Source organism: Bufo gargarizans, chromosome 5, assembly GCF_014858855.1.
Source record: "Bufo gargarizans isolate SCDJY-AF-19 chromosome 5, ASM1485885v1, whole genome shotgun sequence".
NCBI classification, from domain to species: Eukaryota; Metazoa; Chordata; class Amphibia; order Anura; family Bufonidae; genus Bufo; species Bufo gargarizans.
Genome location: NC_058084.1, coordinates 72,784,013 through 72,928,191, shown reverse-complemented (window position 1 = coordinate 72,928,191; position 144,179 = coordinate 72,784,013). Strand labels below are relative to the sequence as shown.

Sequence of the window (144,179 nt, the reverse complement as noted above, 5' to 3'; positions counted from 1 at the left end):
TGTTCGGAGACGTCACCGGCTCTGATGGGAGTGCTGCCCTAGCCGTTTTACTGGCTAGGGCAGCGCTAAAGCCCTCCCATCAGTGCCGGTGACGTTACCGTGCTTGCTGGCAGCCACATGGAGAGCCCGGTACGTCACCGGAACTCTTGAAAATAACTTTTCCCTGAGCGATTTAGCGCAGGGCAAAGGAGAGCATCAGAGCATGAACTGCTCCGATGCTCAAGTCAGGGGGGCTGCCTGGGTGAAAATGGAAGGATGTCCGGGTTCAGCTCTGAACCCGGACAACCCCTTTAAGGACCAGGCCATTTTTTGCAAATCTGACATGTGTCACTTTATGTGGCGATAACTTTAAAACGCTTTTACTTATCCAGGTCATTCTGAGATTGTTTTCTAGTCACATATTGTACTTCATGAGAGTGGTAAATTTGAGTCTAAATATTTCATTTTCATTTATAAATATCAAATTTACCAAAAATTTGGAAACATTTGCAACTTTCTAAATTTAAATTTCTGTGCTTTTAAAATAAATAGTAATACCTCCTAAACTAGTTATCAGGGCTCCAGATGGCGACCAAAATGGTCGCCAATGCGACTTAGAATTGCAAAGTGGCGACAAGACTTTGTAGACCCTCCGCTGCTCTGCCGCTTTCACACACGAGTTGAACTGACATGTGACGCACTGCTGTCACAGCGCACAGTCATAGTGGCCGGGTATGGGATATGACCGGCACCAGCAGCCTGGGTTTGTATTCAGACATGAACACTATATTCATTGGTGGCACAGTGTGCCCCCCCCCCCAACCCTAGTATTGAAAAGTATAATCATTGGTGGCGCCCCCAGCCCCCCCTTCCCCAGTATTATAATCATTAGTGGCAGTGGCCATAGGGTCCCCTCCTCCTCATTGGTGGCAGCTTCTGATCGGAGCCCCAGCAGTGTAATCCTGGGGCTCCGATCGGTTACCATGGCAGCCAGCCAGGACACTACTGAAGCCCTGGCTGCCATGGGAATCTCCCTGCTGCTGTTTGTACTATGCACAAGGCAGCAGGGAGAGTGTGAGATCCTATTCACCCTAATAGAGCTCTATCAGGGTGAATAGGACAAGGGATGAAAAGATCCCAGGTTCTAGCCCCTAAGGGGGGAAATAGTAAATAAAAAGTAAAAAAAAACAAACAAACACCAAAATACTAAGGCCCCTTGCAGACGAGCGTTCCTCCCGCAGCGAGTCTGCATCGCAGAACCCGGCCTGACCTCCCAGCACTGATGGGATTCACATAGCATTATATTGAGTTATGATGCTATGTAACCCTTACAGTTCTAGAATGTATTAGATAACACTGGCAGAATTATGCCAGTGTTATCCAAATACATTCCAGAACTGTAAGGCCCCTTGCAGACGAGCGTGTCAGGATTAGGCCCGGATGCGTCCCGGTTCATTGAGGCAAACCTGCGTGAGTAGGTACGCAATTGCAGTCAGTTTTGACTGCGATTGCGTTCCGTTGTTCAGTTTTTATCGTGCGGGTGCAATGCGTGATAAAAAACTGAATGTGGTACCCAGACCCGAACTTCTTCACAGAAGTTCAGGCTTGGGATCGGTGTTCTGTAGATTGTATTATTTTCCCTTATAGCATGGTTATGAGGGGAAATAATTGCATTCTGAATACAGAATGCATAGTACAATAGGGCTGGAGTATGGTATGGAATGGTAATTGGGAGCTATGTCGCATATGAAGACACCTTGAGGTGGCCCTACAGTGGAAACCCCCCAAAAAGTGACCCCATTTTGGAAACTACACCCCTCAAGGAATCTTTCATGGTGTGTAGTAAGCACTTTGACCTCAAAGGTGTTTCCTGGAATTAGGAAAGACTTGGTAGTGAAAATGAAAAATTGCAATTTTTTCACAAAAAAGTTGCTTTACACCCACATTTTTCAAGGGTAACAGGACGAAATACACCTGTCACGAATCGATAGAGATAGTGCAGCCCTAAGCTCCACCCACACCACTATCCCTACCTACTTGCACGGTCCGTCCTAACCGACGGTGCGCAACTGGACGGCAGTCTCTAGCTTACGTACGTGCAGGGGCCTACAGGGAGGTGGGAGAAAACAAGAGACAAAGACAGCAAACACAGAAACGTAAGCTTCCAGGCTGGTTCAGAAATCAAATAAGTAAATAACCAACCGTAAGCAACAACCAGAACAAAATGGAAGCCGAGGTTAAGAGCCAGGAGGTCACGTCAGCACTAAGGAATAACACAGGATCAAGGTCAAATACAAGCCGAGGTCAGAAGCCACAAGGTCACGTCAGCACAAAGGGATTACACAAGGTCAAATACAAGCCGAGGTCAGAAGCCACAAGGTCACGTCAGGACAAAGGGATTACACAGGATCAAGAGTCAAATACAAGCCGAGGTCCGATACACAAAAACACACATGCAGGAAAAACGCTAGTGGTGTAGTAAGACCAATCACAGGCAACTTGTGGCCAGCAGGTTGCCTGTTAAATAGGCCAGACTAAATGGTCACATGATGTAGCCAGCGTCATGTGACCCTGCGACAGCCCCAGCTAAAACCCTGAGCGCCGACTCATACCCGTCGGCGCTCGTTCCTACCCCTGCTCGTTGCCTAGGGGATGGAGGAAGCGTGTGCCGCGGGGTCCTCCCCACCCCCTTTTTACCAGGGAGATGAGGACGCCGGCCACGTCTGACGTCTGCTCCTCCTCCCTCTTTATCAGCGGGACGCCGGTAGTGCTCCAAGGAGGGAGCGCATTGCCGATTCCCTGTTACAGTTCCCCCCCCCTTCCACTAAGGGCCACTGGACCCTTACTAACCAGAGCCGGTTTTTCAGGGTGTGCCAGATGACATTTTCTAATCAAGCTTGTAGCATGAATTTTATTCACTGGCACCCAAGACCTCTCTTCCTGACCAAAACCTCTCCAGTGAACCAAATACTGCAACGAATTACGAATTGTCCTTACATCAAGGATTCTAGAAACCTCATATTCTAGTTGACCGACAACCTTCACCGGTGACGGAAACTCCTGTGCAGGAGATACAGACGGCACATACTTTTTGAGTAACGCTTTATGAATACGAAAGGAGTCAGGTAACAGTAACTTAAAAGATACAGGATTAGTGATGTCGATTATCTCATAAGGACCAATAAATCGAGGTGCAAATTTACTCGAATGTACCTTAAGACGCAAATTCTTAGTGGACAACCACACCTTGTCTCCCAACCCAAAATTTACACCTCGAGAACGCCTTTTGTCTGCATCAAACGCTTAGCAGACTCCAAGAACGTTAAATTCTTATGATCGGTAAGTACAGTGACAGGATATTGAGCCCCCTACAAAAAGTGACGCCATTCCTCAAAAGCTCATTTAATCGCAAGTAACTCCCGATTTCCGATGTTGTAATTTCTCTGGGTCAGAGAGAGAATTTACAAGAAAAGAAAGCACAAGGTCTTAAGTTAGTGAGGGTTGGTGACCCTTGGGAGAGTACTGACCCCATCCCATCCTCAGAAGTGTCCACCTCAACCACAAAAGGTTTCTCTTGGTCTGGTTGAACCAATACTGGGGCGTCAACGAAACAACACTTAAGTTTTCTATTGCCTCTGGCAACCAATTAACTAGATCTACCCCCTTCTTGGTTAAATCAGTGAGAGGCTTAGCAATAACAGATTTTTTTTTTTTATGAACTTCCGGTAATAGTTTGAAAAACCTAAAAATCGTTGTAACGCTTTAAGAAAGGAGGGTCGCACCCATTCCAAAATAGCCTGCACCTTCCCAGGATCCATCTTAAAGGATTGGGGTGTGAGCATATATCCCAAAAATGATATTTCCTGAACTCCAAATATACACTTCTCACCCTTAACGAATAATTGGTTCTCCCGCAGAACCTCTAGTACCTGTCTAGTGTGTATAATATGTGAATCCCAGTCAGGTGAATAAATTAGAATATCATCTAAATAGACGATCACAGATTTCCCAATAAATTGTCTGAAAATGTCATTAACAAAATTTTGGAAAACCGCCGGTGCATTTCTTAAACCAAACGGCATCACTAAATATTCGTAATGGCCCTCAGCGGTATTACTTATTATCCTTATTTCGGATAAGATTATACGCCCCCTAAGATCGATTTTAGTGAACCAATGAGCTCCAAGTATTTGATTAAACAGGTCTGGGATCAACGGCAAAGAGTACCGCTTCTTAACAGTAATTTTATTTAGCTCCCTGTAATCAATACATAGTCTCAATCCGCTGTCCTTTTTTCCCACGAACCCCCCCCCCCACCGCACCCATAGGGGACACTGAGGGTCTAATGTGTCCTTTTTGTAAACTCTCCTTCAAGTAATCCCTCATAGACTGTTGTTCTGGACCAGACACATTATAAATACGACCCTTTGGGTACTTGGACCCTGGGATCAGGTCAATGGTACTATCATAGGGTCTATGGGGGTGAAGGAAGTCAGCATTGGTCATAGAAAAAAAACATCAGAAAAAATCAAGATATACTTAGGGAGAATTTTCAACTCCGTAGAGACACCAGCTTGAACAACAGGTAGACAGCAGGAATCACAATTTAACCCCCATTTCTCTAATTCGCCCGTGGACCAGTTGACATACTGTCTAACGTTTTTGCTTGTTAACAACACCCATATGCATCACGAGTCCCCAAAACTTAATCATCTCTGCTGCACTTACCGGGGTCCAACCTAGGGGTCTAGCGTATGGCGACTTAGGGTTCTGATCAATGAATTGTTCGGTGTATAAATTGGTTTGGGCCACCATTAAATGTAAAAAAAATTCAGAAAAGAAGATTTTGCAAAAAATCTAGTTCAGTGACGCCCACACAGTCTATCTGTATTCCGGAGCTCACCACAAAATCCGGAATTTGGGGCTGATAATCGTCAGGTGGTGGGGTCCATATGGGCTCACTCTGGGGGTCTGCCTCCGCTGTTGTTCTGGGGCGCCTTCTAGAGGGTCCCTCATCAGTTGTTGATGATGAGGGAGTAGAGGAAAGTGGTATCCTCTTCCCCTTCACTGGCAGACTCAGTATCGGAGGCAAGCATGGAGTATGCCTCTTCAGCTGAGTATACTCGGGATCAATGGGACATTTTTATTTTATTGGGGTGTGACGTGTGAAATGTGGAAACCTTTATTTATTGTGAGGGGTGTGTATGTAATGTTTTCACACGTGAAGGGGCTTATAATAAATTTGAAATACAGAGAAAAGGAGTAGAAAAAAAGTAGAAAAAAACATTACAGGTGCAGGATGCACGCACACACAAAGATGTTGCGTGCGTGCAAAAATCTACACTAACTCTATCTAACTAAAATTGATTTCTATATATATGCATATGGATATTTATATATATATTAGCAGAAGGACCCGGCTTCGCACGGGTATATTTAATCTATTTCATTTAATGCTTGTGCATGTCGTTAAAAGATATCGACAGTATCCCCCATATCAGTGACCACTACAGCCCCTTTAACAGTGACCTCCACAGTGCCCGCCCCTCTAACAGTGACCTCCACAGCGTCCGCCCCTTTAATTGTGACCTTCATAGTGCCCGCCTCTTTAACAGTGACCTCCACAGTGCCCGCACCTTTAACAGTGACCTCCACAGTGCCCGCCCCTTTAACCGTGACCTCCACAGTGCCTGCCCCTTTAACCGTGACCTCCACATTGCCCGCCCCTTTAACCGTGACCTCCACAGTACCCGCCCCTTTAACAGTGACCTCCACAGCGCCCGCCCCTTTAACAGTGACTTCTACAGTGTCTGCCTCTTTAATAGTGACCTCCATATTGCCCGCCCCTTTAACAGTGACTTCTACAGTGTCTGCCTCTTTAATAGTGACCTCCACATTGCCCGCCCCTTTAACAGTGACTTACACAGTGCCCGCCCCTTTAACAGTGACCTCCACAGCGCCCTGCCCCTTTAATGCTAGGGCTACACAACGACATGTGTCGCACAACATTTTGTCTCAACAATTTTTATAATGATAGGCTATGGTGTCGCATTGCGTCTTGCTGCGACTGCGACACGACAGTCGCAAAAAATCCATCCAAGATGGATGCATGTAGCAGCGTAGTTGTGCCCTATATGTCGTGCGACTTATTGTCGTCCTGTAGCCTTAGCCTAAAGCTGACCTACAGCAGTGAAGAAAAATAGCTGGGTTGTTATGAAAACCTGGAGTAAAACTGTGTGTATTTGGAGACTAAGGGCCATGTCAGCTTCTATTGGCTGATAAGGGACATGTGACTAAGTGTATCGCATTTGGGATATGAAGAGAAAGACTTGCAGGCTTGTATTAGCTAATGCAGTTCATATTTTGGAAATATCTCAGGAACAGTACATCCTAGAGGTCTAAAACCTTCCCGGACACCTGATGTACTTGTGTGCCAAATTTGGTGAAGATCACTCCAGTCGTTTGGTCGCGCATAAGCAACAGAAAGACAGACGTCAGGAAAATGTGTTTCTGTCTGTCTGTTCTTTATGCATGACCAAACAACTGGACCGTTTTTCACCAAACTTGGCGCACAAGTACATCAGGTGTCCGGGTCTCAGATCTCTAGGACTTACCGTTCCTGAGATATTCCCAAAATATGACCTGCATTAGCCAATACAAGCCTGCAAGTATTTATCTTCATATCCCAACTGCCATACACACGGTCACATGACCCTTATCAGCCAATAGAAGCTTGCAGGCCCTTACTCTCCACATACACAAAGTTTTACTTCAGGTTTCTATAACATTAAAAGAAAAAGTATGGTATCAGCGCAGGAATAAAAGAACACATGGGGTAAAATCGAGCATCAGTAATAAGTACCTGTTGTAGTCGGGTGTAGATTGGAGTTGTTCCTAATAGATTCGATCTTCACGGTGCTCGACAGTGCAAGATAGATAGCAAGTGTTTCTGCTCAACTTCAAAAATCGTGCGCGCCTCTCTGGCCGGCAGCTGGCGCGTGCACGAAGGAGTGTGATGGTGAGGGAATCCGAAAAGCGTAGCGTGTGACGTCACAGCTATAGTACGGATACTTCCAAGGACCAAAAAAACAATCCTACGCGTTTCGAAGTCAGCGGACTTCTTCGTCAGGTCCCTTTTCTCGGATTCCCTCACCATCACGCTCCTTCGTGCACGCGCCAGCTTCCGGCCGGAGCAGCGCGCACGATTTTTGAAGTTGAGCAGAAACACTTGCTATCTATCTTGCACTGTCAAGCACCGTGAAGATCGAATCTATTAGGAACAACTCCAATCTACACCCGACTACAACAGGTACTTATTACTGATGCTCGATTTTACCCCATGTGTTCTTTTATTCCTGCGCTGATACCATACTTTTTCTTTTAATATTTATTTAACTTTGAGAATCGAGGCAACCGATCTCTTTAGGTATCCAGCAGCGGCTCTGTGCACTGATGTACACAGAGAAAAGACTCATTTGACAGCGCGGATACAACCATTAACTTTTAGGTTTCTATAACAACCCAGCCATTTTTCTTCACTGCTGTAGGTCAGCTTTAGGCTAGGGCTACACAACGACAAAAAGTCGCACGACACATAGGACACAACAACACTGCTACATGCATCCATCTTGGATGGATTTTTTGAGACTGTCGTGTCGCAGTTGCATCATGTTGCATGTCGCAGTGCGACATTATAGCCAATCATTATAAAAATTGTTGCGCGACATTGGTACAACAAAATGTTGCACGACAAATCGTCATGTAGCCCTAGCCTTAAAGGGGAGGTCACTGTTAAGGGGGCAGGGGCCACTATTAAAGGGGCAGCTGCTGTGGAGGTCACTGACACTGTTATAGGGGCGTTCACTGTGGATGTTACTGTTAAAGAGGACCTTTTATGTGTCCAAACAGTGTAAGATAACTATCTGGACATGTAGAGCGGCGCCCGGGGATCTCACTGCACTTACTATTTTCTCTGGGCGCCGCTCCATTCGCCCGCTGTGGCCCCGATACCTTCTCCTGCACTGTATGGTAATTGCTACTATCGGTAAACGAGGGAGGAGTCTGCCCTGTTTCTCCCTGGGCGTTTCTTCTCCCTGGCTGTAGCGCTGTCCAATCGCAGCGCAGAGCTCACAGCCTGGGAGATTTTTTTCTCCCTGGCTGTGAGCTCTGCGCTGCGATTGGACAGCGCTACAGCCAGGTCGAAGGAACGCCCAGGGAGAAACAGGGCAGGCTCCTCCCTGATTTACCGACAGTAGCAGCTACCATACAGCGCAGGAGAAGGTAACGGGGCCACAGCGGGCGAATGGAGCGGCGCCCAGAGATAATAGTAAGTTCAGTGAGATCACTGGGCACTGCTCTACATATCCAGATAGTTATCCTAAAATGTTCGGACCCATGAAAGGTCCTCTTTAAGGGGGCATGCCGCTGTGGATAAAGGGACGGACACTGTGAAAGTCACTGTTAAGGGGGCAGGGGCCACTAATTAAGGGGCAGCTGCTGTGGAGGACACTGTTAAGTCAGCAGGGTACTGTGAGATCACTGTTAAGGAAGCTGAGTACTGTGGAGGTCACTGTTAAGGGAACAGGGTACTGTGGCAGACACTGTTAAAGGGACGGGTGCTGTTGAGGTCTCTGTTAAGGGGCAGGGAAGAGTGGAGGTCACAGATAAGTGGGCAGTCCCCTATGGAGGTCAGTGTTAAGGGGCGGGGTGCTGTATAGGTCACTGTTAAGGGTGCAGGCCCCTGAGGAGGTCAATGTCAAGGGAGTGGGGTGCTGTGAAACTCACTGTTAACCCCTTAAGGACCAGGCTCATTTTCACCTTAAGGACCAGGCCATTTTTTGCAAATCTGACCAGTGTCACTTTAAGTGCTGATAACTTTAAAACGCTTTTACTTATACAGGCCATTCTGAGATTGTTTTTTCGTCACATATTGTACTTCATGACACTGGTAAAATAAAGTCAAAAAAATTAATTTTTTTGCATAATAAAATACCTAATTTACCAAAAATTTTGAAAAATTTGCAAATTTCAAAGTTTCAGTTTCTCTACTTCTGTAATACATAGTAATACCCCCAAAAATTGTGATGACTTAACATTCCCCATATGTCTACTTCATGTTTGAATTATTTTGGGAATGATATTTTATTTTTTGGGGATGTTACAAGGCTTAGAAGTTTAGAAGCAAATCTTGAAATTTTTCAGAAATTTACAAAAACCCAATTTTTAGGGACCACTACAGCTCTGAAGTCACTTTGCGAGGCTTACATAATAGAAACCGCCCAAAAATGACCCCATTCTATAAACTACACCCCTCAAGGTATTCAAAACTGATTTTACAAACTCCGTTAACCCTTTAGGTGTTGCACAAGAGTTATTGGCAAATGGGGATGAAATTTGAGAATTTCATTTTTTTGCCTAATTTTCCATTTTAACCCATTTTTTCCACTAACAAAGCAAGGGTTAACAGCCAAACAAGACTGTATCTTTATTGCCCTGACTCTGCCGTTTACAGAAACACCCCATATGTGGCCGTAAACTACTGTACGGCCACACAGCGGGGCGTAGAGTGAAAGGTGCGCCGTATGGTTTTTGGAAGCCAGATTTTGCTGGACAGTTTTTTTGACACCATGTCCCATTTGAAGCCCCCTGATGCACCCCTAGAGTAGAAACTCCATAAAAGTGACCCCATCTAAGAAACTACACCCCTCAAGGTATTCAAAACTGATTTTACAAACTTCGTTAACCCTTTAGGTGTTGCACAAGAGTTATTGGCAAATGGGGATGAAATTTGAGAATTTCATTTTTTTGCCTAATTTTCCATTTTAACCCATTTTTTCCACTAACAAAGCAAGGGTTAACAGCCAAACAAGACTGTATCTTTATTGCCCTGACTCTGCCATTTACAGAAACACCCAATATGTGGCCGTAAACTACTGTACGGCCACACAGCGGGGCGTAGAGTGAAAGGTACGCCGTATGGTTTTTGGAAGCCAGATTTTGCTGGACAGTTTTTTTGACACCATGTCCCATTTGAAGCCCCCTGATGCACCCCTAGAGTAGAAACTCCATAAAAGTGACCCCATCTAAGAAACTACACCCCTCAAGGTATTCAAAACTGATTTTACAAACTTCGTTAACCCTTTAGGTGTTGCACAAGAGTTATTGGCAAATGGGGATGAAATTTGAGAATTTCATTTTTTTGCCTAATTTTCCATTTTAACCCATTTTTTCCACTAACAAAGCAAGGGTTAACAGCCAAACAAGACTGTATCTTTATTGCCCTGACTCTGCCGTTTACAGAAACACCCCATATGTGGCCGTAAACTACTGTACGGCCACACGGCGGGGCGTAGAGTGAAAGGTGTGCCGTATGGTTTTTGGAAGCCAGATTTTGCTGGACAGTTTTTTTGACACCATGTCCCATATGATGCACCCCTAGAGTAGAAACTCCATAAAAGTGACCCCATCTAAGAAACTACACCCCTCAAGGTATTCAAAACTGATTTTACAAACTTTGTTAACCCTTTAGGTGTTGCACAAGATTTAATGGAAAATAGAGATACAATTTCAAAATTTCACTTTTTTGGCAGATTTTCCATTTTAATATTTTTTTTCCAGTTACAAAGCAAGGGTTAACAGCCAAACAAAACTCATTATTTATGGCCCTGATTCTGTAGTTTACAGAAACACCCCATATGTGGTCGTAAACTGCTGTACGGGCACACGGCAGGGCGCAGAAGGAAAGGAATGCCATACGGTTTTAGGAAGGCAGATTTTGCTGGACAGTTTTTTTGACACCATGTCCCATTTGAAGCCCCCCTGATGCACCCCTAGAGTAGAAACTCCAAAAAAGTGACCCCATTTTAGAAAGTACGGAATAGGGTGGCAGTATTGTTGGTACTAGTTCAGGGTAGATATGATTTTTGGTTGCTCTATATTACACTTTTTGTGCGGCAAGGTATCAAGAAATAGCTTTTTTGGCACGTTTTTTTTTTGTTATTTCCAACATTCATCTAACAGGTTAGATCATGTGGTAATTTTATAGAGCAGGTTGTCACGGACGCAGCGATACCTAATATGTATACAATTTTTTTTTATTTATGTAAGTTTTATACAATAACTTCATTTTTAAAACCAAAAAATTGTTTAGTGTCTCCATAGTCTGAGAGCCATAGTTTTTTCAGTTTTTGGGCGATTATCTTGAGTAGGGTCTAATTTTTTGCGGGATGAGATGACAGTTTGATTGGCACTATTTTGGGGTGCATATGACTTTTTGATCGCTTGCTATTACACTTTTTGTGACGTAAGATGGCAAAAAATAGCTTTTTTTACACCGTTTTTTTTTTTTTTTTTACGGTGGTCACCTGAGGGGTTAGGTCATGTGATATTTATATAGAGCCGGTCGATACGGACGCGGCAATACCTAATATGTATACTTTATTTTTATTTATGTAGGTTTTACACAATGATTTTATTTTTGAAACAAAAAAAATGATGTTTTAGTGTTTCCATAGTCTAAGAGCCATAGTTTTTTCAGTTTTTGGGCGATTATCTTGAGTAGGGTCTCATTTTTTGCGGGATGAGATGACGGTTTGATTGGTACTATTTTGGCGTACATGCGACTTTTTTGATCACTTTTATTACCTTTTTTGGGAAGTAAGGTGGGCAAAATTTCAATTTTCTCATAGTTTTTATTTTTTTATTTTTATGGCGTTCACTGTGCGGGGAAAGTAACATGGCCGTTTTATAGATCAGGTCGTTACGGACGCGGCGATACCTAATATGTGTAGTTTATTTTATTTTTTTAATTTTTATTCAGTGATAAATGTTTTTTTTTTTATCTTAACTTTTTTTCACTTATTCTTTTTATTTTTTGACCCAGACCCACTTGGTTCTTGAAGATCCAGTGGGTCTGATGTCTGTAAAATACAGTACAGAACCTATATAGGGTTCTGTACTGTATTTTACTTACACTGAACAGATCTATGCTTTCAGCACAGATCTGTTCAGCACCATGGACAGCAGGACGCCTGAGCAGGCGTCCTGTTGCCATGGGAACCTTCCCCGTCTGCTCAGTTATGGTCAGAACTTCGCAGACGGGGAAGGGTGAGGACGGGGCTTCGGGGGGCTCTCTGGGGGCTCTCTCCCTCTCCATCGGGGGGCTGCAAAGGCACAGCAGCCCCCCGATCGGAGAGGGAGGGAGCTCCCTCTTACTGTTAACCTTTTCCATACATCGGTCCGTACGGACCGCTGTATGGAAAGGGTTAAACGGCTGACATCGCATCAACGATGTCAGCCGTTTATACCAGGGTGCCAGCAATGTGCTGGCACCCTGGTATACCCACTGTACACCAACGATTACGCAATAGGAGGCGGGCGGGGGATCGCGATCCCGCCTGCCGCACCGCCCGCCTCCCGCAACGCCCCCACCGCCTGCGACACCCCCCCTGCACCACCCGCCGCCATCAAATCATGCAGGGGTGCAGGGGGGGGTGTACTATATTGATTTTAGGTCACGGACAAATCTAATTTCCCCTCAAAAGCAGGGAAACAGAAGAGAGAGAGCGCACAATAGTGTAGTATGTTTGTTTAACCGGATACGAATGTCAAAGTGAGAAATATTCAGACTCACCTTACAAAGTTGTGCTCCGGCAGGCACAACTCTACTTGAAGCTTAATCAAAAATAAGACCTCTAAACCAAGACTGCAGCCGCAGATTCTGAAGTCTCTCGGATGGGATGTCCAGTCCCCCAAAAGAAATTTGTAGTAGAAGAAAGAGGTTCTGCGTCGGCGCGAAATCACTGGTGAAAGCGGTCTTAAAGATGAATTTTTCTTTTATTCAGAAACAACGCGTTTCGGGGATCAAAGACTCCCCTTCATCAGGTTTCACAGACAAAGTTTCTGATCCCCGCGGTCCCTCAGAAACGGCAAAAAGCGCAGCAAACCGCAGGTCTGAATTAACCTGCGGTTTTCTGCGATCGTCGATGCGGGGGGGTCAAATGAACCCCCCTGCATTGTTACAGGATGCCGGCTGAATGATTTCAGCCGGCATCCCGTTCCGATTAACCCCCGCGGCGCCGGCATCGCTATTTAAAGCCATGACGTACCGGTACGTCATGTGTCCTTAAGGACTCGGGAAACATGCCGTACCGGTACGTCATGTGTCCTTAAGGGGTTAAAGGGGCGGACTGCTGTGAAGGTCAAAGTTAAGGGAATGGGCTGCTGTGGAGGTATCATTTTAAGGAAGCGGGGCACTGTGGGGGGGTCAATGTTAAGGGGTGAGGGGCTGTGGAGTTCACTGTTAAGGGGGCGGGGTACTGTAGAGGTCACTGTTAAGGGGGATACTGTCGATAAACAGAAACATTAAATAAAGTAGATGAAATATACCCGTGCGAAGCCGGGTCCTTCTGCTAGTATACATTATATATATATATATATATATAAACAGTTGCAAGAAAAAGTATGTGAACCCTTTGGAATAATATGGATTTCTGCAGAAATTAGTCATAAAATGTGATCTGATCTTCATCTAAGTCACAACAATAGACAATCACAGTCTGCTTAAACTAATAACACACAAAGAATGAAATGTTACCATGTTTTTATTGAATAAACCATGTAAACATTCACAGTGCAGGTGGAAAAAGTATGTGAACCCCTTGACCAATGACATCTCCAAGAGCTAATTGCAGTGAGGTGTCAGCCAACTGGAGTCCAATCAATGAGATGAGATTGGAGGTATTGGTTACAGCTGCCCTGCCCTATAAAAAAACACACACCAGTTCTGGGTTTACTTTTCACAAGAAGCATTGCCTGATGTGAATGATGCCTCGCACAAAAGAGCTCTCAGAAGACCTACGATTAAGAATTGTTGACTTGCATTAAGCTGGAAAGGGTTATAAAAGTATCTCCAAAAGCCTTGCTGTTCATCAGTCCACGGTAAGACAAATTGTCTATAAATGGAGAAAGTTCAGCACTGCTGCTACTCTCCCTAGGAGTGGCCGTCCTGTAAAGATGACTGCAAGAGCACAGCGCCGACTGCTCAATGAGGTGAAGACGAATCCTAGAGTGTCAGCTAAAGACTTACAAAAGTCTCTGGCATATGCTAACATCCCTGTTAGTGAATCTACGATACGTAAAACACTAAACAAGAATGGATTTCATGGGAGGATACCACAGAGGAAGCCACCGCTGTCCAAAAAAAACCATTGCTGCACGTTTACAGTTTGCACAAGAGCACCTGGATGCTCCACAGCAGTACTGGCAAAATATTCTGTGGACAGATGAAACCAAAATTAAGTTGTTTGGAAGAAACACACAACACTATGTGTGGAGAAAAAGAGGCACAGCACACCAACATCAAAACCTCATCCCAACTGTGAAGTATGGTGGTGAGGGCATCATGGTTTGGGGCTGATTTGCTGCGTCAGGGCCTGAAATGGATTGCTATCATCGAAGGAAAAAATTATTCCCAAGTTTATCAAGACATTTTGCAGGAGAACTTAAGGCCATCTGTCCACCAGCTGAAGCTGAACAGAAGATGGGTGTTGCAACAGGACAACGACCCAAAGCATAGAAGTAAATCAACAACAGAATGGCTTAAACAGAAGAAAATACGCCTTCTGGAGTGGCCCAGTCAGAGTCCTGACCTCAACCTGATTGAGATGCTGTGGCATGACCTCAAGAAAGCGATTCACACCAGACATCCCAAGAATATCGCTGAACTGAAACAGTTCTGTAAAGAGGAATGGTCAAGAATTACTCCTGACCGTTGTGCACGTCTGATCTGCAACTACAGGAAACGTTTGATTGAAGTTATTGCTGCCAAAGGAGGTTGAACCAGTTATTAAATCCAAGGGTTCACATACTTTTTCCACCTGCACTGTGAATGTTTACATGGTGTGCTCAATAAAAACATGGTAACATTTAATTCTGTGTGTATTATTAGATTAAGCAGGCTGTGATTGTCTATTGTTGTGACTTAGATGAAGATCAGATCACATTTTATGACCAATTTGTGCACAGTAAACTGAGCTGACCAGTCGGAAAAATTGCAGAACACACTCACTCAGATATTATGTGCATTCAAAAATCTAAGCTTAAGACTACCTAAAATTGATTTCTATTTAACACTAAATGTATTTTTTTCTCAAAAAAAAGAAAAGAAAACTGAGCACAAAAGCGACCAGTAAAAAAAAATGGTACTTATTGGTACTTAGGGCTGCAGAACGTACACAAGCTGACTCTTGGTGCGTCCATGCAGACACTGCCTATAAAAATTTACTGCAAATACAAAAAAAAAAGAACACTAGCTACAAATTTACATATATATACTATATATATATATATATATATATATATATATATATATATAAGCTTCTATCTATTACTTCTTTTAAAAAAAAAGGCACAGATGAAAAAATTAAAATCTGCACCAAAAAAATGAGCCCAAGTGCTGAATAGTGAAGTACAGACTGATCAGCGCTTGGCGTTCACAGCTCGCACACAGAAAAAGTGGTGCAGAGCAGGAAAAAAAAGAACAGATGAAAGTGACAGAAAAGTCACAATTTGTTTGCTGTAGGCAAAATCAGATGGGGGGGGGGGGGTAGGGACAGGTATTAGGGCTTGGGAAGGGGGGGTGGATTAGGGATCTGGAACTTCTGCTGCAAAAAAATAAAAATAAAAATCACTGCAGCAGATGTTCCAGATGTTCTTCTTCTCTTTTTACAGGTACCAGTAAAAGCTGTGGTGGTGAACCACAAGTCCCAGCAGATACAGCACAGAGGGGCACAGATCCACTGCATGCAGTCTCCAGCTAGAATGGCTGTATGCAGAGGGATTCTTCCTGTTCCCTCTGCTGCTGTAGCTCTGCCATTGGCTGGAGCGTTGTTCCAGTCAATCGCAGCGCTGGCAGGGGACGCCAAACACTGGAGTCCCCTGCCTGACCTGGGGGGAGACAGGTGCTGACTAGGTCAGCACGGGTCCCCTCCACATGACCCAGTCCCCCCTGTAGCTCCATACTGCTTCCGGCGTTGCGATGTGCCGGTCTTAATTGACTGGCCAATTGCAGAACTTAGAGCTGCAGGGGGGCGGAAATACACGATGCTGCCCTTACCGGCATGGATCCCTGCTGGTAAGAGCAGCCATCGCGCTCCTGTACAGCGCTGGTCCTTAAAGGCGTTCTCCAGGAATAAAAAAAATGATAATACTTAAATATTATTTTATGATAAATATATTCAAAAATACCTTTCATTACTTAAGCCTTTTTCACACGGGCATCGCGTGTGAGGGCCGGATAGGAAGCGGGTGCGTCGCGGGAAAATGCACAATTTTTCCGCGCAAGTGCAAAGCGTTTTAATGCGTTTTGCACGCGCGTGAGAAAAATCGGCATGTGGTAGCCAGACCCAAACCCAGACTTCGGGTTTGGGTTAGGTATTCTGTAGATTTTATCATTTTCACACTGAAAAAAGTGGCCTAAACGGGTGGAAATTCTCCAAACCCAGACACTGTAGCGTGTCTATAACTGGAGGAGCAATTCCTTGGCATGCGGTCCGCAGATAACAGCAATCCCTAGCAAAAGATGCGTACAATGGAGGATGCCGGGGCGGACTGCATGCACCACAAGAACATCTTACACAAAATGATACATTGTGCAGATGAAAAAATATACATACAAAAATCACAGCAAAAAAGGCACCAAAGTGATACGAAACTGACAATACTAGCTAATTCCTCAGGCCGATGTTAAAAGCTGAGAACTTTGCCAATATCTTTCAGTCAGGAACATATCGGAGCCCCTCATGCACCACGTCACGGTGTCTCAGCACGCATGGGGTCCTACCACTAACCTGCCCGTGGTGTGTGAACATGGTCTGAACAGTGCTAGAAACCAACTCGAAGCCAGACTCTAACATGCCTCCATAGTGGTATCACCAATGCACTGTGAGGTAGAATAAAGCTGTGAGCCGCACCCACAACAGACCATGTGACACAGAAGCTACCAGGTGCAAAAGAACCTTACCACCACAATGAAGTGGCACATCTCCCCTCATGTACTGAGCACCCCCCCAGCATCTCCCCTCATGTACTGAGCACCCCCCCAGCATCTCCCCTCATGTACTGAGCACCTCCCCCCCAGCATCTCCCCTCATGTACTGAGCACCTCCCCCCCAGCATCTCCCTTCATGTACTGAGCACCCCCCCAGCATCTCCATATGTACTGAGCACCTCCCCCCCCAGCATCTCCCCTCATGTACTGAGCACCCCTCCAGCATCTCCCCTCATGTACTGAGCACCCCCCAGCATCTCCCCATATGTACTGAGCACCCCCCCCCAGCATCTCCCCTCATGTACTGAACACCCCCCAGCATCTCCCCTCATGTACTGAGCACCCCCCCATCATCTCCCCTCATACACTGAGCACCCCCCAGCATCTCCCCTCATACACTGAGCACCCCCCCCCGCATCTCTCCTCATGTACTGAGCACCCCCAGTATCTCCCCTCATGTACTGAGCACCTCCCCCCCCAGCATCTCCCCTCATGTACTGAGCACCCCTCCAGCATCTCCCCTCATGTACTGAGCACCCCCCAGCATCTCCCCATATGTACTGAGCACCCCCCCCCAGCATCTCCCCTCATGTACTGAACACCCCCCAGCATCTCCCCTCATGTACTGAGCACCCCCCATCATCTCCCCTCATACACTGAGCACCCCCCAGCATCTCCCCTCATACACTGAGCACCCCCCCGCATCTCTCCTCATGTACTGAGCACCCCCAGTATCTCCCCTCATGTACTGAGCACCCCCTCAGCATCTCCCCTTATGTACTGAGTACCCCCCAGCATCTCCCCTCATGTACTGAGCACCCCCAGCATCTCCCCTCATGTACTGAGCACCTCCCCATCATCTCCCCTCATGTACTGAGCACCTCCCCAGCATCTCCCCTCATGTACTGAGCACCCCCCCAGCATCTTCCCTCATACACTGAGCACCTCCCCAGCATCTCCCCTTATGTACTGAGCAGCCCCCCCAGCATCTCCCCTCATGTACTGAGCAGCCCCCCCAGCATCTCCCCTCATGTACTGAGCACCCCCCCCCCCAGCATCTCCCCTCATGTACTGAGCACCTCCCCAGCATCTCCCCTCATGTACTGAGCACCCCCCAGCATCTCCCCTCATGTACTGAGCACCTCCCCCGCATCTCCCCTCATACACTGAGCACCCCCCCAGCATCTCCTCTCATGTAATGAGCACCCCCCGCATCTCCTGTCATGTACTGAGAACCCCCCCACAGCATCTCCCCTCATGTACTGAGCACCCCCAGCATCTCCCCTCATGTACTGAGCACCCCCCCCCCAGCATCTCCCCTCATGTACTGAGCACCCCCCAGCATGTCCCCTTATACACTGAGCACTCCCCCCAGCATCTTCCCTTATGTACTGAGCACCCCCCCCCCAGCATCTCCTCTCATGTACTGAGCACCCCCCCAGCATCTCCCCTCATGTACTGAGCACCCCCCCAGCATCTCCCCTCATGTACTGAGCACCCCCCCAGCATCTCCCCTCATGTACTGAGCACCCCCCCAGCATCTCCCCTCATGTACTGAGCAGCCCCCCAGCATCGCCCCTTATGTACTGAGCACCCCCCTAGCATCTCCCCTTATGTACTGAGCACCCCCCCCAGCATTTCCCCTTATGTACTGAGCACCTCCCCACCAGCATCTCCCCTTATGTACTGAGCACCCCCCCCCCCCGCATCTCTCCTCATGTACTGAGCACCCCCAGTATCTCCCCTCATGTACTGAGCACCCCCTCAGCATCTCCCCTTATGTACTGAGTACCCCCCAGCATCTCCCCTCATGTACTGAGCACCCCCAGCATCTCCCCTCATGTACTGAGCACCTCCCCATCATCTCCCCTCATGTACTGAGCACCTCCCCAGCATCTCCCCTCATGTACTGAGCACCCCCCCAGCATCTTCCCTCATACACTGAGCACCTCCCCAGCATCTCCCCTTATGTACTGAGCAGCCCCCCCAGCATCTCCCCTCATGTACTGAGCAGCCCCCCCAGCATCTCCCCTCATGTACTGAGCACCCCCCCCCCCAGCATCTCCCCTCATGTACTGAGCACCTCCCCAGCATCTCCCCTCATGTACTGAGCACCCCCCAGCATCTCCCCTCATGTACTGAGCACCTCCCCCCGCATCTCCCCTCATACACTGAGCACCCCCCAGCATCTCCCCTCATGTACTGAGCACCCCCCCAGCATCTCCTCTCATGTACTGAGCACCCCCCCAGCATCTCCCCTCATGTACTGAGCACCCCCCCAGCATCTCCCCTCATGTACTGAGCACCCCCCCAGCATCTCCCCTCATGTACTGAGCACCCCCCCCCAGCATCTCATGTCATGTACTGAGCACCCCCCCAGAATCTCCTCTCATGTACTGAGCACCCCCCCAGTATCTCCCCTCATGTACTGAGCACCTCCCCTGCATCTCCCCTCATGTACTGAGCACCCCCCCTCCCCCCTCATGCACTGAGCACCTCCCCAGCATCTCCCCTCATGTACTGAGCACCCCCCAGCATCTCCCCTCATGTACTGAGCACCCCCCCCCAGCATCTCCCCTCATGTACTGAGCACCCCCCCCAGCATCTCATGTCATGTACTGAGCACCCCCCCCCCCCCCCCCAGAATCTCCCCTCATGTACTGAGCACCCCCCTCCCCCCTCATGCACAGGCTCCAGCACATTTACATTATAGTTTGCACTCACTGTGAAGAAAGTTCCTCATAGTTCAGACCTACCTGACTCCTCCCCAGATAAGCTCCTCCCTCTTCCCCCACACAGCCCTCAGTGCCTTGTCCTCTTCTCACACTGGCCCCGCCTCCTTGCCTGACACCTCCTACAAGCCCCGCCTCCTCCCTCACACACACTGCACAGGCTGTTCTATCCCCGGAAATACTGCAGCCATAGAGAAGAGGGCTGCAGTGAGTACAGCTAGTGCTGGGAGCGCTGGACTCACTGTTCCTTCAGCCTTCTTTATTAATGAGCTCCTCCACAATGGAAGTGCTCATTAGCTGCGTCCAGGCCCTGCTGCTGATCATCTGTAAACACCAGTGACCAGCGCCCCTTTTGCTTGTTGATGTGATGCGCCCTGTGCGGTGGCACCCCTCGCCCGGCTCTAGAAACGGCCCTTGTGAGCAGGCCCCTCACTCCTAGTGTTTTAGTTGTTTACTACCCTGTCATTTTGTGATGAACCCTCTGAATTGTGAAGCGCTGTGGAATATGGTGGCGCCACGTAAATAAAGATTATTACTATTATTGTGAAGCCACGGGACTCACTCAACTGGAGCGTTTGTGTAACAGAAAATAAATTACAAAAATGACACATTTTTCATGTTGATTTATAGTAAAATAACATTAACTGGTGGCACAAACCCAGTAAGTCCTCCAGAACAGTGCCTTCATAACAGTGCCCATAAGAGTGCCAGTCTGTACCCATGTAAGAGTGCAAGAGAATTTCCACAACACAGCCAACCACTGTGCCCCCATAACAGGACCAGCCAATATTACAGTGCCTCCATAATCAGGGACCGTATTAAAGGCAGTGTGGCCCCAGTCAGAATGGTGTCTGATGCCCCAAATGCTGAGATATCGTGCGAACAACACAGCCATATGCTATACCCTGCAGTCACAGTCACTATACAAAGATGTGTATTACCAACACTACTGTACAAAGCCTAAATAATACCGCCACACCATGACCATTACAAAATCTAATCAGTAGTATCTGAATAGGGATGAGCGTACCTGAACTGCATCGGGTTCAGGTTCGGTGTTCAGGTGAGTTAGGAATTCTGTTATAGGTTCCGTTATAACAAAATATAATGGAATTCGTAGACGGAATGCAAAATGGAAGCCTTTAAGAGGCATTCCGTTTTGTTCCTTCCTGTCATCAGGACTTTGTTTTCCGTCCTGTATAACGGAAACCAGACGGATCCGTTATGCTTGGCCGTAGACTTCTATTATGACGGATCAAAACGGAATGCCTCTTAAAGGCTTCCATTTTGCATTCTGTCTACGAATTCCGTTATATTTCGTTACATAACGGAACCTATAACAGAATTTCTAACCCACCTGAACACCGAACCAGGTGCATTTTGGGTTCCCTCATCCTTATATCTGAACAATACCACCATGCTGAATGAAACCCATTGTACAAAGACTAATTTTACCACCATATAGTGCTGAGATGGTGGTAGATACCAATTCTCCACGGACCGTAAGTAGTGCTCAACCCAGTTTCTCACAGGTAACGTCTTTTCTGATTGGAGACCGCAATGAAGAATTCTTCCAGACGTGAGTGTGTTTGCAGGGTTGAGATCTTTGGCTCTCTCTTTTCCAGCACCCTCCATACCTTTTCCTAACCTACGTAAATGCCCCATCCTGCTGATATCCCTAATTTTGTGCCTGTTCCTGACCCATCTACCCTTTTACTATACCTGCTGTATCGCACAGTGCTCTTAAATACTACAGAAATACATACATAGAGCTCCAAACATAATAGTGCCAAACAGCAGCCTGTGACATAAAGAATGTCAGGGTGAGGACCACAACATCTGAGGGGTTAAATGTCTGAGATCGGCGTTAACGCCAATCGCAGACATAAGCCTGGGTGCCTGCTGTTTAAAACAGCAAACCCTGGTAGCTATGGTGCCCACTTCGCACGGGAGCCAGTATAGCACCCCAAACTATACAGAATACCGCACCTCACAGTATACAGCACCCCAAACTATACACTATATAGCCCCCCACACTATACAGCCCCCACACTATACAGTACAGCAGTATAGCACTCCACAATATACAGCACCCACGGTATACAGCACCCCAAACTATACAGAATACCGCACCTCACAGTATACAGTACCCCACAGTATACAGCACCCCAAAATATACAGCCCCCCACAGTATAAAGCACCCCACAGTATACAGCACCCCCATAGCATACAGTAGAGCAGTATAGCACCCCACTATACAGTAGCTTACAGTATATTAGCATTACAGCCCCTGTCACCTTTTCCTGATGTAATTTTGGGAAACTTCTCCTGGAGCAACACTCCTGGTAGACAGGACCTGTGATGACCTCATAGCCATGTGACCAGTAATATTGCTAGGTTACTGGTCACATGGTGATGATATCATCTAAGGTCCTAGAAAATCACAGCTCTCACAGTACGCTGCCTGGAGTGCCGGCAGGCATGGCATGGCAGCACCCCCTGTGTAGCTGATAGCCTGACACCTGGGGCAGTGGCTATCAGGCCTCAAGAGGCAGCTGCCTTGGGCCCCCAGGAGCAACTGGGCCCAGGGCAGCTGCCCCTTTTGCCCCTTGTTAAAGACGGCCCTGGTCGTCACTTTTGAATCTGCTTCTTAGGCCTGTTTTACACTGCCGGCAGCTGTTCTGGTATAGAATGCCGGGAATCGGCCGGACAAATAACACGCATCAGTATTTGTCCTGATGTTTCTTGGCATATTTGCCGGATCACCGCCAGACCTCATTATAGTTAATGGGGCCGGACGGTATTCCAGCAACAGACGCAAGTGTGAAACAAGCCTAAGAAACTCATCTTAAAACTGTCAGTTTCCCGTTGGTGGCACATGCTGACAAAACAAGAGTTTACCATCACTTTCTGATAAACTATGGGTACTTTCACACTTGCAGCAGAGGATTCCTGTAGGCAGTTCCGTCGCCGGAACTGCCTACCGGATATGGCAATCCAGACGCAAACTGATGGCATTTGTCAGACGGATCCAGATGCAGATCCGTCTGACAAATGAATTGCAATACCAGAGACCGAAAATGCCGGATTCGTTTTGCCGTAACACTTAATGCCGGATCCAGCACTAATACACTTCAATGTAAATTAATTCCGGATCCGGCATTCCGGCAAGTGTTCAGTATTTTTGGCTTGAGATAAAACTGCAGCATGCTGCGGTATTTTCTGCGTCCAAAAAACGTAAAAGGGACTGAACTGATAAATCCTGATACATACTGAACGGAATGCTCTCCATTCAGAATGCATTACGATAAAACTGATCAGTTCTTCTCCGGTATTGAGCCCCTAGGACAGAACTCAATGCCAGAAAACAAAAACGCTAGTGTGAAAGTACCCTAAGGCCCCCTTCACACGAGCGTGATGGATTAGGTCCGGATGCGTTCAGTGAAACTCGCACTATTTTGCAAGCAAGTTCAGTCAGTTTTGTCTGCGATTGCGTTCAGTTGTTCAGTTTTTTCCGCGCGGGTGCAATGCGTTTTGATGCGGTTTTTTTCACGCGCGTGATAAAAAACGGAAGGTTTACAAACAACATCTCTTAGGCCTCTTTCACACGGGCGTCAGTTTTTTTGCCCGGATAAGAGGCGGGTGCGTTGCGGGAAAATGCGCGATTTTTCCATGCGAGTGCGAAACATTGTCATGCGTTGCACTCGCGTGAGAAAAATTGCGCATGTTTGGTACCCAAACCCGAACTTCTTCACAGAAGTTCGGGCTTGGGTTTGATGTTCTGAAGATTGTATTATTTTCCCTTATAACATGGTTATAAGGGAAAATAATAGCATTCTGAATACAGAATGCTTAGTATAATAGTGCTGGAGGGGTTAAATTTTTTTTTAACTCACCTTAGTCCACTTGATCGCGAAGCCCGGCATCTCCTTGTGTCTCCTCTGCTGAACAGGACCTGGAGTGAGCTGCTGCATTAAATAGAGGTTAAGGACCTTTGATGACATCACTCCGGTCATCACATGGTACGTCACATGATCTTTTACCATGGTGATTCACTGCGTGAAAAACGCAGAATATAGAACATGCTGCGATTTTCACGCAACGCAGAACTGATGCGTGAAAAACAACGCTCATGTACACAGACCCATTGAAATGAATAGGTCAGAATTCAGTGCGGAAAACTCGCTTGTGTGAAAGGGGCCTAAGACAACCAGTAAGATCATTAACCCCTTCCCGACCAGCACCATACTAGTATGGCTCTGGCCGGGTGTTTAACCACTTCAACCCCGCTAGCTGAAACCCCCTTAATGACCAGGCCACTTTTTACACTTCTGCACTACACTACTTTCACCGTTTATTGCTCGGTCATGCAACTTACCACCCAAATGAATTTTACCTCCTTTTCTTCTCACTAATAGAGCTTTCATTTGGTGGTATTTCATTGCTGCTGACATTTTTACTTTTTTTGTTATTAATCGAAATTTAATGATTTTTTTGCAAAAAAAATGACATTTTTTACTTTCAGTTGTAAAAGTTTGCAAAAAAACCGACATCCATATATAAATTTTTCGCTAAATTTATTGTTCTACATGTCTTTGATAAAAAAAAAAATGTTTGGGTAAAAAAAAAAAATGGTTTGGGTAAAAGTTATAGCATTTACAAACTATGGTACAAAAATGTGAATTTCCGCTTTTTGAAGCAGCTCTGACTTTCTGAGCACCTGTCATGTTTCCTGAGGTTCTACAATGCCCAGACAGTACAAACACCCCACAAATGACCCCATTTCGGAAAGTAGACACCCTAAGGTATTCACTGATGGGCATAGTGAGTTCATAGAACTTTTTATTTTTTGTCACAAGTTAGCGGAAAATGATGATTTATTTTTTATTTTATTTTTTTCTTACAAAGTCTCATATTCCACTAACTTGTGACAAAAAAGAAAAAATTCTAGGAACTCGCCATGCCCCTCACGGAATACCCTGAGGTGTCATCTTTCCAAAATGGGGTCACTTGTGGGGTAGTTATACTGCCCTGGCATTTTAGGGGCCCAAATGCGTGAGAAGTAGTTTGCAATCAAAATCTGTAAAAAATGACCGGTGAAATCCAAAAGGTGCACTTTGGAATGTGTGCCCCTTTGCCCACCTAGGCTGCAAAAAAGTGTCACACATCTGGTATCGCCGTACTCAGGAGAAGTTGGGGAATGTGTTTTGGGGTGTCATTTTACATATACCCATGCTGGGTGAGAGAAATATCTTGGTCAAATGCCAACTTTGTATAAAAAAATGGGAAATGTTGTCTTTTGCCACGATATTTCTCTCACCCAGCATGGGTATATGTAAAATGACACCCCAAAACACATTCCCCAACTTCTCCTGAGTACGGCGATACCAGATGTGTGACACTTTTTTGCAGCCTAGGTGGGCAAAGGGGCACACATTCCAAAGAGCACCTTTCGAATTTCACCGGTCATTTTTTACAGATTTTGATTGCAAACTACTTCTCACGCATATGGGCCCCTAAAATGCCAGGGCAGTATAACTACCCCACAAGTGACCCCATTTTGGAAAGAAGACACCCCAGGGTATTCCGTGAGGGGCATGGCGAGTTCCTAGAATTTTTTATTTTTTGTCAAAAGTTAGTGGAATATGAGACTTTGTAAGAAAAAAAAAATAAATCATCATTTTCCGCTAACTTGTGACAAAAAATAAAAAATTCTAGGAACTCGCCATGCCCCTCACGGAATACCTTGGGGTGTCTTCTTTCCAAAATGGGGTCACTTGTGGGGTAGTTATACTGCCCTGGCATTCTAGGGGCCCTAATGTGTGCAAAGTAGTTTGAAATCAAAATGTGTAAAAAAATGACCTGTAAAATCCTAAAGGTGCTCTTTTGAATGTGTGCCCCTTTGCCCACCTAGGCGGCAAAAAAGTGTCACACATGTGGTATCGCCGTACTCAGGAGAAGTTGGGGAATGTGTTTTGGGGTGTCATTTTACATATACCCATGCTGGGTGAGAGAAATATCTTGGCAAAAGACAACTTTTCCAATTTTTTTATACAAAGTTGGCATTTGACCAAGATATTTATCTCACCCAGCATGGGTATATGTAAAATGACACCCCAAAACACATTCCCCAACTTCTCCTGAGTATGGCGATACAACATGTGTGACACTTTTTTGCAGCCTAGATGCGCAAAGCGGCCCAAATTCCTTTAAGGAGGGCATTTTTGGACATTTGGATCCCAGACTTCTTCTCACGCTTTCGGGCCCCTAAAATGCCAGGGCAGTATAAACACCCCACATGTGACCCCATTTTGGAAAGAAGACACCCCAAGGTATTCAATGAGGGGCATGGTGAGTTCATAGAATTTTTTTTTTTTTTGGCACAAGTTAGCGGAAATTGATTTTTTTTTTTTTGTATTTTCTCACAAAGTCTCCCTTTTCGCTAACTTTTTCGGGACAAAAATTCGCTAACTTTTTCGGGACAAAAATTTCAATCTTTCATGGACTCAATATGCCCCTCACGGAATACCTTGGGGTGTCTTCTTTCTGAAATGGGGTCACATGTGGGGTATTTATACTGCCCTGGCATTTTAGGGGCCCTAAAGCGTAAGAAGAAGTGTGGAATATAAATGTCTAAAAAATTTTACGCATTTGGATTCCGTGAAGGGTATGGTGAGTTCATGTGAAATTTTATTTTTTGACACAAGTTAGTGGAATAAAAAATAAAATTTCCGCTAACTTGGGCAAAAAAATGTCTGAATGGAGCCTTACAGGGGGGTGATCAATGACAGGGGGTGATCAGGGAGTCTATATGGGTGATCACCCCCTGTCATTGATCACCCCCCTGTAAGGCTCCATTCAGACGTCCGTATGTGTTTTGCGGATCCGATCCATGTATCCGTGGATCCGTAAAAATCATACGGACGTCTGAATGGAGCCTTACAGGGGGGTGATCAATGACAGGGGGTGATCAGGGAGTGTATATGAGGTGATCACCCCTCTGTAAGGCTCCATTCAGACGTCCGTATGTGTTTTGCGGATCCGATCCATGTATCCGTGGATCCGCAAAACACATACGGACGTCTGAATGGAGCCTTACAGGGGGGTGATCAGGGAGTGTATATGAGGTGATCACCCCCCTGTAAGGCTCCATTCAGCCGTCCGTATGTGTTTTGCGGATCCGATCCATGTATCCGTGGATCCGTAAAAATCATACGGACGTCTGAATGGAGCCTTACAGGGGGGTGATCAATGACAGGGGGTGATCAGGGAATCTATATGGGTGATCACCTCCCTGTCATTGATCACCCCCCTGTAAGGCTCCATTCAGACGTCCGTACGTGTTTTGCAGATCCGATCCATCTATCCGTGGATCCGTAAAAATCATATGGACGTCTGAATGGAGCCTTACAGGGGGGTGATCAATGACAGGGGGGTGATCAATGACAGGGGGGTGATCAGGGAGTCTATATGGGGTGATCATGGGTGATCAGGGGTTCATAAGGGGTTAATAAGTGACAGGGGGGGTGTAGTGTAGTGTAGTGGTGTTTTGTGGTACTTTACTGAGCTACCTGTGTCCTCTGGTGGTCGATCCAAACAAAAGGGACCACCAGAGGACCAGGTAGCAGGTATATTAGACGCTGTTATCAAAACAGCGTCTAATATACCTATTAGGGGTTAAAAAAATCACATCTCCAGCCTGCCAGCGAACGATCGCCGCTGGCAGGCTGGAGATCCACTCGCTTACCTTCCGATCCTGTGTGCGTGTGTTCACAGGAAATCACGGCTCTCGCGAGATGACGCATATATGCGTGACTCTGCGCAGAGCTGCCGCCTCCGGACTGCAGATCTGCATTAGGCGGTCCGGAGGTGGTTAAAGATGGTGCCCACTCCTGAGTGGAGCGGGCACCATAAGAGCAGGCACCATAGCCGTGGGGTGCCTGCTGTTTCATACAGCAGACACCCGCGGCTAAAGTCCGCGCCCGGCGGTAATGCCGCTTGTGGACATTTTATACTTCAGATGCTGTGGTCAATCCTGACTGCTGCTCAGGGTTTCCTATGAAAACTAGTAAATTACTCACCGAATCCAATGCTAATGCACTGGAGTCTATGAGAATAGCAATCTAATGATTGCTTGTTATAGTTTCCTATGGGAACTACAAAAAGTAAAAAAAACAAAAAAAAAAAAACATGAGCATTCAAATCACCCCCTTTCCCCAAAATAAAAATAAAAGAACTAAAAAAAATAGACATATTATGGGTATCACCACATATGAACATGCCCATAGTATAAAAATATCTTCCGTAAACGGCGAAACGGAAACAGCGTCATAATAGCTTTGGGTCTCTTTATTTTCTGCAAAAAAGTGTGATCAAAAAGTCATACACATCCCAGAATGGTATCAATAAAAAGTACAGATCGACCCGCAAAAAATGAGCCCCCACACAGCTCCATACACATAACAAAACAGATTGTTTTACAACTTTTTTGTTATTTTATCACTATCAAAATGCAGGAAAAACTATACATATAGGCCCCTTTCACACGGGCGTTGCGGGAAAAGGTGCTGGTGCGTTGCAGGAATATGCGCAATTTTTCCGCGCGAGTGCAAAACATTGTAATGCGTTTTGCACGCGCGTGAGAAAAATCGGCATGTTTGGTACCCAAACCCAAACTTCTTCACAGAAGTTCGGGCTTGGGAGCGGTGTTCTGTAGATTGTATTATTTCCCCTTATAACATGCTTATAAGCGAAAATAATAGCATTATGAATACAGAATGCATAGTACAATAGCGCTGGAGCGGTTAAAAAAATAATAATTTAACTCACCTTAATATACTTGATCGCGCAGCCCAGCTTCTCTTCTGTCTTCTTCTTTGCTGTGTGCAGGAAAAGGACCTGTGGTGACGTCACTCCGGTCATCACATGGTCCGTCACATGATCTTTTACCATAGTAATGGATCATGTGATGACTAGAGTGACGTCACCACAGGTCCTTTTCCTGCACACAGCAAAGAAGAAGACAGAAGAGAAGCCGGGCTGCGCGAACAAGTGGATTAAGGTGAGTTAAATTATTATTATTATTTTTTTAACCCCTCCAGCGCTATTGTACTATGCATTCTGTATTCATAATGCTATTATTTTCCCTTATAACCATGTTATAAGGGAAAATAATAATGATCGGGCTCCATCCCGATCGTCTCCTAGCAACCGTGCGTGAAAATCGCACCGCATCCGCACTTGCTTGCGGATGCTTGCGATTTTCACGCAACCCCATTCATTTCTATGGGGCCTGCGTTACGTGACAAAACGCACAAAGAGGAGTATGCTGCGATTTTCACGCAACGCACAAGTGATGCGTTAAAATCACCGCTCATTTGCACAGCCCCATAGAAATGAATGGGTCAGGATTCAGTGCGGGTACAATGCGTTCAACTCACGCATCGCATCCGCGCGGAATACTCGCCCGTGTGAAAGGGGCCATAAGGTGTCGCCGGATTCGTACTGACCTGTAGAATTAAAGTAACTGGTCAGTATTATCGCATATCAAAGTTCGTAAATGAAAAACCCGTAAAACTGTGGTGGAATTGCTTTTTTTTCTTCCAATTTCACCCCATATGGAATTTTTTTCCCGCTTCCCACTACATCATATGCAATATTAAATGATGGCGTTGAAAAGTAAAACTTGTCTCGTAAAAGACAAGCCCTCATACAGTTATGTGAACGGACAAATAAAAAAAGTTATGGCTCTGGGAAGGCATGGAGCGTAAAATGAAAATGCAAAAACAAAAAACCTCCGGGGTAAAAGGGGTTAAGATAGCATCAGGGGTGTAGGGGAAGCAGGAGAAGTGGCTACTTTGGGGCCCGGACTCAGAAGAGGCCCACCCATGAGGAAGACCGAAAGATTTTATTGTCAGGGTCCCCTCAACATTATTATAGAATGACATTATGTACAGTGACAGGACATACAATATATACGTGTTGGAAACAGATGGAGTGGCTGCCGGTGACTGTTCAAAGAGTGTGCTTTAATCCAAAGAACAACCAAGCTTTGTCCCTCAACTCTCATGACAGCACTCAAGGAGCCGGCCAGGACAGGAAACCTGTGGAGATTAAAAAAGTTCACCCCCCCCCCCCCCCATCACATCTCAGTTCACGTTTTGCTTTAGTAATGCTTGTTCCTCTTGAAGATCTTTTCACATCTGGGGCTGAGGACAGGCTAAGTCTACTTACTGGAGAGGACCTATTCCATTGAGGCATGTCTCTTCTTGAGCCTTGGCATTTCTCTACACTTCAGGATTGTGCCCAATAGAATTTCCAGCATCAGACAACTGAATCCGGATGTCAGAGACAGGGGAGTATGGTTGTGGGGACCCGTCTACGGCTACTTTCGCATATGCGTTTTGGCATTCAGGTTTTGAGATCCAGCAGAGGATCTCAAAATGGTTCAGTTTGGTCCCCATGCATTCTGATTGGAAAGAGATCTGTTAAGGATGCCTTCCGTTCCGTCAGCATTCCGCTTTGTGACTGTAGTCTGCGGTTTCTTGTTCGGTCATCGAAATGGAACAAACCGCATTCATCACTAAAAACAATGTAAAAAGACGGATCCGTCTTTTTAGGATCCTAAAAAAAAACAGGTCCGTCACCCATTGACTCTTAATGTAATTAGGGACGGATCCGGTTTGTTCCGTTTCGATTTCACACAACCGCATCCTAACTGAACGGATGCATACTGATGTGCAATCAAAACAGAGCTGTTTTGGTCAGGTTTTGAAGTCCAGCAGAGTAAACCAAAACGCATTTGTGAAGGTATTCTAAGGCTACTTTCACACTAGAGTTTTGGTTTCCATTTGTGATATCCGTTCAGGGCTCTCACAAGCGGTCCAAAACAGATCAGTTTTGCCCTTAATGCATTCTGAAAGGATAAGGATCCGCTTAGAATGCGGTAGTTTGGCTCCGTTCCGCCTCCATTCCGCATTGGAGGCGGACACCAAAACGCTGCTCGCTGACGAAACTGAGCCAAACGGATTTGTCCTGACACACAACGTATCCATTTTCACTGACACAATCTGGCACAATAGAAAACGGATCCGTCCCCCATTGGCTATGTTAAAGATAATACAAACGGATCCGTTCTAAACGGATGCAGATGTTTGTATTATCTGAACGGATCCGTCTGTGCATATCCATGACGGATCCGCACCAAACGCGAGTATGAAAGTAGTCTAAGTTCACCAGATCCTTCAACATAGTATTTGACTTGTTGGATGTTGCACTTGTATGAGGGTGAGATCTAGATTATTTGCTCATTCCTATTTGTATTTGCTGTTTATGTACTTTCAGGTGCTAAAATAGCCGAAAAATATGACACTAAGACACGTAACAAAGAGTGTGGTGTTTAAAGAGAACCTGGCACCACAATCCCATTGCAATCTGCAGGCAGAATGTTTACTGCAGGAGGAGCTGAGCAGATTGATATTTAGTTTTTTTGGGGGGAAAAATCTCTGCTTTTTCTGACTTCAGCTGTAATCGGGGAGGTGTGATCAGTGATTGACAGCACTGTCAGTCTCTATTAGCTATACTTGGGGGAGAACTTAGGTTCAGAAAGAACAGATTTGCTGAATCTTTTCCTGTATAACTACTGTATATATCAATCTGCTCAGCTCCTCCTGCACTATAACATTTTGCCTGCAGATTATATAGCATTTTGTGTTGATTCATCCTCTTTAATAAGTGGCCTTAACCTCTTCCTAGTTGAGACCATTGTGTCAGCACCACTTGGATAAAATTTTGGCCAAAGAATCACCTGTCTTAATTAAGAGCATTTACAAGATGGGTAGCAAGACTTAGATCCCCTCCGTAGACCTGGAAGATGAACACATGCCTATCCATGCATCCTCACAAAGGTTTTTAAGATACGGTAAGTATTGTGGCTAGGCTGTTCCCTGTTCCACTCTCTCAGGCCTAGGTTGGAACAGAAACTGAAGAAGTTGCTTTCTAGCCATCTCAGGAGATCTTTTCCAAAAGGCACGTCTTCCTCGGATCGTCTCTTTCCACTGTTCTCTCGTACAAAAACATATTTTGTTGGACTAGGGAGGAAAATGTGGTCAGTTCAATACCCTTTCATACTAATGCCAGTCTGTGGGGTGAGGTGCACATTCACATTCAAGCTTGTGGCAGAATCTCTGGGACAGAAAGACATGTCAGGCCTCTTCGAAGTTCAAAGACCTGGTAGCCAGGTAGTCAAGTCAGTGCTAGAAGAGGCATGTCTGCTGTGCCCTAATAGACAGGTAACACATTCCTTCAGTGTACCTATTTATCATGAGAAGGAACTGCACCTTAGATGGGTTCTTCTCTCTAACCCCCCAGATTATCCCACAGCACAGATGTTCTATGCCCCCTCCTCCAATTTGGCTGATTCTCTGATGCTTAAAAAGGTAAGGAATGAAAAGACATCAGTAATATTAATTGCACCCCAGTGGACCAAGAGGGCTTGGTTCTCATTGTTACAGTCCATCAATGGAACCAAAGTGGCAGCCTTCCTTTAAGAACTCTTATACATGTGTCCCATCTACATCTCTCAGCTGGATTTTAAGAGGGCAATCCCGTTTAGCTTAGTAGTAAAAGGAAGTTATCTCAGAAATGTATCTCAAAGTTTAGGGAACAATTTCTAAGTCATGATCAAAATCTTTTTCAGGCCCAGGCATTCCCTTTATCTTAGATTTCTTAGAAGCAGGTCTTGATAGACAGTTTAAACTCTGAAGGGTCAGGTTGCAGAACTCACTTCCTTCTTTGATGTTATTATTCTTGGGTAAAGAGGTTTGTTAATGCCTCTTCCAGTTTGTGTCCTGATCACTTTTGCCTCCAAGGTACCTTAAAGAGGACCTTTCACCACTCCTGACATGCCTGTTTAATAGCTTCATGTATTCCCAAGGTGATAACAATTCCAGAGCATCTATTCTTATGTCTGTATGTTGTGCCATTCCTTCATTATTTCTACTAGAAGTTATGTCTGTGAAGGTTCTCATTTATCCAGGTCATGGTATATCTGTAAAGACTAAATCAAGGCAACTGGACGTACTGTAGATTTCTTGAAAATGTTTCACTCGTTCTTCCAACGAGCTTTCTCAATTCTGAGTGACTGTACAAGAATTCTCTGGGAATAAATATGTAACTGAATCAACATCTGGTAATTATACCCAGCATGGGGCCAGAGGTCATTATACCCAGCATGGTTATCCCATATGTAGCTGGGGTGTCTGAGAAACTCAAAAGGATTTTATATAAACATCACATTCCTGTTTGCTTTAAACCCAGCAACACACTGAGGCAACAACTGGTTCACCCCAAAGACCCAACGTCTAAACACAAGATGGACAACATTGTGTACGCAGTCCAGTGCAATGAGGAATGCTCAGAACTGTATATCGGCGAAACAAAACAACAACTACATCAGCGTATGGCTCAGCATAGAAGAGCCAAAACCTCTGGTCAAGATTCAGCCGTGTACTTACATCTAAAAGAAACGGGTCACACCTTTGAAGACAGTCAAGTACGTGTTTTGGATAAGGAGGCCGATTGGTACAAATGAGGTATGAAGGAGGCCATCTACGTAAAAATGGAGAAGCCAAGCTTGAATAGACACCTTTTTCTGGGAAGTCTTTATCACCTACTGACTCCAATTAGGATAATGGCTTCATCACCTGTGACCCCATGCTGAGTATAATGACCTCTGACCCCATGCTGCGTATAATTACCAGATGTGGATTCAGTTACATATTTGTTCCCAGAGAATTTTTGTACAATCACTCAGAATTTAGAAAGCTCGTTGGAAGAATGAGTGAAACGTTTTCAAGAAATCTACAGTACGTCCAGTTGCCTTGATTTATTCTTTACAGATATACTAGAAGTTATGAATGAATTGCTAGCAGTCTGCAGTAAGGGTACATAGGGGAGGTAACCAGTTGGGGAAGGGGGGTGTACCTGCACAGTCTAAAAAGGGCAGCACTGATTGGCTATAGTGAGTCTGTACAAGTACACCCCCCCCCCAACTGGTTACCTCCCCTCTGTACCCTTACTGCAGACTGCTAGCAATTTAATCATAACTTCTAGCAGGAATAATAAAGGAATGGCACAGCAAAGAGCCATAAGTCTATATGCTCTAGATTTGGTATTACATGGGGAATGCATGTAGCTATTAAAAGAAGTATGTCAGGAGAGGTGAAAGGTCCTACAATGTCTTCAATCCCATTTAAGCCTATGACAATGTTATTAGACCTCTTTCTCATTCTTTTTTCTTAAAAACTGTCAGATTTTCCTTCTGTCCTAATTCGGAAGAGAGGTTCCACAGTTCGGAGGTTAGGAAGCGTCCTACTTGTGACTTGGAGTAGAGGAAGGTTGAACGTTTTTTATTTCAGTTTCACAAAGTTTGTAAAGTCTCCTCAGGGTCCACTGCTAGACAGATTAAACAAATCGTTCACTTAGCATATAATGCTCTGTCCCTAGATACTCCTAGGAAGGTTAGGAAGTAAAACACTTTTATCAGGCTGTGGCTACATATAAATTGTAAAAACTTTGTAAATCTTTTCCTGTTCCTGACTTGCAGACTGTATTATAGTCATAGCGGAATTCATTTTGCTGGCTTCAGAGCTGAAATCTCTCAGCATCCCTCTGCTACCTCAGTGTTGGCAAATACGTTTCTTTTGTGATATATAGTATCTATCTATCACAATCGTCTTCACACCCTTTGACTTTTTATAAAATACACATGAAGGTTTCGACTGCCAGACTGTGAGAAACAATATTCTCTGGTCTGATGAAACCAAAATTTAACTTCTTGTCCTCAATTCTCAGCGTCATGTTTGGAGGAAACCAAACACTGCCCAATACCATCCTTACAGTGCAGCATGGTGGTGGCAGCATCCTGCTGTGGGGGTGTTCCTCAGCGGCTGAGACAGGGAGACTGGTCAGTGTTAAGGTAAAGCTGAATAGAGCAAAGTACAGAGATATCCTTACTGAAAACCTAATCCAGAGTGCTCTGGACATTAGACTGGGCTGAAGGTTCACCTCCCAACAAGATAATAACCCTAAGCACACGGCCAAGACAACAAAGGAGTGGCTTAGGGACAACTCTGAATGAGTGGCACAGCCAGAGCCCTGAATTGAACTCAATCGAAAATCTCTGTAGGGACCTGAAAATGGCTGTCCACCGACGGTCCCCATCCAACCTGACAGAGCTCGAGAGGATAACCGCCAGATCTAGGTGTGCAAATCTAGTGGCATCATACCCAAGAAGACTGAAGGCTGCAATCACTGCCAAAGGTGCTTCAACGAAACATTCTGTTTTCAATTTGTCATTATCGGATATTGAATGTAGAATGGTGGGGAGATTTTTTTTATTTTAGCACAATGATGCAGCATAACAAAATGTGAAAAAAGTGAAAGTGTCTAGAGACTTTCCAAATCCATTCTATCTATCTGTCGGAAATCCCAGAACTCGGAAGTTCTGGTAGTAAACAGTGGTGTGAAAAAAGGTACTGCATATCATTTATTAGACTATATGAGGCAGTTTTACAATGCAGTTTAAATTTGACCTACTAATGACCTATCCTCAGGGACCCCAGCCAATCAGCTGTTTGAGGAGACATGGCGCTCCTATTAGCGCTGCTGCCTCCTCACAGCGCCGTCCATTGTATAGGGGCTGTGTTTGGTATTGCAGCCCAGGGTCATTAACCTGAATGGGGCTGAGCTGCACCAATGAACGTGACGTCACTGGCCTAGGGTAAGCTGCGAGAATGCTGGGGCGCTCACAAGAGGACAGCGGCCATCTCAAACAGCTGATTCTCCGGGGTCCCAGGTGTCGGACCCCCAACGATGACATACTGATAACCCATCCTGAGGGTAGGTCATCAGTATAAAATAGAAAATAGAAAAATAGGTCATTTTCTGATGATGCAAGTAGAACCAGGCGGATCGACCAGCCCGATGCAGTAACCCCATATCCACAGAATATCTCCCCTTTATATGTGATAATGTTAAAATAAAGTGCAGAAATAATAAGAAATGTATCATTTCAGATACGTGGCAACATGAATTCCGTAATTCATCATATGTTTACCCTGTGCTGCATGTAATGGGTCCTGACACCGCTAACCATTATGCAAGCAAATGAGCTGTCATGGGTTTTCTTCCATGCTGAGCCGAAGACACAATCACAGATGCTCAGCACATAGATGGAGCTCTTCAAATCAAAATCATTATATATATATTTTTCTGACTTTCTAGTTATTTGTGCAAGGAAAATATATTATTGGCACAAGGCGACAGAATGTTTTGTAAAAAAAATAGACCTTGGTTAATAAACTGCTAAATCTGAAATACAGAGCGGTGTATGATGAGAAGAGAATTTGTCACTGAAACTATACAATATGAGAATAATAATATAATGGCGACCAAATAGAATTCGATATGTGTATGTGTAAGGGTACTTTCACACTAGCGTTTTTGTTTTCCAGTATTGAGTTCCGTCACAGGAGCTCAATACCGGAAAAAAACTGATCAGTTTTATCCTAATGCATTCGGAATGGAGAGCAATCCGTTCAGGATGCATCAGTTCAGTCCCTCTTACGTTTTTTGGACAGAGAAAATACAGCAGCATGCTGCAGTTTTTCTCTCCGGCCAAAAATACTGATCACTTGCCAGAATGCCGGATTAATTTTCATTGACGTGTATAATTGCCAGATCCGGCATTAAGTGTTGCGGCAAAACGGATGCGCAGACCTTTAAAAATGCAACAAAAAAAAAAACTGCCTGCCGGAATCCTCTGCCGCAAGTGTGAAAATACCCTTAGAGCAAAATCCTCCCAATTGTATTGAGCACACTAGATCTCGAGATAAATTGTTATTTCAATCATATTTGTAAAATTAGCTTTAATATATTTTTTAAACATCTTAACCTCCACTTGTGTGCTTCTTCTATAATAATGCTGCCTATATGAATGGACCCTAAAAGTGGTTTTCCAGAACTATTGTATACACTAAGGACATCTATATATCTTCAGGATAAGCAATCATTTTCAAACTGGTGGAGATGCGACTCCTGGCACCCCCATTGATGAAGGGGTTAGGGTGCTCCAACAAGCGTCCCCTCCCCTTCATTGTATAGCAGACACAGGGCCATAGACATGGCAGCGAATGCCCTCTGCAGCTGTCAGCAGTTCAGGTTCATTCACATGAAAGGGACTGAGCTGCAATACCAAGCACAGCCACTGCCAAATTGATGGTGCTGTGTCTAGTGTCATGCCAAAGAGGCGCCTTCAGTCAGCTGATCACGATAGTGAAGGAAGTCGGAACCCCACTAAGCTGATATTGATCTGCTTTTCTAACGGGCTGTTCACATCAAGTTTTTTGGCAGCTGAATTTGGTGAGGATTCTGAGCAAAAATCCACCTGTCAATGTTTTTAGTTTGAGGCTGCGCTGCTGTTCACACACCTGTGGTTTGTTGCCAAAACCACGTCAAGAAAAGACATATCCCGTCTTGGCACAGACGCAGCCAAAAAAAGGGCGGCCTCCCATTGCAAACAATGGGACGTCGTTTCCGCATCCCCGCTTGGCCGTTTCTGGTGCGCAATCCATGTGAAAAATAACTGAACTAATTACTTATAAATTAATTAATTCGAAATGTATGATAGTATGCAGTAAACTCCTAAGCTCCCCCTACTGGTGGCTGTAGGCATCCAAAATGTTGTTTTATTGAATGTCTATGCAAGGGGTTTGGAGCTTTGCAACAGAAAAACAAATTAATTAGCACAGAGTTTGAACCTAATTAGATTAAAAGAAGAAATGTGTTCAAAGGTGGAAACTTACTTTAGGGGTACATGGCACTAGAGAAAGGGGTGAATATGAGCTGATTTTTTATTTTAGGCAATTGGGTGGTTTCTCTGAGATTTTGAATTATCTTGGACAACCCCTTTGAAACCCCAAATGTATATACCGTTAGGATATGTTCACGCAGCATTTTTTCCATGTGGACTTAAGCGTGTATTCCACACTGAATCTGCATGGAATTCGCTTCCAAAATCGCCTCCCATTGTTTTTAATGGGAAACCCGCACCATACTTTATACAATGCAGAAATTTCCACGCACAGTGTATTCCCTTCTTAGCACAGTTTCTACATGGGCACAGGAGCGGTTGTCCACATGCAGATTAGATTAGCCTCCTGAAGGGGGCTAATCTGCATTCGGATCCACAGCATGGTAAACTACAAATCCTCTGCAGAAATCCAAGAAAACTGAGGGTAATCCAATGCATATATGAGAAAAAGTTGTGTGACTAAAATATGGAAACCCTAAACATCACAGATTTAGTCCGCCACTGATTCACACCTAAAGGCTTTATTTTGAACTTTCTTTAGTCAGTCTACATTTTACACCATTTACTTTACACTTTCTCTAGTTGGAAGCAGATTGTAATAAGTTATGTAGCAGCGTTTTGTGAGGGATGAATATTTTAATGAAATGATCAAATTGTGTAATTGTAACGCATAAAAATCACACTTCTCATACTCTTCCAGAAGATCACACCCAAGGTGTGAGACTGAGATTCCTAAAATGGGACATTTTCTGTATTAAAGAGGACCTGTAACTTCTCCGTACATGCCTGTTTTAGTAACTACTTGCATTCCTCAGTGGCATCTACAGTGGTATTGTTGTAGAAATATTAATAGTTGTGATCCGTTGTCCAATGTCTTTGTGTAAGGAAAGGTAAAAATCTCAACCAGTCAGCCAAAGGTGTTTTCATGTTAAGTTCTGCTGAGCATCCGCCCCGCACTGCTCAGTCTGTTCACTTTTATTTACTCACAAAAGGTGTAAAAGGGGCTGGCCCATAACAAGGATGCAGGAAGTGATGACATACAGGAAGTGATGACATACAGGAAGTGATGACATAGGAAGACAAGAATACCCTAGCCAACAAACACATGTATACAATAATCTACCATTACCACTGGAGTTAATTTTATCCAGCCTTGCTCAGTGATCAATGCCAGATAAAGTTACTATGATCCTCATGCATGTTTATTTACAGAACAACGTCATTATCTCCAGCGGCTGATCAGGCGCACTAGAGACAACAAACGCATGTTCCTTTCATTATATTGTTCTCTTAACAAATGCATCCACGCCAAACCAATAAATCCGCGTCTTGCGCGGGGGCCCTAGCCGGTGTCCATACATCAGCCAGCAAAACACTGCTCTGAACACATCAGTCTCCCCCGGCCCACAGCCCAGTGCTTAGCACATGGACCATTCACTGACGGAGACCTCTGCGCCCAGCAGCTGTGACAGGACATACACAGGAAGATATCCACTCCAATGGTTTACCCTGACACTGAGAGATATGATGACAATACACAATATATTAAATACACATCCTAATAAAATTTCCACAACAGTATGCAAAAGTTTGGCCACCCCTGGAAAAAAATACTGTTACTGTGAACAGTTAAGCAAGTTGAAGATGAAATAATCTCCAGAAGACATAAAGTTAAAGATGACCTTTCATTGGTTTATATGTTAGAAACTGGTATGTTTAAGTGGCCCCTACAGATGCCAGCACTCTTTTTTTTTTCTAAAATACCCCTCCGTTCCGGCACTGTGTCATACGCAGTTTTTTTTGTGCCTAGTATGTTAATTTCTCTATAGGGAGGAGGAGACAGCCCCGTTTCTCAATGGGCGTCTCCATCTCCCTAGCTGTGGCGCGGTTCAATCGCAGCGGAGAGCATCACAGCCAAGGAGAAGGTGAGCTGTTTCTTCTTCTTTGTTGTGACGTTCTCCGTTGCGATTGGACCGTTGCGATTGTTTTTAATGGGAAACCCGCACCATACTTTATACAATGCAGAAATTTCCATGCACAGTGTATTCCCTTCTTAGCACAATTTCTACATGGGCACTGGAGCGGTTGTCCACACGCAGATTAGATTAGCCTCCTGAAGGGGGCTAATCTGCATTCGGATCCACAGCATGGTTTGCTTTAGGCCCTTTTCCTTTTTTGTTATTTTGAAAATGTAAAAGATGAAAATAAAAATAGTTTTTGCTTAAAATAGAAAATAAATGTGTTATCTTTAACTTTATGCCTTTTGGAGGTAATTTCATCTTCAGCTTGCTGAACTGTTCACAGTAACAATAATTTTGACCAGGAGGGCCCAAACTTTTGCATGCCACTGTATGCTTATGACTATGCTGTGTCCAAATGGCTTCCCTGTGCTGAGATTGGGGAAGCTGTTCATTGGTGGTAATAGGCTGGAGCCTGTACGAGGCTAATAGGCCTATTACAGGTATATTCCAATGAAGACCTGCAGGGGGCAATGCTGCAATAAAATATACTGAATGTATCATATACTACTGTATTAAATGTATTAAATCCCCTAGTTTTTCAAAATATAAAAAAAACCTTCCCCATAATAAAAATAAATAACAAAAGAATAAAGATCATATGAACTGCCGCATCTCTAAATGCCCAAACTAATAAAATATAAACGTCATGGGTAAAGGTCATACTTAAAGATCCAAATCGTGTAGACATTTACGCTGTATGTGTCACCGCCAGAACTCTGAGAAGCTCTGACAGACGTTCTTCAGTACCTCCTGCTTGAGGTTCTTTTGTTTTGTCATCTCGTTTCCCTCTCTCAGCTGTCATCTAGTTGCACTGATTGTATCCCTTTATATCCCCTCCCATACTGCATCACTTTGCGGTTTATACAACTTCCTGGATTGTGTTCACTGCTAGATGCTGCAACTGCTGGTTCCGTAGATAAGTATGTTCCTTTATTTGTGTTTTCCTGTTGGCTTGATCCTAGGTGACCCTGACTCCCTCCGTATTAAGTGTAGGGAGCCGGTGGTCGTGTCCCCTCACTATTATAGGGTTTTCAGGTGTCACACAGTCTAGGTACGAGGGCATGCAATTATCTATCATAAAGATCTTTGCATGGGCTGAGCAGTCAGGGAGAGCTCTAGGGCTTTTATAGGGCTCACCCTTATGTTCCTTAGTTTGGGATCAAGTCAGTCGGATCTTTATTTGTGTCTTCTAGTTTTCTGCAACACCATCCGTGACAGTATGTCTGTACTGTGTCATATGGATTTTTTAATGCTTTCTAAAGAATACATTACTTTTTATTAGAAGCTGGATATTTATTTTGTTGCGGATTAAAATATAAACTTTTTTATCCCATACGATTAATGCTGTAATGGGGGAAAAAAAATCTAAATTACCGATTAGCAGCTTTTTTCAGCGCTGCACATCCCCCAAAAAATGTAACTAAAAGTGATTGAAAAATTATACATACTCCAAAACGGTATCAACAACAAATGAGCCGTCACACAGCTCCGTAGATGAAAATATAGAAAAGCTATGGGGGTCAGAATATGGAGATAAAAAGAAAAAAAAAATTTCCAAAGTTTTTATTTTTATCAGTCTTAAAACAGAAGAAAAACTACATGTGTGGTATCGCTGTAATCTTACTGACGTTGAATATTAAGGGAACAGGTCAGTTTTACGGCCTACAGAATGTAGTAAAAATGAAACCCATAAAACTGTGGCATTTTGTTTCCAAAACTTTTTTCCAGCTTCCCACTACATCATATGCAATATTAAATAGTGACATTAGAAATTGCAACTTGTTCCGCAAATAATGCCCCCTAAAATCTATGTGAAAGGAAAAATATAAAAGTAACAGCTCTGTGAAGGCAGGGAGTCAAAAATAGAAAATCGCCATGTCCTCAAGGGGTTAAAATATGATAAAAATGAAAATTTTACATTAATTTCACAATTTGTAATTGGCTGCTGATGCTACCTATAGAGCAGCAGTGGGGAATGTTATCTCCCTGCCCTAGTCACTACTACTAAATATTGAATTGCCTTCTATGTGAAGATTTATGTGAATCTTATGTTTTATGGGTACAAGAGCTCTGCACAAAAGGAAATACTGTATATATGCAAAGTCCCTCTTTACATCTATTGCCCCTCTTTTCAGTCTGATTAAGGGCTCGTGCACCCGACCGTTGTTTTTGTCTGCATCTGATCTGCATTTTTTCTGGGTCGGATGCGGACCCAGTCACTTCAATGGGGCCGCAAAAGATGTGGACATCACACCATGTGCTGTCCGCATTCGTATGTGTATTCCGCATCCCTGCAAAAAAAATAGAACATGTCTTATTATTGTCCGTATTACGTTCTATATAGTGGCGAACGTTCAGTTCCGCAATATGCGTAACGCACACGACTGGCATCTCTGTTTTGCGGATCTGCAATTTGCAGACCGCAAAAACAGCTACGGCCATGTGCATATGAGCCCTAATAGATTTCCATTTTCTCTCTACCCTATAATCTAACCTACCTGAACAACTGTATAATATCAGGCTACAATACTATGGGGTGTTGAAGTCATGCACGGTACGGACGAGCTGGTAAATGTCAGCCCATTATCTGTGATACCATCTCACAGATCCGCACAGGATTTCATTAGAAAATCATTTTCTGTTACTGCTGAGCTCGCATTCTGCAATATTGTCTCAGAACCAGCCGGCATTTCCCATCATAAACTGTTACTGAATTTCATTACAGAATAATTGGTCCTGTTTTTCCGTTTCCTTTATGTAAGGCCCTGTTCACACCTTACGTAGATATTTTTTTCCTGGCTGGTACAGATTGTGTAACTGATACATGTTTTACTTATAAAAGGGTTTAATACTGATGACCTACCCTCAGGTCATTAGTATCTGATCGGTGAGGGTCCGACTCCTGGCAGCTTTTTACATTGTACAGCGGCTGTGGTTGGTATTGCAGGTCAGTTCATTCACTGCGTCTAATGAACATGACATCACTGGCCTAGGAAGAGGCAGCGACACTCACCAGTTTCTTCACACAGCTGATCGGCGGGGGTGACAAAAGTTGGACCGTCACCAATCGGATATTGATGACCTATCCTGAGAATCGGTCATCAGTAAAAGGACTAATGTACACGAACATATTTTTTGTCCATGACTGTGTCCCATTTTTTTCGCGGACCGCTAAACAAAAAAGGCCGTGTGCATGAGCAGTAAGGGTGCACTCAAACGCTGCCAATTTTGTTGCTTAAATTTCCGCAACTGAAAATCACTTCCATTCAGCTGAATAGAGCTTACAGAAATCCATGTTCTTCGATGAATGGAACTGATTCTCAGTCATTAGAATATCTGCAATAAAATTTGCAGCTTGTGAGTGCACCCTTAAACGGCATCTGTCAGCAGTTTTGTACCTATGGCACTGGCTGACCTGTTACATGTGCACTTGGCAGCTGAAGACATCTGTGTTGGTCCCATGTTAATATGTGCCCACATTGCTGAGAAAAATGAGATTTTTATATAGGCAAATGTATCTCTAGGAGCAACAAGGGCGTTGCCATTACACCTACAGGCTCTGCTCTGTCTGCAACTGCTGCGCCCTCTGCACTTTGACAGGACTAGGCATTGAAAACATCATCACTTCTAGATGCTCATTTGCATATATTAAAACTTAATTTTTCTCAGCAATGCGCGCACATATGTACATGGGACCAACACAGATGTCTTCAGCTGCCAAGTGCACATGTAACAGGTCAGCCAGTGTCATAGGGACAAAACTGCTGACAGATGCCCTTTAAATACTCAGAAAAGCCCTTTAATCTCATGTACATTTGGCATAAGTAGGCTACTTGATGGCTGAAACACTGCCAAGTACAGGAGCAGAACAACAAAAAATATCAAAAGCGTCATAGCCAAAAAATGACGGTGACAACAGCGCTTGGCAGACTACACTGACTATAATGGGATCTGCTGGGTTTCTGTTTAAAAACTCAGCATTTTACCAAATAAAATTTTAAGGATTACTGCTGTATGTGTACTGTAGACATGTGGGGTTTAAGCATGGTGCCTGCCCAGAAGCTGAGCAGGTGCCATAGCCACGGGGTCCCTGCTGTTTTACACAGCAGAGACAAAGTCCATGATTGGTTGAATTGTGACCACGGCACCTGAGCGGTGAAACCATGTGAGTGCTGCACTCCCGGGCCTGAATGGCTCCCTCGTGCCAAGATCGAGGGAGCCTTTTGGCTGCTCTGTCAGGCCTTCTGAACAATCCAAGGCCTACCACAGTGATGTTTCTGTGGACCCATTGGCTCGGCTATCTCCAGCAGTCTCATAGAAGTGAACGGAGCAGTGGCTGCACGCTCCATTCTTTTCTACGAGATTTCCAAAAGGAGTCAAACGTGCTCGTTTTGCTCTTTTCGGAACTTCCATAAAAATGAATGGAGGGCTTACTGCGCATGCGTGGTGCGCTCTTCTTCACTTTCTAGGGCCTGTTGTGGAGATAGGTAAAGGTCCCAGAGGTGGGGCCCACACCTGACTTCCTAGTGATATGCCATCAAAGTTTGAGATCACACAACCCCTTTAAAGTCTTTAAAAAATGTCAATTACCCCCTTTTCTACATATTAAAAATAAACAATAAAAAGTACAGATCATTGGCATTGCTGGCTGCGTCCACAAATGCCCGAACTGTTAAAATGATTATAATACCATAATGGAAAAAAATAATTAAGTGGCCAAGAAGCAGTTTTTTCGTCTCTTCACCTCCCAATACAAATTTAATTTAAAGTAACTAAAAAGTCATACACACTTCAAAATACTATCAGATCACCCTGCAATAAATGAGCCCTCAAACAGCTTCGTAGACATAAATATAAAAATTTATGGCGGTTGTAATATGGCGATGCAAAGACAAAGATCAGTTTTTCTCTTTTTTTTTTTATTTAACCACTTGCCTACCTCCACACGACTTTATACGTCGTTGCAGTAGGCGCCTATCTGGAACCCGACGTATAAAATCGTTGGGTTACATCGCAATCTGCCGGCGGCCTATGCCGCTGCAGATTGCTGTGACCTCATTGTCATTAGACGGCTGCGGTAACATGGAGAAGTGCTGTAACCAGCTGGAGCGGTCTGGCTGTGATAGATGCTTGCAGCACCCCGCTGCAAGCATCTATCACAGTGTAAGGCTTCGTTCACATTCACAAAAGTCCTGTATGCACACCTTTTGTCTCCGCTTAAAAATCATCTTCTGAGCGGAAACATAACGGACCCCATTATAGTCTATGGGGTCCTAAGGGCTCAGTTTGGCGTCAGTTATGTGCTTTTCCGTCCTTTCCGTTCTCCTGCTCGTAAACGAAGCAGGAGAACGGAAAGGCTGAACGGTGATGGGAACGAAGCCTAAAATGTAAAAGCCATCAGGGAGCGCTTTTTGTTATGTAAAAGCGCCACCTGCTGGCTGTAAATCTAACTGTCAGCCTGGGGGCTGGGAATTAACCTATTCCTGCCTCGACTGTGGCAGGAAGGGGTTAATTCACTTAAAAATTAAATAAATAAAACGTAAACAATTAGTAACGAAAAATAAATTTATATAAAGAGCAATACAGAAAATTTAAAAAGTTATAGCAATAGTTACTAGTATTAGCAGTAGTATAGCAGACTACGTTCACACCCATATAAACATCCCGCCCCTTTTTCGTTCATAAAAAACAATAAAATAAAAAATATATTTATTATATTTATATATTTATTAGTTTTAGCTGTGATATAGTGGAATTTGTGTGTGTAAAATATACAAACATACACACATTTTTTATTTTAAAAATCTAGGTATTCGTTTCAGGCTACTTTCACACTAGCATTAAAGTTTTCCAGTATTGAGTTCCGTCATAGGAGCGCAATACCGGAAAAAAACGCTTCAGTTTTGTCCTCATTCATTGTCAATAGGGACAAAACTGAACTGAACAGAACGGAATGCTAAAAAATGCATTCCGTTCCGTTTAGTTGCGTTCCCAGACCGGAGAGCAAACCGCAACATGTTGTAGTTTGCTTTCTGTCCTAGGGATGCGGATCAAAAGGGATCTGTCATGACCCCCAATGCAAGTCAATGGGGACGGATCCTTTTTCTCTGCTACAATAGAAAACAAATCCGTCCCCCATTGACTTTCAATGAAGTTGACAACGGATCTGTTTTGGCAATGTAAAAAATATGTTAAAGATAATACAACTGGATCCGTTCAAATGGATGCAGATGGTTGTATTATCAGTAACGGAAGCGTTTTTGGCTGGACCCTGCCGGATCCAGCAAAAAATCTAGTGTGAAAGTAGCCTTAGCTATATTTTGTATAACATTTTTATTTTATTTTTTCTGTGTAAAATATACAAACACATATTTTTTTCATTTGTCATTTTTTTTAAAAAAAACAAACAAAAAACCTTCCAAAAGTCACTTTGAAGGGGCATGTAATGTTTTGGTGCTGTACAATATTTTTCTGGCAGTACGGTGCCATAGAACAAGCAATAATAAAATAGTCTTCTAAAATCCAAAATGGGCTCCAGTCTTTTGAAGTCTTGCGGTGGGCTCAGCCAGTAGATAAATTGCATAAATAGCATCTATTTTCAGGGTACAAGCGTACGGTAATGGTTTTAGAAATATTTTGTCTTGAAACCTTTTGTAATAGAAAAAATAAGAAAGGAAAAATATAGTTTTTTTCATAATTTTCACAGTTTTCCTTAAATATTTAAAAATATATATATTATATCCATCATCTAATGGCACAAAAGAAAGGTCTAAAGTGTCCAGTGAAAAATAATATCAAATACATGTAGGCTGGCTCAGAAATTAATCAGTTATTTGCAGTTAGATAGGCCCACTGCTACAACTGAAAAATTGGCCTGGTAATGAAGCGGGATAAACACTCCGGTAATTATTCTGTTAAGTATTAAAACACAGGAAAAACTATAAAAATATGGCATTGCGGTAATCATACTGACCTTTAGAATTGGAATGCTGTAAAAACAAAACCCATAAAACTGTTCCAGAATTTTGACCCTATTTGGATTTTTTCCCCAGATTCCCACTACATCGTATGCAATATAAGAGGATGCCATTAGAAAGTCCAACTTGTCCCACCAAGCCCTCATACAGCTATGTGAATGGAAAAATGAATAAGTTATGGCTTTGGGAAGGCAGAGAGTAAAGAACACAAATGCTTGGTCTTTAAAGGGGTTTTGAAAGAATGGGGGGGGGGGGGGGTCCATTTGTCTGGACATGTAAAGGAAAGATGACTTACCTGCTTCCTTGCACTGGCTTCCCCGCTCTTTTTCCTATTGGCCTGCGATGCTCCACTGGGCTCCCTTGATGTCAACATCTGGTTTGACATTGCCGCAGCCAATCACGGACCGCGGAGGTGACTGGCTCCCCTTACGAGATGACAAATGGTCACATGACACAAGGGGATCCAGTCTCCTCTGCGACTAGTGTTTGGCTGCGGCACGGCAATGTGAAACCAGATGTTTACATCGAGGCAGCCCAGTGGAGCATCGTGCCAGGAGGAGAAGGAGGGGGGAGCCAGTGCCGGGAGGCAGGTAAGTAATCTTTCCATTACAGACAGATCTAGTAAAGTTAGGGGTTTGATCGCATTGACTGTATAATAGGATAACAACATCCCATTATTAAAAATGTTGCTCTGTTTTGACTTCTGCAGTTGCATTCTTGCATTACAATACATAGCAAGCTGCAGGTTGCCATTCTGAGCTACATTAGATGAGCTCCCTGAAGGATCAGTCTCCAGCTTCTCCTGTGTTTTACTGAACTATCCTTGAAACTAAATATTGATTAGCTCAAAGGCGACTAACTTTCAATGTGAAATTAAATGTCTTTGTTTTGTTGTCTTCTTCAAAAGTATGATCTTACTGTGTGTTGTGACCTTACTTGTGTCAATGTCCTTCCTGCAGGGAACACGTGTGAAATCACACTGGCAACCTAAAGAACAAACAAGTCAAATGACATATGAGTTCAGTGACCACCCTGCAGACTGGAAGAAGACTTCATCCATGGCCTTGAGGAATGCAGCTAGAGCGGTAGACTCTGAACAGGAACTGAGACAGGAAGGCACGAGATCCATCTGCTTACTGGAGCAGAAAAGAAAGGTTGTCTCGTCCAACATTGATGTCCCACAAGCAAGGTATGAATTAAGCTGGAGCCTATACTAGTAGATTTTACATAGTATATATATATAAATACACTTACCATAACGTTAAAGGGAACCTGTCACCGGGATTTTGTGTATAGAGCTGAGGACATGGGTTGCTAGATGGCCGCTAGCACATCCGCAATATCCAGTCCCCATAGTTCTGTGTGCTTTTATTGTGTCAAAAAACCGATTTGATACATATGCAAATTAACCTGAGATGAGTCCTGTATGTGAGATGAGTCAGGGATAGGACTCATCTCAGGTTAATTTGCATATGTATCAAATCGGTTTTTTGACACAATAAAGGCACACAGAGCTATGGGGACTGGATATTGCGGATATGCTAGCGGCCATCTAGCAACCCATGTCCTCAGCTCTATACCCCAAATCCTGGTGACAGGTTCCCTTTAAAACCACTTGCCTAGCAGGTCTCTTTGTAGATCCCCGTCATGATGCCAAAACAGCTTTGATGCTGTCCGGGAATGGACTCTCCAACATCTCTGGTGGCGTCCTGTGTTATCTGACACTGAGACATTAGTTGTGAGGTTTGGCCTCCATGGATCGGGCTTGTTTTACCCACACATCCCACAGATGCTCAGATTGAGGTCTTGGGAAGTTGGAGGCCAAGTCAACAGCTTGAATTTTCCGTCATGTTCCCCAAACCATTCCTGAACATTTTTCACAGTGTGGCAGGGCACATTATCTTGCTGAAAGACACTACTGCCATTAGGTAATACTGCTGCCATTAAGAGGGGTGTACTTGGTTTGTACAATGCATAGGTAGTATATGTCATAGTAACATCCATATGAATGCCAGGACACAAGGTTTCCCACCAGAACATTGCCCAGAGCATCACGCTGCCTCCGCTTGATTGTCTTCTTCCCACGGTGCATCCTGGTGCCATCTCTTCTCCAGGTAAGCAAAGCACACACCTGGCCGTCCATATGATATAAAAGAAAATGTGATCCTTAACACCAGGCCAACTTCTTCTATTGCTCCATGGTTCAGTTATAATGCTCACATGCACATTGTAGGCCTTTCAGTAGAGGACAGGGGTCAGCATGAGCACTCTAAACGTTCTGCACTGAAACCTCATATACAACAAGCTGTGATGCAATGTGTGTTCTGACATTTTTCTGTGATAGCTAGTAGAATATTTAAAGCTTTTTTGGTGCTACAGATAAACTAGCCTTCACTCTCCACTCTCACCAGTGAGCTTTGGGTGCCCATGGCCCTGTTGCTGGTTCAGCAGTTGTCCTACCTTGGAGCACTTTTGGTAGGCACTAATCACTGCATACCGGGAACACCATACAAGATCTGCCATTTTTTTATATGCTCTGACCAGTTGTTTAGTTGTCACAATTTGGACCGTTTTTACAGACGCTCAGATCCTTACTCTTGCCTATCCTTACTAAGCGGCATTACAAAAGCTCTGCTCATCTCCTTTTGCTGGAGTGCTTTATCATGAACTCTTGCAGCATAATACTCCCACATGAAGTATTTCATCCCGATTTCACAACGAGATTCTAGTGAAACTGCTTGTATTATATGGCTGGTAACAATATAATGCACATCTCAGTAGCTAGACCCTTTTTTGATAACGCCCTAATGCCCTTTCCCTTCAAAAAGAGGTTCTTCAGCTGCTTCCTTCAATTAGATATTAAGCTTTGGACTCTGAGGGGACAGCTAATGTTTTTAAACAGGGTTTTCTAGGAGAAAAATATTGATAATCTGTCCTTCGGATAGATCATCAGTATTGATTGGTGGGTTTCTAGCTCCTAGCACCACCACAGAACTGCTGTTTAAATAGCGCTCAGGGCTCTGGTCTCTTCCTAGGCCTGTGATGTCACGTTTATTGGTCACATGGCCTATGTGCAGCTCAGTCTCATTCAAGTGAATAGGACTAGGCTGCCATACTAAGCACCGCCAACATAGAATGTACGGCACTGTGTTTGGTATGCTATGAGGAGGCAGCAGTGCCTACAGAAGTGCCGAGGCCTCTTCAAACAGTGGCGGTGATGGAATCAGGAACCCCACCAATCAGATGGCTGATTCGCTATTTTTGGTCACTTTACATTTCAAAAAATTTGAATAAATAGTGATCAAAAAGTCATACACAGCCCGTAATAGTATCAATGAAAAATACAGCTAGCCCTGCAAAACATGACTCCTTAGACATAAATGTGCTATAGCTATGATCATACTGACCTGCAGAATGACATTAACAGGTCAGATTTACAGCATATAGTACCCTGTATGTGAAACCTATAAAACCATAGCAGAATTGTATTTTTTTTCCAATTCCACATGATTTAGGATTTTTATTTTTACAGCTTCCCACTATATGGTATGGAGTAGTAAATGTCATCAAAAAGTACAACTTGTCCAGCAAAAAAGAATCCCTTAAGAATGATTAAGTAAAATAATGTTATGGCTCCCTGGAGGGATGGAGTAAAAAGACGAAAACGAAACCGAAAATTGTCAGGAATGGGTTAATTTAATTTCCTCTAAAATTTGATCCTTTTTTTTTAAACTCGTTTTATTGAAAAAAGAGTAACAAGGCACATCAGTGGTACAGTTGCATAGAGAGGATACCAAAACATAGTACAGATCTGGTCACATGGAAAGACAGTGATTATACATACACAATCAATCAAATGAAGAGAGGGTGCATCATTTCAGGGCTTACACATCAGAGATACAATAAACCGAGTAGGGCAAAACAGAAAAAAAAAAAAAAAAAGAGAATTTATATCGATCCTATCCAGGACCAATAGAGACTGCAGACCCCATTGAGGTTGTTAAGTGTGAGTCACTCCATAAACCCCACACTTTCTGGAACTTATCTGGACACTTTCTATTAACAAATATCACTTTCTCAAAGGGAATCACCTGGTTAACCAACCTTTTCCATATCCCCAAAGTCGGGAAATCATCCGCCATCCATTTGAGGGCAATAACCTTACGGGCCAAGAACAGGGTTTCACTTAAGAATATCTTGTTATAATGAGTCCAGCCATCATTGTCTAGGATACCCAACAGACACACCTTGGGACATAGCGGAACAGGACCTAGGCCCAGTGATGAAAGCACTCCCGGTACTGCCTGCCAATATGACTTAATGTGAACGCAGTCCCACATCATATGCCAGAAGTCCGCATTATTATGAAAACACCTCAAACAGTTGGAATGGGGAAGTCTCCCCATCCTGTGCAATCTAGTGGGGGTTAAGTAGCTGCGATGTAACATAAATAACTGGATCAACCTATTATTGATTGAGGGAGATACCCTAGTTACCGCCTCTAACGCCTCTGACCAATCCTCCGCCGAGAGAAGCGGGATATTCCCTTTCCACCTCGCCTCAGCGAGTATAGGTTGCGCGGACATGTGATTCTCTAGGAGATGGGTGTAGAGCACAGATACTACGCCCCGGGGTCCCTGAGACTTAATAACTCCTATGAGGGGGTAAGAAGAGATGGCCCTGTTTCTATCTCTAAATTGTTCTTGCAGAGCATGCCTAATCTGTAGGTATTTAAAGAATTGGGTGCGTGCTAAACCATATTGCTCTTGGATTTGAGAGAATGAGCGTAGGACGCCTCCACTATACAAATCCCGCAAAGCTATAATACCGGCCTCTGCCCAAGCATGCGTACCCACAATCCCTTGCAGATGGGGGAATAAAGGGTTATCCCACAAAGGTATGGTGTCGGCCCAGTCTTGATACTGCCTCAATTTAGCATCCCTCCAGACTTGTTGTGCCAACCTGTGTATCGGTAATAACCGTCTCGACAAGGAGCTAGCCTTCTCCAGCACTGGCCACAAGTTAGATATGTCCAGGTGCTGCTGCAGGTAATATTCCATATTTTGCAAGGGCTTCCCATTGACCCACCCAGCCAAGAACCTTAGCTGTCCTGCCAGAAAGTACAAATGGAAGTTCGGCAGCGACGCCCCCCCCCCCCCCCTCCTGTGCTCTGGGCCTCTGTAATGTATTCAAGGCGAGTTTGTGCCTGGCTCTGCCTCATATGAACTGAGTCATTGAGGAATGGAGCCGGTCCAATAGATTCCGTGGTATAGGGGTGCACGCATGTCCAAAATATACAGCCCTTTAGGCAACAAGACCATTTTGATCAGATTAATCCTGCCCATAACAGACAGCGGGAGGGTTTTCCACACCTTGAACTTCTCAGTGAATATGGCCTCCAGGGGGGCAACATTCCTGGAGTAAGAGTCACCTGGCACTCTGGTAATGATAATCCCTAGATATTTAAAGTGGTCCACTACCCTAAGGTTATGATGAACTGCAGGCCAATCGGAACGCCATAAAGGCATCAGGGCAGACTTAGCCCAATTAATGTGCAACCCAGAGAAATGGCTGAATTGCTCTATAATCGTGATCGCCCGAGGTAAGGAGGTATCCATATCACTCATATACAGTATAAGGTCGTCTGCATACAGGACCCACTCTGTCCTCTCTCCCCCCCAAACCAACCCCCTTAATGTTGAGTCAAGGCGGATACGCAAGGCCAGGTGTTCAATGGCAATTGCAAATAAAAGGGGAGAGAGAGGACATCCCTGCCTCGTACCCCTCTGCAGTGGGAAGCATGGGGAGGCCGTGCCATTGACCAAGATACTAGCTCTCGGATTATTGTATAATATCCGAATCCATTGTAAGAACTTAGGACCGAAACCAAATCTCCCCAACACCCTCAGCAGGTACGGCCACTCCAGCGAATCGAAGGCCTTGGCTGTATCTAGCGAGGCCATCGCCCACTGTCTCCCCTGGCAGGCTCCAATTTGGGCTATGATTTGCGCTCTGCGGATATTGCTAGAAGTAGACCTCCCTGGTATGAACCCAGTTTGATCGCAGTGGATTATGCTAGATACCACTTTGTTCAACCTATTGGCCAAGATCTTTGTCAGAATTTTGTAATCCAGATTCAGCAAAGATATCGGCCGATAGGAAGCACAGTCCGTCGGCTCCTTGTCCGGTTTGAGAATCACCACTATGGATGCTTCATATAGAGAGTCCGGAAGTTTACCAAGACGCCACGCTTCCTTTAACATCTCTCTCAGTTGAGGACCAAGGATGTCAACATACCTGGAGTATACCTCCAGAGGCAGCCCGTCAGGGCCAGGAGACTTCCCATTTGCCAAACCAGCAATTGCGGCTTGTATCTCCTCCAGAGTTATGTCCTCCTCCAGTAGGTTGCTGTCTTCCATTGAGAGTGATGGACAAGATATCTCATCCAGGTAATGCTCAAGTTCGGTCTCAGAGTAAGACACTCGTGATTGATATAACTCACGATAGAAGTCAGCAAAACACGCCACTATGTCTGTCACAGAGTCTTTGATCACTCCATCCAGAGCCTGGATACGTAAAACCGGTGGTGCAGAGGTGTTTCTATGCACTATTTGAGCCAGAAGTCTTCCCGCCTTATTTCCTACCTCAAAGGCCTGCTGCTTATAAAAAAATAGCCTGCGATTACTCTTTTCATGCAGATGTACTAAGTACATCCTGCCTTTCAACAGCCAATCCTGCCTATGCGTCTCCGAAGGGTCTGACAGGAACCTAGCTTCAGCTTCCCTAACGCAGGCATTGAGGGAGTCCTCTTGTTTCCTAGTATCCCTCTTGATAAAAGAAATCGATGATTTAAGACATCCCCTCAAATATGCCTTCATTGTTTCCCATAGAAGGAGGGCATTCGTTTCAGCATCATGCACTCCCAGGAAAACCTGCAATTGATCCGGTATCCTATCCTGCTCCTTCAATAGGGTCAACCAAAATGGGTGAATTCTCATTTTCAAACGGGAAGTCATTCCCTGTGCAACATTAAACTGCGCGATCAGGGGCGCATGATCAGACACATTTTGAGGGCCATAAAAAACGTCAGACAACTCCAAGTAAGCATCAGGGGAACCGAACATGTAGTCTATTCTGGAAAAAGCTCCCTGGGAAGGAGTAAAACAGGAGTATTCTACTAGGTCTGGATGTTTCTCCCTCCAGAAGTCCAGCCAGCCCACCTCTCCAGCCCAAGCCGCCAGCAAAGTAGGGGGGCTACGAGCCGGCGAGGCCGGGGAAGCATGGAAGCGGTCCTTCCGTGAATCCATGACCATATTAATGTCCCCCACACACAAAAGTTTTGCATGCGGAAATTGAGCTGCAAACAGGAGTGCAGTCTGTAGAATGGTTAGGTCAGCTGGAGGGGGACAGTAAACGCTCAGGATCACAAACGGATCGCCATTCACATGCGCATAAGCAAACACATATCTACCCTCCGTGTCGCTCACAGTCGTGTGTAGCTCCCATCTGACAGAACGGTTGATTAACAAAGACACGCCCCTGGAGTGAGAGGTACCATATGAATGATAAGCGCATTGAACCCACGGTTTCCGCAGCCTAGCGTCAGTATCAGGTGTCAAGTGGGTCTCCTGAAGACTAAGTATGTGAGGAGCATATCGACGGACATGTGTAAAAACAGACAACCTCTTACCCGCATCCCCAAGCCCTCTCACGTTCCAGGACATTAAATTCAAGGCGGCCATAGCATCCGCACCTCACATAGCAACACGGATCCACACTCCTGCTGCAAAGTCGAATAGTCTCCTCCCACCACTTCACTAATCGCACCCTCTTTCCTAATTGTACTAAATGGTGTACCACTTAATGCCCAAACTAAGTATACAAACATAAGGCAAAACAGGACATGCCAAAAACAAATAGTGCAGTAACGTACATTTCGCCCAGAATGGGAAATTGATTTCCCTGTGGCAACAAAGTCAGGGACCCGCATAGTACAAGGTGGTAGCAAAACCATGCAGGTATCTGACCAGCCCCCATAATATTGTATAGCATAATGACATATAACGAGTGACATAACAGGTAAAAGCAAAACTCACTCCGGGGTGGATGTTGCGAGCGCTGTAAAGTCCAGGACTAAAACATGTCCACAAAGCATAAGTATCCACACACCACCCTCAGAGAGCAACAAGATCCGCTGACAAAGTCCCAGTAGAGGAAAAAGCGGGAGAAAGGTAGAGGTTTCAAAGCCATACCGCACCTCAAGATGGCGCCACTCTGCGCGATTTCCTTGCGACCCAATCATCCGCTTCCCTAGGGTCAGTAAAGAAAAGCGATTTCTCCCCATCCACCACTCTCAGCCTGGCTGGGTACGCCATGGAGTAAGGTAAGTTCATGTCCCGAAGCCTCCTCTTGACAGAGACGAAGGTTGCACGCCTTTTCTGAAGCTCCGCGGAGAAATCTGGAAACAGGGACACTTTGGTGTTCTCATACAGGATGGTCTGCTTCTTCCTCGCCTGTGTAAGGATAAGGTCACGATCCTTCCAATTCAGCATACGTGCCAACAGCGGTCTAGGTGGAGCCCCAGGTGGCGGTGGGCGAGCTGGAACCCTATGGGCCCTCTCTACTGCGTACGCCATGGAGAAGGCAGCCTCCGGAAAGGTAGATTTGAACCAGGCTTCTAGGAAAGTGGCAGGATCAGGCCCTTCCGAGCGCTCCGGCAGGCCCAAAATGCGCACATTATTCCTCCTGGCTCGGTTCTCCAGATCATCACACTTTTGCCTCCACAAGGAGACCGAATCTTCCAGGGCATGAATCTTGGCTGGCATGGGGCGGGTGAGATCCTCCAGGTCAGAGATCCTCTCCTCCGCTCCCTTCACTCGCTCCCTGAGCTGCTGGACATCTTGTCTAAGGAGGCCTACATCCACACGCACCTCGTCAATCTTGGTGGTGAGGGAGGTTTGACAGGCCAGAATCGCTGACAAAAGCTGTTCATGCGCCTCCTTCGGCGAGAGCTCTGGGGTATCATGCTCCTCGTCAATCGCCTGCTGTGCCGCCTGGCCGCGAGTATGTTGAGTGCGGGGCGTACTAGTCGTTGCGGCGCCATGTTGGGAGTCTTGGCGCGCATATTCTTTCAGGCGGTCAGCCGCCGCTTGAGCTTTGCTGGGACCCATAATGAAATTCTGTAGGGTTTTTTGCGGGATCTCGTAATGTCACCCGACAATTCTGTGAGTATGTAGACCGTGTCAATGCTCAGGATTAGTCAGGATGCTAAGTGGGAGCCGGAGCTCAGATCAGATGCGGCCGCTCATGTCGGCAGTTAGCCACGCGCCCCTAAAATTTGATCCTTAAAGGGCTTTCTGAGATTTTTTTTAACTGATGACCTATCCTCTGGATAGGTCATCAGTATTTGATCGGTGGGGGTCTGACACCTGGGACCCCCGCCAATCAGCTGTTTGAGAAGGCAGCGGTGCCGTTAGCACTGCATCCTTGTCTCAACTCAGCAGCATAGCGCCGTATATTGTATAGTGGCTGTACTTGGTATCGCAGCTCATCTCCATTCACTTCAATGGGGTTGAGCTGTGCCTAGGCCACGTGACCAATGAACGTGATGTCACATGAACTAGGCAAAGCTGCGCGAAGGCCAGGGCTCTACTGCACGCAACGGTGCCTTCTCAAACAGCTGATCGGCAGGGGTCCCGGATGTTGGACCCACACTGATCAGATACTGATGACATATCCTGAGGAAAATCTCAGAAAACCCCTTTAAGTACCATGTCTGTAGGAAGGACATTAGTTTATGTTTTTTTTATCCATAGTAGGCCCCAAGGGCTATGTCAAAGGCCTCTTACACAGCCAACCAGTACTCTGCTGTGTACTTATTGGGTCAAGAACCCTAAATCAGCTGTCTACAGATTGGTTTGGCTGATATCCTTAGTCATCTTGCAAGGCTTATTGCAACTGAATTGTAGGGTAGCCACTTTCAGTAGGTGGAACCATAGAGACAGTTTTCTTCTTCCTTGAGGAGAGATAATTTGGGTTATTTTTTCCCCAGGGAGCATTGCGTGGTCTGTAATGCTCTCTATGCCAGCCAGCAGTCTCCACAAAGAGAAATCCCTAGAGCTATACCATAGATGAGGTAGATACAAACAGATCACAGTGCCCCCTGCAGGTGCAGTCCCTAGAATCAAGACTTGATGTCCTTACTTTCATAGAGGTTTGTTGGCAAGTATGAACACTCAACCTGTCGTTTCACCAGTATTTGTATATTCATGGAGAGCCCCTTTAAGGGTCCCCATATTAACGCTACATTTTATTTTTTTTTAATTACCATTTTATGAATATCGCTAGAACAAGCGATACATCATTTTCATTCACAGAGATACAGAGTCCTATCATTGTCAGAAAGTAAAAGTGTTCAAGCTTGTAATACCTTTGCTCGGCATCTTTGGAGATTGAGATTAACAGCTTTTCTAAATTAAGCCATGGAAAAGGACCATAAAAAAAAAGAAATTCGAAACCATTTTGTCAAAAGTGTCATTTAAATGGTAATTTACTTTAATTATAAACTGTATGTGTGATTTAGTGATATACCGTTACTCTGTTCATGGGCGAATTATCTGGGGGCAGCTTTAATAGGGTTTCCATATTCCAACCTTTAAATCTATAATCTTCTGTCTGCGAATCTATTGAATTTTTCATAGTTTATAGAACGAATTAAAGACTAGTGTGATATAAAATGTGTCTGAAGTACTTATTCCAACTATTTCTTTCATCTGCAATGCCTTAGACTAAAACTTAATCAGAGAAAAACCTTTGCAGCAGCATCCAGTGAGGAGACAGAGATGGTTGCTCAGTGGATATTGCCATATTGTTTGGAAATTCTATTTTCCATGTCTTGTCAAAATATGGATGTCCTACCAGGATGCAAGGAGTAACCAAGGCACTTGAGGAAGGTGCAGGATGTGGGTCTCTGGAAGTCCTTACTTCTGCCTCCCTCTTTTTTCAGTAATGCAAAAAGTTACGACAACCAGAGCTTCTTATCGGCTGTTGTAACTTGAACCAGAAGGCAATCTATTGATATAGACAGAAGAGGGAGGCAGAGGGGGTGCAATGAGCATCTTGGGCAGTAAGCATGTTCTCTGCTCAGAACAGCTCCCTTCCCACCACTTGGATGTGGCAGTGATCTGCAGGAAGGGTAAGAATGTGTAACATGTATGTAGCAGTACTTACTGTATAAGGCTAGGGCTACATGGCGGCATTTGTCACACGGCTTCTTGTTGCACTGCGTCATGCAACATACTGCGACACAACAGTCACAAAAAATCCATCCAAGTTAGACTTTTGTGCAACTGTCATGTCACACCATTAACTATGATTACAAAAAATGTAATGCGACATTGGTGCGACATAAATGTTGCGCGACACATGATTTTTACCCTTTTTGTTGCATGACTTACATGTCGCCGTGTAGTTCTTGCCTATCTGTGTGATATAGTCCCTATATGTATGTAGTAGTTGTGTTATCCAATTCTTAAAGCTGCCTCTGGAATATTACAAGCAAACACAAAGCTCTGCCTAGCACATTGGTGGCAGGAGAAACTGTACCGATATGCAATGCAAGAACGAGTCGGGTGCTGGGAGAAACTCTGCATAGCACATCACTGCTCCTGCTTGCCTGTTCCCGCACATCTGACGTGCTATGTCAGGCTTGAGCAGAGAAGAGCTGGCACAGGCAGTCGTGGCCAAAAGTTTTGAGAATGACACAAATATTAGTTTTCACAAAGTTTGCTGCTAAACTGCTTTTAGATCTTTGTTTCAGTTGTTTCTGTGATGTAGTGAAATATAATTACACGCACTTCATACGTTTCAAAGGCTTTTATCGACAATTACATGACATTTATGCAAAGAGTCAGTATTTGCAGTGTTGGCCCTTCTTTTTCAGGACCTCTGCAATTCGACTCGATCAACTTCTGGGCCAATTCCTGACTGATAGCAACCCATTCTCTCATAATCACTTCTTGGAGTTTGTCAGAATTAGTGGGTTTTTGTTTGTCCACCCGCCTCTTGAGGATTGACCACAAGTTCTCAATGGGATTAAGATCTGGGGAGTTTCCAGGCCATGGACCCAAAATGTCAACGTTTTGGTCGCCGAGCCACTTAGTTATCACTTTTGCCTTATGGCACGGTGCTCCATCGTGCTGGAAAATGCATTGTTCTTCACCAAACTGTTGTTGGATTGTTGGAAGAAGTTGCTGTTGGAGGGTGTTTTGGTTCCATTCTTCATTCATGGCTGTGTTTTTGGGCAAAATTGTGAGTGAGCCCACTCCCTTGGATGAGAAGCAACCCCACACATGAATGGTCTCCGGATGCTTTACTGTTGGCATGACACAGGACTGATGGTAGCGCTCACCTTTTCTTCTCCGGACAAGCCTTTTTCCTGATGCCCCAAACAATCGGAAAGAGGCTTCATCGGAGAATATGACTTTGCCCCAGTCCTCAGCAGTCCATTCACCATATTTTCTGCAGAAGATCAATCTGTCCCTGATGTTTTTTTTGGAGAGAAGTGGCTTCTTTGCTGCCCTTCTTGACACCAGGCCATCTTCCAAAAGTCTTCGCGTGCAGATTAGGGATCGACCGATATTGATTTTTTAGGTCCGATACTGATAATTTGCGAACTTTTAGGCCGATAGCCGATAATTTATACCGATATTATGTGAATTTTCATTTTTGAAAAAAAAATAAAAAATTCCTGCTGAAAATGAATGTTTATTGTTAATGTGTATTTTTTTTTTTTTGTAAATCTTTCTTTTTCATTTATACTTAATATTTTGGTGTTTTTTTTTTTACATTTTTACTAACTTTTGGCCCCCTTAGGGACTAGAACCCTTGTCCTATTCACCCTGATAGATCTCTATCAGGGTGAATAGGAGCTCACACTGTCCCTGCTGCCCTGTGCTCTGTGCACACAGCAGCATGGAGCTTACTATGGCAGCCAGGGCTTCAGTAGCGTCCTGGCTGCCATGGTAACCGATCGGAGCCCCAGGCTTACACTGCTGGGGCTCCGATCGGAGGAGCAGGGGAGAGGGGATCCTGTGGCCACTGCCACCAATGATTAATACTGGGGGGGGGGGCACACTGCGCCACCAATGTTGTTAATACTGGGGTGGGGGTGGGGGGCCGCGGGCGCACTGCGCCACCAATGATTAATACTGGGGGGTGGGGGGGGGGCACACTGCTCCACCAATGAAGATAAATCTCTCATTCATTCATATACAGGAGGCGGGAGCTGGCTGCAGAATCACATAGCCGGCTCCCGACCTCCATGAGCATTAGCTGCGATCCGCGGCACCTGAGGGGTTAACTACCGTAGATGGCAGTTATTGCTCATAGAGGTCGGGAGCCGGCTATGTGATTCTGCAGCTCCCGCCTCCTGACCTGTATATGAATTAATGAGAGACTTATCTTCATTGGTGGCGCAGTGGCCATAGCTCCTCCCCCTCCTCTTGTCCCCTGTCCTCCCATTGGTGGCAGCAGCACAGGGGGAGGGAGACACTGCTTCCTTCTCCCCTGTGCTGCAGAGGGAACTCGGAGAGCGCTGTCAGCAGCGCGATCTGTGTTCCCAATACGTTATCGGAATATCGGCAAAATAAATAAATACAGATAACAGTCAAAATCCTCAATATCGGTCAATCCCTAGTGCAGATGCTCTCACCACTGCCTGCTGCCATTCCAATGCAAGCTCTGCACTGGTGGCACTCCGATCCCGCAGCTGAATCCTCTTTAGGAGACGATCCTGGCGCTTGCTGGACTTTCTTGGACGCCCTGAAGCCTTCTTAACAAGAATTGAACCTCTTTCCTTGAAGTTCTTGATGATCCTATAAATTTTTGATTGAGATGCAATCTTAGTAGCCACAATATCCTTGCCTGTGAAGCCGTTTTTATGTAACGTAATGTAACGTAATGATGGCTGCACGCGTTTCTTTGCAGGTCACCATGGTTAACAATGAAAGAACAATAATTTCAAGCATCACCCTCCTTTTAACAGGTCAAGTCTTCTATTTTAACCCAATCAGCCTGACATAATGATCTCCAGCCTTGTGCTCGCCAACATTCTCACCTGAGTTAACAAGACGATTACGGAAATTATCTCAGCAGATCCTTTAATGACAGCAATGAAATGCAGTGGAAAGTTTTTTTTGGGATTAAGTTAATTTTCATGGCAAAGAAGGACTATGCAATTCATCTGATCACTCTTCAGAACATTCTGGAGTATATGCAAATTGCTATTATAAAAACTTAAGCAGCAACTTTTCCAATATTTATGTAATTCTCAAAACTTTTGCCCATGACTGTACATCCCTCACTGCAGCCCAACAGTGGAATCCGTACACCAGTTAGACCTGTTACATGTCAGCGGTGTACAAGTGTATGGATTCCAAAGCGCTATAGACACCTGAACTTCACATGCCTATTTTTTAAGTAAAACGGAAAAAAATAAAGTATATGGCAATTAGAATAGAGTTATTCAAAGTGTTAGGTATACTTGTTGAGATTGGTGAGGTTAGTAATGCTTCTTTTTTTTTTATTTAACCTATTCTGCCCTATATTTAAAAAAATAATAATCCTGCAATCTCAATTTAGGAGGAATAATAGTGTCCCTGATGGGTGGACCAGCAAGATATGTGTTATAGCTCTCACATTTTAAATACCATAACTGTTTTTACAAATTGCTATCACTACAACTTTCAAGATAAATAAAAAAAAAACTAAACATACCTCTACTCATTTCATCACAGCACCTACTGTATTTTTCGCTTTATAAGACTCACCTAACGTGAAGAAGGCTTTAGAGGAGGAAACTAAGAAAAAATATTTTTTCTCAGACCTCCATATAAGATCCTCAAATCAGACCCCCATATCAGGACATCAAATCAGGCCCTCATATCAGACCTCCATATCAAGACATCTGATCAGACCCCCATATAAGATCCTCAGATCAGACTCCCATATAAGATCCTCAGATCAGACTCCCATATAAGATCCTCAGATCAGACTCCCATATAAGATCCTCAGATCAGACTCCCATATCAGGACATCAGAACAGGCCGCCATGTAAGATCCTCAGATCAGACCCCCATATGAGACCTCAGATCAGACCCCCATATCAGGACATCAAATCAGAACCCCATCATCCCTCCATGTCAGACCCCCATATCAGACCTCCATGCTAGACCATATCAGACCTTAAAATTAATAAATTCACTTACCTCTCCTGCTCCGCTGCCACTCTCCAGGTCCATTAGCCTCCCCTGCATTCTTCGCTCCACGATCTTTTCTGGACCTGTGCTGCACTGTCACCTACAGCGCCCTCTACACCTACTGCATACTAGTGAGTGCTCCCATAATGGAAGCGCCCACTAGTATTCGCTGTATAAGACGCACTGACACGTTCCCTCTACGTTTGCATCTTATAAAGCGAAAAATTCTGTTTTTGGAAGATTCTTAGAAAGGAATGTGTCCTGGAACCAGTGCTAGTCATATGGATTTTGCTATTTATTTGTAAGAATAGTGAGACAGTGATTTGCTATTTTACAGCACCTGCCTTCATTTCTGACGTTGTGGCCTGGGAGAGAATGATTGTACAGAAAGTTGTCGCTCATTTTATATTTGTATTATTTTTTTGTTTATGTATCTTTCTATATTAGACATCTTAAAATGGTTCAGCGCTGTTCATTTGTCTTGCGTGTACATTTATGACATTTGGTGGCTACAAATGCTCAAAGCATGGAGCTCTCTAAGTGTGGAGGCTACATCAGATGCTGTAAAGCATAGATTCTAGAAATGTAAAACACTATACACGTGGAGCATGCCAGAAATATTTGAGCAGAATTTAAGTAAGCCTTCTGAAATCAGAGACATTACAATAGTGTTCCAATATACCCCTAAGGAAATCAGAGGCCTTAGACTTTACTTGACCTGGGGCAGTCTACTGTTACTCAGCCTTGTCTTCTACTGTAAGTGATGGGGGAAGACTTATTTGGCATCACCATGTCTTTGTGTCTATGGATTGGGCCAGCTGAAGGTTCTTCCATTCCTGAGAGGGAATGAAAGGTTTTGGGGAGATTTAAAAAAAAAAAGAGACCAAAACTTGTAAAGAACAAAGAAGCATTACTCACCTCCACCTATCCCCCATCACTGATGTTCTGACGCCCCAGCAGCCTAACCCTCCCCCAGTCAATCAGTTACTTATGACCTATCCCGTGGATAGGCAATAAGTGTTTGTCATGGTACAACCCTTTCAAATAATATCTATATAAAAACAGCATTAAAAGTGTATCCAACCCCTATAATGCCCCCCAAAATGCCTGGGTACCTCATACAGGTTATACTTACCCCGCTCCTCGGCACCCGCGTTGCTCCTATTGCCCACATGGTCGCCGCTGCGATAGGGCATCCAATGGCAGGCTGCAACAGGGACGAGCCTCACTGGCATCACCCACCACGCAGGTGCCGGTTAGCAGGGTAAGTATAACCTGTATGAGGTACCCGGGCATTTTGGTGGGCATTAAAGGTGTTGGATACGCCTTTAATGCTGTTTTTATATAGATATTATTTTAAAAGGTTGTACCATTACAAACACTTATTCCCTATCCACAGGATAGGTGATCAGTATCTGATCGGCAGGGGGAGTTAGACTGCTAAGGGCCCTCCAATGGGGGCCCTGTGTATTAGAATAGCGCAAGGGTCAACCATGCTTGCTGAGTGCTTGTACTCCGCCATAGAGTTGAGTGGAGCGGCAGCGTCCATGCATGACCGCCGCTCCATTCATATGGAGGAACACAGGACCCCATTCTCATGATAAGCAGGGCCCCAGCAGTTGGGCCCCTGCCAGACACTTATACCCTATCCTGTGCATAGAGGATAATTGTCTAATCGGTCAACCCATTTTAATGGCTGTCAATTAGTGGCTGTTACATATCGTCTTTTAAGTAGTTGCCCATTTGGGCCACTCCATCAGTGTTCGAAGGGTCTTCTATAAGTTGTTCAAAGAGTATCCTGCTCCTGGGACCCCTAATAACTGACTTAATATGTTGGCGATTAACCTACAACAAGGCAGCTCTGTCAATTAAGACAGCTATAGTAACCACTTGTACCACATCCAGAGTAAACTAAAAACAAAACAAGTGGAGTATTGTATCAAAAAATATATAATTTATTATAGAATATAAAAAATGGGGAACAACGGAATGTTGTAATACAGTACACGGAGAAGCACAGAGTGAGTCAATGCAAAAAGACACCATGGAAATACGCAAAGTAATGCGCAATTGGGTACGGTCAAGTGTGAGGCAAAGCTAGGGCTCTGGGAAACCAGTGGGATACTACGTGTGCTGTTCACCCAATTAAGGGTATGGTACACCCAGTACCACAACCAGAAAGTAAACCCAGAGTCGTAGCTACATACACTAATGATGTAAACATCACCATCAACCCCATATAATCATAATAATGACCAACCTGGGGTGGAAGTGGATGTAGATGATACAATGAGTGTACATAAATAGTACCATGCGTATACGCCTAAGTGCATGGGACCCGACAAGGACACGCACAAGGGAACCATACACAATATAAGTCAAGCTAAATGCAGACCGTACCTGAGGTCATGGTGAAAGTTGAAATGACAGACCCTGGGCGCGGGACCTCGACGCGCGTTTCACCTCACGGCTTCGTCAGGAGGTACTAACCAATGTGTAAGCAGGGTATATATAGGGCATGGTGGGGGAAGGGGCAATGGACTGCAATTACCTACATTCGACGCGTCTGAGAACCACACAAACGGGCGCGGGAGGCTCCATGATAGGCGGCGTCATCACTCTGCGCATCCACATCCGCACACCGCGCATGCGCGGCGAAAGTAGCAGACGTATCGGAGCGCATCGTGATGACGTCGCCCAGCGCATGCGTGCCCCGCGACCCCCGTGGAACGCAGATGGACCGCAATCTGTGTCTCCCACAGAGGTAAAGGGATGAAGCTTGATCGCGCGATTGCCATAATATAGTTGAGAATACACCTGTCGTGTTGTCACCGGGCCCCATGCACAAAATAACTTATATGTGAATGAAAAAAAATACAAAACATGATACCTAACAAGAAACATAAAGTAAATCAAAGAATGGTAACTAATAGCGTTATCATTAATGTGGCTCTGCGTGTGTACTAATATTCACCAGAATAGTGTATATTTGAAAGACATACGGATCCATATAAGTAGGACCATAATGGTGCGGGCTATAAATTGCCCCTATAATTCATACATCATAGTGATGTTTATAAACATATTGTGAACTAAAAATTCGTGACAATAAAACCACATAGGTGACCACTATCGTGGCCATACAATTGATCTATAGTGCTGTGTATCAAAAAGGAGAAAGATCTTATCAGATAAAACTATTTTGGTTGATGAGGTACATACAGTCATCAATGTACATAGTCAAAAAATGGTAATGCACGCTAGCAGTACCAATGGAGCCATACATAGTGTGCCCCATGTACATAATGATGTAATCTCTCAATTAACATAAAAGTAGACCACAAATAAACATATAAAACTGCACAGTAAGTGCAATGAGGCAATTATTACAATAAAAAACAGTCGTCCACTGATATTCCTAAAATAAGACTGTATAGTGTAGACCCACTGTAATGGTGGTGGGGGCGCGCGGGGCGACACCCCGGGCAACAATCGGTAGCCCGCGGGGTCGCCACGGGCGCACCCAACCAACCACCCAGCAAAAATGACAGAAGGTGCATGAAAAAAGTCCTAAGTCGGGAAGGGGTGACTAGGGTGGCACCACCGGCGGAAAAAGGCCGCCGGCGGGGTCAACCGAGGCACCCCCCCTCCGCCAGGGCAGAGGGCAATGACTGGAGCAATATAAACAATGGCAGTAAGGGAACAAGGCGATCAAGACGGCACCGCAGGCATCGTTAAAACCGTATACGAGGCCTGACGGAACCCCCAGAACCCCACAAGAGCAGAACGGGGCCACAATAGACGGAGCCCTACCCATATGTCAACGACAATTCCAATGTCGGACAGGGACTCCCCAAAGATAAAATCATATCACAGTAAAGACCTCATACTTGGGGTACTATATAGTGCCCCACAAAAATGGTAATAGATGTCATATAGTTATGTTGCTGGAGGGTCTTGACAAACGTCCTCTCCTGTGGTGGTCATGTCATCCTAATAGGTAGTTCTTATCCATCGTCATCAGTGCCACACAGGAATGAATAACATGATCTCGAAAAGAAAAAATAATAACAATATTATAGACAATACAATATAGTAAAAAACCAAAATAATAATATGTACCCTGCAATAAAATTCGCGCAATATTCATAGAAAGGAAGAAAAACTGATGGATTCATTGAGGCCGTATGGGGTGACGGTATCGAGGTTGACAATCCACCGGGTCTCTCTACGAAGTAGAGCCATTTTAATGTTACCACCTCTAGACCCTAGGTGAATTCTGTCAATACCCCTCACCGTCAACCCCCCTGGATCGGACCCGTGAAACCTGCGGAAATGTCGTGGAACCGCCTGCAGTGACTCCCAATCCTTCTCAGGAATTTCTGCCGCTGCTCGGATCTTACAGACATGTTCCAAGATCCGTATCTTCAGAGCTCTCTTTGTCATACCAACATAAGAGAGGTTGCACGGGCATGTGAGGAGGTATATCACAGCCACGGTATTACAATTAATGTAATGTACGATCTTAAAATCTTTTCGACCAGAGGAGTCACTGAAGGCGGTAGAACGAATCATAAACCTACAGGCGGCACATGATCCACAAGAAAAAGACCCCCATTTGGGACCTTTACTGCCAAAAATACTCCCCTTGGGTGAGGGGACATAATGGCTCTTAGTGAGGATGTCACGTAGGTTGCGTGACCGCCTCCACGTGATCTGAGGATATGTAGGGAGACATACCGCCAGGTCACCATCAGTGTGGAGAACCGGCCAGTGTCTCCTCAGGATATTCTGAATGTACCTCCATTTCGAATTGAAGGGGGTAATGAATCTCACACATGTATCCCGGTTATTTCTTTTATCAACTCTACTTACCAACAGGGAGTCTCTGGATGTTTTTTTAGCTCTTTCGTAGCCCCGCTGTATGATGTTATACTGGTACCCTCTTTCGAGGAATCGTTGTGTCAACACACCGGCTTGTTGTTCGAACTGCTTATCATTTGAGCAGATCCTGCGAGTTCTAAGAAACTGCCCTGTCGGTATTGCCCGGATCGTATTGGGATGGTGAGCAGAGGAGGCGTGGAGAAGGGCATTGACGGCAGTGGACTTTCTGAAAAGATCGGTGGACAAGTAACCATCAGACCCCTTAATAATCATTATGTCCAGAAATTCGACATTGCTGAGACTATATTTCCAGGTAAGTCTGATGTTCCGTGTATTCTGATTAAGACGAGCCAGGAAATTTTCTAAGGCCGGAATAGTGTCCTGCGTGTACTGTATTACAACATTCCGTTGTTCCCCATTTTTTATATTCTATAATAAATGATATATTTTTTGATACAATACTCCACTTGTTTTGTTTTTGGTTTAATATGTTGGCGAACCTGTCAGGAAAAGCTCAGCTGTATAGCGCCACCTATTCACAAGCTTATGGTTTTATGTGACCATTTTATTGTAATGTGCACTCTTCTGTTGTTGTTTTTTTAAAATATAAATATAAAAAGCCCAAACCAGGTTTTCAAACTAGACATATACTGTAATAAGTGTGCATAACACAACATCAGGGCAGGATCTCAGCTTTTAAATGTAAAAATATTGTCTCCATTCATTGACAACAAGCATTAGACCAGTTACACAGCATATCCGAAAAACAAAGACAACTATACAAGTTGCAATGGAAGTGACAGTGGAGACCTTGAGGTCTCTGAAGTGATATTTGTATCCAGGCTGTGTGGTTTCTGATCTGAGGTCAGTTAACTTAAAGATAAACATCCCGAAACCATAGCTTTTGTAGGTACCATGAAAGAGGCTGATGGTAATTGATTATCTTGAGAGTGGCCACCAGCAGAACATTCAGCATCACATATAATATAAATAATGGTAGTGAAAGTGCTGAGAACCACCTCATCTATCATTAGCACTCGCATTTCGATCCCTAGTCCATTCAGCTCTGCTAACCTCTTGTAGACACAGAGCTCCTGATGAATTATACATGAAGCAGATTGCATCCTCTAGAGGCGACATGAGCGTATTTCAGCATGCTTGAAACTTGTAGAAGCTCTTAATTTTTTAGCCCTGTGAAAACACAAAAATGTTGAACGCTTATTGATAGAACTATAAACCTGAAAAGTTATTTCCAGATATTATATGATGGCCGAGCATTCCTGACCTAAAGCTCCGACCTTACTTCTATGGTTAATCTTTTTTGTCCTATAGACAGTGTACTACTTTACATTCATTTGATAAATAGGTGCAATGCAAGTGACTGGTCTGATAGTGGTCAAGCAAGGCAAAAAACTAACAGTCCTGGAAGGGTACATCAGTCATAACATCTAACTGTGCGGTCACAGCCCTTGTACCACCACCATTACTGCTAGACTCACCTAGTAGTACCTGTGTGCAGAGGGCTCTCCGTCAGGGCCCGACGATCAAAGGTACCCTAGAAAAATTATGCCCAAATTATGATTCTCACTAGACCTACAAAAAAATGGGCATTTGCATTAGTTCTTCATTTGGAAGCAGGTGTCATTTTAGAATTACGGTAAAATGTCCAATTATATTTTTATATGCTTTTTCTTGGTGAAGATTTGCAGAATCCCGGTTGAGCGAGAGCGGAGGATGGGAGTGGTAATGGCTCTGGCTGTTACAGTCAATCACAGTGGCTTTCCTCACATCGTTTCTCTCTAAGAGGGTGCATCCTTTCTTCCCCCTGGGCATACCCTGTTGTTCAGGCTCCTGTCTGAAGGAAGTTAGGGTGCCCATGATGTTAAGCGTTTGTATGGGAGCAAACAGGGGTGTAGCTATAGGGGGTGCAGAGGTAGCAGTCGCTACCGGGCCCAGGTGCCTGAGGGGGCCCAAAGATCCTTGTGCTGCATAAGAAGACACTGGTATTATAGAAAGTGAATGCTGGTCAAGTTTCACTCTGGTTGGAGGGAAGGGGTTAGTTCAAAAATTTGGGAGCTTGCTGTTTCAATTTTTGCCTCGAGCAGCATGAAGGCTGCGTGCTTCCCTGACTCTGACCATAAAGCACTGAGGAAATGGGGGCCCAAGTTGAACCCTTGCACCAGGGCCCATGAGCCTTTAGCTACACCCCTGGGAGCAAAGCAGGGAGTGTAGAGTGCAATGGCCGGCGTATGGTGCAAGAGTTAGAAAACCAGGCCAGATGGACCAGAATAAATCCCTCTCTTTAGTGAAGTGCAAAATAGGAGTTGTAATACATCCAGCAATAGGAAAACACAGTTCTAACTGTACACAATGCAATTCTCTCCCAGATAGCGATGCATGGATTTAAGCAAGGATGGCAGCTTTGGCCCTCTTCTCTCTCTGTCTGTCTCAAGTCTATTCCTGCAGAATCTATGGAGGGCAATCATACTCTTTCAGTGGTGGCTGTAATGTCCACTGAGGGATACAGGTTTTTAGAGATTCGACTGGCCAGGTCATGTGAATGGTGTCTTAACCACTTCAGCCCCGCTAGCTAAAACCCCCTTCATGACCAGGCCACTTTTTACACTTCTGCACTACACTACTTTCACCGTTTATCGCTCGGTCATGCAACTTACCACCCAAATGAATTTTACCTCCTTTTCTTCTCACTAATATAGCTTTCATTTGGTGGTATTTCATTGCTGCTGACATTTTTACTTTTTTTGTTATTAATCAAAATGTAACGATTTTTTTTGCAAAACAAATGAAATTTTTCACTTTCAGCTGTAATATTTTGCAAAAAAAACGACATCCATATATAAATTTTTCGCTAAATTTATAGTTCTACATGTCTTTGATAAAAAAAAAATGTTTGGGCAAAAAAAAAAAATGGTTTGGGTAAAAGTTATAGCGTTTACAAACTATGGTACAAAAATGTGAATTTCCGCTTTTTGAAGCAGCTCTGACTTTCTGAGCACCTGTCATGTTTCCTGAGGTTCTACAATGTCCAGACAGTAGAAAACCCCCACAAATGACCCCATTTCGGAAAGTAGGCACCCTAAGGTATTCGCTGATGGACATAGTGAGTTCATAGAACTTTTTATTTTTTGTCACAAGTTAGCGGAAAATGATGATTTTTATTTTATTTAATTTTTTTCTTACAAAGTCTCATATTCCACTAACTTGCGACAAAAAATAAAAAATTCTAGGAACTCGCCATGCCCCTCACAGAATACCTTGGGGTGTCTTCTTTCCAAAATGGGGTCACTTGTGGGGTAGTTATACTGCCCTGGCAATTTAGGGGCCCAAATGTGTGAGAAGTAGTTTGCAATCAAAATGTGTAAACAATGCCCTGCAAAATCCGAAAGGTGCACTTTGGAATATGTGCCCCTTTGCCCACCTTGACTGCAAAAAAGTGTCACACATCTGGTATCACCGTACTCAGGAGAAGTTGGGGAATGTGTTTTGGGGTGTCATTTTACATATACCCATGCTGGGTGAGAGAAATATCTTGGCAAAAAACAACTTTTCCAATTTTTTTATACAAAGTTGGCATTTGACCAAGATATTTTTCTCACCCAGCATGGGTATATGTAAAATGACACCCCAAAACACATTCCCCAACTTCTCCTGAGTACGGCGATACCAGATGTGTGACACTTTTTTGCAGCCAAGGTGGGCAAAGGGGCACATATTCCAAAGTGCACCTTTCGGATTTTGCAGGCCATTTTTTACACATTTTGATTGCAAACTACTTCTCACACATATGGGCCCCTAAATTGCCAGGGCAGTATAACTACGCCACAAGTGACCCCATTTTGGAAAGAAGACACCCCAAGGTATTCCGTGAGGGGCATGGCGAGTTCCTAGAATTTTTTATTTTTTGTCGCAAGTTAGTAGAATATGAGACTTTGTAAGGAAAAAAGGAAAAAAAAAGAAAAATCATCAGTTTCCGCTAACTTGTGACAAAAAATAAAAAATTTGAGGAACTCGCCGTGCCCCTCACGGAATACCTTGGGGTGTCTTCTTTCCAAAATGGGGTCACTTGTGGCGTAGTTATACTGCCCTGGCAATTTAGGGGCCCAAATGTGTGAGAAGTACCTTGCAATCAAAATGTGTAAAAAATGGCCTGCAAAATCCGAAAGGTGCACTTTGGAATGTGTGCCCCTTTGCCCACCTTGGCTGCAAAAAAGTGTCACACATCTGGTATCGCCGTACTCAGGAGAAGTTGGGGAATGTGTTTTGGGGTGTCATTTTACATATACCCATGCTGGGTGAGAGAAATATCTTGGCAAAAAACAACTTTTCCAATTTTTTTATACAAAGTTGGCATTTGACCAAGATATTTTTCTCACCCAGCATGGGTATATGTAAAATGACACCCCAAAACACATTCCCCAACTTCTCCTGAGTACGGCGATACCAGATGTGTGACACTTTTTTGCAGCCAAGGTGGGCAAAGGGGCACATATTCCAAAGTGCACCTTTCGGATTTTGCAGGCCATTTTTTACACATTTTGATTGCAAACTACTTCTCACACATATGGGCCCCTAAATTGCCAGGGCAGTATAACTACGCCACAAGTGACCCCATTTTGGAAAGAAGACACCCCAAGGTATTCCGTGAGGGGCATGGCGAGTTCCTAGAATTTTTTATTTTTTGTCGCAAGTTAGTAGAATATGAGACTTTGTAAGGAAAAAAGGAAAAAAAAGAAAAATCATCAGTTTCCGCTAACTTGTGACAAAAAATAAAAAATTTGAGGAACTCGCCGTGCCCCTCACGGAATACCTTGGGGTGTCTTCTTTCCAAAATGGGGTCACTTGTGGCGTAGTTATACTGCCCTGGCAATTTAGGGGCCCAAATGTGTGAGAAGTACCTTGCAATCAAAATGTGTAAAAAATGGCCTGCAAAATCCGAAAGGTGCACTTTGGAATGTGTGCCCCTTTGCCCACCTTGGCTGCAAAAAAGTGGCACACATCTGGTATCGCTGTACTCAGGAGAAGTTGGGGAATGTGTTTTGGGGTGTCATTTTACATATACCCATGCTGGGTGAGAGAAATATCTTGGCAAAAGACAACTTTTCCCATTTTTTTTATACAAAGTTGGCATTTGACCAAGATATTTCTCTCACCCAGCATGGGTATATGTAAAATGACACCCCAAAACACATTCCCCAACTTCTCCTGAGTACGGCGATACCACATGTGTGACACTTTTTTACAGCCTAGATGCGCAAAGGTGCCCAAATTCCTTTTAGGAGGGCATTTTTAGACATTTGGATCCCAGACTTCTTCTCACACTTTCGGGCCCCTAAAAAGCCAGGGCAGTATAAATACCCCACATGTGACCCCACTTTGGAAAGAAGACACCCCGAGGTATTCAATGAGGGGCCTGGCGAGTTCATAGAATTATTTTTTTTTTGCATAAGTTAGCGGAAATTATTTTTTTTTTTGTTTTTTTTTTCACAAAGTCTCACTTTCCGCTAACTTAGGACAAAAATTTCAATCTTTCATGGACTCAATATGCCCCTCACGGAATACCTTGGGTTGTCTTCTTTCCGAAATGGGGTCACATGTGGGGTATTTATACTGCCCTGGCTTTTTAGGGGCCCTAAAGCGTGAGAAGAAGTCTGGAATATAAATGTCTAAAAATGTTTACGCATTTGGATTCCGTGAGGGGTACGGTGAGTTCATGTGAGATTTTATTTTTTGACACAAGTTAGTGGAATATGAGACTTTTTAAGAAAAAACAAACAAAATAAATATATATTTCCGCTAACTTGGGCCAAAAAAATGTCTGAATGGAGCGTTACAGGGGGGTTGATCAATGACAGGGGGGTGATCAATGACAGGGGGGTGATCACCCATATAGACTCCCTGATCACCCCCCTATCATTGATCACCCCCCTGGTAAGGCTCCATTCAGACGTCCGTATTATTTTTACGGATCCATGGATACATGGATCGGATCCGCAAAATACATGCGGACGTCTGAATGGAGCCTTACAGGGGGGTGATCAATGACAGGGGGGTGATCACCCATATAGACTCCCTGATCACCTCCATCATTGATCACCCCCCTGTAAGGCTCCATTGAGACGTCCGCATGTGTTTTGCGGATCCGATCCATGTCTGAATGGAGCCTTACCAGGGGGGTGATCAATGACAGGGGGGTGATCAATGACAGGGGGGTGATCACCCATATAGACTCCCTGATCACCCCCTGTCATTGATCACCCCCCTGGTAAGGCTCCATTAAGACGTCCGTATGATTTTTACGGATCCATGGATACATGGATCGGATCCGCAAAACACATGCGGACGTCTGAATGGAGCCTTACAGGGGGGTGATCAATGACAGGGGGTGATCAGGGAGTGTATATGGGTGATCACCCCCTGTCATTGATCACCCCCCTGTAAGGCTCCATTCAGACGTCTGTATGATTTTTACGGATCCATGGATACATGGATCGGATCCGCAAAACACATGCGGACGTCTGAATGGAGCCTTACAGGGGGGTGATCAATGACAGGGGGTGATCAGGGAGTGTATATGGGTGATCACCCCCCTGTCATTGATCACCCCCCTGTAAGGCTCCATTCAGACGTCCGTATGATTTTTACGGATCCATGGATACATGGATCGGATCCGCAAAACACATGCGGACGTCTGAATGGAGCCTTACAGGGGGGTGATCAATGACAGGGGGTGATCAGGGAGTGTATATGGGATGATCACCCCCCTGTAAGGCTCCATTCAGACGTCCGCATGTGTTTTGCGGATCCGATCCATGTATCCATGGATCCGTAAAAATCATACGGACGTCTGAATGGAGCCTTACAGGGGGGTGATCAATGACAGGGGGTGATCAGAGAATCTATATGGGTGATCACCCGCCTGTCATTGATCACCCCCCTGTAAGGCTCCATTCAGACGTCCGTATGTGTTTTGCGGATCCGATCCATGTATCTGTGGATCCGTAAAAATCATACGGACGTCTGAACGGAGCCTGACAGGGGGGTGATCAATGATAGGGGGGGTGATCAGGGAGTTTATATGGGGTGATCAGGGGTTTATAAGGGGTTAATAAGTGACGGGGGGGGGTGTAGTGTAGTGAGTGTGGTGTTTGGTGCGACTTTACTGACCTACCTGTGTCCTCTGGTGGTCGATCCTAACAAAAGGGACCACCAGAGGACCAGGTAGTAGGTATATTAGACGCTGTTATCAAAACAGCGTCTAATATACCTGTTAGGGGTTAAAAAAAAATCACATCTCCAGCCTGCCAGCGAGCGATCGCCGCTGGCAGGCTGGAGATCCACTCGCTTACCTTCTGTTCCTGTGAGCGCGCGCGCCTGCGTGCGCGCATTCACAGGAAATCTCGGGTATCGCGAGATGACGCGCCGATGCGTCCAGGAGGAGTAAATCAACCACCTCCCGGACGCATCGGCGCGTTAGGCGGTCGGGAGGTGGTTAACAGTGTCCCTCACTACAGTAAAGTCTTAGTAGCTTTTAGTAGCAGATTACCTTACTGACTCTAATGTTCGGCCATGCAGATTCTAAGTTCTCCCGTTCTCCCCTTTGTCTTTCCCCCTCTGTAGATCAAGCCGTATGGCTTTTTCAGTATTTTGCGGTCCGCAAAAAATGGATCCGCAAAAAATACGGATGACGTCTGTGTGCATTCCGTTTTTTGCGGAACGGAACAGCTTGCCCCTGATAGAACAGTACTATCCTTGTTCGTTATGCGGACAATAATAGGACATGTTCTATCTTTGAACGGAACGGAAAAACGGAAATATGTAAATGGAAGACATACAGGGTACTTTCCATTTTTTTTGCGGATCCATTGAAATGAATGGTTCCGTATACGGAACTCAAAAAACAGAACGGAAACGGAAAAAACCCCTCAAAATACGATTAAACCATTGGTTTTAAGTCACACCCCTGAACATACAGCTTTTTTACTGATTTTTGATGTTGTTGGGAAAGCTGGTAACCCTAATCAGGACCAAGCGACCACTTATTCACCTCCCAGTAGCTTATAGTCTCCTTGTCTTGTCTGCATTATGAAAAATACCCATTGGGACAGATTTATGAAAACTGAATGGAAAACTTTCTTTGTTGTCGATAGCAACCAATCACAGCACAGTTTTCTTTTTTCAGGAGCAGAATACAAAATGAAAGCATGGCCGTGGCTGAGCCGCATGCGCATGTGTAATTTTTTTAAATTGTATTCATATGGAAAATCACAGACCTAGGCTCCATTCACACGTCCGCAAATGGGTCCGCATCCATTCTGCAATTTTGCAGAATTTTGGGAACGGAATGGATGCGGACAGCACACAGTGTGCTGTCTGCATCCGCAATTGCGGAGTGCGGGCCCGATCTTCGGGTCCGCAGCTCCGCAAAAGATAGAACATGTCCTATTCTTGTCCGCAGGAAACGGAAACACAACAGAAACAAAAAACGGAACAACGGATCCGTAAAAAAAACTGACCGCAAAACACTGAAAAAACAATACTGTCGTGTGCATGAGCGCTTAGGCCTCATGCACACGACCGTATTTTGTTTCCGTGTCCGAACCGTTTTTCTTTGCGGATAGGATGCCGACCCATTCATTTCAATGGGTCCGCAAAAAACGCGGACAGCACACCGTGTGCTGTCCGCATCAGTATGTCCGTTCCGTTGCTCCGCAAAAAAAATAGTGCATGTCCTATTTTTTTTCTAGTTTGCGGACAAGGATAGGCATTATTACAATGGATCCACAAAAAAAACGGATCCGCCCAAAAAACGGATGCCATACGGAACGTCATCCGTTTTTTTTTGTGGATCCGCAATTTGCGGACCGCAAAACACATATGGTCGTGTGCATGTAGCCAAAGGGGGAGATTTATCAAACTGGTGTAAAGTAGAACTGGCTTAGTTGCCCATAGCAACCAATCAGAGTCCACCTTTCATTTCCCAAAGGAGATGTGAAAAATGAAAGGTGGAATCTGGTTGTTATGGGCAACTAAGCCAGTTCTACTTTACACCAGTTTGATAAATCTCGCCCAAAATTCTTTATGCCTTTAAATCAGAGGTCCCAAACCTTTTGTATGTTGTGAGCCACGTCTAACTTTCAGTGATGGTCGAGAGCAACAGCCAATTCAAAAATAAAGAAATTTTGAATGTGGAGAAATAAAAAACATGAAATTGCAAACTTGTGAAATGTAACACTAGTATTATACCATCCAAATTGGCACTGTTTGGCGGTAAATCTAGGATAGGTCTGCAACAATGTCAACTGCCAATATATGTAGTGGTAAGACAGGACTACCATGGCGAGCCACATGTGGCTCCTGAGTCAATGGTTTTGGGCAGAGGCATATGGGGGCAGAGTGAGGCGCCATACACTTCCATGGGCGATGGCTCCATACAACTCACAGGTTGAACACAGCCATATTACTGTATGTGTGCGCTAATGCTGTATTACTGGTATATACTACAAAAATCTGCCATTATTAAGTTCTCCGGGCTTTTTCATCTTGATGACCTATCCTCAGGATAAGTCATCAATATCAGATCAGTGGGGGTCTGACACCCGGCACCCCCCCAATGAGCTGTATGAGGAGACGGCGCTCGCAGTGTGCACGTGCTGTCTCCCTTCTCTCTCCCTGTCCGTTGCTGCTGTCCCATAGACATAAAGCGGAGAGCGCACCTTCTCCTCATACAGCTGATCGGCGGGGGTGCCGGGTGTCCTGAGGATAGGTCATCAATATGAAAAAGCCCGGAGAACCTCTTTAAACTCATCAGGAACACTTACCTAGTGAATATTCCACCAATACACCAATCTATCCTTTCCTGTCATCATTATCTATTCTGCATAAATGTATAATAATGGGAAGGGGACGCCCTGCATATTATACTGGGCTTTAAAGTGTAAGGATGATATCAGATAGTAACGGATGGATGAAAGCGGATTCTTAGTAAGTATTGTATGAATGTGCAGCATGGGATGAATGGCTGATAATTCTTAGGAAATGAAGACACGCTGTGAAGGCTAGAACCAGCAGAAATGTCATCAGAAGATGAAAGCTGACCAAGGAAGCTTAAAAGTCAATGAAAAGGATAGATCCGATGGAACCCCGCTGATAACAACTTGTCCTGCCAAACGTGTGGTAATCACAGCACCGATGTTGTGATCCCCATCCACTTCTGTGGGGAGACATTGCATCTCGTTCTCTAATCAAGAGAATCACCAATGGTCACAATGATCTAGTAACACCCGCATTTCTCAGACCCACAGCGGCTTTCCGACTTCCAGATCGCCTGTATAGAAATGAACCCAACATCTGATATATACTGTATATCTATTAAGCTGGCCACCAAGGGGTTGACGAGTAGCAAGCGGCATCTGTATATTAGCTCCCCCCCCCCCCCCCCCGACGTAGGATACCAGTTGGTTGTCCTAGCAGCCAGGACACCTGTTAAGCTCTACCAGAAGCAGAGCCTAGTAGGAAGCCAGTCAGCATTACACTGACAGGCATAATAATCTGCAATACAGAAGCAGTGCAGTATTTTATATAAGTGATCAAGCACTTGCATGGTCAAGTCCTCCCATGAGAAAAAAAAATGGGAAAAAAAAGTTACAAATTGAAAAAAATATAAACTTTTTATCTGACAAAAATATATTATGTTCAAAAATTGCTATGTCTGTAATGAGCTGAACTATCTCGTCAGGACAGTGCATCTACATGTGCAGTAACCCAGACCTGGGGGTATCTGCAAATGTTTATTATGTATTTTTATCTATGTTGATGCTTTGACCATCTATTCATGCTAGGGCAGGTATGGTTGGCAGGGACAAGGCTAACTACCCTTTTCCTCCCCTTCTGGTGGTCCTGCTTCCTGCCAGGAGGGGTAGTTCCAGTCCAGAGAGAGAAGGGAGAGGAAGCACATGTCAGAGCTACTCCTAGGAACAAGATCTAATTCTCCTGTGAGACCAACACTCTAGAGAGACCATCCATCAGCATCAAGAACAGTGCCTCCAGGAAGCTTCAGTGTGTCTAGATAGCAGAGTAATCAGCGAAATTCCAGACACTTCTGCTGGTGAGGGACTACAACTCAGACAGCCATCACCTAAACCACCACTAGGCCAGACTAACATTAAGCCTTAATCTTATAGTGGACACCTACATGTATATCCACAAGTGTCTACAAGTGCTTTTAAATTACCATCCAACCAGCCACCATACCTCCTCATCTGGTGCCAGAATTTGCACTTTGTAATTAATAATGCTGGATATACTATAAGTTATATTTTTGTTATAACTTGTAGTATACATTTACTTTTGGTCCGATTCTTCAAATCACCTTTCCACTGCACCGATCCTGAGGGAGCAGTGGCTTGAAGTAGTACACCGTGATTTTTTGTTTGGTGAGAATTTTTATCTTCAGGTGTCGGGGGTGTCGATGGGGGCTAAGTTCTCTCCCTCCATAGCTAATATATTTATGGCGTGGTGGGAGGGACACTTTCTCCTCATCGACACCCTCCCACTCCTGGACCACCTACTCTGGTATGGACGTTACATTGATGACCTGCTGATGGTGTGGTCTGGTGATGTGACGTCCATACCGGAGCTTATGAAATATTTTAATTCCAAGGTGGATGACATACAATTTGTTTTTCATACTCACCGAACTGAGATACAATTTCTGGATCTGTGCCTGAGGGGGGACCCCTCCACCAGTGCAGTTAATACACTAACTCACCGCAAACAACTAGCAGGTAATACCATACTTCTGGCCAAGTCATGCCATCCCTCCCATACGATCCATAGCATTCCTAGGGGGGAACTTATACGTGCCCGTCGTAACTGTTCCGATCAGAGAGCTTTTGAGATAGAAGCCTCTAATATTACTAATAGACTGTTACGCAGGGACTATTTACAGCAGGATATACAGCATGCTAAAAAAAATGGTTTCACAAATAAACAGACAGTCATTGATTTTTCCGGAACAGTCCCAGGCACGCAGACCACTAGTGAACTCCACTCACTGTCAGCAAGCAACTTATTTCGTTACACAATACAGCCAAGAGTTCTCTGCCATATGTAAAATTATGAAGAAATATCTGAATGTACTCAATTTTGATAACGAATGGTCTGATATTGTGTCCAACGGAATTAAATGTGTAGCCAGGAAAGCACCCACCCTGGGTAATATCATTAGTCCCAGCTTTTTTTCAGTGTCCAAAAAACCACAAGCCATCTGGTTACAGCATAAGGCCCCATGCACACGGCCGTTGTTCACAGCCGTGTGCGGGCCGTGGAACCGCGGCCTGGATCCCTCCTGAGAGCAGGAGCGCACGGCGTCACTGGTTGCTATGACGCCGTGCGCTCCCTGCTGCCGCCGCAATACAGTAATACACTGGTATGATCTATACCAGTGTATTACTGTACTGTGCCGGCAGCAGGCAGCGCACGGCGTCATAGCAACCAGTGACGCCGTGCGCTCCTGCTCTCAGGAGGGATCCAGGCCGCGGTTTCACGGCCCGCACACGGCCGTGAACAACGGCCGTGTGCATGGGGCCTAAAGGGAATTTTAAGTGTGGTCACAAAAAATGCATCTGTTGCCAACACATGACTACTGAGAAAACGTTTAAGTCCATGAACAACGAAAGGGTATACAATATTCAGTCCTATATTAATTGTAATACCAAGCATGTGGTGTATCTTATTACATGTACACTGTGTTCCTTGTTGTATGTGGGCTGCACCACCACTCCTTTAAAAAATCGGATCCGCAGACACATTTCTGATGTGCCTCATTATAAGGACCGGAATGTCTCAGCGGTCAGCCTGCATTTTGCAGTGGTACATGCTGGTGATGTATCCCACCTACAAGTTAAGGGCATAGAAAAAGTTTTTTTGCCGCCTAGGGGGGGAGATCACAGGAGGAAACTCCTTAACAGGGAGGCCTTCTGGATCTTCCAGTTAGAATCTCGCCAGCCTTGTGGGTTGAATAGACGCCATGATCTCATTTTACAGTACTAATGTGGGATCGTGCCGTCTTTTTTCTTACACACATTCTTTGCCATTAGTATTTTTGCTCTCTTTGTATTTGTATTTTTATATATGATCACTGTTTTAGGCTACTTTCACACTGGCATTCGGGGCTCCGTTTGTGAGTTCCGTTTAAAGGCTCTCGCAAGCGGCCCCGAACGGATCCGTCCAGCCCTGATGCATTCTGAGTGGATGCGGATCCGCTCAGGGTGCATCGTTATGGCTCCGTCTGTCCTCTGCTCCGCTTAGCGGGCGGACACCTGAACGCTGCTTGCAGCGTTCGGGTGTCCGCCTGGCTGTGCGGAGGCGGGCGGATCCGTCCGGACTTGCAGTGGAGGTCGGTGGGGACGGATCCGTTTGAATTTGATACTATATGGCTCGGTTTTCGGACGGATCCGTCCCCCATTGACTTTCGGTGTGGGGTCGGGACGGATCCGTTTGCGTTGCCGGGGAGAAGGGAGAAAAAAGAGAAAACATTTTTTTTTTTTTTTTTTATTTTTTTTTTTGTTCATGGTGATGCGGGCGGATCCGTTCTGAACGGATCTAAGTGTTTGAATTATAGGTGCGGATCCGTCTGTGCAGATACCAGACGGATCCGCTCCGAGCGCAAGTGTGAAAGTAGCCATTGTGATTTAATTTACCTGTATGTAAGGTTCTTTTCCTTTTTTCCTTTTTTCTTTCTTTTCCTTTTTGCTGGTGTTTGCCCTTGATTAAAAAGGGTTTTCTTCTGTGTCATGTGCATGGGAACGCCCCCTTGTGTCTCCACCTCCCAGGTGATACCTATCAGCCTGGGGTTAGTATGTGCTACTTAAGAGGGAGCTCCCATTTCATAAACACGTTTGTCATGAGGAAGGACCCATATTTCTCTGAGGTCTGAAACGCGTTGACTGCTATTTGTACACCTGTATGGATTTTAAACTTGCTGGATTAAAGTTTTTCATTTTTTCACCGGAGAGAGCTGGATTTTCTTCTTTTTCTTACTGTATTTACCGCATCCAGGAGCGGCATCCGTGCACCTCTGGTGATTTTACTACTGCAGGTGAGAGCTGCCTTACGTTTTCTTCACAAAATCTCATCAGGGCTACTACCACTCCCATCCTCTGCACCGGCTCCTCAGGGGCTCGCCACATATGAGGCTGTGCCTGGCACCAGATTCTCCCTCCGTAAAGTCACAGTAATGACACCAGCCTGTCCTACTGGAGATGAAGCTGAAGAAAGAAACGAGCTACAGGCACTCAGGTCCCAGAAAGGATGTGCAGTGGCATGAAGCACTATTAGCGGGGAGGCTGGGGGGACATTTCGATTATACCTATGGGGCCTTTCCGCTCTGTGTATGGAGCTGGCATGGCAGGTAAAATATCTTTCAATCAGAAATCCTCCACATAATCCTTTATTACTACTACTAGGTATGGGATAAATGTGAAGCTAAGTACATATAGAAAATATATAAAGTGCTAGAACATGGCAGAAGTGATCTATGAGCGCTGCTATTGGTATTTTATGTCAGATAATGTTAAAGTGACAGATAGGTTTTAATCCCAGAGAGGATAGTCGGTCGTGGTGCAGCCTTGTAATGGCATGACGTCTTCTAGACGAGATGAGAAGCAGCAATTGGGTGACAGAGAAATTCCACTTATGTCTGAAGAGCTGGCACTCCATCTTCTGTGACATATTTCTGCAATTTACTTACAGAGCTGTACAGAAGCTCCGTTATCAGTTACTCGGAAGTACCCTGTCTTCTCCAGGGATATTACTACGTATAATCCAATTTATAGTCCAGCGCACAATATGCCAAAAAATATCAGTATCTACAGTAACGAATACATAACAAGGTGCTCGATCTGGATAACGTACAGACTTAAAGGGGTTATCCCATGATTAATGTAAAAAATGAAAGTCAGACATCATATAGGACATGGCAATATCTTTCTAACAAAGCTAGAACCAGCCCTGTACCTCACATGGATCCAGAGATCTCCCCATTCATTGCTCCAGTTGTTCTGATAGATATATATCAAGCGGAGTGTCCTTTCTGTTGCAGCTCAGGGAGCATGTCCTTTCTGCTGCAGATCTCTCTTAGGCTACATTCACATGACCGTATGTGTTTTGCGGTCCATAAATTGTTGATCCACAAAAAAAGAACGGATGACATCCATATGCCATCCGTTTTTTTTTTTTTTTTTTTGCGGATCCATTGTAACAATGCCTAAAAGGCACAATAATAGGACATGTTCTATTTTTTTTTTTTTGCGGGGTACGGAACGGACATACTGATGCGGACAGCACACGGTGTGCTGTCCGCATTTTTTGCCGACCCATTGAAATGAATGGGTCCACATCCTATCCGCAAAAAAACAAAAACGGAACGGACGCGGAAACAAACAACGTTCGTGTGTATGTAGCCTTACAGTTACAGCTCATGAGGCAGTTGAAGGATGAAACTGATCACGTGCGCGCCATCGCACTAAGCCGGACAAAGGAATAAGAACAAAAGTAACAGCAGGTGGCGCTATACAGATACAGTTTATTGAATAGCTCAGTGCCAATATTACATTTTTAATTACATGCAATTACAAAAGTATTCAGATCCAGGCGCTGGTTTGAAAACTATGAAATTATTATATATTTACACTTTTACGACATGTATATGTGCTGTCTACTTTATATTACCACCCAGGACTAATGATCCAGCATCCAACAGTCATTATGAAAAAGAGACATGCTCCATCACTAATTTACAAGCAGTGGCCCATGTGCTGAACTTAGATCGAGGGTTTTTTGTGGAGGGTGGTGAATAACGGATAAAGATTAAGGGTACGGCCACATGGAGCGACCGTGCTGCGGTTGGGATGCTACCTCTTGCAGCCAAATACCACGCAGCTGTTCAAGCCGCAGCAGCATCATATCAACTTTTTACAACTGCATTGTTTATTCGGTCTTCATTGTTAATGGCCGTGCAGTAATGCGCAAAAGCGGGCGCTCATTGACAATGTCCGTAATGCGGACAATAATAGGACATGTTTTTTTTTTTTTGCAGAATGGAAATGCGGAAGCGGAATGCACACAAAGAAACCTCCATTTTTTTTGCGGACCCATTGAAATGAATAGTTCTGCATACGGTCTGCAAAAAAAAACCGGAACAGACACGGAAAGAAAATATGTTTGTTTGCATGAGCCCTTATGTTGATGGCTTAGCCATATCTGATCTTCAGTAGCGCCATCTATAGTGTGCAGTGGAAAGTGCTGGCCACTGCAGCGCTGTTCTCATTCACTTCATTGGGAGTACTGCTGCAGTAACCAACTCCATCCACTACACACAATGTACAGAGCTGTAGATTCGGCTCTGGAGCTACAGCATACCGTATTTTTCGCCCTATAAGATGCACTGGCCCATAAGGCGCACCTAGGTTTTAGAGGAGGACAATAAGAAAAATATATTTTTCATTACACCTCAGGTCAGACCACCAATCAGACCCCCTAATGTTAATAGGACCCCAATAAGACCTCAAATCAGACCCCAATCAGACCTCAGCTCAGACCCCAATGTGAATGACCCCCAATCAGACCTCTGATAAGAGCCCCATGCCTCTCATCAGCCCCCATATCAGCCATTATGCCTCAGTCCCCATTATGCCCCCAGCAGCCTCATGTTTTATAAAATAAGAAAAACACTTACCTCTGCTGCTCCTGGACGCCGACACTCCTCACCTACATCGCAATCCTCTTCCTCCTGCTGTCGGCTGTGCTGTCAACTGGCGCGCACAGCGTGAGGTCACAGAGTGCCCTCACGCTATGCGCAGCCTTCACAGCCGAGGACCAGGAAGCGGTGAGTACAGAGCCCTTATCGCTTCCTGGTCCTCAGGTAGTACTGAGCGCTTTCATAATGGAAAATATTAGCATTCGCCCCATAAGACACAGGGGCATTTTCCTTCCACTTTTTTGGAATGAGTCTTATGGGGTGAAAAATATGATAAAAGTTGATGGGCGTGTAACGCCCCAAAATGGCACTTACCACTTCTGCACCCTGCTACTATCTCTAATGGGCTAACTAAATGTCATATTATGTATTTTGTTCAGGTCCTATACACTGTGCATGTTAGTAACTGTTATGTTCACATGTAATGTGCCTGGTGCAAACATGGCAGAGCTACAGTTAGGTAGAATAGAGCTTTCCATTCCATTCTACCTCCCCCCCCTCTGTGGAGGAGTGGGCGAGTCCCAATTTCTGCAGGAAATGATGTGGGGACCAGTTCTAGTCGGTCTAGCTTACCCCCTGCTAGGGAAAGGTGTGCAGGGCATGTCTCTACTGGATGTGCCCAAGCCAGCCAGAGCACCCTCAGCTCTGCTGGCCATGGAGGCCAAAGTTTATAGCCTCAGGAGCATGGAGGAAAGTTCCCTGGCCTAATCTAGAGTAGTGCAGCATACAGAAGAAGCAGAGTCAAACAGCCAGCCTGTCAGTACAGCAGAGCCAGATAGAAACACATGTAGCAGAGTGGAGTTTGCCTGTCAGTTTTAATGCTAAAGCCTGCTGGAGCCAAGATAAAGCTTGAAGACTGTTTCTGATGAACGCTTATTCAAGTAAAGCTGCTGTTCAACTACATACAAGGTCTGGACTCAATTTTTCTTTTAAATCCCCCAATTATTCCCCCTATTTATTGTTTCAGAGCCAAAGCCTGGGCTCCAGCCGCATCCAGTTAGGAGCATCGTGGCACATAAAGAGACATTTTAGGCCGCACTATACCACTCGGCATTCCTACATCTGGTACGCATGCCATAGAGGGCCCCTGCCAGTCACATATTGATGTTTTATATCGAGGATAAGCTATCAATATAAAAAGACCCTAAAAACCCTGTAAGGATTTAAATGAAAAATCCCTGGTGATCTAGGGCAGTAAAAGAGTCAGGTATAAAATTGCAGGGCATCCGTCAGCAGATTTGTCCCTATGACACTGGCTGACCTGTTACACGTGCACTTGGCAGCTGAAGACATCTGTGTTAGTCCCATGTTCATATGTGCCCGCATTGCTGAGAATAATGATGTTTTAAAATATGCAAATGAGCCTCTAGGAGCAACGGGGGCGTTACCATTACACCTGGAGTCTCTGCAACTGCCCCTCCCTCTGCACTTTGATTGACAAGATTAGGCAGGCATGACGTTTTCACTGCCTGGTCCTGTCGATCAAAATGCATGGGGGCAGCAGTTGCAGAGAGAGCAGAGTCTCTAGTAATAACGGCAATGCCCTCGTTGCTCCTAGAGGCTCATTTACATATATTAAAACATCATTTTTCTCAGTAATGCGGGCACATATGAACATAGGACCAACACAGATGCCTTCAGCTGCCAAGTGCACATGTAACAGGTCAACCAGTGTCATTGTCACGCTCTAGTGTGAGAGGGAAACCCCCACACCGAATATAGGAGGGAAAGGGAAAAGGAAATAAGGCCTGAAAACTAGGGAAGGAAGATGGACACCTCCTAGTGGAAACCCTAATCAAAGCCCTGACTGACTACCAGTATGAACAGACCCCAGAGGTAGGTGAGTTCATACACAGGAATACCTAAAGTCCTATGTAACCCTAAAGGACCCTGGTACTAATGACAGGAATGAGACATCCGGTTCCTCCAAAGGGAAGGATGAGCGGGAGTCTCCCTGAGGCCTAATACAAAACAACAAAGGAATGCAACACACAGAAAAGCCAAAATACAAAGGGAAAGGTAACTCCTAGCTTCAAAGAAGCTATGGCAGCACCAGGAACTCAGGCAAGATCCAACCACCAGCTTTCCACAGGTCCAACTGAAGCCATAAACCGCACAGCATTGTGGGAGAGACAACTATAAATAGGGAAAGTTAAATGACCACAATAGTAACACCTGGAGGTTAAGAGTGTGGCCGGTACCAGAAACAACACAGACGCCTATTGATCCACAAGGTAAACATGTCAAACCAAACCACATGTTGCCAGTCTCAAAGATCTCCTGCCACTCACTGGGTCGCGGGGACGTCCGTATGTCTCGGTACGTCCGTGACAGTCAAAGGTACAAATCTTGCTGACAGATGCCCTTTAAACAATAGACGTCAGTATGTCAATCTGAAGTCTCCATCTGATGGAGTGTCTTTTATGTACAGGAGACAATAGAAGTCCGATTTTACTGTCACACATCTGATTTTTCAGGAAAAGAGTTTTATGCATCATGACTGACACGGCTGTTTAAACGCTTTTTGAAGTGTCAGAAAAATATACAAATGTTAAAAAAAACTGCTTCAATGCAAGTACATGAGCAAAGATGGCGTTATGTAATGAATCCGCAAAGATTCCCCCAAGGCTTTGAATAGAGACTTCTGTCATCTCCATGCTTGTACTGACAGGGAGTGCACTAGAGAAGCTACATGGTAAATCAATATATAAAATGTATTCAGACTTGTGGGACCCATTGTGTGTTATATATTATTTTTAATAGTGCAGATGATTTTTATTCTGGTCTCCTGCAACACAGACTTGTGCTTCTCATCTCTAGAGGTGAAGATTGGCATACTGAATAATAAGAATGTGAGAGATGAGGAGACGTCTTTGTAGTTGGGTCCATCCACCGGCAGACAAGAAATTGAGATATAAAACTATAATGTTATCTCATCCCGGTGGCTGTAGGAAGAGATACAGGATGATGGGTGTGCTTCTTCCGTCGGCCGCTCTTGTGTTAATAATGGAAGCCAGATAGGAGGTTAGTGAAGGCACCGGTGCCGCTCCTTGACAAATAATGTCATTAGTGTCCTGGACAAGCTTTTTACAATTCATTACAGGTCCTATAAGAAGCTTTAGAACAACAACATTCATGGATTTAATTAGACTTTTTGACCAACCAAATGACCAATATTAATTGCAATTATTAGGATACGGCTACGCCTTCATGTTTTTTAATTCATTTTTTTAAAGCACAAATCAGGAGTGAATTCAAAAAAGAGAAGTAGTAGTATATGTCCTTCATACTTTTTATGATCCACTCCTAATTTTGGCTTTAAAAACTACATCTAAAAAACCTGCACATGTAGCTATATCACCTTTAAGGCTCATGCACACGAGCGTGTGTCCCCATCCCCGTTTTGGGGACCGCAAACAGTGGGTCCACAATATACGGTCACCGGCCGCATGCACTCTGTATCCCATTGACTTGGGTCAGGATATGGAGAGGAGGCACAGAACGGAAGCAATTCTGTGAGATTTCGGTCCATGTCTCCGCAAAGCAAAAAAAATAGAACATGTCCTATTTTTTGCGGTGCGGACCGTCTCTTGCAGATCATGGACCCATTCAAGTCAATGTGCACACGGACGGTGCCCATGTACGGGCATGGGGCACACACTCTCGGTTGCATGAGCTCTTGTGGCGTTTTGTACAGATCCCATATTGTGGTTGGACTCATAATCCTCACCACTTCTAGCTCCCATCGCTGCCTCGCCATCTCTTCAGGTCCCAGGCCTCATCGTGTCAATATCGGTTTGACGTGGGACATGTGACCAAAGGATAGGTGGTAAACGTATGATTGCTGAGGATTAAACCACTAGACCCTCCACTGATCACAAGGACTTTGTGTGGCTGTCATGGCCCATAACAGGTAGGAACTAGTGTTAGGGACCACTAATGGAGGCGACCTTGACGTGGTAAGTGGCTTATTATGCTTTGGCCAAAATGTGCACCAATGCCTCATTCAACATCCAGCATAGGGGCAGGGCAGAGTGCTGGTTTGCAGAGTGCGATTGCATTTGTGTTTTAACATCTACAAAGAGTTTGCATACGTTTCCTCCGGGTACTCTGGTTTCCTCCCACACCCCAAAGACATACTGATAGGGAACTTAGATGATGAGCCCCATTGGGGACAGCAAGTAATGATAATGTCTGTAAATAGCTGCGGCAAATGTCAGCGCTATGTAAGTAAAATAATTTTATGCCAGATTCAATTCTAGGCGCACCGACTGCCAGAGGATGCACTTCATTTATGACAAAGTCATAAATTAAGCACATTTTCCGGCATCACCAGGAGGTCAAGAGAAGCGTAGAAAATGCTGGTCTTCGTAAGACTCCTCCGTTGTGTTTTCACTAAAAACTGATTTAAAGAACTGAATACATATGCAGTCAATGATCTTGTGTAACAATGCTTTATTCCTTTACCACAAGTAGTAGAGAATAATACACAAAGCTAATAAATCATGTTCTGCTGCCTTCTAGGAAATATGAAGTGGAGTTAGACATGGATAAGGTGACAGCCGCCATGGTCCTGACCAGCCTTTCTACTAGCCCTCTGGTTCGCAGTCCACCAATTCGACTTACTGGTAATGTGGCCAATTCACTTTAAAGTGTGCTTTCTCTTTAGACAGTCATGACATATGTAATCACTATACCAGCAATACATGTGTGTAGTTAAAGGGGTTGTCCAAGTTATAAAAAAAAAAATGACAGGGGCAGTATTAGAATAATATATACAGTATAAATAGATAGATAACTAGATAGATACTGCTCCATCCTCTCTTCTGGGCTGTGTTGTCCTGACTGCAACTGCGCCACTGCTCCAACCACCCTGCTGGGTTTTCTTGTCCTGACTGCTTCTACACCACTGCTCCATCCTTCCTGCCAGGCTTTGTTGTCCTGGCTGCAGCTGCACCCACTGCTCCATTCTTCCTGTCAGGCTATGTTGTGCTGGCTGCAGCACTGCTCCATCCTTCCTGTCAGGCTATGTTGTGCTGGCTGCAGCTGCAGCACTGCCCCATCCTTCCTGTCAGGCTATGTTGTGCTGGCTGCAGCTGCAGCACTGCTCCATCCTTCATGTCAGGCTATGTTGTGCTGGCTGCAGCTGCAGCACTGCTCCATCCTTCCTGCCAGGCTTTGTTGTCCTGGCTACAGCACTGCTCCATCCTTCCTGCCAGGCTTAGTTGTCCTGGCTGCAGCTGCAGCACTGATCCATCCTTCCTGCCAGGCTTTGTTGTCCTGGCTGCAGCACTGATCCATCCTTCCTGCCAGGCTTAGTTGTCCTGGCTGCAGCTGCAGCACTGCTCCATTCTTCCTGCCAGGCTATGTTGTCCTAGCTACAGCACTGCTCTGTCCTTCCTGCCAAGCTTTGTTGTCCTGGCTGCAGCTGCAACACTGCTCCACCCTTCCTGTCAGGCTATGTTGTGCTGGCTGCAGCTGCAGCACTGCTCCATTCTTCCTGCCAGGCTTTGTTGTCCTGGCTGCAGCACTGCTCTATCCTTCCTGTCAGGCTATGTTGAGCTGGCTGCAGCTGCAGCACTGCTCCATCCTTCCTGTCAGGCTATGTTGTGCTGGCTGCAGCTACACCCACTGCTCCATTCTTCCTGTCAGGCTATGTTGTCCTAGCTACAGCACTGCTCTGTCCTTCCTGTCAGGCTTAGTTGTCCTGGCTGCAGCTGCAGCACTGATCCATCCTTCCTGCCAGGCTTTGTTGTCCTGGCTGCAGCACTGATCCATCCTTCCTGCCACGCTTAGTCGTCCTGGCTGCAGCTGCAGCACTGCTCCATTCTTCCTGCCAGGCTATGTTGTCCTAGCTACAGCACTGCTCTGTCCTTCCTGCCAAGCTTTGTTGTCCTGGCTGCAGCTGCAACACTGCTCCACCCTTCCTGTCAGGCTATGTTGTGCTGGCTGCAGCTGCAGCACTGCTCCATTCTTCCTGCCAGGCTTTGTTGTCCTGGCTGCAGCACTGCTCTATCCTTCCTGTCAGGCTATGTTGTGCTGGCTGCAGCTGCAGCACTGCTCCATCCTTCCTGTCAGGCTATGTTGTGCTGGCTGCAGCTGCAGCACTGCTCCATCCTTCCTGCCAGGCTTTGTTGTCCTGGCTGCAGCACTGCTCCATCCTTCCTGCCAGGCTTTGTTGTCCTGGCTGCAGCACTGCTCCATCCTTCCTGCCAGGTTTAGTTGTCGTGATTGCAGCTGTGACGTTGCCATATAGCGCACGTGACCTCTGCAGCTAATCTATGGCCTCAGCAGTCTTGTGTGATATACCACTGAGCCCAGTGATTGGCTGCAGCATTGACATCATGGCTGCAGTGTCAGGGGTATAGGAGCAGCAGCACTGGAACACAGGGGGTTTGGCATGGTGTGTATAATATGTTTTTATTATTCTAATATTGTTCCTATCATATAAAACAACTTGGACAACCCCCCTTTTAATGGCTACGTGCAACCAATGTACTATCGTGCCAGAGCATCTAAAATTAAAAAAAAATTGCAAATAGTCCCGATTTAAAATATTCTACCATAGTGTGTACACCGCTCCTACACAAACCTATGTGTTTCTGTTTAGTTTGGTCCTGAAATCCTGTGTTACCCTCTGTCATCTGTTCCTCACACTGCTGTCTGTAGGTTACTAAGGCCTCATGCACATGACAGTTTTTTTTCGGTCCGCAAATTGGGGATCCATTGTCCATTGCAGTTTTTCTTTCCGTGTGTCTTCCGGGTTTTTTTGGCGGACCGTCCCAAAAAAAGGAAGGTAAAAAAAGTGTAATTTTAATATCCCCACCTAGGATACTAGTATATATGCTGGTCACCAGGCAACTGATTCTACAAAAACGGACGTGGATGACTGACGGTTGTGCATCTGCATTTTTGGTGGTCCCATTGACTTAAATAGGTCCGCTAACTGTTTTTCACGGACAAGAATAGGACAGGTTATATTTTTTTGACGGACTGGAACCAGGAACCATGGACACGGATAACAAACGGTGGACTATGCGCATTTTCTTAGGCCTCATGCACACGACAATTGTTTGTTTCTGATGCGGACCCATTCATTTCTATGGAGCCGTTGAAAATGCACGCATGAGGCCTAATTTTCAACGGCTGCATAGAAATTATTGGGTTCACATCAGAAACAAACAATGGTCGTGTGCATGAGGCCTAAGAAGCAGGGGGCATGACTGAAGGACCAGACTAGACACAAGGTTTACTTCTAGTTGGTAACTGTTCAGATACATAGCTCCGGAGCTGCATGCAGAACGTGCTATGTGAGAATCCAGGCTTAGGAGCATTAAAGAGTGGTTGCAAATGTGAAGATCACCTTTATTTGACCATTAAATGCTATTTACTATAGAGAGATGATAAGAATAGCGTCTGTGTCTTCAGGCATCTCAGGATTGTGCACTTATATTGTTTTTTTAATGTTTTTTTAATGGACAGATGTAAATGAATGTTGGAAAGACGCCGGCTATGTTCCTTCCAGCTCCAGCAGCAGTGGTTATTGGAGCTGGAATACCACCAGTGACTACTCCAATCCATCCACACCATCACCACCATTATCTGCTGATCATTTCAAGAACTTCCGATGCACGGTTCATCCTGAGGACAACCCTGATGAAACAGATTCTGGGAACCTATTTTTTGAAGATCCCGTTCCAAGAAAAAGAAAGGTTTGCTTTATTTATTTCCATCTTTTTATATTCTCATACTTTTTGCATTTAGGTTGCATGAAACTTGCAACTGCGTTACCTGTGCAAGCTTATCTATCTATCTATTATCTATCTATCATCTATCTATCTATTATCTATCTATCTATTATCTATATATCATCTATCTATTTATTATCTATCTATATCTATCTATCTATTATCTATTTATCATCTATTATCTATCTATCTATTATCTATCTATCTATTATCTATCTATATATCATCTATCTATTTATTATCTATCTATATCTATTTATCTATTATCTATCTATAAATCATCTATTATCTATCTATCTATCTGTCTTTTATCTATCTATCTATTATCTATCTATCTATCAATCATCTATTATCTATCAATCATCTATCTATATATCATCTATCTATTATCTATCTATCAATCATCTATTATCTATCTATCTATTTATCTATCTATCTATCAATCATCTATTATCTATCAATCATCTATCTATATCTATCTATCTATTATCTATCTATATATCATCTATTTATTATCTATCTATTATCTATCTATCAATCATCTATTATCTATTATCTATCTATCTATTATCTATCTATCATCTATCTATCTATTATCTATCTATCTATTATCTATATATCATCTATCTATTTATTATCTATCTATATCTATCTATCTATTATCTATCTATCTATTATCTATCTATATATCATCTATCTATTTATTATCTATCTATATCTATTATCTATTATCGAGCGAGCGAGAAAGCAGCGAGGAGCGAGCGAGCTAGCGGGCGGGGAGTAGCGAGCGAGGAGCGAGCGAGCGAGCAGCAGCGAGGAGCGAGCAAGCGCGAGCGAGAGCGAGCGAGCAAGGAGCGAGCGAGAGCAGCGAGGGAGGAGCGAGCGAGAGCGAGCGATGAGCGAGCGAGCAAGCAGCGAGGAGCGAGCGAGCGAGGGAGCGAGCGAGCGAGCAAGCAGCGAGGAGCGAGCAAGCAGCGAGCGAGAGCGAGCGAGCGAGGAGCGAGGAGCGAGCGAGCGAGGGCGGGAGCGAGCAGGAGGAGCGAGCGAGAGCGAGCGAGGCGAGCGAGCGAGCAAGCAGCAGCGAGCGAGCGCCGAGCGAAGCGAGACCGCAGCGAGCAGCACGGCGAGCGAGCAAGCAGCGAGGAGCGAGCGAGGAGCGAGCGAGCGAGCAATCAGCGAGAGAGGAGCGAGAGCGACCGAGGAGCAGCGCGAGAGCGACGAGGAGCGACCGAGTATACCTATCTATCTCTATCTATCATTATCTCTATCTATCTATCAATATCTATTATCTATCTCATATCTATCTATCTATCTGTCTATATATCTATCTATCTCATATCTATATATCAATCATCTATTATCTATATCTCTTCTATCTATCTTCTATTATCTATCTCTCTATTCCATATCTATCTACTATCAATCATCTATTATCTATCTATCTCTCTCATATCTATCTATTGATCATATATTATCTATCTATTTATTATCTATCTGTTACAACAAACAAAAAGAAGCAGCAGCACAGTCAGCAGTGTAGATGGGTGCAATTCCTCCTAGATTTCAGGAAAAGATCCATAAACAGTATCCAAAAAAGCTAATGATGAGTCAGCACTCCAAATGCAGTAAAGGGTGTTAGTTGTGACTGGGTAAATAAACGGGCCTGACATCCTTTACTGAATTTGGAGTGCTGCCTCATCATTTGCTTTTGTTATTATCTGTCTGTGATATAGGCGGCTGCAGTTCCTACAGTACATCCACATTTATTTTGGATTTGAGACAAGTGACTTATGGGTACAATCTGTTCTGTGGGATTCGTTCTGTCACCTTAGGTTAGTCACTCGCTGGAGATCAGCGTCATTCCTCGTGTCTCATGTCTCAGCCGGTTAGACTAATGTGAGGTTCAATGTTGCTCTTTGTTGCTGCATTCAGCTTTAAAAATTGTGAAGAACATTGTCCTGAACAAAGGGATCCATATTACCCGTGGTCTGTAAATTGGTTATATTGAATTATCATATTTGTATGCAGTACGGTTCTATTATTTATTACTTTTGAAATCTGTGTTACAATTAGGGAATCAAGAGGTTACACCATAAGACAATGCAGCAGCATACCACATAGCATTAGGTACAATACAAATACAATATGGCAGTCTTCTAAGAGTCATGTACCCATAGGAGCATATAGAAAAGTGCTGAAGAATTAAATTATAGCATGGTTTGTGAAGAATAAAAGGCTATAGAAACAAACTGAAATACAAACTGTGAAGGTCACTCAGAAGGTTATTTTGAAAGTTAATGCAGGCCTGCGTTCAGACACCGCCGGAGAACACGTATTGCCCTATATTTATGCATGGGAGAAAGAGCTATCTCTCGGTCTCACAGAGACTGACATTAAGCAGATTTATAGATTTTGCATGGGACCCTCTACATGTATCCTTCTGCAAGAAACTACATACAAATTGGTCAGCAGGTTGTACAAAACGGTGGCTCTGATCCGCATGAATCCCTCGATTCCAGTAAATTGCTGGAGATGCTCCGCACAGATTGGCTCATACCTCCATCTATGGTGGGAATGCCCCAGTCTCAAACAATTCTGTGGGGAAAGTTCTCTCCAAAGTTTGTCCAAACGCTCCCCCTCTGACGCCGAAGGTAATATTCCTCAACCTCATACCGTCCTTAACGAAAAACTATAAAAAAATATTGTGGACACAACTGGTGCTACTGGCCAAGGCCATGATCCCACTTTACTGGAAACAGTCGAAGGTGCCCCCAATATCTCACTGGATCAACAAGATAAGCCAAGTGGAGAGGCTGGAGGAACTATGTTCCTATGTGAATGGTAGACACAACAAATATAAGCATATTTAGGCTCCCTGGAGGTCCTTCACACAAGGGTCAGATATACTTCCATACATATCAAACCAATGGTAGGAATCAAGCCTACATACTGTATATAAGGCTTCTTGGCATGTAAGAATGGGTTCTCACAAGTGTCGTCCCTGCATAGTCCACGCCATTAATTATTATATGTTCCACGTCATTAAGTATTATATGGTTACATGATAGGAACTACTGTTAAGACTTGTTCGAACTTGTTACCTACCTAATATCGAAACCATACTGGCTTTGAATCAGCCGTAAGCACGACTTAAATACAATGGATGTCAGTACATCGTAAGTTTGATAGTATAAAAGCCCATACATCAGTAATGAAGCCATAGAAAGTTTCTAGAGATCTTTATTCATATATGTTAAAATCAATAAAAAGAGATTTGACACAAAATGTGAAGGTCGGACTTGGGGGTCTACAGTAGAGCTGACCACCCTAATGTCAGTGGTGATAATATAATAGCAGGAGTCACTTCTCAGAAAAATCCAGGGAGATCTCAGGACCTACCCACTGACCAACAGTGGGGGAGGTATAGTGGGTGAGTAATACAAGCACTGATGGTCAGTTCGCAGTGTTCGCCTGCGAACACATGCGGGCTGCCATCTTGACTCACAAGTCCGGCGATGCACAGGTAAGCCCTTACCTGTGCTTGTGCTGCGAGCCGGTCTGAAATCAAATGCGGTCACCGGGAGCAGGCAGTTCTGAGAACAGCCCGATGAAGGCCCCCCCCCCCCCACGACTGTTCTCGGAACTGCCTGCTCCTGGTGACCGCATTTGATTTCAGACCGGCTCACGGCACAGGCACAGGTAAGGGCTTACCTGTGCATCGCCGGACTTGTGAGTCAAGATGGCAGCCCGCATGTGATCGCGGGCGAACACTGCGAACTGACCATCACTGAATACGAGCCAAAGAGCAATACGTGTAATCTCATAGAGCAAAAAAAAGAACAGTTTATCCTTAATATTAAGATAATCAGGAACCAATCAGTGGGTTGTAGCAATATAACAGGCTGGGATATGTGGAGAAGTTGCCCAGAATTAACCAGTGTTCATAACCAGGGCATCTAGTCCAGGTAGAGTGAAGCCACCAATGTTAAGGCAGGTTGAGTCGCATAGGCTCTGGAGCAATAGAAAGTAAAAAAAAAACAAGTGACAACTCCATATAAGAATGAGGTAACGATTCACTACAGACAGTAGGTGGTCATCTTCATAGAATGATCAAAACATGAAGATAATCTCCCTAAACAAAGAGACATGTCACCCATGGTCTGTAAATTGGCTAAACTGAATTGTTATCTGTCTATCTTTCTACCTTTTTATACATAGTTTGGAGGTGCTGGTCTAACTTTCTTTTGCATTGTACATTTGGAGGAGTGGCTTCCCCTATTATGCCTAGTGCTTCTAATCAGAGTATCATATAGCTGGATTCTACATTTGCCTTGAATTTTGTAGGCCAAAAGCCCAGGAGAGGCAAGTGTTTTAGTAATAATACATATAACTAGTTTTCTTACATGCATATATTGCTTGTGAAGAAACCAGTAATACATATTAGCTCTGTTAAGTATAGAAAAACCCTATTTGCAACATGGTAGAGCTATAGCCTAGAGGTAAGTGTTCTGCTTTCCATACAGAGAGTCTCAAGTTCAGATCCTAAAAGAGACTTGTTAATCTTTTTATCCCATATTTAACCCATAATAGAAGTTGATAGAAATTAAAATCTTATGTGTATGGCAAAGTGACCTGATGCAAGTAATGCTGTAAGTAGTGTATATGATATCATGCTCTGACACAGCTCTAGGGTGAATTGTACTTCTTTCCTGATACTTATACATAATACTCCCCTTATCTAGTTCAAGATCTGTGTTATAAGTGTGAAGGCAAAGTTTGAGCCAGAATGGGTTTCACAGATTTTAGAAACTTGGCTTCATCTGCTACTTTACCATGCTTGATGTCTAGCCCTGTCAGTCAAGGAGAGGGGCAACGGTGTAGAGCACAGGGACATTGCAAAAGCAGTGCTCCAAGGGCTCAGTACGCCCCCTCCCGGTGCTATGTGAAGTCTTCTCCTGGCCTCCTCCAAGCCCAGATTTGTTCCTTACACTGTCAGATTGCCTGTAAACCAAGTAAACATCAGATAACGGGTTCTTCTAACACCACCTTTCTGTAAACCCATTCATCTCATATTTGTACCATTTCTTGTTGTAATAATCAATTGCCTTGTGCGCTATTTATCTGTAGAACTCAATGAAAGTGATGTTCAAATGTCTTTGGAAGAAGTGTGGGAAAATACTGAGCACTGCAGCAGGAATCAAGAAGCACATCAGGAACATTCATCTTGGGTAATTCACTCTGATGTTCTTTGTAATCACTGATTCACAGCGACCATGATAAGTAGTATTAATGTAGGTAGTGAGACTCACATGTGCGGGAGGGGTAATTCTAAAGACATGATTACTGTAAATTAAATACTGTGATATTTCAGAAAATTGGTGCCAATAGTATAATTGATGGTGCCCACTGACCATTGGAGCTCTCACCAAATCAGACGGGGCATTGTACGGCATTGTACAGAAGCTGTTAGGATGTACTGTACTAATAGGAGTGAGGGGGCATGTGTAATCACTTTTAATTGAATAAGACATTTTATTTTTGTATACTGAAGGGGGGGGGGGATCTGTGGATGGCACAGTTAAGGGGTGGAGGGTCTGTGGATGGCACTGTTATGGGCTGGGGGGGTCTGTGGATGGCACTGTTATGGGGTGGGGGGTTTGTGGATGGCACATATATAACAGTGCCACCCACAGATCCCCCCTATAACAGTGCCACCCACATATCCCCCCTCTAACAGTGCCATCCACAGATCCCCCCTCTAACAGTGCCATCCACAGATCCCCCCTCTAACAGTGCCATCCACAGATCCCCCCTGTAACAGTGCCATCCACAGATCCCCCTGTAACAGTGTCCGTCACAGATCCCCCCCATAACAGTGTCCGTCACAGATCCCCCCCATAACAGTGTCCGTCCGTCACAGATCCCCCCATAACAGTGTCCATCATCCACAGATCCCCCCATAACAGTGTCCGTCATCCACAGATCCCCCCCATAACAGTGTCCGTCATCCACAGATCCCCCCCATAACAGTGTCCGTCATCCACAGATCCCCCCATAACAGTGTCTGTCATCCACAGATCCCCCCATAACAGTGTCCTTCACAGATCACAGAACCACCATTAGTTCCAAACCCACCAAAAGTACACCTTTTGGTTAAAAATATTTTTTTTCTTATTTTCCTCACCAAAAACCTTTACTTTCAACAGATCCCCCCATAACAGTGTCTGTCATCCACAGATCCCCAGTAATAGTGCCATCCACAGACCACCATTAGTTCCAAACCCACCAAAAGTACACCTTTTGGATAAAAATATTTTTTTTCTTATTTTCCTCCCCAAAAACCTAGGTGCGTCTTATAGGGCGAAAAATACGAATTAATTTCAACAATTTTAGTATGGACACATTTGCAAACAGGTCGATATATTAGTGCAAACTTGTGAGCCTAACCAGAATAATATTGGAAGTCATTCTTGTTCAGAAGAACAGACTAGTTAGAAGAAACTAACTTGTTGGAAAGGTGCCATCCAATGACAGTGCCATTCTAAATACGGGCACATTTGTATCAGTGCCATTTTGAAAGTCATTCTGCTTCTTGGCATGACTCTTGTCCTGTTGAAGGGATTGTCCAACAATCAATAGAATTTAGAGGCTGGTTGGACAGAGGTCAAAACACACAGAAAAGCCACTCACCTCTTCAGTGTCCCTGTTTTAGTGCTGTGGCTCCTGTCCCCGCCACTTACAGTATGTACCAGACTAGAAGTGATGACGTGCCTCAGTGGCGTACATAGCAAGGATCAAACCAGGCCCCTCACATAGGACAGAGGGGTTTCCGCCTAAACCCTTTTCAATGACCCTTGGGGCATTTTCACCACTTCCTCATTTGTTAAAAGTTGTTCCTCTAGAGGGTAGAGTCTTGACCATGATTTCACCCCCAGTAGTAGAGGGAATGATCCCAACTGGGCCCCCTCTTTCCCTGGGCCCCATAGCAGTTGCATGGTCGGGCGCTATGGTAGTTCTGCCCCTGGTGTGCCTTAAAGACATGAATGATTGTTTCCGGTCAATCAGCAATCATTTGTTCTCATGTCACTACAGGGGTCACTGATTGGCTGGCAGCAGTCTGGTGTGTGTATACGGCATGTCATCACTCCCAGTCCAGTTGGGACGGGAGCCATGGCGCTGGAACGGGGACACTGCTTAAGGGTCCATTCACACGTCCGTTTTTTCTTTCCTGATCTGTTCCGTTTTTTCAGGAACAGATCAGGACCAGATCTGGACCCATTCATTTTCAATGGGTCCTGGAAAAAATCGGACAGCACAATGTGTGCTGTCCGTTTCCGTTGTTCCGTTCCGCATGTCCGTTTAAATATAAAACATGTCCTATTCTTGTCCTGAAAAATCGGATCCTGGTACAATACAAAGTCAATGGATCCGCAAAAAACGGATGACATTCGGATGTCATTCCGTATGTCATCCGTTTTTTGCGGATTCCGTTCCTGGAAACACATAACCAATTATTTTTTTTATTTTTTTTTTCAATTTTTTTTCAAAGAAATCCAAACAACTTTATTTGATTATTGAAATGTATACATGTTTCCGTTTTTTGCGGATCCGCAAAAAACGGATGACATACGGAAACATTTTCAGGAACAACGGATCCGCAAAAAACGGACCGTTTTTCAGGATGAAAAAAAACAGGACGTGTGAATGGACCCTAAAGGTGTGTTTTGAACCCTCTCCTGTCAGCTTCCAATTCTATTGGATGTTGGACAACCCATTTAAAAGTGTTATCCCATGATTAATGTGATAGTACAAGACAACCTCTTTCTAACAAACCAAGAACCAGTCCTGTACCTGACATGGATCCAGAGCTCCCCACATTCAGGGGCGGACTGGGTACAGAGAGTATGGCTTACCCCATCTACTTGTCTTTACCCTGCCTACTTGTGTTGCCCAATCTTCTGTACATTTGGATGGGCCACTTTTAGTTTTTTTCCAGCGCCACTTTAACTTGCCAGTCCAAACCTGCCCTGATTTATTACTTTTGCTCTGCTAGATATATTTCAAGTTGACAACTCAGGGGGCATGACCTTCAAATCTCTTCCTGTCACAGCTCAGGGGGGGTGTCCTTTCTGCTTCAGGTCTCTCGCTGTAACTGTCACATCTTCTAACAGTAAATCCAGTTGGTGGTAGTTGAAGGATGGAACTGCGCATGTGTGTCCACCTCAGTGATGTTACTGTTGTGGACAGAGAGATAAGGGAAAAAAATTATATAACAAAATTTTGGGCCACTCCCTAGATTAGAAACTACTACAAAACTAGACCCAAGGCATACATACAGGCATTATTTACAAATAGTCTTCTGGACCAATAATTGCATTATTTTTACATATGCCTCTTGTTTGTTATTGCTAAAACGTAACTTTTAATACATAATACTGTATATAAAATGTCTTTTAAGACCTGCAGCACGCCAGACCTGCAGGGTATTGCAAAGTGAGGTCACGGTTATGGGCAATCGAGGGTTACTCACTGTTTGGAGGAGAACCCTGGGCAGGCATGCGGCAGTGAAGGAGAGGTAGACACAAATTCCTCTGGGGCACACTCTGGATGTAGGGACCAGGCCTGATGGTGGATGAGGTGCCCTGGGGATGTTGCAGGTATTTTGAGTGCCTGGGGCAAGGTCCCTTTAAGGATCGTGACGCCAGTGCCTGTAACGGTGGCACACCGGTTTCCAGTAGCAATAATGGAGATGCACAGATGGTATGGTGAACCAAACGTAGCTTTACTTTCAACAGTCCAACTTTGTACATACAGATTGTGATGCAGTCGATTATATCATATATTCCACAAGCAGGCTTATTTCTCAATATGGCAGGTAATAATCTTGCAAGATACTTAGAGGGTAAACAGTTAGTGCAGCCTGGCCTGTGAAGCATTATCTCCACAGCTATTCTGGCTGGCTGTATCCCAAGGCCCGGATGAATAAATGCTGGCTATAATCCTTGGTACTTAATCTTCCTCCGTATTGACCCTTGCTCTTATTTTATAGCACCTCTGCCCATCAGCTTATTTATCTGAGCTGGTTGTCCTGGCACTATTTGGTTTGGAGGTGGCTGCAGGTTTCTCCCAGGAGGCAAATTCTTCTTCTACTGGGGTTACTCTTCTGAGTTAAACTTAGACTCAGGAACTTCAGGCTGACTAGGTTACACTTCTAGCCACCTGGACTGAACTGACTCTTCCCTGTCTGGGCCTACCTATATATACTTAGGGCTCTCTGGCTCCCTCTAACGTCTGGGAGGCTGAACTACACCCTAACAGGCCTGACACCCAGATAATACAGGAAAATGAACATTTAACATCACATTAATGCAATAGACCTGTTAACCCTTGTGTAGTGCCCACCTTTACCTAGTGGGACACTACATACCCCCATGCTATGACGTTGCCCTCCTCGGCGCAACATAAGGGGTCCGCCCAGCTGTAGACTGCAGCCTGAAAGACAAAATGGAGAACATGCATATACAGTAATCACTACATTAGCAATATAAATATGACAAACTGTTTCACTGGAAAATGCGGTGAAAAGGGGCGTCGTTCTCTTCTCTCAGGATAATATAAGGGAACAGGGGGTGCTGACCTGGTGCAGCGTATAAATAATACCAGGATAGTCCATAATAAAAGTAGTAGTCCATAGAAAATGCAGAACAAATATAAGTTTTTGGAGGCTCAAGGAACAAAAAGAGTCCGTACCCAAGTCTTGTAGAGGGTTAAACAGGGGTTTCCCGTGAGGGGCTACCTGGGCCCATAATGTAGTCTCCAAATCTCACAGGTGGATGCCCCTTGGTAGACCGTGTGGACCTCCTTACTGGCAGAGGTTCTTCCTGCCTTGACTCAGGAGGGTCAGAGGAGCTCACAGGCTCTGGAGCTGATTCAGATGCTCTCTGGGGCAAGTTGTCCTGGGGTTGAGAACTAGCAGGAACTGGAGCTGGTACCACCAAGTTTAACCAGGGCGTGAGGAACCAATGAAGCGGATCTTTATCATGGATTAAGTTCTCAACAGCCTGCATAGGATCAATAGGTGAAGCTGGCAGTTCAGGCTCAGGAGACTCCGGCTCAATGTCCTCTGCTGCAGGTTCTCCTTCTATGTAGGGTTTCAAACGATTTCTATGTACAACTTGGAAGCCTTTACCCTCTCTGGAGATTTGGTAAATGTGAGCCTCAGCGTTAGGAATGGCAGAAATGACATAGGGGATCCTTTCCCACTTACTGTCCAACTTACTAGTTCGATGGTTGTTCTTCAACCACACCATGTCTCCTAAAGCTAAGGGTTCTGCATGAGCAGCCAGGTTATAGTCTCTTTGCTGCCGTCCCCGGGCATTCTCAATCCGTTCCTGAACGATCTCTTCGGCATTAAGGTGACGTCTTTGGTGCTCCACTACCCAATTAGTCTTTGGCAGTAGGTTAAGGACATCCGGCACTTGTACATCTAGGGAGTGATCCGCAGGCAACCTCCCTTGACGGCCAAACATCAGATAGAAAGGTGTGGAACAGTGAATTGTGTTGTTATAGGTATACATGAATTGCGGCAACAGAGTAGGCCAATCACCCCTTGTCTCAGGGGGTACTGCTCTCAGCATTTCAACGAGAGTTTGATTCATCTTTTCACAGAGTCCGTTACCTTGCGGATGATAGGCAGTGGTCTGGACTTTCTGGCAATTATGCAGCAGGCACATCTCTTGGAACAGCTGTGACTCAAACGCAGACCCTTGGTCAGTGAGGATTCTCTCTGGGCAGCCATAGGGCAGGAGGAAATGCTTCCAGAACGCCTCTGCTTTAGTCTTAGCTGTCAGGTCTTTCACAGGCACTGCTACGACAAACTTAGTGAAGTGATCAATAATGGTCATGGCATAAGTATACCCTGAGCGACTCGGCTCCAACTTCACATGATCAATAGCAACAAGTTCTAAAGGAGTTTTACTTACGATAGGATGGAGAGGCGCCCTCTGGTCATGGCGTTCAGTTCGCCCCACAGCACAGGCAGTGCATTCTCGGCACCATTTCTCAATATCTTCTCTCATCCCAATCCAATAGAATCTCCTGCGGATGGTGGCCGAAGTGTCCGGACTGGTTGTGATACATTTCTAATACCATTATATAGAAATAGTGGACAGGCACTCTATTTATGGGTTCATGAAAAGGCAGTTTTATTTATAAAAACAATATATCAATAAAAAAATATATCTATAGAGTCTAAATATAGCAGCAATTAATATTAGTTAGTTAGTGAATATAGCAGCAATAAATAACAATAACAATATAGCAGCAGTTAATGGATGGCACTTGATGAATAAGAGCAATGTTCATATAGTTGCAATAAAGGTTTTTTATATAATCTCCCCTTGTATAGACCACTGATTAGTGGAGCAATGTTGCAACAATGTTCTTAATGACAATCTTCTTAGTAGCTAAAAATGTCTTCTTATCTTTCTTTTCTATATCGTGCAGATAATCCAGTTTAGCTTATAAAGTCTCTATTATATGTATTCAATATTTCACTCACGATTAAGCTGTTTCTCTGGTGCGGCGTCCCGCTCCTGTTTTGAAAAACAGACTGACCTTTTGTGATTCGGATCCTTCAGTTTCAGCTTGTTCAGTGGTCGGCGTGCCACATGCTATGGCGGCGTATCTCTTAGTTGTTAGTTCGCCCCTTCAATGTTCAGGTCGCCTCTTGACCCCTTTGTTTCAGCTGTCAGGACTCCGCTTTGTAAGTAACAGGTCAGTTTCGTGAGTGTCTTGAGTTTAGTTCTTCTTAGAGCGCTCCAGTGATGTAAATCTGTTCAAAGTATGCTCTTTCAATCAGACATGTTTCGGAGCTCAACTCGCTCCTTCCTCAATGATCTAGCATACCTCACATCCTGTCTTCTTTTTATCCTATATCGATCCATCAGAAAACCAGGAGTCTGATCCGGAATTGTCCCTTTGCGTTATATAACTTCCAATTTTTTGTTATAGAAATATTTGAGCACCGCTGCTTATAAATATTCTTATTTCTGAAAAGTTTTAAATATTCTTCAATTGCTTTAAAAGTACATTTGCAATAAATGTTAAAACCATACATAAAAAATATAAAAATATATATATCATTTCAATTGTAAAAATATATAAAAATATCCTAATGTAACATCCTGTTGTAAAAAAGCATAAAAGTGTATAGTTTTTCTCTGGGGGATATGTAGTTATTTGGGGGACCCCTCGTTGAGGGAAGACGGGGGCGCTGATATATAACAGAAACCACCGTCGTCCCTCAACCAGGGGCACCCCATTTTACAGGAAGCCAAAGATCTCGAGTTCAGCATTCAAACCATTTGGTTGGATAGAATCGAACTCAAAGATTCTTCGTGATTCCTGTCGAGACATCCTGGATACATGATCACCCCCCCTCCAGTGTCTACTTATTTTTTCAAATGCTATAAACATTAGACCTGAGGGGTTCTGGTTGTGATATTGTTTAAAATGTCTCGACAGGACATGTTTTTCATATCCTTTTTTTATATTTCCAATGTGCTCAGCTATTCTGGTTTTCAGAAATCTTTTAGTACGACCTATATATTGTTTCCCGCAAGGGCATTGGATCAGATATAATACATTATCAGAATTACATGTAAGTAAGTCATTTATTTCGATTTTAAAATTGTTTCGTATAGATTGTACCTCTAGTGTTTTTTTCGAAAAAGTGGTTTGTTTACAGTTTGAGCATCTACCACATCTGTGAAACCCTTTTAAATGATTCCACTGTTGTAGTATTCCTTTCTTTTTTATTGTGGTTTGTTTTGTCGTTGGTGCTATTTTGCATCCTAGGTTTTGTGCTTTTGTATACACAAATTGTGGGTTTTTTGATATTAATGTACCTATAGTTTTATCTTCCAAAATGTGATGCCAATAGCGTCTGATAATTTGTTCCACTTTCTTATATTCAGGATTGAAGGGTAGGATGATTCTTGGTGTTTCATCTTTCAAGTCCCCACTCCCTTTCTCTTTCTTATTTTTATCCTTTTTTTTATTTTTAGGTTCAAAGAAGGTGTTTCTATCCTTTTCTCTTATCTTGGATAGTGAATTTTCTACTATGTTTATTGGATACTTTTTATTTAAAAAATGTATTTTCATATCCTCAGCTTCTTTCTCAAACTGTTCCACTTTTGTACAATTACGTCTAAGTCTGCCAAATTGTCCTGTTGGTATATTCAGCAGCCATCTAGGAAGATGGCAGCTGCTGAATAATATATAGCTGTTTCTCCATGTCGGCTTCTGAAATGTACTACATATATATTTTCCCTCTTCATTTTTAATTAAAAGATCCAAAAATTCAGTTTCTATATTATTCATATTGCTAGTAAACTTTAGGTTAAAAGTATTTACATTTATATCTTCTAAAAACATTAAAAGTTCCTCTCTTCCGCCTTTCCAGATAAAAATGACATCATCTATAAAACGTTGCCAGAGCACCAGGTCTGTCCCCAGTTTAGGACCAATGTGGGTGTCCTCCCAATCTGTCATAAACAGATTCGCATAACTGGGGGCAAACCTGGTGCCCATGGCCGTCCCCCTTGTTTGGAGGTAAAAATCAGATCCAAAATAAAAATAATTATGTGACAAAATAAATTTTACCCCCTCTTCCAAAAAACTTATCTGTTCAGAATGAAATCCACTGTTCTTCTCGAATTGTTTTTTCATTGCTGTGACTCCCTGTTCGTGACTTATGATCGTATATAGGGAGTTCACATCTAATGTCCCCATAATCCAATCTGGATTGTATTCTAATTTTTCCAAAATTTCAATGATCTGGGTAGTATCTTTTATATATGACACACTTTTTTTTACCGATGGTTGTAACATTCTGTCTATATATTGTGACAAGTTTGAGGTCAAAGATCCGATCCCTGAAATTATGGGGCGGCCGGGGGGGTTTTTTGGATCTTTATGAATTTTAGGGAGACAATAAAATACTGGCAATCTTTGTTGCGTTTTAATAATAAAATCGTATTCCTGTTGTAATAAAATGTTACTATCCAATCCCTTTTTGCAATATTGTAGGAGTTCCTGATGGAACTGTTCTCCCGGATCTCCTTTTAATTTAATATACGTGTTCAAATCTGTTAATTGTCTTAGACATTCATTGTTATACTTTTCTGTGTCCATTATTACTATGGCTCCTCCCTTATCTGCCGGTCGTATTGTCAAATTTTCTTGTTTTTGAAGCTGTTTAATTGCCTGTCTTTCTTGATTCGTTATATTGCTTTTAGTGTTTCGTCCATATTTTAAATTCCTTATATCAGAGCTGACACATTGCCTAAAAGCTGCAATTTCCTGACCTATCTCTTGTCTAGGAAATTTTTTTGAGGTTTCCTTTAGTTCTGTATGTGTATATTTATGATTTTTCTCCACCTGTGCTAAAATTGGATTTTTTAAGAAATATTTTTTCAAACAAATTTTCCTTATGAATTTTTCTACCCCAATATATGCTTCAAATTTACTAACCCTTGGTGTCGGTGCAAATTTTAACCCTTTATTTAACACCCTAATTTGTGCATCAGACAATTTTGTGTCGCTCAAATTTACAATAGCATCCATTTCTTTTATGTCCTGTGGTAGTGTTTTCTTTCGTCCTCTCCTTGTTTTTTTCTGTTTTTGTTTTGTGTCTTTTCTTTGTGGTAACGTGTTTCCCCATTGTCCCGTGTTGGTGTCAACCATTGTGTGTCTTGTAAGTGTTGTGCTCTGTTCGGTTGATAATTTCTGTGATTCTGATATCTGTGACGTAAATTGTACTGATGTCTCAATGGTGGAGGTGAATAATGTCTCCTCATTGGTGGTGAGTGTTGGCGTTCTTGTGACTGTGATCTGTGTCGTGTCCTTGTTCTGTGGTGAGGGGGGGTCCCATCTAAAAAATGTTCGTTAGAAAGGGCTTCGTATTTATTTGTGACTGGTATAGTATATCTAGTCTGTTGTATTTTTGGGGGGTTTTCTTGAGATCTTTCTTTTTCTTCTCGTCTCTGAATATTATCCCTATTTTCCAAATTTCTTTGTTCTTCTCTGTCAGGTTCTATCCTAGTATTATAATTATATTTTTTCAATTTTTTATATAAAATTTCTTGTTCTATTTTATCAAGGCTTCTACATAATCTCTCTTGCCATTTATTGTATTCTTCATTTTTAGGAAATTGATCTATTTTTGTTTTTATTTGATTTATTTTTTCATTTGTATATTCCAATATTTGTCCTCTTCTTTTTACTATTAATTTTGTTAAGGATATTGATTGTGTTAATAGTAGAGTGTCCCATTCTTCATTAAATTCTGTACTGCATAGATCTTGGGCTGGGGTTTTAGTTAGTAATAGTCCTTTAGGGACTTTACCTATATGTATATATTGATTCAAAGTTTTTATCTCCCACCTTTGCCGTAATTGTTTATGTAGAAGGTGCTCTACTTCCTTAAATGTCTCTGACATATTTTTCTCAATTGGTGGTTCAAAATTTAAATCTGCAGAATGATTAAATGAAAATTCCTCAATTTTTTGTCTTTTTGTCTCTACATGATCCCATATATCCATATTCCCAGTGGGAGCTTTGCCTTAATGGGTGAGAAAATCGTAAATATGTAACACAGATAAAGGCGGCTCTCCACTGGTTTTTCTGGTAGCAGGTGCTCTTGTCCAAATTGACTCACCCTCGTCAATAAAAAGTGGATTTAAAATTATATAGAAATAGTGGACAGGCACTCTATTTATGGGTTCATGAAAAGGCAGTTTTATTTATAAAAACAATATATCAATAAAAAAATATATCTATAGAGTCTAAATATAGCAGCAATTAATATTAGTTAGTTAGTGAATATAGCAGCAATAAATAACAATAACAATATAGCAGCAGTTAATGGATGGCACTTGATGAATAAGAGCAATGTTCATATAGTTGCAATAAAGGTTTTTTATATAATCTCCCCTTGTATAGACCACTGATTAGTGGAGCAATGTTGCAACAATGTTCTTAATGACAATCTTCTTAGTAGCTAAAAATGTCTTCTTATCTTTCTTTTCTATATCGTGCAGATAATCCAGTTTAGCTTATAAAGTCTCTATTATATGTATTCAATATTTCACTCACGATTAAGCTGTTTCTCTGGTGCGGCGTCCCGCTCCTGTTTTGAAAAACAGACTGACCTTTTGTGATTCGGATCCTTCAGTTTCAGCTTGTTCAGTGGTCGGCGTGCCACATGCTATGGCGGCGTATCTCTTAGTTGTTAGTTCGCCCCTTCAATGTTCAGGTCGCCTCTTGACCCCTTTGTTTCAGCTGTCAGGACTCCGCTTTGTAAGTAACAGGTCAGTTTCGTGAGTGTCTTGAGTTTAGTTCTTCTTAGAGCGCTCCAGTGATGTAAATCTGTTCAAAGTATGCTCTTTCAATCAGACATGTTTCGGAGCTCAACTCGCTCCTTCCTCAATGATCTAGCATACCTCACATCCTGTCTTCTTTTTATCCTATATCGATCCATCAGAAAACCAGGAGTCTGATCCGGAATTGTCCCTTTGCGTTATATAACTTCCAATTTTTTGTTATAGAAATATTTGAGCACCGCTGCTTATAAATATTCTTATTTCTGAAAAGTTTTAAATATTCTTCAATTGCTTTAAAAGTACATTTGCAATAAATGTTAAAACCATACATAAAAAATATAAAAATATATATATCATTTCAATTGTAAAAATATATAAAAATATCCTAATGTAACATCCTGTTGTAAAAAAGCATAAAAGTGTATAGTTTTTCTCTGGGGGATATGAAATGATATATATATTTTTATATTTTTTATGTATGGTTTTAACATTTATTGCAAATGTACTTTTAAAGCAATTGAAGAATATTTAAAACTTTTCAGAAATAAGAATATTTATAAGCAGCGGTGCTCAAATATTTCTATAACAAAAAATTGGAAGTTATATAACGCAAAGGGACAATTCCGGATCAGACTCCTGGTTTTCTGATGGATCGATATAGGATAAAAAGAAGACAGGATGTGAGGTATGCTAGATCATTGAGGAAGGAGCGAGTTGAGCTCCGAAACATGTCTGATTGAAAGAGCATACTTTGAACAGATTTACATCACTGGAGCGCTCTAAGAAGAACTAAACTCAAGACACTCACGAAACTGACCTGTTACTTACAAAGCGGAGTCCTGACAGCTGAAACAAAGGGGTCAAGAGGCGACCTGAACATTGAAGGGGCGAACTAACAACTAAGAGATACGCCGCCATAGCATGTGGCACGCCGACCACTGAACAAGCTGAAACTGAAGGATCCGAATCACAAAAGGTCAGTCTGTTTTTCAAAACAGGAGCGGGACGCCGCACCAGAGAAACAGCTTAATCGTGAGTGAAATATTGAATACATATAATAGAGACTTTATAAGCTAAACTGGATTATCTGCACGATATAGAAAAGAAAGATAAGAAGACATTTTTAGCTACTAAGAAGATTGTCATTAAGAACATTGTTGCAACATTGCTCCACTAATCAGTGGTCTATACAAGGGGAGATTATATAAAAAACCTTTATTGCAACTATATGAACATTGCTCTTATTCATCAAGTGCCATCCATTAACTGCTGCTATATTGTTATTGTTATTTATTGCTGCTATATTCACTAACTAACTAATATTAATTGCTGCTATATTTAGACTCTATAGATATATTTTTTTATTGATATATTGTTTTTATAAATAAAACTGCCTTTTCATGAACCCATAAATAGAGTGCCTGTCCACTATTTCTATATAATTTTAAATCCACTTTTTATTGACGAGGGTGAGTCAATTTGGACAAGAGCACCTGCTACCAGAAAAACCAGTGGAGAGCCGCCTTTATCTGTGTTACATTTCTAATACCAGACTGGCATCTCGACGAGGTATGAGGATCTGATATATCCTATCACAGGACACTGGATCCAGGCTCCTTCTAAGCAACAGGCCTTTTTGAAGGAAAAGTTGGTGGCGATGTCTCCACAGTCTCGTTAGTTCTGGGTCTGCACTCTTCCTGCGGATTCTCTCAGGAGTTTTCCCACTGGTAAGGAAGTCGAGCAGTTCACCGAGAACTCTACTTTCGGACTGGAGCTTAATCCACCTTTCTTGGTCACCCCTGGACTCAGGAATATCTGATGAGGAAGGATCAGCAGCGGAGTGGTTTTCAGTGCGGATATTATCCTGCTGAGCAAATTTACTGTAAAACGCCGGCATTTCCACTTCTTCCCAGGTATCCTTTGGCTCATCTGGGGCTTCTGTAGTGGGGAGCCGAGACAGGGCATCAGCATTGTCATTGGAGCGGCGTGTCCGGTATTTCACAGTGAAGTCATAGTTGGCAAGGCGGGAGGCACATCTTTGCTCCAGAGCCCCTAATTTGGCTGTATTCAGATGCGCCAGGGGGTTATTGTCCGTGAAGGCAACAAATGGTGTGGCAGCGAGATAGTCTTTGAACTTTTCAGTCACATCCCACACTAGGGCAAGAAACTCCAGCTTGCGGGAACTGTAGTTCTGGTCGTTCTTCTCAGCTCCCTTCAGGGATCTGCTGGCGTAGGCAATTACTCTCTCTTTGTTTTTTTGCACTTGAGCCAACACGGCCCCCAGGCCTCTCTTACTAGCATCTGTGTAGAGGTGGAACGGCTTCTGATAATCTGGGTAACCCAGAACAGGGGGTTCGGTCAGCTTTTTTTTTAGGAGCTGAAAGGCAATCTCCCGTTCTTCGTTCCACTCAACAGGAATAGGAGTCTTTGGACTCTTCTTGAGATGTCCCCTCAGGAGTTCCTGGATTGGATCCGCAATTTGTGCGAAATGCGGGATGAAACGCCTATAATACCCTGCAAAGCTGAGAAAGCTTCTCACCTCTTTCACGGTGGTAGGAGTAGGCCAATTTTGGACAGCAGCAAGTTTATCAGGATCAGGCTGTACTCCTTCGGCACTGACAACGTGCCCTAGGTATTTTACTGCTGGTTTCAGCAGGTGGCACTTGGATGGCTTGATTTTGAGGCTATATTTAGTAAGGACTTGGAACACTTCCGCCAGGTGTTTTAGGTGGTCCTCATACGTCTTGGAGTATATAATAACGTCATCTAGATATAACAATACAGTTTCAAAGTTCCTATGGCCTAAATAACGTTCCATCAGCTGCTGGAACGTCCCTGAAGCGTTACACAGTCCAAACGGCATGTAGTTAAATTCAAACAGGCCCATAGGTGTAGTAAAAGCGGTCTTTTCTCGATCTTCTGGGGCCATAGGTACCTGCCAGTACGCACTAGTTAAGTCCAGGGTGGAGAAATAGGCTGATGACCCCAGGGCAGTCAAGGACTCCTCAATGCGTGGCAATGGATATGCATATTTGTGGTTGATTTGATAGATTTTTCTATAATCCACACAGAACCTTATACTGCCATCTTTTTTTCGAACAAGGACTAGGGGCGCAGCCCAGGGACTATGACTGTGCCGGATTATATTAGAGTCTTTCATCTCTTGTACCATCTCTTTCACAGACTGATAGGTCGTAGGTGGTATAGGTCTGTGTCTCTCCTTGATAGGAGGATGAGAGCCAGTGGGGATGGTGTGTTGGATTACACTGACCTCTCCGTAGTCCGTGGAGTGCTTGCGGAAAGCCTTGTGATGTTCTCTTACTAGATTCAGAACTCCCTTTATTTGCTCCTTCAGGGTGGATTCGTTCCCCACATGAAGTTCTTCCCACTAGGATGTTGTAGGGGCGCTGGCAGTGGCGCTGCTGCTCTGTGCAGTCTGGAACGTCTCCGTGGCAGGCAGACGGATCACATCCTGGAAAGACACCTGGAAAAGCTGAGCAATGGGGCAGTGTTTAAAAAAAGTAACGGGATGATCACCAAAGTTAATTAAACGGATAGGCACTTTACCTTGAGACACGGTCACCAGACTCTTGGCTGTCCGTACGAAGGGATGATTCTCAATTTGAATAGGTTCCACTAGGGCTTGATAGTCCTGGCCCTGGATCCCTAACACCACACGGCACCACAGGATGATCTGGGAATTTGGAGGCAGAATTACCGGCCGGTTATCCCGGATCCGGACAGTACAAATTTCTCCTTTTTTGTTGGCGGAACCTTTGTTGAGCACACAGCACACTGATAGTCTTTTGAATGACTCTTCTGGAAGCAGGCGAGGCCGAAGATATAGTTTGATTCAATGCTTCAAGCACTTCGGAGTAACAATTTTTAAGGACATTAGTCCCTAGGATCACAGGGTGTCCTCCTTTATCTCCTGCTTGTACCACAATCACACCTTGCTGTGGTAAGGTGGCCTCTCCCACCTGAAGAGTAGGTTCCCAGTACCCATGGACTTTCACTGGCTTACCGTTGCTGGCAATGATATCTAGCCAGGACTCTGGTGGCTGGGTGAGGAGACTTGGGTCCCAGAACTTGTCAAAGGCAGGTCGTTGGATGGTGGTAACCTGTGACCCAGTATCCAGCAGGGCTTCAAAGGGTATCCCGTTGATACATATTTTAATTTTTGGACGGGATCCTACATATTTAGGCATCCAGCTTGGATCATTTGGACCTACTGTTCTACCTCCCGAGGGGCGGTCCTCTACCTCAGGGGTTGCCCGTTTAACTGCCAGCACATTGATTCAGTATGTCCATATTTTTTACAATAGTGACAGACAGGCTGTTTGCGATTTTTGGACCGGTAACTTGGTCGCCCATCTGGTTCTTTGGGGTATACATCTCTATATGCAGGCGGGAGCCTGGGAGGAAAAGGGCCTTCATCTTCCCGTAACACCGGTTTCTCCCATTCCTCTATTTTCTTGCATACTTTCTCTAAGCTCAGAGTGAGATAGTTTACTTGTTCCATTAGTGCTGCCACTACATCTGTTACTGGAGACTGAGTGGCCTGACTGACTCCAGCCGGCCCCACATTGACAGTCTTTGGCTGACAAGTCTGAGGTTCAGGGGAGGCTGCTGGCCCTGCGGCCGGGTTCTGGCCTAGAATACTGATGGCCAGATCTTTAAAGTCCAAAAATTTACAATTGGGGTGTTGAACTGACAACATCCTCAGCTGGTCCTTTAAATGTTCAGTACTTATACCCGCAATGAACTGCTCTCTAAGAGTCTTGTCCTAGTCTTCAGCTTCCTTGGGGTCTACCTGGACCACAGCCCTCAGGGTCTCTTGCAAGGACAGAGCAAAATCGCGGAGCGACCCCCAAGGCTGCTGCTTCCTGCTGAAGAATCGCATTTTAACTTCGGACACCGTTCTGGACTCAAATGTGGTGCCAAGGCGATCATAAATCTGCTCCAGGCTACTCTTTTTAGAACGGGGCCATGACATGACTTCCCTGCGGGCGGCCCCTTCTAACTGAGCTAGGAGGATCTCCATTTGTTGTTCAGCAGATATGGGGTAGAGCTGGAATAAGGCCAGTATCTGATCCTTAAAGTCCTTTAATTTATGGGCTTCCCCTGAATATCGTAGGAACCAGGGGGCCCCAAAATAATACGGCATGGTCAGTGGCATCAGGCTTGATGCTGCCGCGGCGGCAGGTGCCCTATTGTCAGCTGCGGGCACCCCAGAAGGCACATCTGGGGCCACCTGCCCTGCTTCTTCAGGTGCGGACATAGTGTTACTAGGTGGGTATGGCCCTTTAAATGACAGCGGAGCGGACCGGAGCGAAAATGTCAGAGATTTTTTTTTTTCAGGTCAAGTCTCTTGTCGCTAGTGGGGGACTCTCTCCGGTGCCCTGGCAAGGGTCGGGCCGCTCTGGTATAGTAATCAGAAGGGGGCCGGTAAAGAGTAAAGTTTGTAGTTACTCCGGCGGTGCTCGCTCCAAGTATCGCGAGATGCGTGCCTACGTCAGACGAGAGTCCCACGCACAGCGTCAGCAGGTAGGCACGGCCTCTTGCAGCTCCGGGATTCAGCTAGGCGGTACCTTTTTCCAGACAGGGCGGCGTTTTTCCTCCTTGCAGGCTGGGCGGTAACTTCACCTTGTCCTTTTTCGCGCCAAACGGGCACAACGAGGCACACTTGTAATCCAGTCAGGTTAAGCAGCCATCTTTGAGCAAATCGCTGTCTATTCACTGACAGCAAGCAGTGGCTTAAACAAACGGCAATTTAGTCCATGCAATATACAGTTCTTCACACCGCTATTATGAGAGTTCTTTGGCCCAGCAATTTCAAATAAACAAGTAGGGCTTGGTCACTTCTTAGGCATATAATGGCACACAGTTTTATATTCCACAATGGCGCAGGAATGATCGTATCCTGTTCGTGACGCCAATTTATGCAGCACACCAGACCTGCAGGGTATTGCGATAGTGAGGTCACGGTTATGGGCAATCGAGGGTTACTCACTGTTTGGAGGAGAACCCTGGGCAGGCATGCGGCAGTGAAGGAGAGGTAGACACAAGTTCCTCTGGGGCACACTCTGTAATGTAGGGACCAGGCCTGATGGTGGATGAGGTGCCCTGGATGTTGCAGGTATTTTGAGTGCCTGGGGCAAGGTCCCTTTAAGGATCGTGACGCCAGTGCCTGTAACGGTGGCACACCGATTGATAGCAGTAGTAATTGAGGTACACAGATGGTAAACCAAACTTGCTTTACTTGGGAACAGTCCAACTTTGTACATACAGTTGATAATGATGATGCAGTCCCTTATACAATATTCCACAAGCAGGCTTAACTCAATACTGGCAGGTAATAATCTTGCAAGATACTTGGAGGGTAAACAGTTAATGCTTCACAGGCCAGTCTGCACTATCTCCACAGCTATTCTGGCTGGCTGTATCCCAAGGCCCGGATGCCTAAATGCTGGCTTTAATCCTTGGTACTTAATCTTCCTCCCGTATTGACCCTTGCTCTTATTTTGTAGTACCTCTGCCCAACAGCTTACTTCTCTGAGCTGGTTGTCCTGGCACTGCTTGGTTTGGAGGTGGCTGCAGGTTTCTCCCAGGAGGCAAATTCTTCTTCTACTGGGGTTACTCTTCTGAGTTAAACTTAGACTCAGGAACTTCAGGCTGACTAGGTTACACTTCTAGTCACCTGGCATGAACTAACTCTCCCCTGTCTGGGCCTACCTATATATACTTAGGGCTCTCTAGCTCCCCCTAACGTCTAGGAGGCTAAACTACACCCTGACAGGCCTGACACCAGATAATACAGGGAAATGCATATTTAACATCACATTAATGCAATAGACCTGTTAACCCTTGTGTAGTGCCCACCTTTACCTAGTGGGACACTACAGACCTAATAAATGGATTTAAAACTCTCAGTTGTGTTGCATTCTTTTCCTCATTAGTTAGATATAATGATTCACTTTCTCTGCAATTTAGGGTGATCGTCTCAAAGAGGCTTTGCTTGGGCTTCGAAGGGTGGAAGATGGCTGGTTCTTTAAGGTATAGACGTGGATAAAACATTCACATACGTATTTCTTTCCACAGGCGTACTGGGGAATCAGATGACTGTGATGGAGAAGAAGACTTTTACTATACAGAGATCAGGCTCAACAATGACACTGAAGGACTGTGTAGCCTCTCGTCGGTATCTCCGTCTTTCGCGTCACCTCCCTCTACAGTACTTTTTCCAAGTAATGGAAGTTGTGAATATCGCAAGACAGAGACCAAACTGAACGGCCGTCTGAGCAGATCTGCCCCCAACACCTTCTACCTAGTACAGTCCGACCATGCTTACCAGGTAAACCCCAGGAGTGCCACTAATATGATACGTGGACCATTGTAGTACAGTCAATGATTGCTTTCTAGATTATATGTGCATGCCCCCACCATTCACATGATGTGTAGATAAGGTTGTAGAATATTTGTACTATAACTTGGCATTCAATAGAGTATTATATACAGTAGTTTAAAGAGGACTTATCCGTTCTCCGGACAGGTTTATTTTAGTCGGTACTTGGATTCGAGAAAAAACAGCAATTCTGGTGCGTCTTTTCTTAGTAGGCTGCATTGTGCTGTTCTTTTATTATTCCTCCTGTAAATGTATGTATAAATTGTCATCAGGGTATGTCCTTATATAGGATGACGTGGGCATTTTTTTGTGAAACAGGGCCGGTCTGTCCAGTCTGTATCAAGCATCAAATAAGGCTATTTATAATGATTGTCCAGGGCTTACTTATTGAGGACCTAGCCTTAAAGGGGTTCTCCGGGAACGGATATTGATGACCTATCCTCAGGAGAGATCAACAGTATTACATTGACTCCCAGAACCCCGATGATCAGCTGTTAGAAGAGGCGCTCCTTGAGTGCTTAGGCCTTTTCCTAGGCCAGTGATGACGCGTTCATCGGTCACATGGCCTAGCTGCAGCTCAGTCCCATTCAAATCAATGGGGCTGAGCTGCACTACCAAGCCCAGCCACTGTACCATGTACGGTGCTGTGCTTGGTGAGCTGCCAGGAAGCCGCAGCGCTCGCTGGAGCTCCAGTGAGCGTCGCGGTTTCATGAAGTAGCTGTTAGGCGGGGGTTCGAGGACTCAGACCCCTGCCAATGTGATATTGATGACCTATAGGAAAGGACATCAATATCAAAATCCTGGATAATCCCTTTAAGGGGAATCTGTCACCTCCGGGAAGCCCTAGTAAGTACAGTAATACATGTATAGAATACCTACCAGTGACTCCAGGTCTGTAATTGTCAATACGCATATTTCCCTGCTGTAGACCTGTAAACCAGCCATGGAATGCATTGAGAGGACTCCTGTGCATGCGCACATAATTGAGAGGACTCCAGAAGAAGTCTTCTCTATGCATTCCACCGCTGGTTTGTAGTTGCACAACAGTGGAACAGGGGTGAGTATCAGCACACAATTTACTTATCTGGAGTCAACGGTAGGTGTTCTATGCATGTATTACTGTACTTTATAGGACTTCCCTTCAAGATAGGTCATCAATATTTAATCAGTGGGGGTGACATCCCTCACACTGAAGCAGGCACTGGAAGTACACTGCTCCATCCAGCACTTCAGTAACCAGGCCCGACCACTACACAGTGGATGGAGCCGGGTAGTTCCGGTGTCTGGTTCCAGTGCCGGGAGTCGAACTCCTGCCAATCTGATATTCATGACCCCTCCTAAGGATAGGTCTTCAATACGTAAGTCCTGTAAAAAAATGTTCTATATTATTTATTCTTTTTCTTCAATATATTTCTTTATTTTTCTATAATGTGTTCTTTTTCTTCCACCAACTAAAGAATATCCAGAACATTGTTCATCATTTCATTTTTGGAGAACCCGCATTGTGATAGGCTTTGTATATTCTGCTTCAGTTTCCCATTGTATTTTCCTGTGTCTATATATTGATAGTTATAGACTAGGCGGAAATGCCATGATCTGTGTCACACTAAGGCTGGAAGAGCAGTTGGATGTATAAAATAAGATCTCAGAACTGTTGATGGTCACGTCCCACGTTCACATCCTAGTGTGGATCACCTAAAGTTTTAGACGTGTCCATCTAGGTGTCCTCCTCTTCAACCTTTAGCAGATTTTATAGAGAACAACAACATGAAGGATAGACATATCCGTTGTCATTTTTGAATTCTCGTTTTCAAAAATTGCTTACCGCAGCAAGACAGGAAAATGTTGGTAAGTAATACAAGCATAGCAATTTTTAGCTTCTGCTCTCACTTCTGATCTCCTAACATCAGGGTTAGGGCTTATTCACACGGCCGCTGTGGTTCCGTTCCCTGCATTCTTGCGGCGGCCAGGACGGATCGAGACCCATTCAACTTAAATGGGTCCGTGATCCGTCTGCACCGCAAAAAAAAATAGAGCAAGTTCTATTTTTTGCGGTGCGGAGGCACGGACAGAAACACCACGGAAGCGCTCCGTAGTGCTTCCGTGGGGTTCCGATCCGTGCTTTCGTTCCGCATCTCCGTGATTGCGGACCCATTCAAGTGAATGGGTCCGCATCCGTGATGCGGAGTGCACACGGGCCGGTGTATTGCGGACCCGCCATATGCGGGCCGCAATACGACCACAGAACCACAACGGCCGTGTGAACAAGCCCTTACTTATACTTTCAGGTTTTGGTACAAAAATTCTAAATAAAATCTATGAGTTTGTCTCTTATCTGTAATTGACATTCAGTAATTGTGGAATGCGGGCCGATTAGGACAATACCTTTCAGTATGAATCTGGAGGTCAGTCATTTCTCAGGTTATTGTTGTAGTGTTGTCCAGCAGTTTCGCTCGATGGAACGGTTTAGTTTTGGTCTGTATGATGACGTAACCTCCACTTTCCATTATTACTTTTTAATTCTCAGTCACCAAAGACATGCTTAACCATTTTGCACTGAATTCAGGACAGGCGAGTTCATCACCTCAAGGAAAGGGCCCGTCACTGCATCACAAGGAAAGGGCTTGAAAGTCTAGGGATGACCAAATGGTCTCTCTTCACTTTGAAGTTGAAGATCATTGAGACCTACAAGTCCATGAAGAAGCACCTCTGAAGGTCAGGAACTTTGAAGGAACTAAGCAGGGGAGGAAAACAAGGTCATCATGCTTTTTAGCTGTCATTTTTCTTGTATGGTTTAGCTAGTTAAAGGGAATGTATTAGCTATAATTTTTTTTTTACTTTTTCTTTTACTGATACTGATCATATTCTTTTTTTGTAATCTGTTTTTATTTTCTGGTTGTAGAGTTTGTTAACTCTATTGGGTGTGGAAACCTTTGCAGCTGCTGTTGTAGCAGCACACGGCCCGTAGGAAACTGCAGACAGCAGACGACTCCTTGATATCTTTGGGAAGGTGTTCTAGACAAGCTTTGTGACCTGTGCAGAGGTCATTGTGCAGGGAGGTGAGAATATGAGGTGTGACCACCACCTATTGTGAATAGTGGATGCAATGTTATCTGTCATTGTAATCCTGCCTGTGAAGATAATATGATAACTGCTGAGCAAAAAGATCTGTAAAGTACAGAATGTGTCAGTGTATGATTAGGCTCAGTGGCCACAGTAAAAACTGCAAAATGTCAGAATTATTTTCAAGATAGTGACATGGAGAATAAACATGCAAAAAAATTTACCAAAAATTATTTAAAAATATGTTTGCAAAAACATGATTTAGACAATAGGCTAAAATGTAGACATTGAGGCAATCCTGTTCATTTTACATTGTTTCCTGTGCCTGCGAAACACTCACATCATCTCCAGTATCACTTGTTTGTAGTTTTTTTTGTGCCATTAGGCTACTTTCACATTTGCGTTGTTGTTTTCTGGTATTGAGATCCGGCAGAGGATCTCAATACCGGAAAAAAAGTTTCCGTTTTGTTCTCATGGATTCTGAATGGAAAGAGATCTTTTCAGAATGCATCAGGATGTCTTCCGTTCCGTCAGCATTCCGTTTTGTGACCGGACACAAAACCGCTGCAGTTTTGTGTCCGGTCATAATAACGTAAAAAAAAAAACAGATCTTAAAAAAACGTATCTGTCACCCATTGACTTTCAATTTATTTAGTGATGGATCCATTTATTTCCGTGTTGATTTCACACAACCGTATCCTAACGGAACGGATGCATCCTGATGTGTAAAATCAAAACGGATCCGTTTAATTCCAGTATTGAGATCCTCTGCCAGATCTCAATACCGGAATTAATAACGGAAGTGTGAAAGTAGCCTTAGAGGGGTTGTCCAGGAGCGGAAAGTAATTTTGATGAGGCCAGGCACAATGCAGAATTCTAAAAAAAATTATCTCGCCTGTTCAAATGGTTCCAGATCCAGCACCAAGCTCCTTTCTCTGCCATGTCCGATCCCTACTGGACCAGGTGTGACATCCTGTGACACACACATCACTGCTGCGGGCCAGTCAGTGACCTTAGCGGTTATACATCAGGAATGGCATGTGACTGCCGAGCACTCGCAGCAGTGACGTACACGTTGAGGGGACATCAGACTTCTGGTCTATCAGAGAGGGGAGGGGAGCTCTGCTGGTCTAGCAGGGACTAGAGTCAGTGGGGAGGGGAGCTCTGTTGGTCTAGAAGAGACTGGAGTCAGTGGGGAGGGGAGCTCTGTTGGTCTAGAAGAGACTGGAGTCAGTGGGGAGGGGAGCTCTGTTGGTCTAGAAGAGACTGGAGTCAGTGGGGAGGGGAGGTCTGTTGGTCTAGAAGAGACTGGAGTCAGTGGGGAGGGGAGCTCTGTTGGTCTAGAAGAGACTGGAGTCAGTGGGGAGGGGAGCTCTGTTGGTCTAGAAAAGACTGGAGTCAGTGGGGAGGGGAGCTCTGTTGGTCTAGAAGAGACTGGAGTCAGTGGGGAGGGGAGCTCTGTTGGTCTAGAAGAGACTGGAGTCAGTGGGGAGGGGAGCTCTGTTGGTCTAGAAGAGACTGGAGTCAGTGGGAGGGGTGCTCGGAGCTGGACCTGGAATACTTTGGACAGGTGAATGTTATATATTTTTTTTTTTTATATTTAGGACTGTGCCCAGCCTCATGGAAATTACTTTCCCCTCTCGACAAGACCTTTGGAGTAACGAGATATAATCCATACTGCGTACGGTTGTCATAAAAATATAGGATGGGTGTATTTTTATTTTGTTGATCGTCCTTCTTCCAGAAATCTAAGATAACTTGCTTTGGAATTTCAGATAACAGATTATTTACATAATACACATGGTTCTGTGTATGGCAAATGGTAGACACAGTAGACAATTACAGTGCCATGTATCAGCACAGTCACTCCAGTTATAGGCCATCATTACATGGAAAGAATGGTATTTGGCATGAGTGCCATGTGTATGAAGGTGGGACCTGCTGCCGGTCACTAAGACTACGTCACCTCCGAGGCTGGTGTATGTATGTACGCAGTCTTTATATGATCCTTCCCATGATCACTTCAGGATCAAGGGACTTAGTGACGGTAGCATGTGTATCCAGTCTGCTCCCTCAAGATGCCTTTAATGAGTGCTATAAATATTCATGTAAAAGAGAAGACTTTCATCTTTAGGCACAAGGCATGAGCTCTACAGCTGAAGCACATGTGATTATCCTCTGTTATACCCATCGGGCAGTATTATTGTATTGACGGGGCTGTATCGGGAATTCTAGTAGAATTTTAAACCACAGGACAAGTGCCTCCTTGTATCTGATAAGATTACCTACACTAGTACCTTTATGTACTAAGATACTAAAATCATAAATAGGTTTATATTTACAGTCCCTACGCATGGTAGATACACAGAGCAATGATGGGAGTTTATTTCTCATCATTTAAGTCCCCCTTTGGGGATGAATGATCACTACTACAGATTCATTTGTTGTCAGTAGCACATGATTGTATGTGAGACATAAAGGATTGTATCACCTGACAAATGAGCGCGTGCTTTGCTCGTCTGTTGGGCGATCGGCGGCACATTTCTTGGGACCGGATAATCTGCACATGTAAATGTCCTATAGTTATTGTGCAAATTCATATGTGCATTTTTCAGCAGTGATTTTTACTACTGACCTATGGTTTCCTATGAATTTAGAAACAGGTTAGTGCCCCCAAAATGAGACCCCCTCTGATAGCCAGGACATCCCCTGGTAGTAATAGCTGATGATGACCGTTGTTTCTGGCAGCCCCATTGACATCAATTGGTAGGGTGCGTGCACGTATGGTTCCATTCAACCACGAGAGAGGTTCACCCAGCTTTTACTCTCCCTGCCACTGTCCCTGCCTCTTTCTTCGCAACTGTCCCTACTGTTGTACCTTTCTCAGCCTCAGATCAGCCTCCTATCAGAACCCCCAGCCTACATCAGCCTCAGATCAGACCCTCATCAGACCCTCCCCAGCTTTAGATCAGACCTCCGCCTCATATCACACCCCTATCAGACCTCCCAACCTCAGATCAGACCCCCATCAGATCCTCCCTAGCCTCAGATCAGCCCCTCATCAGACCCCAAGCCTTAGATCAGACCCCAATAGGCCCTCCAGCCTCAGATCAGACCCCTATAAGCTCCCCAGCCTCAGATCAGCCCCCCAAGCCTCAGATCAGCGCCTATTAGGCCTGTACTGTGACCTGACAGCGCACTGCGTTAGCTCATAGTGCATACATGTCAGGACACAGCGTGGGGCCAGAAGAAGACCAGGAAAGGGGAGTACAGCTAGCAATGCGCTTTTCTCACCTTCCTGTGCCTCCCGCATGTTAATGACCGCTTCCATAATGGAAGCGGTCATTAGCATTTTCTGGCCGGGGGCCACATGAAATGGTCCCGTGGGCCGCATATGGCCCGCGGGCTGGAGGTTCCCCACCCCTGTTCTACAGCCTGCTGTGCTTCCTATGCACATCAGGCTGCTCTCAGTGAATCATCTGACAGATTATCTGTAACTCCTCCTTGCCACACAGGATTGCGCAGTGTCTCTTCTCTCCCTCCTCTACAACCCCCATCCCGCAAAATGCCGGTGTCCGTGTTTGGCGGATCCACAAAACAGTTGCGGACGTGTGAATGGACCTTTATGGTCCGTGATAGAGGAATCCATAACGGAATTCTTAGATAACTTGAACCTTGTACGCCGAACTTGAAGCAAAAGTTCACTCAACACTAGTCGCAACGTTTTAGCCCATAGCTTGAAAAATGAGCTGAAAACATTGCGATCACAGAAGTGAATAAAGTGTTTGAGTGTAACCGCTCACTGTGCGGACTGCACACAATACTGTGTTCAGAAGAGACTGCACACAATACTGTGTTCAGAAGAGACTGCACACAATACTGTGTTCAGAAGAGACTGCACACAATACTGTGTTCAGAAGAGACTGCACACAATACTGTGTTCAGAAGAGACTGCAGACAATACTGTATTCAGAAGAGACTGCACACAATACTGTGTTCAGAAGAGACTGCAGACAATACTGTATTCAGAAGAGACTGCACACAATACTGTGTTCAGAAGAGACTGCACACAATACTGTATTCAGAAGAGACTGCAGACAATACTGTATTCAGAAGAGACTGCACACAATACTGTATTCAGAAGAGACTGCACACAATATTGTATTCAGAAGAGACTGCACACAATACTGTATTCAGAAGAGACTGCAGACAATACTGTATTCAGAAGAGACTGCAGACAATACTGTATTCAGAAGAGACTGCAGACAATACTGTATTCAGAAGAGACTGCAGACAATACTGTATTCAGAAGAGACTGCACACAATACTGTATTCAGAAGAGACTGCAGACAATATTGTATTCAGACGAGACTGCAGACAATACTGTATTCAGACGAGACTGCACACAATACTGTATTCAGAAGAGACTGCACACAATATTGTATTCAGAAGAGACTGCACACAATATTGTATTCAGACGAGACTGCACACAATACTGTATTCAGAAGAGACTGCACACAATACTGTATTCAGAAGAGACTGAAGACAATACCGTGTTCAGAACAGAGTGCATGTAGTGAGAGCTGTCAGTAATGGGATCTATATCTTGCTTATAACGCCATGATTCTGACTGTAGAGCGCTGCACTAATGTTATCAGCAAAAATATCTATTGTGTCTACAAATAATGGACTTTGTACAGAATGGAAAGTGAGAAATACATCTGCTGATTACAGGCTGTAGCATACTGTAAGACTCACCATGTTGTGGATTGGAATAAATCTTACTACCAAGATACTTGCAAGTTCCAGCAGCCTATATGTAAGTGGCTGCTAGCTGTGCTGTTTAACAGGATGTGGAGGCAGGGCAGCAGAGCTGTGCTGTGTAACAGGATGTGGGGGCAGGGCAGCAGAGCTGTGCTGTGTAACAGGATGTGGGAGCGGGGCAGCAGAGCTGTGCTGTGTAACAGGATGTGGGAGCGGGGCAGCAGAGCTTGTGCTGGTGCATGTGAAATCCACAGTAATGGCCACAGAGCCTCACAGGAGATGTCAACAATGAGCAAAACTCATAGAAGAGCATTTCTGAGTGCATGTAAAGCAAAGCTGATACCAGTAAACAAACAAGTGCAATTGTATTATGTGCTGCATTATGGTAAGATATGGGTTTATTGATTTTTAGTGCACAAAGGTGTCCATGGCCTTTAAACAACAGCATAAGAGTCTTGTGCATTTTATGACTAGACGTCCTGACCACTGCAGTCCAGTATCCGCTATGTCTGAATAGGTTCCTGAAGTTCGTCTTGCTAAGTTACTACACATGTATTGCTATGTCTGAATACGTTCCTGGAGTCTTACCATCTTCCAATGCTCTGTGTTTTGTCTCTTGCCCGTGTTATGTGCTTGCCTTGGATTTGCCTGTTTTCTACCTGGTTCTGAATTAGTGCCTAGCCTGTACCCCTGGTGCCTTGCACTAGTTTCTCTAACCCATGAGTGTCAGTTGCCAACTACAGTCCACATCCCTGTACAGGGGTTAAAGGGTGAATACCAGGGAGGCCCCAGAATAACGCCCTTAGGTTGAACCCTATGCCAAACCAGTTAGTTGGCACAGTGGCTCCAGGACAATTGTCAGTAACATTTGGGTGGTCGTCCCAGCGAGGTTTCCCAATATATTTTTTTGTTGTCAGTCTTTTTACCCCATTGTAACCTATTCTGAAACTAGATGTAGCAATGAAAGCACATCTGCTGAGCCACAGTAGTTATTAACTAGTCACTTGGTTCAGTGTCTGAATTGCTAATTAGATATTTCATGAATATAATTGGTGACTTTGTGGAGAAGACAATTGGGGTTGTCATTATACTACATTTATTCCGTAGTTTAGTTCACAGCTGTTGAGCCCCATGCACAGCAGCTTCAACAAAGAATTTGCCAATTAAAAAAAAAAAGATAAATGGGTCTGATATATAATAATAACAGTCTGGAAGATGTTCTAGACTAGCCTCAAAATAAGTATTTTTGCAGTTACCATACCATAAAAATAAATTTGTATGATTTTGGGGATTTTGTTCACAATTTAAAGGGAAGGGGTTTTCCTGAAAATATTGAAGAACTTTCCTTAACCCCTTAGTGACCAGCCTGTTTTGGGCCTTACTGAACAAGCGTTTTTCTTCCTTTTTTCATCGCCGTGTTCCAACTTTTTTATTTTTCCGTCTATATAGCTTTATGAGGGCTTGTTTTTTGCTGGACAAGTTGTAGTTTTTAATGGCGCCATTTTGGGGTACACATAACTTTCTGATTAACTTTTATTAACTGTTTCTGGGAGGGAGATGGAAAAAACAGCAATACTGCCACTGCGTTTTTACGTTATAAATTTTATGGTTTAATTTTTCGGTATAAATAGCATAATATCTTTATTCTCTGGGTCACTACAATTACAATGATACCAGAGACATATTTTTTTTTTCCGTTTTACTACTTTTTTGCAATAAAACTAAAAAAAGTTTTCTTTCTATTGAGTTGTGTGAGGGCTTTATTTTTGCAGGACGACTTGTATTTTTCATTGGTATAATTTTGGAGTAAATTGCGCTTTTTGATCACTTGTTATTAAAGGAAATCTGTCACCTGCTTTTGCCATTTCAAGCTGTTAACATCGCTATGTTCACTAAAGTACCTTATTTCCAGCAGTCTTCTTTTTACTTTATTTAGTTCTGTCCTTTTGATATAAAAGCGCTTTTTATGATATGCTAATGAGGCTCCAAGGTGCCCAGAGGGGCATTTTTTTCCTTCTCCGGTGCCCAGTGACGCCCCCCTGCAGTGCCCAAGAACGCCTCCTGATCCTCAAATAACCTCCCACAGCCCCGGCAAACGGTTCCGCCCCCTCCCCACGTCATAGTCTACCTTCTAGAAATGCCCCGTTCTTCTTCCTGTCGGCGGCCAGAAAACTTGCGCAGGCGCAGTACCGCCTGCGCGATCATCAAGCTCCTGAGGGCAACAGCCTCAAAAGTCTCACTGGGCATGCGATGAGCCCAGTGATGTAACCTGAGCGCTGTTGCCCTGAGGAGGTTGATGATCGCCCAGGACGCAGCCTGCGCGAGTTTTCTGGCCGCCGACAGAAAGGACGGGGCATTCCTAGAAGGTAGACTATGACGTGGGGAGGGGGCGGAACCATTTGCCGGGGCTGTGGGAGGTTATTTGAGGATCAGGAGGCGTTCTTGGGCACTGCAGGGGCCGTCACTGGGCACCGGAGAAGGAAATAAATGCCTCATTAAATAAACGCCATCACCTTGGAGCCTCATTAGCATATCATAAAAAGCGCTTTTATATCAAAAGGACACAACGAAATAAAGTAAAAAGAAGACTGCTGGAAATAAGGTACTTTAGTGAACATGGCGATGGTGACAGCTTAAAATGGTAAAAGTAGGTGACAGATTCCCTTTAAGTTGTTTCGGTGGCAACTAAGAATAAATTAGCAATTCTATCTTTTTTTCTTCAATTTTTTTTTTTTTTACGGCGTTCACTGTAGGGGATAATTTACGTGATATTTATGTAGTCCGGGTCGTTACGGACACGGCAATACCAAACAGACGGGGAAGATTTTTTTGTTGCTATTTTTTTTATTGCAAAGCGTATTTTCAATGGGGGAAAAAAGCTTAATTTTTATTTTTATTTTTACTGAATAAATGAGTTCTTTTTTTTTACTCTTTTTTTTTTACCACTTTGTTATAGTCCCACAAGGGGACTATAACAGAGAGCTTTTCGATTGCTTTTCAAATGCAATGCACTGTTCCTTATAGTGCATTGCATTTTATCATTTAACGTTTTATTAAAGTTTAAAGTATAACATTTTCATTTCAGCATCATCTCATACAAACATGTAGTCATGCATTAAGCGGGAGCACGTGAAGCATTAAGTGTTCAACATAGTAAGCCGTGGAACCGCGTGGAACCAAACATTAAGAAAAGACACATAAGAGAGGACATTAGACAGAGGGGGGGGGGGGGAGGGAAGGTTAGGATGGTATCAATAGCTAGATATGTAGAGTTTACATTTGTATGTTCCGGAAAGTGGAACGGAACCCTTGAACCACGAGTCTTCGAGTATCGTGAGGCATCCAAGGGTGTCACGCTAATAAGATCCTCCATTCTCCGGTATAGGGCAATCTCCTAAAACTATTCCTCCACTGAAGGAGCAGAGATGGATTTCCAATTTCGTGGTATTACTGCTTTTGCTGCCTGGATCATATATTTCAGAAGTAAGTTCTTGTAGGCAGGGATGTTCAAGTCAAGTATAAGCAATAAAAGAGCTTCAGGGGTATTCCGGATGGGGATGCCCATTACCTTTCTGATTACCCTATGTACGGAGTTCCAAAATGGACGTAGAATAGTACAATGCCACCAGATATGGATCATCGTACTTTAATCCGCGTGGCATCTCCAACAGCGATCTGACACTGTGGGGGACCATTTATGGAGCAACGCAGATACTCTGTACCATCTCAATAGAAATTTGTAGCTCGCTTCTTGAGCCTTGGTAGAGATTAGTGCTTTGTGAGTTAGAAGAAAACTTCTATTCCATTGAGATGGGGTGAGGTGAGTACTTAAGTCCTGTTCCCAGGCCTGACAGAATGAAGGAGGGTACGAGGAGCGTTAATGTATCAGCAGCTTATATATAGTTGATATGTTTCTAAAAACCGCTATGGGGGAGATGCACATCTGCTCCAATGATTTAAGGTTTCGAGTCAGTGTGTGGGTCTTATAGATGGATGAGTGGAAGTGCTTTAGTTGTAAATATTCAAAGGAGTTGATGGGGTGGGAGTCCCAAGTAGTTGAGGTAGAGGTTTTTAATGAGGATCAATTCTGGCTAAATCTCAGCGGACTGATCCTCGTACCTGTCACGGATGGTGTTGCAGAAAACAAGAAGTAACAAATAAAGATCCGACTGATTTGATCCCAAACTAAGGAACAAAAGGGTGAGCCCTATTAAAGCCCTATAGCTCTCCCTGACTGCTTAGCCCATGCAAAGATCTCTGTGATAGAAAGTTTTATGTCCACGTACCTAGACTGAGTGACACCTGAAAACCCTATAATAGTGAGGGGACACGACCACCGGCTCCCTGCACTAAATACGGAGGAAGTCAGGGTCACCTAGAATCAAGCCAACAGGAAAACACAAATAAAGGGATAGACTTAACTGAAAAAACAAGCAGTAGCAAACTTCTAGCACTGAGCACAATCCAGGAAGTAGTATAAACCGCAAAGTGAGGCAGTATGGGAGGGGATATAAAGGGAGGGAATCACTGCTAATAGATGACAGCTGGGAGAGGGAGAAGAGATGTCAAAGCGAAACCAAAACAAAAGAACATCATGCAGGAGGTACTGAAGAACGTCTATCAGAACTTCTCAGAGATCTGGCGATGACAGTACCCTGGAGAAAGGGCTGAGACGATCGTCCCAGAGGGAAAGTGAGGATGATCCGTTATTGGAACCAGAGGAGCTTTAGGGTCAATTAGTGAGGTGTGGCGACTTATGGATGCTAGTGTTGCAAACGTATGATGGGCTGTTAAGGATAACTTAGAAAGAGTGGGATGCGTAGGGATGTTAGCCAAAGTAGAACCATTATAGAGAAGGGGGAGGAGCCACGTGCGAGATGTGAACCCAGGACTTGGATGTGTCAGTGCGGATCATGTCTAAAAGCCGGGCATAGGCAGTAGCGTGGTAGTATAGTCGGCAATCCAGGAGACCCACCCTTAGAACGGGTCATTTATTTTCCATTTTATTCGTGGTTTACCGGGTGACCACACAAATTGCGTGAAGCATCGGCATATGTGAGACCATAGTATGGATGGAATACAGAGGGGATGGTGTGCAGGAGATAGAGTAGTTTTGGTAACATAGTTATTTTCAGGATGCTAATCCCTTCTGCACCAGGCTTCAAGGTCCTTCTGGAATTGTTGGGGGAGAGGGGTGAAGTTTAGTCTAAAAAGCTGCGTCAGGTCAGCGGTGAGTTTTATACCTAGATATGTTATTCCATTTGACGGCCAGGAAAAGGGAAAGAAAGTTTTAAGGGAAGAGACCAGTGCACTGGATAAGGAGACATCCAAGGCCTCCGACTTGGACATGTTAATTTTGAAGTTGGCCCAATCACCAAAATGGGAGATCTCACGGAGCAAAGACAGCAGAGAAATGCGGGGATTAGTTATTTAGAGCAAGAGATCATCTGCGAAAGCCGCGCATTTGTATTCACATTCTCCGATTCTTATTCCCGAGATGTGCAGGTTGGCATGTATGGAGGACATAAGGTGCTCCATAACCAAAATGTAAAGCAGAAGAGACAGTGGACAACCCTGACGCGTCCCATTATGGATAGCGAAAGAAGGGTAAAGAGTGCCATTAATCTTAACTCGTGCCGAGGGTTGTTGGTACAGACTGAGAACCTTCGACAAAAAACTTGGACGGTGTGAATAGAGTGCCAGGAAATTCGGTCGAAGGCCTTCTTGGCGTCTAGGGACAAGATCATATGAATTTTACTTGCTTTTGCATGATGGATGATATCCAAAGTTTTAAGGGTATTGTCCCGGGCCTCCCTCCCCAGCACGAACCCTACCTGACCAGGGTGGATAATTGAGGGTAAGATTGCGTTGAACCTGTTGGCCAGTAGCTTGGCAAATATTTTGAGATCTACATTCAAAAGAGAGATAGGACGATAGCTAGCACATAGGTGCAGGTCCTTACCAGATTTTGGAATGACCGCAATATGGGCCTCAGTGGTCTGCACCAGGAAGGGAAGCCCAGGAGACACAGTGTTAAAGACCTGAAGCATAGGAGGGGAGAGAGAGGTCGCAAAGGACTTGTAGAACCTGGCTGTGAGCCCATCAGGGCCTGGGCTCTTGCTCCCTGGTAAGGATTTGAGAACCGTTTGGACCTCGGCTTCTGTAAATGGCGTCTCCAAGCTAGCAGATTCTAGTGCAGATAATTTTGGGAGCTGAGGAGGGGGGTCAGATGTATAGTCTGCCTATGTTGAGGAAGCACAGGGCAGATTGCAGAGCTCTGAATAAAAAGAATGGAAGGAAGATGCAATATCTGTGGTGGTGTGTACCATGCGATCCATAGGGTTTTTGATTGCAGGGATTTGTGAAACAGCTAATTTTCCACTAAGAGCCCTTGCCAACATGTGCCCCACTCTTATTTCCATATTCGTAGAACTTGCTACAACATGTTTGTATCATGCGTTTGTAAGACACTTCTAACAGGCGTTTGGCGTCCAAATGTGCGTTTTGAAGATCACGGAGAGTCGGCAAGGAGAGTGCTAGTTTGTGGGCAAGTTCCAAGGAGGCGACCTTTTGTAATGCAAGTTTGAGGGAATGTGCTTTCTCCTTCCTGAGACGGGAGCCGTGTTTAATAAGGACACACTTCAGGGCTTCCAATTTCATTGGGAGAGGAGTGGTGTCCGCACTGTGATCAGACAAAAAATCTGACACAGTGCTTGTAAGGTCCTCAGCACACCGGGTCAAGAAGGAGAGATTAGTTTAAACGCCAGGTCTATTCATTTTTGGTAAGAAAGGGAAGGCTCAGGGAGAAAAATATCGGGCATGGTCCGACCACAGGATGTTGCCTATTTGTGTGGCGTCCAACCACAATAGAGCTGGTTGTTGGAGGACATGTAATCTATGCGGCTGTAGGAAGAGTGAGGGGCAGAATAAAAAGTATAGTCTTTGTCTGCTGGATGTTGGAGGCACCATGAGTCGCAGGTTTGTAATTGGAGAACTGCTCTTTTAACTTTTTTTAATAGTGGAGTAGGGAAGGAAGGCACGTCCGATCGAATTGTCGAGTGTAGGGTCAAAAGACAACCGCAAAGTCGCCACAAAAGACAACCGTTCCTCGAATCAGGGGAAGGGCTTTGTCAACTAGGTCCAGAATTAAGGAGGCCTGGTTTTGGTTGGGGGCATAGGCATTAAGAAAGGTGAATTCACGTCCACCAATTAATAATGAAAGAATCAGGTATCTGGCTCCGGGATCAACAGTGCAGCTCAGGACCTGGTGAGGCAAAGACCTATGGATCGCTATGGCGACACCTTTTGTCTTATTCACCGAGTTATTTGAAAAGTGCCAGGATGTGTAATGCCGATGCCATATGCCAGGGGCACCACCCTCTTTAAAGTGTGTTTCTTGGAAACAAACAATGTGTACCTTCTGACGATGGAAATGGAGAAGCACCTGGGTTCTTTTTTCAGGGGTGTTAAGCCCCTTCACTATGGACTTCACAATAAGGTTTAATGTCCTCTTGATAGCATTAGAACATGCCAGTTTTCACTTGAGTTACCTTAAAGCGGTTGTCCCACAAAAAATATTCTACCGTTTTTGAACCAGCACCTGGATCTGAATACTTTTGTAATTGCCTGTAAATAAAAATTTTGTATAGCCACTGAGTTATTTAATAAAATCTGTCTGTATAGCGCCACCTGCTGTTAGTTTGTTTTTTCTTATTTCTTTGTCCGGGTCACTGAGATGGTCGCACATCCTCAGTTTAATTTTTCAACTGCCTCCTGAGCTGTAATAAGGAGAGAGCTACAGCAGCAAGGACACAGCCCCTGAGCTACAGCAGAACGGACACTCCCCTGAGCTACAGCAGAAAAGACACTCCCCTTGAGCCGCCAGCTTGATATAAATCTAGCAGAGCAATTGGAGCAATGAATTAAATCATTGGATCCAAGTGAGGTACAGGGCTGGTTCTAGCTTTGTTAGAAAGAGGTTGTCATTTACTATATGATGTCGGATATTTAATTTTTTACCTTATTCATGGGATCCTCTATGATGGTTGTTCTGTAAGGACCATTGGTATTAATGCAAACTTGTTTTTTCTTAAATGTTTTTCAGGTTTGTCTTCCTTGCAATACTAATTCTGTGGAATATATACCATCAGTCCATACAGTGAGAGCCTCTCCTCCCAGAGCGGGTGTGGTAGCAAGGTGAGGAATAAGCACAGGTATTAATAACTTTTATGATGGCCATACACATTCAATAGCTGTTGGCCAAACACTTGTTCATTGACGGATATTTCTGCCAACCTCCCTATACACATGCATACTTGGTTCGGCCAAGCTTGGATGTGGTTTCAATGAAGAGAAGGGAGTAAGCAGTTTGCCTCCGAAAAAAGGATCAGGCGTGTTGAGTTTTGACATGCTCGATCCTTGTTATTTCCAAAATAGGCCATCAAATCAAATACACATTAGATAGTCAGCCAGTCCGCCAATATCAGTGTTTAGGGCTCATGCACATGACTGTTGTCTGTTTTGCGGTACGCAAATTGCAGATCCACAAAACACGGATGTCAGCTGTGTGTTTTTTGCATTTTGCGGAACGGACCGTCCTGCCCTTTATAGAACTGACCTATTCTTTTCCATAATGAGGACAAGAATAGGACATGTTCTATATTTTTGTGGGTGGCACGGAATGGACATACGGATGTAGACAGCACACAGTGTGCTGTCTGCAGTTTTTGCAGCCCAAAACAGAGACTGGGTCCGCATACGACCCACAAAAGATGCGGATCGGATGCGTGTGCATGAGCGCCTAGGGTGCGGTCATACGACTTTTCATTCTACATCTGATCCGCATTTTTGGTGGATCACATGTGACCCCTATCATTTTTTTTTTCAGGCTGCGAAAAAAAGGGGCAGCACACAGGTGTCGTCTATGTGCTGTCTGCATCAGTGTGGCCAAGCTGCAAATTATAGAACATTGTCCTGTTCTTATCCGTTTTGCGGACAAGAATAGGCATTTTTTCAATGGGGCACTTGGATGCACCTGGACTACATTTGTATTTTGTGGATCTGTGATTTGTGGACTGCAAAACGAATACAGTCATGGGAGTGCACCCTAAGGCTACATTCACAGGAACGTATTTTGTTTCAGTGTCCATTCCGTTTTTTTCGCGGATTAAATGAGGACCCATTCATTTCAACGTGTCTGCAAAAAATGTGGACAGCACACTGTGTGGTGTCCGCATTCGTATGTCCGTTCAGTAGCCCCGCAATAAATATAGAGCATGTCCTATTATTGTCCATTTTGCAGACAGGGATAGGTATTGTTACAATAGATCCGCAAAAAAACTGATGCAATACGGAAGCCAAAAGACATCATCCGTATACATATGGTCGTGTGAATGTAACCTTAGGCTAATACTTTTGCCCACTTTTAGACCAAATGGTAACCATAAACTGGTGTCATATGTTTGGAGATGGAACAGCAGTGATGTAATAGTGATTTATGGGGAGACCAAAATGTGTTTTCCAACCACAGAAACTGATGGCATATTCCCAGGATATGGCATCACTATTTCATGTGTGGCGGGTTCCACTTTATGGACCTCTGCTGATGCTCAGATTGAAGGAGCCGCTAAGCTAGTTACGTGAGGTGGCATCTTCACAGTTTTTCCCAGGCAAAATGCTGTTTCTGGACACCTTTTGCGTAAATGAAATAAACAAGGGGACCTCAGTCCCTTTGTTCTTGGGATTGATAGGGGTCCTAGAGGTCCTAGCCATGATCTCCTGTGCTCACTGAAAGTCCCCTAAGGGTAAGATAAAGCGGTCATGTGTGAGTAGCTCAGGATCTGCTGAACTCCTGAATGTGGAAGCAGCTAAAATGCTCTCATTGATACAGAATCATCTTGAAATTAAATGTTCTCTCATTTCCCTAGCAGAAAACCACGTGGCGAAGGCAAGAAATGCCGCAAAGTGTATGGAATGGAGAACAGAGACAAGTGGTGCACGGCCTGCCGCTGGAAGAAAGCTTGTCAGAGATTCCCTGACTGAAGGCATCTCCAGTCTCCCCTGCATCATACACTACACATGAATGGACGGCACGCACGGCATAATGAACATGGTCTAGATCACGCTCATCCACAGTTGAGCTAAGGATTTGTGCTCCACTGGATCATCAGGGAATATATGGGTTCTTATAGAGGTGACGTGCTGATGAAACGTTGGGATGTTCGTTCCCTGACTGACTGATCTTTTCTAAAGATTTACAGACCTTCCTTTCACACATTTCTAGCTAAAAGAAAATGGTACTGGAAGCATAGTGACTCATTTATAAAACCACCATCACAATTCATCGTCGAAGAAGAACAAAAAATGTTCTATAGGTAATGAGATGGGAAGACACGCCAAGCAAAAAGAGAACGGCCAGTCTTGTGCAAAATTAAAGAAGAGAAAGCATGGGCCAGAATATACAAAAAAGACGATGTACTGAAATGTGGGTTTTCAGCATATCCTCAGGTCGTGCCATTCTGTACTATGAATGTTCACGATGATGGTACTTGGCATGCCCATGTGTACTTACCTTGTGACCACCATTCTTCCATAAGTGCTCTTTTTCTCTTCTTATGGACTCTTTTCTATCAGACTGATGGATAACAGTACAAGTCAATTCTATGTTAGACGTGAGGCACTTTCAGTGGACACATATGATGAGGCCTTGTGTTCTTCATTGGTCAAGGCCTACTGCACTTTGTTTCACAGTGACTTTTTTTAATATGATTTTACATTTTTATAGTGGACATATCACCTACCCCCAGTGAAGGTGGTGATTTTGATAACCCAATAACTAATAGTGCCAACACTGATATATGATGCAAACTGCTTCACGTATTCCATTCTTCATGGTCTGAAAATTGGATCTGCCTTCCATACATTCCTTCCATATGTGTACGTAACATATCCATATTAGTTTTATACTGTGAACAATATATAAACTTATTTCATACAGATGTGTGGCCATAATGTACGAGTGACTGTCCGGTTATACTTTCATTTATCCCCACATCAGCTTCCTATGATTCACTATTCAAAATCCCAGTCCATTCGGTGGATTTAGTACCTTTATTGTCGGTGAACTTACATATAGTTAGTGTTGTCTGTGGAACCGTAAATCCCGTAACCTGTTTCTTTAATTGAGTATTTGATGTGGACTGTTGTAATTTTCACTCATGTCTTCATCCTCTTATCTACGCACAAGAATACCATCTACACATAAAGTGTGTGAGTGACGAGTGAAACATGATCTGGGCAATAGTCAGTTCAGATACGATGCTAACCATGGATCATATTGGCAGTGCTTACCGTATTTTTTACCCTGTAAGATGCACCTGCCCACAAGACGCAACTAGGTTTTAGAGGAGGAAAATAAGAAGAAAAAAATCTTCATCAGACCTTAGCACAGAGCCACTATCAGACCCACAATGTCAATAATACCCCCCAATCAGACCTAAGATCAGACCCCAATGTCAATAAGACATCAGACCCCCAGTGTAAATATGACCCCCATTCAGACATCAGATCAGACCCCCAATGTGAATGACCCCCAATCATACCTCAGATCAGAGCCTGAATGTGCATAAGACCCCCTACAGACTTCAGATCAGAGCCACAATGTGCATTCAGCGCTCTTCCTAGTCTTCCTGTCGCGCTGTGCTGTGAACCGACTCCACACAGCATGAGGTCACAGAATGCCGACGTCCCCACACTGTGCGCAGGTCACAGCACAGCGTGCTGAACCTGCAAGAGAAGACCAGGAAGCGGTGAGTACAGAGGCCAGGGAGCGCTTCATTCACCGCTTCCCAGTTCTCCAGTACTAATGAGTGGTTCCATTATGGAAGCGCTCATTAGTATTCGCCCTATAAGACGCACTGACATTTTTTGCCCACTTTAGGGGGAAAAAGTGTGCCTTATAGGGCAAAAAATATGGTATCTTGCACCCATTAAGGGTATGGTCACACATTCACTGCTTTCCTTTTATGATCCACTCCAGAGTTTGGTTTCCAAAACTGTATCAGAAAACCTGAATGGGTGACTATACCCTAAGGCACCTGCTTCGATGCTCCTTCTTGCATTTAGCTAGGTGCAGTTTTTACTAAAGCCATTTCTAGTTTTTTTAGTATTGATGACCTATTAAGAGGATATTTCATCAGAATCCAATTGTTGGGAGTCCCTCTCCCGGCATTCCTGCCAATCAGCTGTTTGAACAGGCCGCGGCACTCTGGTCAGTTGTAGAAATTTACTATATTACTACATTATATTAAAGAGGTATAACCATCATATAAAGTGATGGCATATCGGTAGGATCACTTTTGATGGGGATCTGACCTCTGGAACCCCACCCATCCATGACAATGAAGAGCTCTTTCACAGGCTCACAACACCCCAATGGGACGCAGTGTCCTTTAGAGGGGTTGTCCTATCTCCCATATTGGTGACATATCTCTAGAGTATGCCTCTGGTGTCAGGTAGGTGTGGATCCCACGTCTGGGACCCACACTTTTCTCTCGAACGGGGCCCCCAAAGTGAACAAGGGCTCACCGTGCAAGCGCGGCCACCCACCATTCACTTCTATGAGATTGCAAGAAATAGCTGAGTGCCAGCTCGGCTGTATCCAGAACTCCCATAGAGGTGAATGGAGAGGTGACCGCGCTTGCACCAAGTACTCTATTCACTTCAATGGGAGATCCGAAAAATAGCCGCACATGCTCGCTCATAGAAGTGAATGGAGAGCCCACCATGCATGCGCGGTACTCTCTCCTTCGCTACACTTTTTGCCTATGTTGTTTTATGAACATTACTGAAATATATATTTATATATTTTTTTTTTTACATTTCCTACACTTTTTAAACTCTTTATTTTTAGTTATTTTCAAATATAACAACATGGGCACGCGAATATTTGCATACTCTCCTTTCTCATAGCAATGAGAAATGAAACAGTTCACTGATCAAAACATCTGTCAGGTTGCTTTGCAGCATGGTATTAACCCCATAACCACCATAAGCTTAAAGGAAAATTAATCAAAATGCAAATTAAATGAAAGGATTAAAAGATGTAATATAACTATGCAAATGAACGTTTAATGCTACATGTCACATGATAAAACCATCTCATCAGCAATGGAGAAATTAGTATTTATCAAGTTCCCAGGGGTCTTTTATTATTAATATCGTCATCTTTCGAGACTCGTGTGAGAAATGTATGTTACTATAGAGATTCCTCCATATTCCTTGAAGTAACACACCATACATCCTTTCATGTATTGCTCTAAATAACTCTGTATATATGTTAACATTAGAGATGAGCGATCTTCAGTTTTTGAAGTTCAGGTTTACGCTGAATTGCGTTATGGATTCTGTTACAATGGAACATAGCATAGGAGGACTCCTGCAGAGGGGAAACCGGACAGATCCGTTATGCTAGCCATAGACTTCTATTATGACAGAATGCATTCCGTCCTTGAATTGCGTTCCATGCTAACGGAATCAATAACGTGATTCAGCGTAAACCTGAACCCAAACTTCAAAAACGGAAGTTCGCTCATCCCTAGTTAACATTTAGATTACATGTCTTACTTACAAGTTATAGAGCAAGAACATAGACATGTGAGTAAGGGCTCATGCACATGGCCGTTGTTGGCCAGTGCCCGTATTGGGTCCGATATCCAGATGATACGCTGCGGAAGCACGGAACGGAAGAACACAGAAGCACTACAGAGTCCTTCTGTGGAATTTCGGTCCGTGCCTCCGCACCGCAAAAAAATAAAACGTGACCCATTCCAGTTGAATGTGTCTGCATCCGTCTGCGCGAGCCACACAGACTGTGCCCATGTAATTTGTAGTCCCCAATGCATGGAAAGGGCAGCACATGTTTGAGACCTAAAGGTGGCCTTAGGCTTCTTTCACATTAGCGTTATCGTTGTCCGGCAGGGGAACAGCCTGCCAGATCCATACTAACTCTTACACACGTGTGCTGCCGGCAAACATGCATTAGTATGGATCCGACAGGCTGTTCCACTGCCAGAACAGCCTGCCGGAGAATGCTAACACTATTATGAAAGAAGCCTTAGACATTAGAATAATGTCAGATGAACCTGCCGATTTCAGCACGTCCAGCCAACCATCTAATGTGTATGAGGGCTCCCCAACGTTCCCCCGAAGCACATATCAGGGAGGGTTGGACATTTGTTCTCAGGGGAGCTTGCGTCTATTCCCATTGAAAACGTGTCTTGGCCGAGCTAAGCATGCATGTGTATGGGAGAAGTCAGGGGGCCAAATGCTTGTTCGTCTGACAACTGTCTGAAATGTATGGCCACTATAAAGGGGTTGTCTTGCCTAGGAGCCGACAATCCCTATGGTCGTTACCTGTGACCAATTAGAAAATAAAACCAACTAACTTGTCCACAGGCCCACCGTTCCCATGCCCCTGCCCCTTTCCTGACCACTTCCAGCGCCCATTGGACAGGAAGGAGCTTGATCCTGTGACTGCTGTGGCAGTGCTAGACTGGCATGTCACTGCTAGTGATGTCTTAGTGACATGACCTTCTAGCACATGTGACCAGTGATTGGCCGGCAGAGACTGGAATTTGCCAGGAACGGGGGCCGTAGAGTGTAAAGATCAGGCCTGCAGACAGGTGATTTTTTAAATTGGCTACAGGTTACAACTATTGGGGTTTTTGGCTTTTAGTCCAGACAACCTCTTTAAGAATCAAAGACCAGAATAGCCATTTTACTATGTATCAGCACTAGATGTTGTATTGTTAGTTATCCCTTGAATCTCGAGTATAAATTATGCTACTTATTATAAGATCGTAATAGATCCACCAGCAGCTATGGGACCCAGGAAGAAAGTGGGCCTCATGGGTGGTATAAACCTATTCAAGCCTTCTTCTCTCAATAGATACCAGAGCATTCGCCAACAAGATAGAAGAAGTGGCCCAAGGGTCCTGCAACCCTTCTTCCTTTTAGAGGTAGGTAGATCGTATGGAAGCGAGTCCTCCTCTCCAGCATGTAGGGGTGTTGTGGCATAACACAATAGGGGTCAGATTTAGCATTTTTGTATGGTATGTAGTTTATGGGTGCAGTCAGATTTGCAGAAGCCATATGTATAGTGGTAACCATAGGATTGGATCTCATCAGGGAATAGTCGGAAAGATATTTTTGTGAAATGTTTTATTGATTTGTCCTTATCAGATCTGATACAGTTCTCATATGTCCTGCACTTAGCCATTCTACACCTTAACAACAGTTGTCAAGTTTATATGATATGCTGTGTTAGGTGGGAAAGCTACAGTATATGCCCGGAGTCTGTATTGGATTCAGTTGTAGGGCCATTACCTCCATAATACAGCATGTAATAGAGCATGCCGCAAATTGTTTTCTTATGGATGACTCCGAAAATCTCTGTATGCTTTTGTATGAAATCAAAAGCATATGAGAATATAGTATGGGCCCATAGATTTATATTGCTCACATATTATGAAGCCATATGTCACAGATCCATAAATGTCTATGTATGAGGGAAATGGCTGCTCAGAATAGGTCATTAATATTAGATCAGTGAGGATAGAAACCCTGCACTCCCACCGATCAGCTGCTTTGAGAGCATCCCCCAGTGCTGGAAACTATATAGCGGACGGAGCCGGAAGCAGAAGGCGGTAGTTTCCGGCACTGGCATACTTGCTGAGCTGCAATACCCCAGCAAGGTCACTTACACCATGGCCCGAGCCTTCTGCCTCCTGCTCCGTCAACTTTTTAGTTTCTGGCACCTATGGACGTCTGAAACAAATGGACCACGGTAAATTCTGGCATGTCATGCCAAATGGGTGCTTACATGAAATGGCTGTGTGAGAAGAGCAACCCTCTGAAGGGCTGTGTAATATATCCACCACGGCTACTGCAAGCACAAGGCTGAGCAAGGACAGTGAAAAGATCCGGTGGCGCTGCACATGTCGGTGGTAGGAGAGATACATTCTAAACTTTATTGATATAAGAACAACACGTTTCGGGGCTAAATGGGCCCTTCAATATGATTTGAAATTCTATATGTCTGAAACAGCTAATCAGCAGGGGTGCAGGGTGTCAGCCCCCCCCCCCCCCCCCAACAATTTGACATTGATGACGTATCCTGAGGATAGATCATCAATCTCTAAGTTCCAGAAAACCCCTTTAAAGAGATTCTTCACCTGGATTCATTTTCACAAAGGCCCTGCATGGAGATCTTTTCTCCCAGGGTCATATGGAATCTATGATAATCTAGTATTATGGAGTTATTCTGCCCGGAGGAGAACACAGAGTTTTATGGAGGCACCTTACAGCAGGAGAGGGAGTGCTCACAGCTCTGAAGTACATTGTGGGGACTGTACGAGCCGCTGTATGGCTGCGCCGTGTGTATGAGGCCTAAATCAGAATTCGATGCAGAGCTGATAACTTCCCACAATATGTGTCCTCCTGCAGCTTGCGAAAAATTACTCTTCTCATACATCATAACCAAGACACATTCTATACTAGAATATGCATTTTCTAATACTCTGTTAATATTTTTGACCTACCTCTGTCTTGTGTACCAAGTACTACAATCACTTCGAATTGTCGGTATGCCAAACACTGTGTTGAATGTAAAGCAACTGCAATGTAAAAATGTTCAGAATATAGATTGCATTTGATGATCCTGATAGCATGTTACCAAAATGACCCTTACTGACAGAGAAGGACTGGCAAGGTCTATAATGCAGAATGTTCTATGTGCACATTAATTATATATACGTTATATCTATCCCTTTACATTATAGTTGTATATTGTATGTGAAACTATTGCTACGTGTGGATAAATACCCTATAATTCCACCTTAAATGTAAATGCTTACATCTTATTATTCTTTATATAATAAATAGAATTCTGTTTGTACTAAAGTACATTAAACTTCCATCACTGCCATGTTTACCATATAGATTGACTTGGCACTACTCGGTGGGCAGCTTTATTCTTCATGCACACAGCCGTGTCTGCAAACCACAGATCTGCAAAATGTGGATACCTTCCATGTGCACTCTGGATGTATCTCATTCCAATCCATAGAAGGAACTATTCTTGTCCGAAATGCAAACCAGAGTAGGACGTGTTCTAAAATTTGCAGAAAGGCCACAAGGATCCTCAAAAACTGATATGTGTGCATGGCCTCATAGGCATGAATGAGTCTGTGTGCTATCCCAAAAAATACAGATAGCACAAGGATGAAATATACAGTTGTGTGCATGAGGCCTTAAAGGGGTTATCCAACCCCTGTAATACCCCCCCTCCCTCAAATGCCCGGGCCCCTCACACAAATTGCACCCACCTCGCACCCGCGTCACTTCTGATGCCCGCACGGCCGCTACATCTCCCCGCGACGCTAGGGAGGCTTGTTCCCGTCGCTGCCTGCTATTGCCTACTCCCCCGTCACCGGATGTTTTCTAAATAAGTGCTGCTACTAAATAAATGGAAACGATTTACTGAAATAAATGAATAGAATATGCCGTATGTGCAGCCGACTCTACTGCGGTCGTCTCCAACCTGTAGGTCTCCACAACTGCTTACGCCTGTCTGGGTACGCTGGGAGTTGTAGCTCTTCAGCCTCTAGAGAAACACACGTCGGAGATCCCCGCTCTGCTGTAACAAATCATCAAAGCTATTGGTTATAAGATCATTTATGTGGCTGCGAAAACGACTGGTCAAAAACATGAATTTTATTGACTATCCAGTACAAAGCCTACGTCATCATCTGAGAATCCTTGTAAGACAATATGCGGGGGAGGGTTTGCTGTCACCAGAAATTTTTTGTAGGGAAAAGTAAAAAAAAAAAATAAAAAATTGGGAGAGTTTTATCCTGCAAATATTGCATCTTGTGCTTCTTAGCTTTTTCTATGATTTCTGTTTTGCAGGGGGAATAATGTTGTCTTTTGGGTCAGTCATTCAGAAGTTACAATGTCATCTGGCAAAGTCACAGGCTCCTATGTGAACACTCCAGGGGGGGGACAGCAATTGACTTTTGTCATTAATTCTTATAATTGAATTTTAAAATATCTTGGGGAATAGGAGACCCTCTGTATTACAGCGCAGTATTGCCCCTGAGACGCTGACATAATTTATTGCACTCTTTTTCTTAAGAACTTACCATGTCATACATGACTTACATATTATTTCACATTTAAACATAATATAACACCCCAGTATTTCTAGCATTGCATAAGAGATTAATTAAGTTCGATGTGTATACACATTTATTTTTGTACTAGTATTAGTGGCGTACCTTCAGTGGAATATCACTAAGGGGGGCATGACCCACGATACCCCGCGCAGTGTGGGATAGGATCTAACTCAGCGTTCTCATAAGAAGAAAGGCCTGCGAGCCATCGACTGTTTAAAGATAGAATAAAAGCTTGAAAGTACTTATAGTACTTATAGTACATTTATAGACTGGGATATGTCTGATTAAATTACATTGAACTGAGACTGCAGAGTTTATGTGAAACTCCGAGTCAGGCTGTGTTTGTTACTCCACATGGGAGCTGTTCCTGTATATTAAAGTACATTCAGCCAGCTTTTAAATTGAAGGGAAGCAGAAGATTTTGCAACAACAGCGGTCCGCAAGGGGTCCCTTTAAGATTAAATAAGTGTTTTGTGACGCCAGTTATAATGATGCAACAAGGAGACTGAGTCCATTTAAGAAACAGAGTTGGTACCCATGTGTAGGAATGGCCGAGTGATATAGGGTGGCCTATAATGTCCCTTAATGTTTTGTGCACATGTCACGGTGCTCCTACCTGGATATGCCAGAACCCCAGGCGTTGGCTCTGAAGCAAACAGGGTGAACAATTGAGGGAATTGAAGAAATATTTGAGTCCAGACCTTGTGATGAAGTTCAATGGCAGCTTTACTTTGCATAAACGTTTATCCAAACGGTTTACAGACTTTATCTTGGTTCCAGCAGGCTTTAGTACTAACTGTGGCAAGTAAACAATCTCAACTCTGCTATATCGGTTTCTCTTTGGCTCTGCTGTACTAACAGACTTAATGGAATCTCTGCTTCTGCAGGATGCTGCAACTTTTGTCTGTAGTCTGACTCTGGATTATGGCAGGGAATAGGTTATTATACTGGCAGCTCCAACATGGAGTCTCAACCAGAACAAACCGGAACTGCCCAACGTCTTCTGTTAGCAAGCAGGACTGGCCCACTTCTGACCATAAGGGGGGAGAATGGAATGGTGAGTTCCATTCTATCTAACTATAGCTCTGCCATGTTTGCTGCCACCTGCTGGTGAACCAGGCACATTACATGAACAGTTACACAACATTATAAATGCACATTGTTGAAGGACCTGGAAATAAATATATAGGAGACATACAGTTTAGACTATAAAAGATAGCAGCAAGTAGGGGGGTGTTACTGACCCCCCTACTTAAAACTAAGCTTGTGCTTAGGATGTGCTCTAAGGGTACCCAAGGAAAGTTAGAGTGCTGCATAAGACTATTTACTATTACTGACTGATATAGCAATGGCTACCATTAGGTCTCTGCCCATATGAGTAGGGTGTCTATTCACAGTTTTCCCTCTCGGTAATAACCAGAGAATCAAAAGGTCTGCAAAAAGTGATCATTCCTGGCTATCCTTTGAGTATTTTGGCCACTAATACCACCACTATGCAATGAAAGCCTGCAAATAGAAGGGTGGCTTCATCCTGTATTCCCTTCCAAGCACCAAAGCCTTATAATGCTTTACACTATGTCCCCTCGATGACTGAACAGGTAGCTTTTACACATTTTTTTCTAAGATGGTGCACAGTGCCTTAGAGCACTTAGGAACATATTTTTTAGCAGTGGGGTTACCCTTTAAAGATGTTAAGACTGCTTGTGACTCTACCACTTGGTCCCCCCTGTGTAGCAATAGCACATGATCCCCGAGACACAGGACATACTGGCTCTTCCCCTCCCAATTCTGTAGAGAGAACAAGGTTAAGGGCATATGCAAATCATACAATATAATACCTAGGCTTTCTGAACTAACACATGGCAAAATAGGACCATTAGTATTCGGTGTCCTCAGAGGCAGTCCATATGAGCAAAGACGCAAGGGTCGCTAACTATCTGGCTACAATATAAAGTCCATTCAAACAGTGCATAAGAGGTCACATTTGTTGTACCTGTAACCGAGTCCATACAATGGGCTAAAGTGCTTGAACATTGCAGAACCTTAGAACTTTAGTGCAAAAAATGTCACAATAGAAATCACAAAGAGCTCAGGTACACGTTTGAGTCCTTTCTTTGGGTGCTGGTTTGTAACATTGCTATGGGATACGGCAGCGGAATTGGTGCGTGGCTCCTTTAAGAGTCGCTGCAACAGCTCAATTTTGGGGAGTTTGATGCTCTGGCAAGCAGATTATAGCCCCTCACAGTCTTTAGCAAGGTTATTTTTTCACGGCAGTACTCACTTAGACCTCTGGTCATTGCTTCTCAGGATCCAGGGAAGCTGGGACTGTATTTTCCCTTTTTCCAAGATGGACACCGCTTCCTGTAGGGGTGCAATCGATTTATTTGTCCTCCTGGGAACTTGTACTGAGCACTTTAGTTCCTTCTGCTGAAAGAATGGTTCCTCTGTGGAGGTGGGCTGTTTGATTCCCTCCCGTCTGCTGGGTAAATGTCTTCCTTTCAATACACGATGCCGAGATCCAAGATGGCCGATTAACCCCTGTTTTGCCACAGTGCTGCAATTGATATAGATTCACCCTCTCCAACAGTAAGTAAATGCAGTAAAATCTCTTGTACGGGGTTTTACAGATAGAGTGGGTTTCCAAGCACAAGAGTAGATCGTGTTTCTATAGGCTTTGTTGTACAAGGACACACACGTAAATCCTGTTTGTGACGCCAAATACAACAACAGCACTCCACAAAGGGTCCCTTTAAGATGAGATAAGTGTTTTGTGACGCCAGTTGCAACGAAGCAACAACAGGACGGAGTCCTTTTAAGAATTGGTGTTGGTACCCAGGTGTAGGAATGGCCGAGTGATATAGGGTGGCCTATAATGTCCCTTAATGTTTTGTGCATGTGTCACCGTGCTCCTACCTGGATACGCTGGAACCTCAGGCGTTGGCTCTGAAGCAAACAGGGTGAACAATTTAAATATTTGAGTCCAGACCTTGTGATGAAGTTCAATGGCAGCTTTACTTTTCATAAATGGTTTACAG

General features: G+C 44.2%; 1 protein-coding gene across 1 annotated transcript; it reads left to right on the top strand.

The window, feature by feature from the left end:
* Positions 1–47,061: 47,061 nt before the first annotated feature.
* On the top strand, positions 47,062–132,952 carry ZNF704 (zinc finger protein 704). Its single transcript, XM_044295379.1, has 8 exons — positions 47,062–47,218; positions 47,667–47,817; positions 88,071–88,174; positions 91,029–91,258; positions 96,422–96,522; positions 114,781–115,033; positions 119,254–119,717; positions 132,841–132,952. The coding sequence occupies exons 1-8, from the start codon at positions 47,062–47,064 to the stop codon at positions 132,950–132,952; spliced, it is 1,572 nt and encodes a 523-aa protein (XP_044151314.1).
* The last annotated feature ends 11,227 nt before the right edge of the window (positions 132,953–144,179 follow it).

What these genes read in the sequence shown, in the direction of transcription:
- ZNF704 (XM_044295379.1), top strand. Translation starts at nt 47,062, where the DNA reads ATGACAAATGGTCACATGACACAAGGGGATCCAGTCTCCTCTGCGACT. An exon ending in CCGTTCCAAGAAAAAGAAAG is followed by an intron (nt 91,259 to 96,421) that starts GTTTGCTTTATT and finishes ATTTATCTGTAG; the next exon opens with AACTCAATGAAAGTGATGTT. An exon ending in ATCAGGAACATTCATCTTGG is followed by an intron (nt 96,523 to 114,780) that starts GTAATTCACTCT and finishes TTCTTTCCACAG; the next exon opens with GCGTACTGGGGAATCAGATG.